General features: G+C 35.2%; 15 protein-coding genes and 1 non-coding gene across 20 annotated transcripts; 5 read left to right on the top strand and 11 right to left on the bottom strand.

The window, feature by feature from the left end:
* Positions 1-364: 364 nt before the first annotated feature.
* Positions 365-5,744, bottom strand: LOC132307728 (lysine-specific histone demethylase 1 homolog 2). 2 transcript variants are annotated; one of them, XR_009482300.1, is made up of 3 exons: positions 3,631-5,744; positions 2,065-3,426; positions 365-1,267 (listed from the first exon to the last, which is right to left on the bottom strand). XR_009482300.1 is itself a non-coding variant. In XM_059805567.1 (2 exons), the coding sequence occupies exons 1-2, from the start codon at positions 5,168-5,170 to the stop codon at positions 2,669-2,671; spliced, it is 2,298 nt and encodes a 765-aa protein (XP_059661550.1). In that variant the 5' UTR covers positions 5,171-5,744; the 3' UTR covers positions 1,951-2,668. The 2 variants fall into 2 exon arrangements, 1 of the variants encoding a protein (XP_059661550.1); XM_059805567.1 differs by lacking the exon at positions 365-1,267 and having other exon boundaries at positions 1,951-3,426.
* Positions 5,745-17,674: 11,930 nt separating this feature from the next.
* Positions 17,675-18,617, bottom strand: LOC132307727 (phytohormone-binding protein-like). Its single transcript, XM_059805566.1, has 2 exons — positions 18,366-18,617; positions 17,675-18,156 (listed from the first exon to the last, which is right to left on the bottom strand). Exons 1-2 carry the CDS (start codon positions 18,544-18,546, stop codon positions 17,870-17,872), a joined length of 468 nt encoding a protein of 155 aa, XP_059661549.1. The 5' UTR covers positions 18,547-18,617; the 3' UTR covers positions 17,675-17,869.
* Positions 18,618-24,662: 6,045 nt separating this feature from the next.
* LOC132310369 (phytohormone-binding protein-like) lies at positions 24,663-25,730 on the bottom strand. The gene is made up of 2 exons (XM_059808549.1): positions 25,287-25,730; positions 24,663-25,145 (listed from the first exon to the last, which is right to left on the bottom strand). Exons 1-2 carry the CDS (start codon positions 25,465-25,467, stop codon positions 24,859-24,861), a joined length of 468 nt encoding a protein of 155 aa, XP_059664532.1. The 5' UTR covers positions 25,468-25,730; the 3' UTR covers positions 24,663-24,858.
* A 453-nt stretch (positions 25,731-26,183) lies between these two features.
* Positions 26,184-27,531, top strand: LOC132310368 (uncharacterized). The gene is made up of 2 exons (XM_059808548.1): positions 26,184-26,540; positions 26,731-27,531. The coding sequence occupies exons 1-2, from the start codon at positions 26,315-26,317 to the stop codon at positions 27,522-27,524; spliced, it is 1,020 nt and encodes a 339-aa protein (XP_059664531.1). The 5' UTR covers positions 26,184-26,314; the 3' UTR covers positions 27,525-27,531.
* A 2,536-nt stretch (positions 27,532-30,067) lies between these two features.
* Positions 30,068-30,663, bottom strand: LOC132310367 (uncharacterized). The gene has a single exon (XM_059808547.1). It carries the CDS (start codon positions 30,518-30,520, stop codon positions 30,314-30,316), a length of 207 nt encoding a protein of 68 aa, XP_059664530.1. The 5' UTR covers positions 30,521-30,663; the 3' UTR covers positions 30,068-30,313.
* A 4,976-nt stretch (positions 30,664-35,639) lies between these two features.
* LOC132307725 (PAP-specific phosphatase HAL2-like) lies at positions 35,640-41,128 on the top strand. Its single transcript, XM_059805563.1, has 3 exons — positions 35,640-36,085; positions 38,999-39,686; positions 40,464-41,128. The coding sequence occupies exons 1-3, from the start codon at positions 35,905-35,907 to the stop codon at positions 40,765-40,767; spliced, it is 1,173 nt and encodes a 390-aa protein (XP_059661546.1). The 5' UTR covers positions 35,640-35,904; the 3' UTR covers positions 40,768-41,128.
* Positions 41,129-41,257: 129 nt separating this feature from the next.
* On the bottom strand, positions 41,258-43,316 carry LOC132307726 (uncharacterized). Its single transcript, XM_059805564.1, has 3 exons — positions 43,186-43,316; positions 41,892-42,047; positions 41,258-41,746 (listed from the first exon to the last, which is right to left on the bottom strand). The coding sequence occupies exons 1-3, from the start codon at positions 43,286-43,288 to the stop codon at positions 41,427-41,429; spliced, it is 579 nt and encodes a 192-aa protein (XP_059661547.1). The 5' UTR covers positions 43,289-43,316; the 3' UTR covers positions 41,258-41,426.
* A 230-nt stretch (positions 43,317-43,546) lies between these two features.
* On the top strand, positions 43,547-44,332 carry LOC132309749 (ethylene-responsive transcription factor ERF104-like). Its single transcript, XM_059808032.1, has 2 exons — positions 43,547-43,573; positions 43,676-44,332. The coding sequence occupies exons 1-2, from the start codon at positions 43,547-43,549 to the stop codon at positions 44,330-44,332; spliced, it is 684 nt and encodes a 227-aa protein (XP_059664015.1).
* Positions 44,333-49,805: 5,473 nt separating this feature from the next.
* On the bottom strand, positions 49,806-52,043 carry LOC132307724 (putative cyclin-D6-1). The gene is made up of 4 exons (XM_059805562.1): positions 50,812-52,043; positions 50,516-50,720; positions 50,312-50,430; positions 49,806-50,175 (listed from the first exon to the last, which is right to left on the bottom strand). The coding sequence occupies exons 1-4, from the start codon at positions 50,884-50,886 to the stop codon at positions 50,062-50,064; spliced, it is 513 nt and encodes a 170-aa protein (XP_059661545.1). The 5' UTR covers positions 50,887-52,043; the 3' UTR covers positions 49,806-50,061.
* A 155-nt stretch (positions 52,044-52,198) lies between these two features.
* On the bottom strand, positions 52,199-55,996 carry LOC132307723 (uncharacterized). Its single transcript, XM_059805561.1, has 2 exons — positions 55,833-55,996; positions 52,199-54,539 (listed from the first exon to the last, which is right to left on the bottom strand). Exon 2 carries the CDS (start codon positions 54,486-54,488, stop codon positions 52,374-52,376), a length of 2,115 nt encoding a protein of 704 aa, XP_059661544.1. The 5' UTR covers positions 54,489-54,539; positions 55,833-55,996; the 3' UTR covers positions 52,199-52,373.
* A 1,774-nt stretch (positions 55,997-57,770) lies between these two features.
* On the bottom strand, positions 57,771-61,565 carry LOC132307722 (disease resistance protein RFL1-like). Its single transcript, XM_059805560.1, has 2 exons — positions 61,484-61,565; positions 57,771-59,126 (listed from the first exon to the last, which is right to left on the bottom strand). The coding sequence occupies exons 1-2, from the start codon at positions 61,542-61,544 to the stop codon at positions 57,946-57,948; spliced, it is 1,242 nt and encodes a 413-aa protein (XP_059661543.1). The 5' UTR covers positions 61,545-61,565; the 3' UTR covers positions 57,771-57,945.
* A 4,573-nt stretch (positions 61,566-66,138) lies between these two features.
* Positions 66,139-68,444, top strand: LOC132307721 (uncharacterized). Of its 2 annotated transcripts, XM_059805558.1 has the most exons (3): positions 66,139-66,668; positions 66,919-67,025; positions 67,160-68,444. In XM_059805558.1, exon 3 carries the CDS (start codon positions 67,249-67,251, stop codon positions 68,134-68,136), a length of 888 nt encoding a protein of 295 aa, XP_059661541.1. In that variant the 5' UTR covers positions 66,139-66,668; positions 66,919-67,025; positions 67,160-67,248; the 3' UTR covers positions 68,137-68,444. The 2 variants fall into 2 exon arrangements, with proteins under 2 accessions (XP_059661541.1, XP_059661542.1); XM_059805559.1 differs by lacking the exon at positions 66,919-67,025.
* A 1,526-nt stretch (positions 68,445-69,970) lies between these two features.
* On the top strand, positions 69,971-70,042 carry TRNAQ-CUG (transfer RNA glutamine (anticodon CUG)). Its single transcript has one exon. It is a non-coding gene; the product is annotated as a tRNA-Gln (tRNA).
* A 721-nt stretch (positions 70,043-70,763) lies between these two features.
* On the bottom strand, positions 70,764-90,997 carry LOC132307720 (trafficking protein particle complex II-specific subunit 130 homolog). Of its 3 annotated transcripts, none has more exons than XM_059805554.1 (22): positions 90,868-90,996; positions 90,697-90,783; positions 89,098-89,327; positions 87,384-87,565; positions 86,462-86,645; positions 86,049-86,139; positions 84,162-84,322; positions 81,788-81,877; positions 81,510-81,671; positions 81,097-81,158; positions 80,768-80,858; positions 78,017-78,180; positions 77,465-77,678; positions 76,477-77,022; positions 76,159-76,371; positions 75,578-75,971; positions 75,377-75,473; positions 75,191-75,275; positions 74,477-74,666; positions 72,473-72,771; positions 71,526-71,616; positions 70,764-71,383 (listed from the first exon to the last, which is right to left on the bottom strand). In XM_059805554.1, the coding sequence occupies exons 2-22, from the start codon at positions 90,758-90,760 to the stop codon at positions 71,208-71,210; spliced, it is 3,786 nt and encodes a 1,261-aa protein (XP_059661537.1). In that variant the 5' UTR covers positions 90,761-90,783; positions 90,868-90,996; the 3' UTR covers positions 70,764-71,207. The 3 variants fall into 3 exon arrangements, with proteins under 3 accessions (XP_059661537.1, XP_059661538.1, XP_059661539.1); XM_059805555.1 differs by having other exon boundaries at positions 90,915-90,983; XM_059805556.1 differs by having other exon boundaries at positions 75,377-75,467; positions 90,697-90,997.
* A 3,838-nt stretch (positions 90,998-94,835) lies between these two features.
* LOC132310366 (uncharacterized) lies at positions 94,836-95,611 on the bottom strand. The gene has a single exon (XM_059808546.1). It carries the CDS (start codon positions 95,456-95,458, stop codon positions 95,030-95,032), a length of 429 nt encoding a protein of 142 aa, XP_059664529.1. The 5' UTR covers positions 95,459-95,611; the 3' UTR covers positions 94,836-95,029.
* A 6,318-nt stretch (positions 95,612-101,929) lies between these two features.
* LOC132307718 (NAC transcription factor 56-like) lies at positions 101,930-103,855 on the bottom strand. The gene is made up of 3 exons (XM_059805553.1): positions 103,474-103,855; positions 103,042-103,349; positions 101,930-102,848 (listed from the first exon to the last, which is right to left on the bottom strand). The coding sequence occupies exons 1-3, from the start codon at positions 103,652-103,654 to the stop codon at positions 102,288-102,290; spliced, it is 1,050 nt and encodes a 349-aa protein (XP_059661536.1). The 5' UTR covers positions 103,655-103,855; the 3' UTR covers positions 101,930-102,287.
* Positions 103,856-116,650: the final 12,795 nt, after the last annotated feature.

The following is a 116,650-nucleotide window of genomic DNA, read 5'->3' as shown; positions in this document are numbered from 1 at the left end:
TCTATGATATTTGCGCTTCTAAGATCCAATTTCATAACAATAAAACTCATTGTTAGCTTTACCACACCTTTCTGCTTGTACTTAAGAACAGTGGATTTGATTAAAAGTTGGCTATTGTACTTCATCGCTCTATGATATTTTAACTCTCTCTAAATCAGTGTATTTGGGCTTATAAGAAATGATACATAGACATATACTGTTTGCATTTGGGGCTAATTAGGATGTCCAAATGATTTTAATTATAATGAACCCATTTCATATTTTGAAGTTGTATATTAAAAAAATCCAGCTCTTGCTCTTGAGGACTTCTTATCATTCTGTCTACCCAATATGAAAGATTTGCTCTTCATCATAGATTTACAGAGAGCAGTAATTAGAGGTGAGTGTACTACCATATTTACTAATGTAAAGTTAAAGAACAACCCTGTATTAAGAAACAATTAAAGAATTAAGCCAAAACATTCTCCTTGGTAGGTACTGCTTTTCCGACCTTATGAGCCTAAGATCTTTCCCATTCGGAGCCAATGTATGACAACTGACAAGACCCTCCTCTAACACATTGCCTGTAAAAAAAATATGATTGACAACAAAAATTAATCCAAAACTTTCCCCTCTTAGTGTTGCCAATTATGAGAGTTTTCTTCAAGGCCATACAAAACAAAGAATGAAATTTTAGAACACAGAACCTGGATAACCAAATACTTTCCAAGGAAAAGAAGCATCACTCCTCCACATAAAATACTTATAGCAAGTACTAACCAATAAATATCTTTTTTTCCTAGTTGGTATTCACACACACTTGTCTCTTTTGGACTTGAACCCTGATCTCCCTTTGGAAAGTAAGAGACTGATACCGCTGGGCCACTAGCCCGTTGGTAACCAATAGATATCAGTTTTGCAGCTTACCACCACCACAATTCTCCCCAACTTGCAGAGGAACCACATTCATGTCAAAGAAACCATCAGCAGACTCACTCCTGCTCCATCCACTGCTCTGACAAATCAACGATCCCACACACTGTTTATTTGATCCGAACATATAATTTGGCACAAAAACATATTTACCCATCATGCTACTAGCAAGACCAGGAACTATTTTTTGTAGGAGTATTAATGCAACAAATATTATGCCAGAAACAAACCATCTGCACATTGCCTCGCCACAAAAACCAAAGAGAAGCACCGTCCTGCATCTTCCTCGTTCTTGGCCATGAACAACCACCTCTCCAACACCACTCTATATATCCTTCACGGATACAGGCATGACCTACACAATCCCAGACAATGAGAAAAGAAGACTCCACAGGTCTAACTCCACTAAACTGAAAAAGAGTTTAGACAAGTAATCCCAGACATTACGTTTACATTTCCATGGCTTTGATTTGAACAAATAATAGAGGGAACTCTCATAGGGTGGTAAGTTGGAAGACACTTGTAGCTCCTTTAAAGTCGGGAGTCTGGATGTGGAGACCAAATTTTCAATAAAATATTACTAGTAAGATTTTCTATTGAAATATTTACTGAAAAAAGAGATTTTCTATTGAAAGAGTTGTTTGTGGAGGCAAACTATTGTGGGGAAGAATGGTGGGCTCTAGTCTTTAGGGGTAATTGGTTCTCTAAGGAGAGGCTTCAGTGGCATAAACTTTAACCTATTGCGTTTAAGCTGCTACTTGCAAGTTTTAGTACATTTTGTTCTGTCCTGAAATGAAACTAGAACAAACAATACTCCAGACAATTTCATTTTTTTACCAGAATCACAACCAATATTGGCACAGCCTTTTCATTCTAGATCCAATTGTGAAATGTGCCTTTTCACCTCTATTTGAACAAGCAGCACGAGAAATAATATGCTTCCACCATTCTAACAGGTACCAAGGGATAAGTTCATATATTATTTGAGATGTAAAGAAAACGTTCATTTCTTTGGAAAAAATACACGCGCCACAGAAAGAAGAAAATTTTGTCACGTTCACATACAAAGTTGCATTTGCAGGAAAAAAATGGCTCAAAAATACAATAACAATTCTACAATGATAACCATAAGCACAAGGCGGGAATACTGACATTGCCAAGACCATGCAGAACAAACTCCACGGATTCTTCTTGAGGCTTCCTCCCGCTTCAGCAGATATAATATTTGACCCACTCAACATCTATTGCTATATAATCAACTAACAGTGTTCTGGTTCCAGAGTTAAACAGCTTATTGTCACTGCAAATTCAACAAAAGCTCCACAGTAGACAAAACAAATGAGCTATCCATGTAAATCTCGAAAGGAACCAATTTCTGTGTGTGGGTAAAATCACTAAATGAAATTACCAAGAATCCATGCAGAGCTACTTGCATTCTTCTCAAAATGCTTCATCCCAACTAATAAAAGCTACTTCTGGGGATATAGGCTTCTACCACCCCAACCCTTTTTGGCTATATTGGTCACTGCCAGAATCAACAAAAATTTCATAGTAGACAAAACAATGGCCTACCGAAGTCACCTCCAAGTAATCTATTTCTTGCCGAGTCACCGTATAAGCACCTAGGTTAGATTCACACAAAAAGAGTGCACCTAAGAAGCAATGGAAAGCCAACCTTTCAGTATCCTTCCATGAAAGTGTGTGCTTGCTTCAGAATTATCCATGCTAATGAAGCAAGTGCCTGAAAGCCAATCCATTAAGAATTGTAGCTTGTCAAGAAAGTATTTTGTTGTCCAACAGACACGCGATTCCTGCCCCTGCCTCTTCGTGCACTGGCAATGTTAGCGGTCAAGGAGTTACCCAAGAGTCCTAAAGCATTAGCTCCCATTAGCTTCAAGCCAAGATTTTCTAATAAAAATGATAATCTACTCTTATCCCCTCCAGTCACCAATTGTAACTGATATGCCTGTTCACGAGATAATACCGTATAAAGCTGCAGTGGTTGGCTTAAAGAATGTTGACAGCTGTTCTCTGTCTCCCTTTTGTTACAATCCTCGCTGCTAAATTCACTACTGGACTTTCCAAAGGTAACCCTCACAAGCCCCATTGATTTCGGGTCCTCTGTCGAAGGATAAAATATAAACGAGAACTTTCCAAATGCTAGATCAGGCTTCCTGAACAGTTTTACTAGAATATCAGTATTTGGACCAACACTCTTTTGTATGGACTTCCTAGGATCACTTGGCCGAGTCCTCATGGCTCGGAAAATGCATGAAGCTTCTCTTAAACCACTCAAGAAGGCACCATGCATGCTGGCTGGGTGTTGCCGATTCGTAGCTTCACCAGCAAAGAACAGCCGGCTCCCCACGCTTTCTGCAAGTACATCATAATCACTGCCAGATGATTGTACTCTGACATGAGAGTACGAACCATGCGAAAGCGGATCACTGCCCCATCTTGTACATATAGTTTGTACAGGATTAGGTACATCAATGCCCTTTGGACTGTATATACCTGTGAAAATAGCCATATGGATCATAGAAGTACACCCAATGGAAGATTTCTTAAGGGAGAGGAGAGAAAATAAATAAATAATAAATAAAAACTAAAAAAAGGGACACAAAACACACATACAAACACTTCAAAGAGGACAGACAGACAACACAACTATGGAACATATTAATATTCTGCCACCTGCTGTTTAAAGATGTGTAGTACCTCTGAGGATGCTTAAAACATGATGAAGCAAACTGGATGGATCCATGTATTCAAAAGATTGTGCAGCTTCCCCGGCTACCAGTGCAATAAGTACTGGACCTCCAGAAACAGTGTGGTAACTGTAAAACAAAAAAAATTCTCCCCTTTTATGGCTATACTCATTAAGACAGCCAAATGTGTCCAGGTCTTCCCCCCAAAAAACATAAGGGAACACCATTGCAACCTTATTCAACAACCCAAAACCCAATCTTTCAATAGCTGCAAGCTTTCTTGCAGGTAACTCTGGTTCGAATCTGATAGTCTTTTTCTTCAGAACCCCAAGAGGCACAGTGCAGAGCACCATATCTGCTTGAAACATTTGGTCCCCAGCAAGGACCTCAACAACTTCATTTCCATATCTAATAGTATGAACAGTCTTTCCATAAAAAATGGGGACTCCCTCGCACAATGCTTTAATTAGTCTCCAATTTCCACCAGCAAGAAAGCAATGATCACCTCCCATCTCATAAGGATCATCCTGATCCCAATAGGCAGCAGATAGATTCAACAAGCATCCGGCATTGGCATATTCCAAGTTGGCAAAATGCCATTCAAGAAGTTGTCTTTCTTCAGTATTTCTAGCCACCGCATACAATTGTCTAAGTGTCTCCAAAACTGTACCCAAAGAGATATCATTTGCAAATCCACCCATTATTTGTCTCAATTCGGTGACTTTGTCAAGTAGCTTATTAAAGATGAGCTCAACATTGGAATCAATTTTGTGATCAACAAGTGTACCGTCAGGCTTGTACAGTGGGCATTTATCTCTAACCTTATGAAGAGGAATGGAGAGTTGTCTAGCCAAAACTCCCAGAGGATTGGCATGAATACCTGTTATAACACTGCCACCAAGATCTACGGCAGCATAGTTACCTTTACGTCCCATCTTCTGAGTATAAACTCTTCCCCCAGGTCGATTCCTACCTTCAAGTACAACGACCTTGAAACCATACAACAAGAGTTGCCTTGCTGCCGCTAATCCAGCAAGGCCAGCACCAACAATTATTACAGACCCTTCAGTAGCATCCTCTGGAATTTGGGACGTGAACGCCGGCGAAACCCCAAAATTTATATAACCGTTGTGTAAAAGAAAGTCATAAGCTGAATATATCAAATGTTCATACTCACTACTCACTGTTTCCTTTATCTGTCCTTTTGAGAGCCACATCCGTACATTATCCCTCCACTTTGCAAGAATATGGTTCCTCACAACAATATAATCATTTTGCTCTTTCCCACCCAATTCCTCCACAACCCCGGCTTGAATTTCCTCTTCCAGCAATGCATCAATCGGAAAGCCCAGAGAAAGAGCAATCATTGCCTCAGTTTCAGTTTCTTTCTCCAAATCTTCCTTAGTTCTGTTCCTTTTCCTCAGAGAAGCACCCAAATGCTTATCTATGAGGTCATCCATCAAATTCTCATCATAATTCCGCGAAACCGCTCTCTTTCTCAATGGTCGCTTTGCAACCGAACCACCACCCATAGCAGTGGTCTCTATCATCGTGTATCAAGAACTCCCCCCGAGTCTTTCAACTCAAATTCAAATAAATTGACCTTGCAAGCCCATTAACAACCCAACTAGCCATTTCACTTCAGCACCACTGTGCATATCTAACTATAAACAACTGGGCGTTTTCTCCATCATTTTCTTGGAACCCATTAACAGAAACCACTATTCTTCTTCTGTTAACCATCTTTTATCAGAATGACTCCAATTACAAAGAAACACAAGTATGGAAAATTCATGGTAATTCACGTTCTCAAACGCAAATTGGTGTATCACACAAGAAAACCCTAGATTTCATCAAACTTACTGAGTGAGACTTGACTGTAACAACACAAAGACACCATAATATGATATGAACAAATGAATTTATGTCCTTATTTTCGATTTGCTTGCAACAACAATACAGTGAAAGATCTCTAAAAGAAAAACTAGTTTGTTCATAGGAGAGGAATCGCAAGAGGTAGGGAACGTACCGTTGGGATCCGAAGTTGAATCGCTGGGTTGAATTTTTTAGAAGCGGTTGATTTTTTGAGTTAGAGTGGAGTTAGGGTTTTTTTCTGGTGCGGTCCTGAATAGCGTGTTGGCGAGTTAACTCAGTGAATTAGAAATTGTTGGAGGGAACTGTTCGATATTGGTGGACTGGACCGGCTAGTGGCTGGGTAGTAGGCCCATTATTATGGGCCCGGAAGTGGATTCAGAGAGAGGGAGGTTTGGCAAAAGAACATATTATTGAGGCCCAATTAGAAAATTGAAAAAAGTTACTGTGACTTCTAGGCCTGAAGGGTTTTTTTTATATCGCTTCGAAAATGAGACATTTATTCTAATGCCAAGAAATAAGGGGTAGCTACTATGGAGTATACCACCTTAGTCGCATAGAGCGGGAGCAAATGAAAGAGCAAAATTATAAAAGCGGCAAAATCTAAAATTTAGTTAGTGCAGGAGTGTCTTGAGAGCTCTAATACACTGGTATAACAGTGAGAGTGAGTATAAGAGTGGGATAGCGAAAGCTGTCTCAAGAGCGCTAATACACTTCTATATTATTGTACGTGTAATCTTTTTCTAATATTTGTATATATCCTAAATGCAATTATATACTTTGTGAAACAATAAAAATGTAATTTCATAAGCACTATAAAATGTGTTTGAACTTTAAGAAATCTTATTTCTTTTATGGAGAAACATAATAATAGTAATAATTAAAATAAAAAATTATAGTATTTTTTTTTATTATTAAAATGCGACCTTAGAAATCTATATATTTATTTTAAATTCTTAAAGAGATCATTTTTAATTTTTTGTACACGAAATAATTACTTTGAACAATTATAAAGTAATAAACTTTCTAAACAAAGTAAAACTAAAACTAAAAATATCTATATGAATGGTGCTTCTTTTTTTTTTTTTTTTTTTTTTTTTTTTTTTGGTGTCTATATATTGCATACACACACGTTAAATATATTTAGACTTAAATAATGAAACAAAATTGATCAGTATGAAACGCACATCAATATGATAAGAATTTGTTAGTCGTCTTTAATATTTTAGGTATTTTCTTAGTTCTCACATTTTAAACCCATTTTATACAATACTAGATATATTTTGAAAATTGTCATCCATAATAAATGTCAAATGTTGTTCATAATTCAATGAATGAGAAACTGTTGTGAATTCGAAAATTCTCAAATTGAATGCGAGAATTGAAAATATTGAATTCACGAATTGTGCAAGAATTTGTTCTTAAAAGAGTTAATTCGCGACTAATAAATCAATGGTCTAACAATACCAAGTCTCTATTTTTAAAAAAAAAATTAAGAGTTCGATCCTCAATGAAAATATATATATTAGAGTACCAATTATGAAAAAAAAAGAATTAATTCGCACGCAAAGTAAGAAGAAAGCGACACCCATAATTGTGACTTACTAATATACTTATGTTTCATTTAATGCATTATTCATCGATACTCCCGAAAACCCAATACCTATGTTTCATCTAAAATTAGAGCAACTAATATGACTGCACACCTCTGTGAAAGAGTATGTTGTCAATATAGGTTGTTTGTTAGTTCGTATAGTAATTTTTTATCCCCTTAGTTTGTCTATATATATATATATATATATTTGGTTTTATTCTTGCAAACAAAGAGGAGCGGGAATTTGAATGCGGCCATAATTCGCGGAAATGAACATTCTGCCAACTAAGTTATAGGAAACTAGATTTAATAGAAATATGTGATTGCCAAGACTTGTCTGAACTTTCAACCTAATATTACAGTCCAAGTGAGTTTAGAACATGGAATACCTCAATGCTTCGCATTGTTTTTGACCGTTAATGTTTTGAAATTATCATAAGAGCAACTCCATTACTCTCTCATTTGGGCCTCTCAAACTCAAAATATAAGAGTTGGATAAAAAAAGGCCTCTTCAATAGGCTCTTATTTGAGCTCTCAAAATTTGAAATTCTCAAATTTCTTCTCGTATATGGCAGCTGCCAAATTTTTTTGGCAAGTCTTTCATTTTTCAAAACGGCGCCGTTTCTCACCAGTTATCACCCACTCGCATATCTATATGTATATGTATATATATATATATATAATATATATATAAATTTTTGAAAAAAAAATTATATAAAAAAATTAATTCACAAATAGTGGTAAAAAAATAATAAAATTTTTGTTTTTTTTATCCTTTTTTGACCAGATATTTTAGATTTGCACTTCTTTTTAATCAGGTAATTTTAGTTTCCTTCTAATGTCTACAACTTGACTTGGAATGTGCCTGATATTAATATTACTGATGCAAATATGAATAGTGAGAATGGGAGTTGAAAAAGAACAGTGGCTGTGTTAAAGAATAGTATTTTGCATGAAATGTACCATTGGAGCAGAATTGCTAAAATGTAGCATTTTAGCACCGTAACACTTGTCAAAATATAGATTAGGCATGCGAAAATAGGTTTTAGCATTGGAGATGCTCTAATACCCTTTTACTTTAATTTTCTTATATTGATTTCTAGTATGTCTTTTTCCTTATTTAATAAAAGGAATAATATCACTTACCTCCCCCAATGTTAGACCTAATTACACATAATACTCTTAATGTTTCAAAAATTACAGTGACCTCCTTCAAGGTTAGCTCAACGCCAGTCAATAACCTTTTTTTCTACTGATGTCAGAACTTTTTAAGTATGAAATACCATCATGTATAGCCTTTAAAAAATTGTAAATACATTTACACCCTAATTTTTAAATTGAAAATTACTACTGGAAAAGAAATTACACTCTAAAACCTCATGGTTTTGTTGTGAACATGGTTAACTCTTCTCTCTGTTTATACTTAATATACCAGTCACTCTATATGAAAAGAAATTACACTCTAAAACCTCATGGTTTGTTGTGAACATGGTTAACTCTTCTCTCTGTGTATACATAATATACTACCCACTATATATATATATATATATATATATATATATATATATATATATATATATACTGGTCACACTACCTATCCCTCTCTCTCTTGATCTATACATGTGTATATATAACAAAGGTCCAAAAAAAAAAAAAAAAAAAAAGAAGAAGAAGAAGAAGGAGGAAGATTACACACAACAAGAAGGGGGGGAAATTGGGGAAAATCAAACTGAAGATGAGGTCATTCAATATACATAGATTCAATTGAATGACAATAGGTAAATCACCAACGAAATTGGAATTAAATTCTCTGTTTTAAACATAAGCGCAGGATTTTCAACGAGGTTTCTGATCACAGAGTTGTCTTTGTTGACTTTTGCTTTCAAATACCACTTTCTAGTTTTGCTTTGATACCACGTTGTTGGAAATAGTGGTCTAGATACACACAACACTCAATAATATTTTGGAAGAGAATGACATGGAGGAATACTTAGAAATTTTTTTTATTCCACTAATTCAAATTATTTTTCTACTCATTCAACTTTTCTCCCTACATAAAATAGGTATAGTACATGAGTTTATATAGGCTTTAAGACATATGTAACCAATTACATTTCAATGCCCAATTACTCCCACTAATCCCACTAACATGGTATTTAGTAGACTTAACTCTCATGTCTTCCACTAACACAAATACAAACTCCCACTAACATAGTATTTAAGAAACTTAATTCCCATACATCTTAGTCTTACATAACCTTCTTCATCAAGATCATTTACTACCCCACTAACATGAAATGTATGCATGCATCATGTATACCAAATACTTGAAAATATAAATTACAACTAAAATTCTAAAATCAAGTTTATTTTCAACACCCCCCTTTAAACTTGATTTTGTGACTTGAAAAAACTTCTTATTGATCTTGGGGCTTGATCAAAAGTTTGTTGGTTGGTCTTGAGTTCCACCTCCTTCAATTGCTACAATTTTCTTAGCCATTTCTATTGATGTGTAGGGCTTGTGAAACTTCTTCAAATGCTTGAATAATGCCTTCTCATAATTAACTTTTATCTTCTTCACATGGGCGCACAATCTGTTTTCTCTCTTCTTGAATTCTTGAAATTTCTTGAACTTCTTATGTGCTTCTTCTTTGGAATCAAAAACTAACTCCATATTTACTCAACCTGTGTCAATTACAAAATTCTCCAAACCATTTTTCAAAAAACAATTTGAGAATTTCTTATCATCTTGAGCTTCAATCTCGTACTTCTTTGGAACAACTTTTTTTAAAAGAAGTTCGTCATTCTCCACAATATGAACATAATTTTCATAATATTTGATTTCTTTTTCCAATTGAGATGAATATGAATAAATCATAATTTTATCAAATAATTCAAATACAACTTCTTTCAAGGTGGAATTTGTAACCATAACTGAAGATGTTAATGCACCAAATTCATCAACTTGTGCATCTTCTTTAACACTTTCTTCTCCTTTGTCTTCTCTTTTAACTTCATTCTCCTCCACTTTTTTAATCCATTCTTCAACACATTTCTTTACCTCTTCCTCATTCACCATTTCAAGTTGTTCTTCAACTTGATTTGTGTTGTACGCCTCTTCATTCTCCATACCTTTGTCCTCAAGACTTTCATAATCAGCCTTCGTAAACTCATCATCCTCAAAGCATTGTGCCCAATACTCCATGGGTAGTGATTCACCTCTATGATTGGAAACGATGGTCTCGAGTATCTTCCAAACACAACTTGGAGTTTTGGACTCTCCAAAATACTCCCAAATTTCTTGATGTATTGCCTTTTGAAACACTACCAATGCCTTTTCTTCTTTCTTTTCACGAAGCTTGTTGGACGTGTCATTCTTTGGCTCTAATCCAACAACATCCCACAAATCACATGTGTAATACCCCGTATTTTATTAAAGAGTTTAGTTTATTTAAATTCATTTATGTGAGGATTTCTTTACTTATTATTGTGCATGCTACATTATTATATTAAGTTCATTTAATGGTGCATGTAAAGTAATTGTGTATGTTAAAATAGTAAATTTATTCATTTAATTGTGCATGTATTATTATTAATAATTTTATTTGTTGGTTATGTTTATATTAATCATTATTAGTTAATTAAAGTATTATATTTGTGTTATAAAGTATTATGATGATATAATGTATTCTTATGTAATAATAATAATTATTATTATAATAGTTTAATAATAATAATAATATAATTATTATTATAATAGTTTAATAATAATAATAATATAATTATTATTATTATTATAAAAGTTTATTAATAATAATATTAATAATAATAATAATAATAGTTATAATAATAATAATAGTATTAAATCACAATGTCATGATGAAATTAGAGATTAGGATAGGATTTCATTAATGTTTATGGGTAGACTTGAAGCCATATGGTTGGGAAGGTGGTTAGTAAATGTAAAAATTAGATATTTGTAATATTTATATTATATAAATTGTATATAAATTAGTTAGCCTACCTTAGAAGGAATGGAAGGGAGTTAGAAAAAAATTATAGCTTTTAGTGAGCCATTGTAAAAGTGTGGAAAGGTGAGAGAGAAAGAAAGGAGCTTGGACCGGGTAGGAGAAATTTACCCCACTACGCGCAACCGGCGGATTTATTTTAAATCCAAAAAGGCAAGTTATTATCTACTTTTCCCCTTTGAATTAATAAATTAATTGTTTAGTTTATTTTCATGCATAGAGACCAGGTTATGAAGTTAATAAATTATTAATTTTAGTTTATTAAACTAATGAAATTTTAATTATATAGGATGGTACATATTTATTTAATATCCTATGAAATTAATAATGGCTGAAAATAATTAAAGAAGGCTTTAGGGATTTTTTTAGAATTTTCTAGATTTTTCCGGGGCTTTTCTGTAATTTTCGGCGACCTTCCAGCGAGTTTTCCGGTCGCCGGCAATGGGGGAGATGACCGGAGTGATCCGGTGTGATGCAGCGCACCATAGGAGGGTATGCGCGTGCATCTGGGCCATTAACAGGAGCGATTGATCCGGTGCACCGCGGTCCATGTTACCGCGGTACACCCGGATCTATGAGCGTTGGATTGAGTGAAGATAGGGTGAGATGTTTCAGTGTAGCGCGCCCATAGCAGGATGATGCAGCCAGCGAACCAGGAAGAGCCACGTCATCAGGGGGGCTTAGTGCGCGCGTGGGAGCGCGTGCGCGCGCGTGGAGTATGTCACACGCGCGTAGCGGCGCGTATGAGCGCGTGCACGCGTGGGAAAGCTTGGCGGCGCGTGTGGGGAGCTCTGGGAGGCGCGTGGGGGCGCGTGAAGGGCCTCTGCAGCTGCTGGAAAAGTCCAGAATACCCCTAGGGACTGTTTTGTCATTACCAGGACCTTCACTATACATTTTGGGGCCTCGGGTTGGCATTTTTGGAATTAACGGGACATTATATTATTATTTTATTTCTCGTTAACTATTATAATTGTCCGATTAATATTTCTAAATATTAATTGTATCAGTTAAAGTGCGAATCACTAGTAAACATATGTAATTAATTTAACGACTATTAATGGTATTATTATTTTATTAAACTGTAATAACCATTAATGTTAAATTAATTAGTGCTTTGTTTTATTCATATACATAATCCAATATATATTATGGAATATTTATACTGTTAAATGATATATAAACCATAATTATTATGCTGTGTGCATTTCAGGAAATAAATGGACTGTTTAATTATGTCACATTTATATTATATGGATGTGTTGCCATATAGAACCATGTGAGCTGGCTAATAAGTTTAGACTCATTTATACCTTATGCATTCGTTGCTACAGATGTGTGGCTGTCGGGGTATGTGGTTTAATATTATTGGCATGTGTTGCCTAATTGACATGCTCAGTATGTTTAGTAATATTATTGGCATGTGTTGCCTAATTTATATGCTCAGTATATTCATCAGTACTTTGAGAGGTGTTATCATTGTGTAGTTCGTTATAGTCGGTGTTGTCAGTACCGTGCACCATGTATAATAGCTGATTTCCCGGGTAGGGAAAGGCGACACTTAACCACCTAGTGTGAGTCTAAGTGATCACCGTCTATTCTGGTTGAGGTCATGTTATACATTGGATAGTTCCCTTAAGATGTATACAGATATAGTACTCATCCGATTCATAATGATTAATTTATTTGATTCTCTGATTTGGGTCATAGTAGAGAGGACTTGCTCGTGGGGTTGACCAACCATTATTGTTATTTCAGGATACGGTCAGTACCCGTTCCAAGGTTGAGGTTAGCAGTGTGGGACCACCATCCGAACTCATCTACTCTTACGATCCAGTTCAGGGTAGAAGTTTTATGTATTACTTCAGTTTCAGTTTTTATTTACTTTTGACGTTGAACTCTCAGGGTTATATTTAGGGATCCTTGACATAGGATTTCCAAGTTGTAATGGAGTACTGTATTAAATAAAGGATGGATGGATGTTGTATTATTTAGTGTTCCTTTCCTGTCTAAATTCTTTTATTATCATCATTTCGTATTACATGCTTGTATATTGCCAATTGTTTTTGATATCCCTCGTTTTTCGTGTATAAGCCTGATCAAGTTATGCGTGGAAAATGTGGGGGTGTTACAACATGCTTTGAGGTATGAAGTCATGATGATTCTCATTCTCTTGTAATTAGAGAACATCATCTTCTCACTGAGAAAATACATTTTCCCCTCTTCATCATCATCAAGGAGAAACATGTTTTCCTTAAAATGTTGAACCTTCTAGGATCAACTTCGTCAGGCCTTCAGGATCGTCTAAGCTCTGAACATGAAACCTGACTCTGATAATGACCTGGCTCTGATACCACTTTGTTGGCTTTTGCTCTCAAATACCATTTTCTAGTTTTGCTTTGATACCACTTTGTTGGAAATAGTGGTATAGAGACACACAACACTCAATAATATTTTGGAAGAGAATGACATGGAGGAATACTTAGAAAATTATTTTATTCCACTAATTCATCTTATTTTTCTACTCATTCAACTTTTCTCCCTACATAAAATAGGTATAGTACATGAGTTTATATAGGCTCTAAGACATATGTAACCAATTACATTTCAATGCCCAATTACTCCCACTAATCCCACTAACATAGTATTTAGTAGGCTTAACTCTCATGTCTTCCACTAACACAAATACAAACTCCCACTAACATAGTATTTAAGAGACTTAATTCCCATACATCTTAGTCTTAACCTTCTTCATCAAGACCATTTACTACCCCCACTAACATGAAATGCACACATGCATCATGTATACCAAATACTTGAAAATATAAATTACAACTAAAATTCTAAAATCAAGTTTATTTCAACAGTCTCTGAATAACACGGCTCTATCGAACCTCGCTAGACTCCAGATTCGGGCAGTGGTGAACTTGGGGTAGAGAAGGGGTGTATAATCAGCATCTGTATTACGGCGGTGGTGAAGATGGTGGCAGGCGGTGATGGTAGTTATGGCCGTCGTGGTGGTGGCGAAAAGGCTGTGGTTGTGGCTATGACTGCCGCGGTAGCCGGTGGTGAAGATGGTGGTTTTGTTGTGGCCGTGGTGGTGGCTATGGCCTTTATGGTAGCGGTGAAGATAGTGGCTCTACTCTTACCTTTATCGTCTGCAAATTTAGGGCTAAAACCTGTTCTACCAAGTGCCTCCAATGTCTACCTCCACATAGTCACCGCCGGCGACAGCTCTTATGCACGCACAGATCGTATGAAAGCTCTTCACTTCACTGTTATAGACTACTGATCACCAGCCCCACTCCATCTTCTTTATGCCCGATTTAGAGACTTGATTTTGGTAAAAGTATAGCAATTTTCAAAAAAAAAAAAAAAGAAAAGGAAAAAACACTTTTATGTTATATTTATAAAATATTATAAGGTATTGTAGTAATTTAACAGGGAAAATTACCGCAATAAAATGTCAGTCAGTTTGGAGGGATGTTAGTGTAATTTTTAAAATATCAGGGGTACTATGTGTAATTAAGTCTAACCTAAAGGAAGTTAAGGGATATTATCCCTTTAATAAACTACTGAAGATGATATATTTTAAAAGATAAATTGAGTGAAGCAGGGCGTGGACAGGATGGACTAGTTTTAAAAGAGACGGGAATAGGGTCCCACTTGACGAAATTGGGAATTTATTTAACAGGTACATTAAATATTAAGGTTCCGTTTGTATGGATGTAAAATTTTTTTTTTAGAAAATATTTATTTTTATTTTTTTTTTGTGTTTAGTTGTCATAAAATATTTACAAAAAAAATATATATTAAAATTTAACAAAAATAATTTACTTATCAAATTTTAAGAAATTATTTTACACACGTCACTCGATGTACTCGACCTCAACTTTAATTCTTTGTTAAAACGTCTAAAAATAAAAAATAAAAAATTATTTTACTTAAAAAATATATTTTTTAAAAAAATATTTTACGTTCAAACAAAGACTAAAAAAAAAAAATCGATCCAAGTTTCCCATCAAATTCAAATATTTTTGTCAGAGGATATGATTTATGTTACTTTGCCATTTCGATTTTCATTTGAGTTATTAACGATGTTTTCTACCCCCTACTCGTTTGTCCTTCTCATTTGGACTTTTCTTCTCTTTCAATTCTCGGGATAGAAAGAATTATACTACGTATTAACCGTGTTAAGATTTCGACTATTTTTAATTTGAGTAAGTATTGGATATCTGAGAGTACCCGAAAAAATAATACCCCAACCAATCACACAATGTTTATCAAAGCGTATTAAAGTTTTTTCCTTTTTATTGAATGGTCATCAGACGTGAATATTCAATCAACAATTGAAATGTAAAAGTACAGGGACAAATTGACAAAAAAGTACAACAGTCCAACATTACAATAGTTAGATGTTTTCATTATTGAAAAACATGTTTGTGTTTGATTGCATGCAGGCCAAGCAATGAACTCAAAAAGAAAAGAAAATAAGAAGAGAAACTAATTGGGGCCTATATCATTGGTTAATTTTTTAAAAGCAGTTTTCAAAAATATAAAATATTTTCTAAAATTTTTAAATAATAATTTTCTAAAAATAAATATTTCTTTTAACTCATTTTTCAAAAAATGTAACCAATTAATATAAGTTTCTCAAAAATGTCAATGAAACATACCCTTCATCTCTTATATTCTTTACACTTTTAACATTACAAAAAAACAAATTTAATAAAGTTCCAGAGGATCAGACAAATTGGAGGTCTATGATGGGAGATGAAACAAGAACATGGAAGGCGTTAAATCAGGGCCGACCCTAAGTTTTTGGGGCCGGGCCTACTTAACATAGTCTCATTCTCACGTAAAAATATAAAAATAAAAATAATTGTAATTAAATTAATGTCTTAAAATAAGTTTTATAACCAAAATTTAATCAGGAGCTTACACAATTCATTAGCCACTTGAACCACCATAATGAAAAAGTATTAAAAAATCATTCTCATCTAAATGTGTTGTCTTTTCTATTTTTTATTTGAAGAGTTGAAACTATTACAAGACTTTTTACCAAAAGAAAAAAAGATAATGCAGTATTAAACTCTGAAAATTTCTCTTCTTGTATTCTTAGATGCAAAATCTTCAATTAAACTTTTCTAGAAGTTTATTTTCAATTAAAATCAAAGTAGTAGTCTGTTTAATCTTTCTTGTGACATGATTGATCGCAAATAAGATTTTAATAACTTCAATTTTGAAAAACGTCTTTCTACATAAGCAACAGTAACATAAATAGTCAATAATATTCTATACGCAATGCATGCATTTGGAAAACAATTCATTCTTTTCAAAAAAATTAATATTGCACTTGCAGTCATTTTTTTTTTTTTTTGGGTAAAATGTTGTGTAAGAGTTTCAATTATGCAAATAAATCATTCCCATCAACATTAAAAAAAAAAAAAAATTGCCATTTTTCAGATTGCTTTCAATAACAAGTCTTCGAATCATCATCATTCCAATGAGTTTAACCTATCTGAAGTAGACAAAAAACCAAAGATATTCTCATATTGTTGATATTGATCAAACCTTCTCTTCAATGACCTAATAGTTTGATCTATTATATGTAAGAAATAGTGAATTCTAAAATAATATTTGTAAATGTAAATCAACGTGTGCTAAGTTTAATGTTTAACCCCTCTTTCTCCTTTAGGTTCTCTCCGTTTTTTTAAATTAAAGTAATATATCATATTCTCCTTCACTCAGGTTGGGCATAAGTTTATAAAAAAAAATAAAAAATAAGTTACGAGTGGGATAACTCGATTGAGCTATATGGACTGCATTAAAAAGAAGTCAGATTAAATTGTATTATTCTCTACTCAAATTGAGCTTAAGTTTTTTTAAAAAATAATAATAATAATAAAATAAAATAAATATTAAATTACAAGTGTACTGTATTTAAAACGAAACTGTATTTACATTGCCCTTCACCAACTTTTATTTATAGGCTCACAAAAAAGTTTGAGGGCCCTCCAAAATTGGGGCCCTCTGCGGTGGCACTACCTAAGGCCGGCCCCGGCGTTAATTACCAAATAAGAAGACAAATATTACATCAAGACAAGAAGCAAAAAAAAATTGAAGTCCCCCAAATTTGGTGTCATGTGCGGTGGGACCCAAGGGCCGGCTTTGGCGTTAATTACCAAATAACATGACAACTAACAAACAAAATTTGAAGTACAGAAATGGTGTAATCAAGATTCAAATTGCATTACTTTTCAAAAAAAAAAAAAAAAAGATTCAAATTGCATGTTAGTTGTTGCAACCAAAAAAAAAAAAAAAAAATTTGAAGCATAAAATTACGATTTTGGACGGAGATGGAAAAATACAATTGGACATAACGTGGTTCTGTCACACCCGCTAAACGATTTTGGACAGAGATGGAAAATGTCGTGTCTGTCCCCTGGAGCCTAACGTGGCTCCATCACAGGCGCTAAACGATGTTGGACAAAGATGAGACATACCAGAGCTGGGATGTTCCATGAACAGGAAATAGTTTCTATTTTGCAAGAAATGAGCAGTAAAAATAGGCGGTTGGTGAAATGATATATTGCAAGGAACTTGTGTGATGATATATCGTTAAGTAGATGTTGTTGCAGCTATATCACTCATACCAACTTATTGATACAGAAAACAGAAAATATGATGACAAAGCTCATTACACAACATTTTGAGCTCACATAATTAAGAAAAAGTAATTAAGTAAAAACCAAAATCTAGGAACCTTGGTTTAGCAGATAGTCTTCGAGGCATTTGATGAAAGTGAGAGTTGACTTGGTAGTCTGCAGTGGCATAGGATCAGTTTCTTCAGCTTCTGTCTCGTACACCATCTTGGCATCAACTATAGTCTCCGACTCTCCGCCCGCCGTCAGCTGGAAAATGGTTTTGTAGGAAGAAAATCCAAGATTCAGGTAACCTCCTTCTATTACTTCCAGTCCTATTTGATGCAGGGACTCGTCAAAGTCCACAATCTTTTCCTTCTGGTAACTCATGTGTGTTATACCTAAAATTTAATATTTCGAGTACATGAATCACATTAATATTGAAATAAAATTGAAACAGTGTCGAGGCATGACGGTCGGTTAGCTGAATTCACACATCATTGCGAGATTTAAAGAGGGTCAAATGTACACAGTCTTATTTTTTCGACGGCTTGTTTTCGATAGGATTATGAATGAAGTAAAATAATGAAAATTGGAAAGCGTGACTTACCGGAGCCAAAATTAAAGATAAAAACAGTACCAGGGCCACCATCTCCTTCGATCACTTCTATATCTGTCACGAAATTTGGAATAGCTTTTGGAACAACAGAAATTAAATCCTTGGACAAAGCATTCCAAAAAGCTTCAATCCCAACTCCAACCTTTGCTTGGATTGTTGCTTCCTTTCTCATGTCTCTCTCTCTAATGCAAATCCTTTCAAAAGATGAGTGATGTTTTTGGGGTTTCAGGGAAGGAAATTATGAGGGAATTTATAGGAAAAAGTGAAGGGACAACAGTACTTGATGATCAAAAGCATCTTTTTATTGAATGAGACAAAAAGGCTGGACAGACGTCCTTCTTCTTCTTCTTCTTCTTCTTCTTTTTTTTTTTTTTTTAAATGGTGAAAAAATGAAAAAATGAAAAAATACTGTTTATTGTGATGTCACTTTTAAACATATAGGTACCACTTTTTGTGTATACAGGCATCACTTTTTATCATTAGGTATCTTTTTTTTTTGTACCTGATACACAAAAAGTAGTACATATGTGAATAAAAGTGGTACATCTATTCCCAAAACAAAAGTGGTACCTCCATGCAGTGATACCTATGTGCGTATCTCAATAAGGATAAGGATAAATAGTGTTTTTTTAAGTTCACGTCAACATTTTGGTCAACTTCATTTTTTTCGAAATGATGAGACTTTGATTCCATTAAATATTAGTTATTAGGCTATTGGCACCATTTATTTGTAATAATCCCTTTTTCTTTTTTTTTTCATAGCTATTTTTCAAAGAAACAAGGAGAAATTTTCACTAGCTTGAATAAAATATTTTCTTGGCTTTGTATATTAGATACTAAGCTACTTTTAGTTGTAAATGATTGATAAAAGCTTTTCTTAGCAGTTTATATTTTCAAAGATGCATTTTGTTATATATATACGCGCGCGTGTGTGTGTGAAACAAGGAGATTTTCACTAGCTTGAATAAAATATTTTCTTGGCTTTGTATATTAGATACTAAGCTACTTTTAGTTGTAAATGATTGATAAAAGCTTTTCTTAGCAGTTTATAGTTTCAAAGATGCATTTTGTTATATATATATGTGTGTGTGTTGCTATTTGGTAAAAAATAATGGGCTTAAATCATAAAATCTTAAATACTATCATTTTTTATATCATAAAATCTCAAGTTGTTTGTAAAAAACCCTAACAGTATTGTTATCACTTTGTCACTATTCTGTTAATTTGGAATGTTTTCACATGCATTGGTAATAAGATTTTAATGACAAAACTACCCTTGTAAGAACACATGTCAACCATGTGCTATTAATTTTTAGGGTTAAAATCATAAAACCCCACTATTATAAAAATTTGATCATAAAACTCAGCTTGTTTCTGAAAAATCACACACTTTTAAAAAGTGATTACATTACCCTAATATCCGTATCTGTGATACCCCTCAATTCTAGAGCCACGGGTGATCAAGTCCGAGTACAGATCCGAGGGATACCAAACAATTAATATGTAAACAAGCAAGAATAAAACTGAATTAAGAATAAATTAATAATACGCTGAAAGAAAACTAAAATAAGAATCCTCAAACTTGAAATAATAAATTAATATAATTTAAAACCGTACAACTCGGGAATCCACCTAGTGGACCCCTAATCCCAAATCCTTGAATAAATTTACAGTATTAAAATCCAAAACCAAAATAGAAAGGAAATCCTATATAACCGGAAGAGTGAGTGTCTGTATCTGCATCAACACAATCAATCTCTAAGCCTGGTACTGGCGAATACCTGAAAAATAAGAATGGGTTAGGCCCACATGCAAGTTCCAATCTACTATAATCCGTACATAAACCCGATACGCAGATACATCCTAGATAGCTAGGCAATATCTACAATAGTCCATATATATATATACACACACACTATAGGATGCTCACTAGCCTATAACATAGTTCAACCTAGGTAGAAGGTGACATATAAAACACGTTTTTCAGTGGCCAAGTACCTAGACCTACCAGGGAACATTAGCTATATCCAGCTACTCAATCTTTGCAATATACGCACTCTAACCATGATCAGGAGACTCAAGCTCATACCACGGTACCATAAATATATATATAAATTCCTTCCTAATACTGAAAAGTAAAGCAACCATCCGTTATGTCGTTTAACTGGTTTAGTTGACAGGACATACATCCATTTAGGATTTAACTGTTTTAGTTAATCCATTCCTTATGTATGAATGGGTATGGATTAGTACTGTGACCTAATCCGTCCCTCCATATGCCACCGTCCCATACCGGTGCATATATGCAAATGATCCATAAATGATGCAACATTTTATCAGCACATCAAATAAATCCACATAATCCAAGTAGTTGATAACACAAAATTTAAACAGTTCATCAACTAATAATCCAGAATCCATCCATGTAATTAACAAGACAAAGTTTAATAGTTCATCAAGTTAAAATCCAGAATCCATTTATGTCATTGACAATTTAATTCATTTAACTGAAATTTCAACTAACCCATAGTACAGTCCAGCAGTTGACAACATTAACAATAGTAAAGTGTCAATTATAAATCAGAGAATGACAAACTATAACTCAGAAAATCCACAGTTCTAACCAATATTTGCTGGAATATGTAGAACAGTTCAATAATTAAAATAACAACCTCCATTTAATTAATGAAATCTAATTTATCAGTTCCTTAATTAAAATCCAACCTATGCACAGATAAGGTCTAATAGACACATGACCCTATTCTATACCCAACATAGTTTTCAAAACCATCCTCCAATCATCTAAGTTGCTAAATTAAATTTACGCAACTAGATACTTTATAATCACCAACAATGTGCGTCATTACTTAAAACTCCCACACTGTGAAAACCTTTTGCATATTAGAATAAATTATGCATTTTGAGTCCTAATATAGCATAATATCATGTTTAGACATCATGCAACAGTCTGTTAAAATTTTAAAACAAGACTTAGCGAATTAGTCCTTCCTATCCGTTAGCAGCGTACAAAGTCGCATATTTTTACCCTGTACCGTTGTATACTTCCCTGCAATTAATTCCATGAGTACTAAGATATTAATTTATTAGAAGTGGCTCTAATATAGCATGGTGTAATGTTTGGAACCCATGTTCCAACTCTTTTAATTGCTAGACACAGTTTGAGCAATTAAACCTTTACCGTCCGTTATGTCCGTAAACAGTCTGCGACTTGTCTTAGATTTTCCCACCGTTTAATACCTTAGCATATAAATAAATTAATGCATCCTAGGGCTCTAATATTTCATGAATTAATATATAACTTCATCTGCCTAGCCCAAACACAGCTCAGAAAAATCACTAACGAGCCAAACAACACACAAACCATTCCATTAAGTACATAGAATCACAAAGCCTGCTCTTAGAAACATAGAGCAGGCTCTAACCTGCATAGAGCCGACTCCCATAACCCTTGGAGCCGGCTCTAATAGAGGGGGAGCCGGCTCTTTGCTTCCTAGAGCCGGCTGTCTCTCTTTGAGAGCCTCCTCTGCTTCAACTGCTTCGTTCTGCTTCGTCCGATTGTCGTCTGTGATTCCGACAAAGTCCAGTGTCCTATTCCAGACCTCTTTAAGATTATTAGGGTTCCATTAAAGCTCTTAAACCCCTAGAGACTCCTCCTATTCCAGTGTGAACTAATTGACAAAAAACTTAAACTACACACAACAGCTTATGCAAGAATAAGTTTAAACTTTAAAAAAACACAGAACAGATTACCGAAATCGTCTAGCATGCATAAAGTTCATTTTTAAACGTTTAATTAAGTTCCTGGAGTCTATATAAGATGCACAGAACACAAGTTTACAAGAGAGGAATAAACTGAAACTTGCCTTTAGGTTTCGGTTTGAAACCTTTCAACACCGTTGCTAAATTCTCCAATGAACTGTAGACTACCTGCAACTCTCCTACGGTTCCAGTTCTATCTCACCCTCAACCTCTTCCTTCCTCTGGGGTACACCCTCAGTCCATAGTTGAAAGCTTAATTGATTCGCCTAGTTTTCCCTCTGTGTTTTCCATTCCAACCCTCTCTGTTTTTCCTCTTAATACACTTTTACGTGAAAAAGGATTTGTCCCAACCCTAGCAGACTTATAAGAACAAATATATATAGCCGCCCCAGGTTTAATTAAAACCTAACCTAAGTTGGCATCCAAACCATATAAAAATAAAACCTTAATCCTATATCCAATACAAGACCAAATAAAATAATTAATGTAGACAACTAACCAAATAAGTCATACAATGCACGTCATTTATCATCAGATAATTAAATTAAAACAAATAATCAATTAATTTAAAATACCAATTAATCATCCAATTAAATTAAAACAAAAAAATAATTAATTTAACACAAAAACAATGCTAATTAAACATATAGCCAAATACTCACACAAAACACAAAATCCAAATAATTAAATAAAAATGAAAATTAAATTCAAAGAAAATTTAATTTAAATTCCAACTATATCTTTTTAAATATTAGGGGTATTACAGTATCCGACCCCTTAACCAGGTTATGAGATAAGAAATTTAATCTTACTATTTCATGTTATATTAAAAACTAAAAATTATTTTTTAAAATCACAAAAATACCCTTCAAAATTTAAAAAATTATATGTGTGAGAGAGAGTGGTGAGAATTTTAGAGAGAGAAAGGGTTGAAAAGAAGATTAAAGGGTATTTTTGTAATTTTAAAAAATAATTTTTTATTTTTAATTTAACATTAAATAGTAAGGTTAAATTTGTCATTTCATAGCTCTGTTAATGGGTCAGACATGAATATTAGGGCAATATGATCACTTTTTAAAAGTGTAGGGGTTTTTAGAAACAAATTGAGATTTATGATCAAAATTTAAGAATAGTGAGGGTTTTATGATTTTAACCCTAATTTTTATTTTTATTTGTTTTATGCAAGATGATAATGTTGTAATTTGTAAAATATGAAATTTTGTTTTTTAAAATAAAGTGGTATATTATAAGGGTAATTTAGTCATTTAACAAGTTCTTAATGATTCATTGACAAAATTAGGGTAAAGTGATAACTTTGTAATACTGTTAGAGTTTTTACAAAGATGTAGTAATTTTATGATCTAAAATGATAATATTAGAAGTTTTATGATTTAAGTCCAAAAATAAATAACATATTACAATATTGCATAAAATTCCAGTTATTGGGATGACACTTTCCTGGTTACAAAATTGCAATTTGTTATTCTTCTTGTAGTGACGAAAACAGTGAAGATTGGACTTTTTTTTTTTGTTTTTTTTTTTCTTTTCAAAAAGGTGTAATAGATATGCATGTGCAACACATTTTTTTACTGTAGCATCCAACCTCATCCTTACTTTTTTTGAGGAGGACCAGTATGGTGGTAGTGGAAGATTCTACATTATCAGAACTGCTTTATTAAAGCAAAGGTACCAAATTGAAAGAAATGGACAGGGAGATTCCACATCATCAAGATGATGATGGTAGGAATCAAGGGCATGAATAGTGGTCCTTTTGGAACAGAAATATATCTGCAAAATTGAGATTACATGATCTCTTATCAAGAGATGAGATTGAATGTTGAATCCGGTTACAAATAATATTGTATGCGTGCATGTGTTTGAACTGTCCGGAATTTTTATTTTTTTTCATATTTCTATCATATCAATATAATGTGATATGAGAATGAGAGGAGGGGTGGGCACAACTGGATAAGTCCAAATTCTGTATGGTGCACTGGTACTCCACAGTGCACTAAGGACGGCTGAGCTGAGTCGGCTGACTTTAACCCAGCAGTAGTGGTGCAAGTAGGTCACTAGTGATGATTTTTTCTGGGTGATTAATGTATCCGTGTTCATGCTACTTAGTCATGGTTTTGTCTATATCGATTAATGTAAGATGTTTCGTATTTGCTGGTTCTTAATTTTTTTTTTAAAGAATTCAATATTGTTACACACATTTATAAATCCGATTTACACTAATATTCGTCCAAATTCATTACACGCGACTAATTTCGCAACTGCGAACCATATATTTAGTCAAAATCCTTATTTCTATTTTCTCTTATTGAGCAATTATATGTAGCAGTTGCCACATATAATTAATAAAATAGTGAAAATGATTTATCCAGGCCTCCGTTCGTAATCATATAATCAATTCAATTTAATTAACCATGAATTTGGTGTTCGGACTTCTGTTGTTGTGCTCTGTGTCTGATCTGTTGAGCTCTCTATATATGTAGATATTTCATTTCATGCAAGCTATGTACAGTGGAATTAAGGAGGATTGTAGGTGTAAATATATTATGTGATTATAGAGTATTGTTACCTATATGTATTAATTCATACCAACTGTATTAATATATATATATATATATAATCCCAGGCTTAATATATAACATTTTGAGCTCAACCAAGTATGAGAAAGAAATTAATTAAAAACCAAATTCTAGGAAGGTTGGTTTAACAGATAATTTTCAAGGCATTTGATGAAAGTAAGAGTTGACTTTGTAGTCTGCAGTGGCATATGAGTTTCTTCTTCGGCTTCTGTCTCGTACACCACCATGAAATCAACTGTAGTCTCTGACTCTCCGCTCGCCGTTAGCTGGAAGATTGTTTTGTATGAAGTAAATCCGAAATTCAGATGACCTCCTTCTATTACTTGCTGTGCTATTATATGCAGGGACTCGTCAAACTCGACAATCTTTTCCTTCTGGTACATCATATTTGGTACATCTAAATTTTATTACAAGTACATGAATTAATCTCATTAGCAACTCATAATATTAAACTATATAATTATATGTTATATATGAAAAATAAGTTTAGAAAGACAGTGATCAAGTAAATAAATGGAAAATGGAAAATGAGACTCACCAGAGCCAAAATTGAAGAGCATTACAGTACCAAGACCACCAATTCCTTCTATCACTTGTACATCCTTCACTAAATTTGGAATAGCTTTTGGAAGTACAAAAGTTAAATCCTTAGACAAAGCGCTCCAGAAAGCTTCAACCCCAACTCCGACCTTTGCTTGGGTTTTTACTTCCTTCCTCATGTCTCACTGATTCAATTCCTTCAAAAGATGAGTGGAATTTTTGGGGATTCAGAATGGAAAATTGTGAAGGAATTTATTCGAAAACCCGAAAAGGACAGTTCTCAAGATTAAAGCATCTTTTCTTGAATGAAATAACCATGGCTTGATAGATGCTGTTTGTTTTTTCCATAGTTGGAAACAGTCTAAAGGAAAAATCCTTTTTTTTTTTTTTTGGCTTAATAAAATACGCATGCACATTATGAGGCAGCAACGAGAGATTATACCAGCTGGGCTAGTGACCCTACGATACCAATGAAGAAGGAGTCTTCACTGGCGTGCAAGCAATGAACTGTTTGGGCATGTATTTTCTACATAATGTAGCTTACATTTGTCTAAAATAAGCCAAAACTTTATAGAATCTGCAAGAATAATTAAAGCCAGCAATTATAAAACTAAACATTTACTACGGATGGTATGAATAATAAAGCACTGCACTTAGGCTCTATTCGTTTTTGGGATTCATGGTTGACAAATGATTTTAATTAATTTACAGGCTTTTGACTCCTTATCACCGTTCAAATATCATGTTTTATCATCTTTCACGGCTGAAAATATGGGACAGTGTACTTTCATTTTTAAAACAAGGTTACAAGCTCCAAAGCATTGACCAAATACTAAAAACCCCCGCCAAGAAGTCAAGAAACCCAACTAGGCCATGTTCTTAGTTCACAGTTTAAGTTAAAAATCACAGAACAGAAGATAAAAAAATAAAAATAAAATAAAAAATCCACTTGGCAACAAGTCTATAAAACCAATAGAAGAGTGTTACACCATCTTCAAAATTGATCAAGAATTGAAGAGAAAAGTCATGAAGATATTTGGCAGAGAGTGGTTATTAATCGCTCTGCTTTTCTTTGTTTCTGGTGTTGTACAGATCAATGGAGAAACCAGGGCCTGCACCAGCCCCAACAGCCCATGCCGTCGTAAGGCGATAACGTGCCCAAGCGAATGCCCAGAATCAAAACCAAGTGACCCAAAAGCTAAAGCTTGCTATGTCAACTGCAATTCACCCATATGCAAGGCTGAGTGCAGAAGTAAGTTCTTTTTTCTGTAATCATATATAGTACTGATCGTATTACACGTATTATAAGTGTCTTCGGTTTTCAATGTGGAGGTAAGGCTGAGTACATGAAACCTTACGAGACATTGGGTGTCTCGTGCACTATGGTAGCATTTTTTAGTTATGATTTGAAAAACTATAACATGTTTTTTTGATGATTATAGACCGCATACCAATGTGCGATGGCCTTGGAGCAGCATGCTATGATCCCCGGTTCATCGGTGGTGATGGCATTGTCTTCTACTTTCACGGCAAAAGCAATGAGCATTTCAGCTTGGTTTCCGATCTCAATCTCCAAATCAATGCCCGTTTCATTGGCCTAAGGCCAGCAGGCCGAAGCAGGGACTACACATGGATTCAAGCACTAGGAATCCTTCATGGCACCCACGCTCTCTCTCTTGAGGCCACCAAGTCCGCGACATGGGATGAAGAAATTGATCATCTAAAATTCTCATACAATGGGAAGGAACTAGTCATACCAGAAGGGTATCCATTCGAATGGATATCCCCGGAAAATGACCTCAAAGTAGAGAGAACATCGAGCAAGAACAGCGTGCTAGTCACTCTCACAGAAATCGCGGAAGTTTCAGTCAATGTGGTGCCAGTGAGCGAGGAAGATGATAAAATTCACAACTACCAGATACCCTCTGATGACTGCTTTGCTCACTTAGAGGTGCAGTTCAGATTCTATGGTCTCTCCTCTAAGGTTGAAGGCGTGCTTGGCCGGACTTACCAGCCGGATTTCAAGAACCCTGCGAAGCCAGGCGTGGCAATGCCTGTAGTAGGTGGTGAAGACAAGTACAGAACCACTTCTCTTCTATCTGCAGATTGTGGTTCTTGTCTGTTCTCTGGAACTGGAGCTTTGAAACGGGAGGATTCGATTGTGATGGACGTCTATGGCGCCATGGACTGCAGTGGTGGAGCCAACAGTGGGAATGGTATTGTTTGCAGGAAATGATCTCAACTAATTTGATACTCTCTCAAAGAACAATAATTGAAAGCTTTACTTGTGATAAATAACTGAAATTTTAATACTACTATCTCTTATTGTTTTACTCCTAGCTAATGCATTTTCAATCATAATGTACTTGATGAAAGCAAATTTAATGATGTAGAAATTTGTTTTTCACTATAGTTACATTCTAATTTGTACTTCAAACTTGAATTACATGCATAGTAAATCAGAAGAAAAACAGAGGATTACTATAGGGTTTGTAAGATATCGACAAGGGCACTTAAAACCAGTGTCAACTCAATTCCAAATAAATAATGCAATATTTTAGTAATTTATGCACAACATTTGATGATTTCATTAGTCCCTTAGTTATCAAATATACTCCACATCAAATCATGTCATCCCAAAAAATAAATGAGGTAAAAAAACCAAAGTAAACATTTTCAAGCCAATTAACAATGTTATATTGGCACTAATAGAGAGTGCGGCAAAGGCAAAGTTGTTTTATTGTTGATTTGGAGGTACAGTTTTGAAATAAGAAAAGTCTCTTTCTATAAGTGAGTAAAAGTAGTGCACATTTGACTTTTATTTTTATTTTTTGGCACAGATTGCTGAGACATTGGCTGATTAGACGTTGTGAGAAATAATTAATTAAGTTTATATGATATAAACTATTGATTAAGGGTTTGTTTGTCAACCACAGTTGTTTTATATTTTTGTTTTGACTCGAAACAAAATAATATTTTTGTTTTAGAGTGTATTCACACTATTTAGAAGTTTGTTTTGTATTGTAAATTTGTTACAAGATTTTTAGATGCAGAAATATGAAAAATATTCGGTAAGAAGTGGTGCAAGTTTGAAAATTTAAATAATTAGTTAAAAATGTTATTTTACAAGGATTTTTTTTTTTTTTTTTTTTAAACAATGCTTTGTTACAGTGCAGAAGCAAACAAAAGTATCATTTTGATGCTTCTGATTTTGGCTTCAATTTTAAAAACACATTAGTACTATTTAAATCACAACGGATATTATTAAACATACTTCGTGCTTTTATTTTAATATAATATATTAATAAAAATAAAAATAAAAAAATAAAAAAAAGAAAAAAAAACACTAGTCAAACAAACCCAAAATTGTGAGTCAATGGCATGCAGAGCTGATGCATCCCAATCAAGTTCCAACTTCCAAGTTAAAAAGGTGACGTACTGCATTTATTATTTAAACACCAGTGTGGAAGCATACCGCGTAGACTAGGATTGTTACCTGCCCCACACTCCTAGCTACACCGTCCGTTGCTGTGCACATTATGGGGAAGGGAATGAAAGTCATACGAATTTAATGGTCCCACACTCCTCATCTCCTCATATTTCCTTAGATGCTATCAAAGTTCAAAACAGACAAAAAGTTGGGTTGCACACCTCCCCTTTTTTATGTAGAGAATATATATATATATATATATATATATATATATATTATATTGACTTATTTGAATGATTCTTATTAAATGCTTTAATTCATAAGACTTTTAAACGATTCAAATATTCATGATATACAAAATGATGATTCTATTTTTATTTTAATTTATTTTTTAAAATTTTAGAAGATTAGATGATGTTAAACTATTTGATATTTGATGGACTAATTCAATAATTTTTTTTAATATATTAAATTATTAATACACTCTTTATATGACTATTTTTCTAATTTAAAAATCTGGATTCAACTGCTACATCAAGTGTCAATAAATAATTTAAGACCAGCTAATAATTTTTTTAAAGATAAAATTTTAATTATACACATCCAAAAAAAAAAAAAATACTTATTCAATTCTATACATAAATGTGTACGAGAATTGTATAAGCTTTATTGATGTCACGTGCTGAAACGGCATCTGAGTGCTGCACATGCCATTTGTAAGGCTATACGTACGTATATCCCAAGTACCAATGTACCAAAACCATAACTACAGATGGGACATGGGATTAAACTGGTCTCAGCTAATTATATGGCAGAGCAACTAAACAAAAGATAAACAAAAATGGTACATAGTCTATGGGTTGATAAATATTCATAAGGCAATCGGTGTTAGTGTTTTAAAATAAGAGTTAAATAAATACAATTTTTAAATTGATTTATGCGCAAGTATAAAAAATTTCTTATATTATTATGTAATTCTTGAATGATTTATTAAAATATGAGAGGAACCTTCAAAAGAAGCAGCATGGTATTTCTAACAATTGAATCTTTTGTCGAATAAGGGAATTGAACCATAATAGAAATTAATTTCATAAAATTATATTAACTAATGCAGAACGAAAACCAATTAATCCAATAAATCTTTTTACTATTGGTGGTTTGATAATATTTAGTACAATTAATAAACTAAGTGTGTGACCTATTAGACTTTCAAGTCTTAATATATAGTCTACTTTCTTGAGAAAGAAAAAAAAAAAAAAAAAAAAAAGATAGATAGATAAAATCTGAAGCTATATGTTAAGCAAAATGGACAAGAAGGCACGAAGATGAACCAATCTGGAAAGAAGAAATTGAAGAAAAAAAAGAGCTATCTTTGACAAGAAAACCTCAATAATTCAACTTCAAAGATTACATGATCTGAGTCTCATATGAAACCCCAAGTTTTGGGAAGCTTTGCACGATGTCTCGATAATTTTGTCCGAATATTCTAGTTATCCGTAAAAAAAAAAAAAATTAATAATAATAATAATACTGCTACAAGTTTCAATATTAAAACATAAATATAAGACTATTGTGTCTCAGCCAATACTTAATATTCATGTGTAAGATTTAAGAATAGCTCCACAGAAAGTACACACAATAGCCTTCCAATATTTCCAGTAAAATGGAATATAACAGATTCTGGTGGCGGTTTTCATATCGGCGACGCTTGCGCTGCAGCCGCACCGCGAGCACATCCCGGCCACCGGCTTGGTCCTCCTCATCTTCCTCTTCTGATCCACCAAGAAGCAGAAACATACCATTGCTAGCTAGCTCTTAACGTTGTTCCAAAACAAAAGGCAATTAAAAGTCCATTGGAAACTTTTGGTATTGTTAGGGGTTTGGGAAGGTCTTAGTTTGGTTTGTTGTGTGGTATGGGGTATCATTGGTATGAGTTAACTATGGAAGTATGACTTTTATACATTGGATAACGTTAATGGTCGAGCTGTTTTCTGGTTTGCCGTTGAATCCCATTGTTACATCTCAAGCCGGTTGATGATTGACACGTGTTGGATCTTCACAATTAGAAGCAGTGAGATCAATTTGATCACGTATTTGTAGGGGGACACCTACCAACTCGGGGCTTTCATGAAAATCGTGTGGATGGTTGCCACGTGTCAGTTACAGTTGGGTGATTTAATTACTGTGCGTTAAATAAACTGAGCTGTGTGTCACTCTCAAAACGTACATGTACCCTCTGTTTTTTTTTTTTTTTTTTTTTTTTTTTTTAAATGTAAAATTGGCAAAAACAATTAACCCTTTCGTGAATGCTCACCAGTTTTTTTTTACCTGTCCATTATCAGGTTGTACAATTATACATATATACGGACGGAATCATAACAATTTTTTTTTTTCTTTGAGATATTTTGCTCTACAGTTATTGAATTTACTTTGGTATTTTCGGTACAGTTCTCCACTGTGTTTTGCACATTTACAATTATACCCTATACTTGTAGGGTTTGACTCTAACCGTCTTATATGAACTTTGGAGAAATAAAACAAGAAATTGAAGTTTTTTTAAAAAAAATAAATTAAAAATTACAGTAAAAACACACCCATTATCCATATGGGATTGAGACTAAAATCTTTAACCTACCTGTTTAGAGAAGATAATTATATTATTTTCCTTTTCATAAAAGATAAAAAGTTGAAAGAGAGAAATTTTAGTAGGTGTGACTTTATGATGAAATTATTATAGATGTAGGAATTATTAGTAGGTGTGACTTTGAATCTCATCGTCTGCATGGACTTTGGAGAAATAAAATAAGAAATTGAAGATTTTTTAAAAAAAAATAAATTAAAAATTAAAGTAAATACACACCCATTATCTATATAGGATTGAGACTAAAATCTTCAACCTATGTTCTTTGATAATAGACTTTACACGCTATTATTTTTTGAATATCCATTATATTAAGGAGGTTTTCTTACGGAAAAAAAAAAAAAAAAAAAAAAACCGTGAAATAAGTTGTTTATTCTTATTCAATTCTTTATTGCCTTTTCACAAAGATTAAAAAGGTAATGAGAGAAATTTTGGTCGGTCTACCCGGCCAAGGCGTACACTTTTTATGACCAGAGAAACGGAATAAAAAGGACTAGGTATGTGACGGGCCGACTAGTGATTCACCTACATCATAGACCAGATGTTTTTAACGACTTTAGTAGTATTTAATTTCATCAATTTCAATTTATAAAATTGAAGAAATTTTGTAAAAAAAATTTAAGCTGAGTTTTAAAATGTACTTATAATATTGAGAAGAATTAAAGATTTGAATTAATAGGAGTACGAGACTTTGTAGTTGCAGCATTTGTCGAAGATTAAAAATAATTTATGTTAAGAAATTATAAACCGACGTAATTTTAAATGTGCCACGATTTTAATTCATGTAAATGTGACCCTCGTCGGTAGATGCCACCTCATGAACGATGACAATTGACAAGAGAAGGGCAATAAATGTGGAAGGGACCAATTTGAATAAGTTGTAATTGAATTCTGTTCCTAGTATAGAAAATGAATTTATGATTCCATGGACATGTAACTGAAACTTATTAAAACATTTGGAGTTTTTCGTTGAATCTGAAGCCAAAAAATCTTTAGCGCACTTCAAGTGAAGATCATCGAGTAGGACGTATTTGGTTGAGTAATCTTCTCCATCTTAGGTTTAGTGATATTGTTCGATGGTAAATAATCAGGTCTCTAGTACTCTCATCTTAATAATCATAGATTTGATTTTCTCTCTCCATCACATTGTAATTAGGGGTGGCAAATTATGACACGACACGACAATTCGACATGAACTCGACACGAGTTAAAAGGATTTGGGTTTAGTATAAATAGGTTTGAGTCATAAAAAGGTCGATACGATTAACCTGTTTACTTAATCGTATCGGGTTACGGTTGAGGGATTCAACCCGTGTAACCCGTTTATGACTTATTTAACTCAATATATTATAATTGTGAATATAACCTATGTAATATGTTTTCTATTTAAACCGAATTACTATTGATAGTTAAGTCATTTTAACATAAACCTTATCTATGTCTTATGATTTTTCTTTTTATTTTGAATATTTGAGTTAATTATGACAATTTTTTTTTATTATTTAGTATTTGATTAAATATTAAATGTCTCATTTTAATAAACAAGTCATTAAACGGGTTAACACGATTACCTGTTTAATAAGCGGGTTGGATTAATATTGAGATTCTTGACTCGATTATTAAATAGGTTGGGTTTAGATTTACCTATTAGTATAATACCCTTACATCGACACGACACGACACGAACATTACCCACGAACACGAATTGTCACCACTAATTGTAGTACACATGATTTTTTTTTTTTAATTATTAAAATGTAACTATTTATTTTATTATTATTAAAAAAAAGTACAGTAAGATATAAAATATATGTATGACACATGTCATAATCATTGAAATGCAAGTATTTGATATATATATATATATTAAAAAGAAGTAAGATATAAAATGTATATCACATTTGACATTTTGAACATGCATTTCACATTTGACATCTTGTACTTAATACTCCATGATATGTATGACAAGTCATTATCATTAAAATGCAAGTATTTGATTTGTTTTTTTAATAAAAAGAAAAAAAGAAGTACAATATAAAATGTATGTGTCCAAGTTCTAACTAACAGCGAACTATAAAATATTATTATAGGGACGAGGTATTTTATAGTACTCCGTATTAATTTATAATATACACATATAATTATATAAACAATACGGGCCGGGTCTTTTATAGTAAACATTTTGTAGTTTACTATTAACATATACATTATATAGTGAGAGATAATTTTTTTTTTTTTTGGTCACATACTCGCTTTGTCCCCTTTAAAAATTTGAAACGTTATTATTCATTTTAAAAAGTAAAAGGAATACCATTAAGTCACATGACCATTATGAAGCATGGATACGGGTACGATACGACACTGATATGACGACATGACAAATTTTAAAAAAAATAAGACACCGACATTATACGTCTATGAAATAATATATATTCAAAATCCACAATACCATAAATCTAACCTCCCAAAAAAATATTGTAAGAAAAGAAATACTTCAATTCATCATTTAAGCAATTAAAAACCAAGCAAAGTTATCAACAAGATTAAACAAATAAGATCAAGTACAATTCCAATGAGTTTAACATTCTTCATTCATCAATTCATTGTTTATGTAGTTGTTTTTTAAACTTTTCAAAATTTTATTTTTAAACATTTAAAATTACATTAGGTATCCCTTTTTTTCTTAAAAAAAAAAATACAAAATATATCCCGCCGTGTCTAATACGTGTCCCATCCATGCCCAATAAAAAAATAATTTCTGTACACTTCACAGAAGTGTCGGACACATGTGTCTGTGTCGGACACATGTCTGACATAGGTACGAGACCCCCGAGAGGGGTGTCTGTGCGTCATAGGGAGTGAGCAAAAGATCATCTTTAAAGTTTGTCAATATAATATAGTACAAAAATATAATGGGTAAATTTTATTTACATTTTTTAACACTTCTTGCAGATGTCTTGATAGCCCAATGTGTTAGTGCCTTCGACTAATATAACTTTTAAAACTTCTTGCCTTGTAAAATTTTTTTTTTTATATCTTTTGAAGTTTATCAATATCCTACATAGGCCCCTATTGGTTTCATAATTCCACTTTCTTCCCATAAGGTTGTTGTTTAATTATAGATTTTCCCTTTGTTAAGCAGGGGTGCCAATTCGTGTTAGCGGGTCATAATCGTGTCGTGTCAACTTAAGGGTATTATATTAAACAATTCAACTCGAACACTACCCGTTTAATAAACGTGTTAAGAATTCTCAACACAAATCCGACTTGTTTATTAAATGGGTTACACGTGTAACCGTTTAATGACTTGTTTACAAAAAAAAAAATGTATATATATTATTTAAATTATTAATAATACTCAATAAAATAATAAATACTAAAAAAAAAAATATAAGTTTTAATTAACCAAATTACTAAATAGTTTATAGTTTACAAAAGATTAAATTATAAGACACAAGTTTATATAGTAATTTTAAAACTTAAATAGAAATTTATTTACGATATATATAGTTAAACGTGTATAAACAAGTTATACGGATTGAATTCCTCAATTCAAACACGACACGATTAACTAAACAGGTTAATCGTGTCGACCTGTTTATGATCCGTTTAAAACCAACCCAAATCCGTTTAACTAGTGTCGTGCTGGCAGGTCGTGTCAACTTTTGCCACCCCTATCGTTAAGGCACTGAAGATAAACATAAAAAAGAATAGAAGGTTAAGTATTGCTCTTTTAATGCCTAAAATGACAATAAACATTTGCTGGGCAAAATGATAAAATGATAATTACTTAAGATGAACAGTGATACTAATAGAGGAGATGAGTGAGGTTATGAAATTAAGAGCTGTCTAAGTGAAAAATTGACAGGCCTCTAGAAAGGTAAACATAATAATAATAATAATAAAAACTCTCAATATTTTTATATGATTTTTAATATTATAAGTTAAAAATATAAGAATTTGAGAAAATTCTTTAAATTACTTATAAATTTCATAGGTTATGTGGAATTTACCTATATAATTTATTACCGTTTGAAAACTAATAGACATCACAAAACATCTCCATAGAATGATGTCGTTCGTTTCTTTATTAAAAAATTCACTAAAAAAATGAACATAACAATATCAAGATTTTAAATAGACACCTTATCAATTTTCTATTGCGATTATAATTGACCGATTGCGAATGAACAATCAAAACATGAGTTATTTTACTGGTTGGACCTTAAATTGGACTCCGTACTAGGCCTCGTGGTCAGGCGACCCCAACCTAAGCAATCAAAGGACCCAAACAGTCTTCACCACCAAGAAAGGAAGTGGAATAGTCCCAAAACCAAATGACACAGAAAAGTGGCATCAACCGTATCTCACTTTCCATTCTCTATGCGTTTCTTTTCTTTTCCCAACCGAACACTCACACATGACTGATCACCCCACCACCCCACCTCAGCCCCGCCGCAATCCTCCCTCTCAACCATCAAGTTGCTCCGATCCAGAGATGGGTGGTTCACCTAACGTTGATTTCCCATCTGGGTCTCACTGATTATGGGTTGTTTTGATTTCAGATCGATAATGGAGGACGAAAGGTACTCTCAAGAATTCGATGTGGCCATTAGAGTGGTACACTTGGCCTGTTCTCTGTGTAGGAGAGTGCAAGAAGGTTTGGTTTCTTCGAGCAGTGATCAGGTTAAGTCCAAGGACGACGACTCACTTGTTACTGTTGCAGGTATTTGTTTCACTATTTTTTAGTTTTTTCGAATTGGGTTCTTGTATTTTTTTTCCCTTTTCGTGGGTATGCTTTTGATGGAATGTTGTATGCTGGGTTTTAGGTTTTTGATGATCTTGTTTTGGTTCAATGGTGTTAGATTTTTTCCAATAATTTTACATTTACATTGTTTAAGAAATTGGGATGAAAGTATTTGACGGTAAACTATAGGCATTTATCAAGAGAATGCAATTTTAATGGTTTGAAATGTGGGAATTTTAAAATGGAATTAGCTTGTATTGAATTTAAATCACATTTTGATATCGCTTCTAAAATGCTCGGATTATAGCAGAATTAGAATTGAATTTACCAGGGTAAGTTTGGTTGGAGAAAAATGGGACGAGAAGAAAAGAAAGAAAATGGAACGAATGAAAGCTTATATTGTGTTTGGTATAAAACAAAATGTAGAAGGAAATGGCAAGATTTAGAGGGAGAGAGAGGCTCACTACTGGATGGAAACAGAAGGAAAGGATAACTGAGTTAGTAATTACATCTTTCGGATTATTTTATTCTATTTATATACACACATATTAATACCAAGTGAGTTACAGTTTTATCTTTATCACTCACGAAATAAAACAATCTTCTATTTTTTTTTCTCCACTATCTGTCCGGCATATGATTTAAGGTTTGTACTATATTTTCCTTTCCCTTTCATCATTAATCACCTAAACACGATAAGAGGTTGACATTATCCTCTCCTTTCTTTTACTATCATTTTGTCCCTACTTATTACAACAACTTATATTGTATTAAAACTCTATTCAATTTATATCGTATTCATACATGAAGAGTTTGATGTCAAATCCTTTAATTCCGTTCACTCTGTTTAAAATTCCTCTTCTTTGGTTCCAATTTCCAAACACAACATTTATACTCTGTTTGATTGCTGAGAAAATGTAAGAATTAGAAGTGATGTTTAGAACATCCTTCCAGTTAGAGCATCATTCAACTATTTGTTTTTATTGAGGTTACGATTTTTTGTTCTTTGGTCACTAAGCTAAGCAACATAAAAGATGAGATGTAAGATGTCACTTCCATTTCTTTTCTTCACTTTTATTTGCAGCCCAACATAGGGTAGATATTAAAGGTATGTATGCACATATTGTTTTAAAATGTTGAATACTAATTTTATTTGACACTTTTGGGATGTTGGAAAGTTTGTTGAGTTGCTTTCTCTTTGGGTTAGATACTGTGCGAAGTTATTTGTCATCGTACTTGGGGAAGATACTAGCCTTAAAATGTGCCCATTTTCTCTTCTTCATTTTGTGTAGAATTCCTCAAGTATTGTTACTTATTCAGATGCATATAGCTGTTGGTGGTATAAGGATCACAGAACTGATTATAAACTACCAACCCAATTGAATTATATGAAGGATTTGTTTCAGCAATTCCTCTTTAGGTGCATCATAGTTTTTCTTTAAAGCAACTATTAAGTTTTGGTTCGTATCTGTGCTTTGTTCTTCTTTTGTGTGCATATGTATGTGGGATGGGCGGTATGATGTAGGACAGACCTTAAGCAAGGTAAGTCTGCCCTATGCATTTCTAGTTGAATTATGGTAAATTAGGGATTTGGCTTCAAGGCATTATTGTGAAGATGGTGTTAGAGTTTTAAGTATGGAATAAGGTTTTAAGTTTTGGTTTCTAAGGATAATTTGTCTAGATTCAAAAGTGAAAGTTTGCTTGAATTTTTGTACGGCAAGGAAAATTTTAAGTTCAAGGTCTATGGGAGTGGGGTAATTTAGGGTTAGGGTTTAAAGATTAAAGATTTAGGGTTGTAGGGGTAAAGGTAGGCTGCTTATGGCTTGTAATTGTGCAGAGCATGTCGGGACTAAAAAGTATTCATGAAAAAGGAGAAGAAAATATCTAGAAAAAGAAAAGAGAAACCTTAGTCTCTAAAAGACCTAGGAGATTCATCAAGAAAAAATCAATCGAGTCTCATTTTTAACCAATTTTTTTATTAATTAGACTTAGATTGCTCAATAGGATGGTGATAACGAACCTAACTCGAGTTTAAACTTAATGAAATCAATGCTTATGTTTATTTCTCCATCTTGTTTCTCTATTTTTTTCTTTCCTATAAATCTAATCCATTTTGATGCTTATATTTGAGGCAATATGTTACAGAAAGATAGAATGTTTCACCTCTGCCAATCACATTTTTAAACCACGGCTGCTTCATTGCCGATTTGCAAATTTCACCTCCTTGTAAAATTTTCAGTTTAATGCTAACCTGATTTTCTTTCTCCTCTTGATTTGTTCTGTCTCTATGCAGTATGAGGCTGAACTTTTTTTGGCCGGAAATATTCGTCATCTGCATCGTAGTACCTACCATTGAAACCATCTTTAATTTTAAAATTAAGTTTTTATTTTTTTAAGTAGATACCTAAGGATAAAAAGGAATTGTATTCTTACTTATCAAAAAAAAATAAAATAAGGAATTGTATTCTTGCATACAACACCTCAGAAGACTTCTTTTTGGGTGATATTGCCTGTTTCATTTAAGGTCTGATATTGGGGATTTTTGGGGCTGCTAAACTAGATTTCCTTTTAAAAAATATTGCCTTGGAGGATATCTATATATATATTTTGGTCATTTAACTGGTCGTGTAACCATGGAAACTAGTTACTGTTAGCTGAAAATTTGTTAGAACAGGTAATAATACACATTGAGACAATATGAACTGTTTGTACTTGTAATGTAACCTAGAACTTTTAATGTTTAAGTATCTCTAGATGAAAAATTATGTTACGTGCTCTGAGCTGAGGTTACTCATGAGCTGAGGTAACTCATCTTAATTCTTATGTTGTGTACATGTGTATTGAACTGCATGCTCTTTTGGCTAATTCTCTTAATGTTTCTCTGCACGACAGATTTGAGCGTACAAGCAACAGTTAGCTGGACACTGTCAGAATTCTTTGGTGGCCAGAATGTTTCCATTGTTGCTGAAGAAGATGTCAGAACTCTGTCCAAGGCTGATTCAGCAGATCTATTGGAAGCGGTGGTATGCACTGTGAACCAATGCTTGGCTGAAGCACCCAAGTTTGGCCTTAAAAGTCCAGACAAAGCCCTAGGGCCTCCTCAAGTTCTTGCGGCCATCAGCCGATGCAGCTCAACTGGGGGCCCTAAAGGAAGGCATTGGGTCCTTGACCCTGTTGATGGAACATTAGGATTTGTGCGTGGAGATCAATATGCTGTGGCTTTAGCCTTGATTGAGGATGGGCAAGTTGCTATTGGAGTTCTTGGGTGCCCTAATTACCCAATGAAGAAGGAATGGCTAAATTACCATCACCAACACTATCAAACTATGTCAAAAATGTCATCATCAACTCTTGATTCTCGGGAAGAAGGATGCGTGATTTACTCAAGGAGAGGTAGTGGAGAAACATGGATGCAACCTTTAATCTATGGTGATAAGAAGCTTGAGTGGCCAAACTTTGCAAGAGCTATTCGCGTTTCTTCCATTAATGATCCAGCACTGGCAACTTTTTGTGAACCGATGGAGAAATCAAATTCAAACCACTCCTTCACTTCTGGACTTGCTGAAAGCATTGGGCTTAGGTATGTTCGCATTTGGTCTCTCTTATTACAAATTTAAAGTCTAAGGCTTCTACTCGGACTGTTAAAGGTGGTTGGTTGAATTTAATTTTGTTAAAAAGTGGAACCAAGATTGTCATAGGTTGCTGTTAAAGGTATTCAGTTTTATTTTATTTATCCAGAGGAAAGCAATCTAATAAACTACAGAATCAAGGAAGTGAAAAATTCTCTTCTACCCTCAGTTCCTTGTAAAATTCAAGAGACTATATTTTAGTATGAAAGCAAGAATATTCTCCACACTGTCGCTCTCCACAAACACTTACATATATGTATATAACAAAAAAATGTGAAACTAATAGAGTGACTAGAAGTTTCACCACAGAGATTTATCAGGAAAAGGAGTACGGCTGAGAAGTTTTGGTCTTAGATTCATGTTCTAGAAAGTGAATTAAGAGGATAAAAGTAGTTTACAGCAGAATAGTATCTGTTCTCGGCCTTAATTTGTAATCATACACTCGGTCCTAGCTTTTCTTTGCAACATTTACTTGCTGAGGATCCTTTTTGGATACAATATAACTGATATATTACCTAAGTAAAATGTAAAGCTTTAGATAACTGGAAACTGGAAATAGCTGGTTTTCTTTCTGTAGTCATAATAAATTTTTTTAATCTAATAGTTTCTTTCTTTTAGTCAGTCGGTAAGATTTGAATTCAAACTCATTTCTCTCAATGCCTTCACCTCCATGCTGAGACAGCCTTAACCACTATACATTTTTTTTATTTTTTATGCTCTCATGGCAGAAAGAAACCACTTCGTGTTTATAGCATGGTGAAATATGCAGCCATAGCTCGGGGAGATGCTGAGATCTTTATGAAGTTTGCAAGAGCTGGGTACAAGGAGAAAATATGGGATCATGCTGCTGGTGTTCTTATCGTGCAAGAGGCTGGCGGTGTGGTAACTGATGCAGGAGGGCACCCTCTGGATTTTTCAAAAGGATTGTTTCTAGAAGGTCTTGATCGGGGCATTGTTGCTTGCTCTGGGGCTGCACTGCATGAGAAAATTATTGGGGCTGTTTATGCTAGCTGGGACTCTTCTAACCTGTGATGCTTACTTTAGTGTTTCTACGGGGCCCAATACACTGATGCGGAATTATTTTGGTACCTTTGGCAGGTTAAGAAAATTGCAGTAACGAGTGTTTCACACAGTTGCGGGACTTTTAATTTTGGTTTCTTCATTGCATCAAGCATTGTGATAGGCCTACTAAGTCAATTTTTTGTGTGACTTGGCTGGTTTTGCGAAATGGATTGATGTTGTGGAGCTTTCCTTGAGCATATATGTAGTCGGAAATTTCTGTCAACTATAATTTGTACAGGAATACCAAGTTTTTTGTGTTTTATTTCTTATTGATCCCTAAAATGGCGAGGACAATGGCCTGTCAATATATTGCTTACTTGGTTTAGAAGTTTCATCTATGAGTAGACATTAACATTTTAGATTTGTTGGACGGACCAACTTGATTTGAAAATGTGATAATTTCAATAAATGCATTGGTAAAAAAATCTTGATGTAAAATGTTGGAATTGGAGGATATTCATGCCAAAGTTCAAAATGTTTTAGTATATTTGGGGAAAAAGTACAATTTAGAGTAAATAAAAAGGGGAACCTGTAGCTAATGAAGTTCACTTTCATACAATGTCATCTGTTGAATAGAGTGTTAATCAAGTAGTGTTACATAAACTAGGTTGAAGAAACAAGGTTTTGTTTCAGTATTTTGATTCTTCCCGTCCTTGATGATAATTCGCGTTTATTCCCTTAATGAATGTCCATGTTTTCTTGAGAAACTCAAAACTTGTGGATAGTGTCTCCATGAACTCTAATATCACCCGAACAAAACCAATTGCCAAAAAGAACACTTTCACGCACTTCCATACCCAAAAAGAAAACGGTCCGATGCACTTTGCATTGAATGTCCATATAGTCTTTAGAAGTTCAATTAATATGTTGTATAGTGTCTCCGCTAATTGTGTTTTCAGAGCAACCATAACTAATGCCAAAAACAACACTCCTTTCCGCATTGCAGTACCTAATACAAACAACAACAACAAATTTATTTTCGATGTTAAAATTCAGTATAACATAAATGACAACGTGAAAACTTTATATATAGTGTGTTTTCAGAGCAACCATAACTAATGCCCAAAACAACACTTCCTTCCGCATTGCATTACCTAATACAAACAACATCAATTTTTCGATGTTAACTTTCAGTATAACATAAATGGCAACAGAGAACGTGAAAACTGTATATAGTGTCTCCACTAGGTGTGTTATCAGAGCAACCATAACTAATGCCAAAAACACCACTCCCTTCCGCATTGCATTACCTAATACAAACAACATCAAATTTTTCATGTTAAATTTCATTATAACATAAATAACAACAGGGAACGTGAAAACTTTATAGCTAATTAACTAATTAAGTTTTCACAGTAACACGAGAGAGATTTTAAAACGAATGATTGAAGAAGTGAGAAAAATGTAAGCGCTATTGTTTTCTTTCTCTCTGTCTGTATCAGTATATCATATAAATGGAGAGAAGAGGCAAGACACTCGAAAAGAAAAATCCACAAACACATAACACACGTACAAACACATAACACACACACAAACACATAAGGACTTTGGCCTTCATTGTGATTCACACTCACCTTTATTCATAATATCGTGACTCATCTAATAATGTGCCTTAATTTAGCAATTTTATTGATTGATATAATAGGACTTGTCTCCAATAAATGTGGAACAAGCAAAAAAAGTTTCAGAACAAAATAACATGTCAAGCAATAACGGAGAGAAAGGAATGTTGAGCATATTTTCAAATATTCATCACCACTCCAAAGGAAGAGAAGAGAAAAAAAAAAAATTAATAATTTGAACAAAAACAAACAAGTGATGGAATACTGGTGAGGAATGACTTAACTTGTTCAATGTGTTTAGTTAACGGATTATCGGATTCGGATTGCTAACAAATTATTAGATTGAATGTTCTAATTCATATTCTAATTATGAATTTGGAACGAATTCGGATCAAAATCTGATCTCATTCGTTGACAAGTCTACCCACATCCTAAAAGTAATGACGATTATATAAATTATTCTAAAGAGTTGAGCCTTTTTACTTCTATACAAGGAGTTTATACCCAATTTTTATTTTTAGTTTTTAATTCCTAAGTTCTAAATCAAAACTGACGATATAAAAAGAAAGCTTCGTCGGTCATAGGAACAGAAATATTAATTAACAGAAATCACCAAACAATTCTAATAATTAAAGCAATACTGATCCATAATGTTGCTTACCCAAAAAAAAAAAAAAAAAAAAAATACTGATACATAATATGTAAAAAAAAAAAAAAAAAAAAAGGGACCTAATTTTCAGACACAGGACTAAGGTGGCAAAGGCATGAGAGAAAATTAATAAAGTTGAATTTAAAAAAATTAAGTAGGAGGACAAAGATTGTGTACCTGGCATGGTCGGATTTTGTATATGAAATGAAAAAATGGGAAGCAATATCTCTTCTCTTCTGAGGTTTGTGTAAGTAGACAAAAATAAGCTCAAAAATAGCATAGTCGTTGTTATTTTATGAAGCCATCGGCGAAGGTTGACTGGGTTGACGTCGTCTAAAGCCAGGCGAACTGCAAATGACTCCCTCTGACTTTCACCTCTTAGCAAATAACCCCTCTATGAAATGTTTTAGCAAATAACCCCCTCGGATATTCTAACTGACTTTCGTTCAAGTGATTTTCTAACCAAATTTTGGGACGAAATTACCCCCTCAACATCTTCGACATCCGTGGCGACTGTAAGAGAAGAGATCGCCCGAAAATGGGTGGAGCTTCCGCTATTTCTACAGTGATGCCAACGGGCGGCCACCAAAACCCAAACCCAAAATCTCAACTCAAAACCCAAAATTAATCAACAGAGGTCGGCATCCTGCAATGATCAAAGTAACAGAGGTCGTCACAACCAAATTTGGACTGTCAATCGAATTCTGAGCAAAGCTTCAATGACCGCAGGCCTTCGTTGAAGATCGATGTGGCTCAGCAGAGGTCGTCATACCAAATTTTGGACTTAGCCAAGTCAACTCATCCATCGACGCTACCTTTGGATACAGAGGAGGAGAGAGTACACTACAGAGGAGTCCGGCGAAGGCCGTGGGGCAAGTACGCGGCCGAGATCCGAGATTCGAACGGCGCGGGTCTAGAAAGCCCAATATTGTATGGTGACAAGCTCTCCAAGGGCGAGAGTGTAGTCGTCATCGAGTCCGACAACGCCGACATGGACGTCGAGACCTTCTATGACGGTTACTTGGCCGCCATCATGGTCGACGAAGGTGGTGTCGCCGCCGTCGGATCCGCCATCGCCCTTCTCGCTGAGAACGAGGAAGAAATAGACGAAGCTAGATCGAAGGCTAGTAATTCGTCTACTTCGTCTTCTCCATCTTCTTCGGCTGAAATTTCAGATTCGCCTCCTCCTCCGCCTCTGTTGTGGAATGACATGAATGTTAAAGTGACTGCAACCTGTATACGAGTTCCAGTTATGCGTGCTCTCGCTGAGAGCGTCAACCTTCAATTTTTTTTTTGTTTTTTGGGAAGCCTATTGATGAGGTAATGTTATGATATTCTCTACTACTGTATTGCCTTTTAACTAGAAGTTTTAACTGAGTGTGGTTGCTGACAATTTTTGTCGCAAAAACTATTTTCAAAGTAGATATATATATATATATATCTATATATATTTTACTTTGACCAGTTTGTTCTTCCAAATGTTTGAAATTTGAGTAGTAGGATGCTACCTGTGACAATATTGTTGAAAATATATTTTTCCTTGTGGATTCGTGGCTGGTTTACCATTTGTCTTGTATATTACTTTTGTGCTTACACATGTAACATTTTTTTGTGCTTACACATGTAACATTTTTGTGATTTTTTTTCAAATTTTCCACCTATGCTTCTGAATTATCCATAATCATGATGGATGATTACACTATAAGGACATGTACGATGGATGTGTGTGCATAATTAGAATGACTGTGGAAAGTTGACTTTGCATAGGGTAATTTAGTTTAAAAAATTATCTTAAAAAATAATCAAACGGAGATCGGCTAGAATACACCTCTTATGATAGTTGAGGGAGTATTTTTTTGCTAAAATGTTTTATAAGTATAGTTATTTGTTAAGAGGTGAAAGTCAAAGGGGGATATTTGCAGTTCACCCTCTACAGTCCTTCATCACTCCTTTCTGGATGATTGATACTAGTATGGAAAGTGGTTTGCAGACCATGCTCTTTAGACGCTAATACTCCACACATTGTCTTATCTTTTATCTACGTTGAAGGTTTGATAAGATCAATATTTTAAAGAGTATTATTGGGTTCGAGAAAGAACTATAAAATAGATTGGATTGGGAAAAGTATGTGATCTACTGAATATATATGATGATTATATAATCAAATTTCATATATATATTGATTATAATCATCAGGAGTATTATTTTTACTAGGGTAGGATTGCAATTCAGGTAGGGTAGAGGCACAGTTCGATTTCAACCCAAAATAGAACAGTTCAATCTTAATACAAGCCGAACAACATGTTCAACCGAGTTCAACCCATGTTTACATTTTTCAACTCGGATTTATAATTTGGATTAAAATTAGATTGAGCAAGGAAATGATAAGGTGCATTGAGGGACATGAATATATATATATATATATGTATCTATGTTATGTATGATCGGGTTTGCAAATTGAGTTGCTCAAGTTAGCTAACTGAGGATGAGTTCGGATTGGGTTTTGGGTTGGCAAAGCAATGAACCCAAGCCTAGACCAAATTTCAAATACCCAAAATTTTTTGGATTGGGCTTGGGTTAGGCAGTCCGAGTTGCTGTGTTTTTATAGGATTAGATCCTCTAAGAAGTTGTACATGAGTTTGAAGAAAAAAAAAAAAAAAACAGAAAATTCATAAATGCTCTGCTTCGGATAGTGGGTTAGCAAGAACCTATGCATCTAATTGATGGAATTAATGTCTATGACTTCTTTTTTTTAATGATTTTTATTAATTCAGGAACTCTCATGCACGAATTCATGCTAAATTGCTTGTATTAATTCTATGATTTCTTCATAGACTCCAACTGTAACAATATATAATATATCAAAAAATAATGTGTCTCGCAACATGACATGTGTAACCAATTAATTTTAACATGTTGAACTTTAAAACCTTTCAAAAATCTCAAAACAAGGTTGGAAAATTTCCAATGAATTAGATTCTGCATGACAGAGTCTAGAGAGTTCTTGAACCAGTTGGAGAACTTCCAACTTGATCTCTTGACCACAAATCACAAAACAAATGAAGGCAATGTATGCTATAACTTGAAGGCCTTAATTTCACTCTATTTGACTTGATTTTGAAAGAGATACAAGCCTCTATTTATAGGCTACACTTTTAGTACGAATTTACTAACATTCATCTCCCTTTTCATGATTCATTTCTCTTTCTCGATTCATCAGAGAAGAGAAGTAAAATACAGTGATTAGACTCACCCTTAAAACTTAGCAGGAATCACCAGTTCTGATTTCCTTAGAAAAATGCTTTAAAAAGGTACCTCACCACTTCACTTCCTGTGTAATGCCTGATTACTAAACATCTAAAGACATTTTTTACTTTCCCATTTTTTCAAAATCAACCAGCAATAGAAACATACTAAAACTCCACTCCTGAATTATCTACCAGCAACAGTTATGTACAATAATACATTGATCAATGCTAGAAGTTCCATTTTTTTTTTTTTCAAAAGTTTTCAACAAAATCACAGTTGCTAAAAATGCTAGTGTCAACTAGTCCTATCTTTCCATTCTATTATTGCATGCAAAGTCTTCCTCCACAAATTCTTTGACAAACTGCTTTGCAACACTTGCTAATTCCGGGGCAAGTCGTCTGTTCATCTCAAGTTCTTCCATCAACAACGTCTCTGCTTCTTCACTCCTCAAGCTTAAGCTTCCCCAACCTTAATCATTCATCAAGCTTGCACAAGCATGTCCCAATATTGTCATCAACAATTTCCCCCACGACAAAATTTTCCGAGGCGCTTCGAGAAGAACACCGTCATAAAATCTTCTCTAGGAAAAAATTTCCTCTCTGACATTCCTGAACTATGTTTTCCACTTCATTTTTTTTTTTTTTAAGTTGTACATTACTCAACCTATCCGTAACTTCTTTCTTTCTTTTGATTTCCTGTCTGGAGCTCTGCAGTTTCCAGTTATGTCTTAACATCCTTCTCTCGACAGCGCATAGCCGCCATCTTTACTTCAAGAACTTGCAGCTTTTCAGCTGTAGAGTGATATAGCCACTCATAAATGGATGTCCATATATATTCTCGAGAAGTTCAGCTATAGCACTCATTAATGAATGTCCATATATTATTGAGAAGTTCAATTTTGTTCAACAGTGTCTCCATGAACGGTATTTTAATCACAACACCACCTAATGGCAAAAACAACAGTTCCATCCACTTTGCATTGAATGTCCATATATTCTTGAGTTGTTCAATTTTGTTGAACAGTGTCTCCACGAACTCTATTTTCAGTGCAACAATACCTAATACCAAGAACAACAATACCCTCCACATTGCACTACCAAACACAAAGAACATCAAATTTTCGATATTAGGAACCTCACAATCTCATGTATACAGGAAGGAAAACAAATATGTAAACAACCAATATCCTACCACAAGGAGAGAAAATTAAAGAAATATATTAATAAATCATCCCTGAAGTAACATGCATGATCAATATAAAACTAATGAAAGAGCTTCCGATGAATTGCATTCAAGTAGATGCATTGATGATGATACAAGATTACGTTGCTAAGAATATATAAAAATTTTAATACATGAAGGAATAAAATGATTTTGTTACCATATCGAAATTTAATTTAGAGAAAGGGAGAGAAAATACCAGATCATGAATTTTTAAAGTATGGGGGTCTGTTTTGAATGCACTAGGGTCTTCTTTCTTCTTTCCAAAGAGATATATATGAGAAGGGATGAAGAAGCTTCCTGTCTGTATCAGTGTCATATAAACGGAAAGAAGAGGCAAGACAATAGAAAAGAACACAGGCAAAACACAAGGACTTTCACCTTCATTCGTGTATAGCATCCTATCTAACTCATTAATCTAAATAACATGCCTAGACTTTATTGATATAATAGGACTTGTAAGTTGTTTCCAATCAATGTGGAACTAGTACCAAAAGTTAGCAGAATAATATGATATGCCAAGCAACAACAGAGAGAAAAATGTAAGGTCTACTGTTATCTTTCTGTCTGTATCAGTAACGAAAATTTCGCAAAACACACAAGGACTTCGACCTTCATTGTGATTACTATTACCACCTAGTTAACCTGATCTGAGCTATTAATTTGGGCTCACCTTCATTCATAAAATAACATGTGGAGCAATAATGGAGAGAAAGGAATGCTAAGGATATTTTTCAAATATTCAAACACCACTCGAAAGGAAGGATAGAAATTAAACAGACAAGTACTGGAATAGTAATGAGGAAGAGCTTAACTTGTTCAAAAATAAAGGGCGTCTCTAAAAATCAAGATGATAGATTTCAATTTATTCTATTACCCCATCATGCAACTTCATGGATTAAAAAAAAAAAAAAAAAAAAAAAACACCAAAACTGACATTCTTAATTTGTTGTTAATTTTAATTCTAGGCCCAAGCAACCATAATGATGAATAGCAATTCCAACTGAACTGATAAACTAGATTAGGCTAAGTAGATCAAAATTCCTTAGTTGTTAAGTAAATGGGGTTGTTTTTTAGATCCAAATCTTCTGATTATCCATATCAAGTAAGCCAAGGTTTTTCCAATCTCTTTAAATTTGTTTAATTAACGGAAATCACCAAACAATTCCAACAATCAATTAAAGCAGTACTGATACACAATAATGTTAAGAGAAAACAAGACCCATTTTTCAGAGAAAATTAATAAAGTTCAATTTTTTAAAATTCAGGAGGACGGAGATGGTGTACCTGAGATGAGCGGATTTTGTATATCAAATCAAAGATGCCAAGCAATATCTCTCCTCTCCTCTTTTGATTTCTGTGTAAGTAGACAACTGGAGCTCAAAAATACTATTTCTCAACGCTCTTATGTCGGTCTATTTTATGAAGCATCTACGAATGTCCTTCACTCCTTCCTGGATGGTGAATGGAAAATTCCCTCCGGTGTGCAAATAAGACTTGCAATAGAATTTTTATTTTTTATTTTTTTATTTTTATGAATGGAGATTAGTAAAAAAAATGTTAAAAGAAAATGTAAAAGTTTGATGGGTGTGATTTATTATAAGATTTTTTTAAAAAAGAAAATGAATTCGAGTTCCTCTTTTTTAGTCTAAGCCCGTACCAAATTTCAACAAACACTGCCAAAATTCCTTGGATAAGTCTACTCGAGTTGTAACCCTATCATAAGGTTAGGTCCTCTCATAATTTGTACATAAGAGAAAAATAGTTGACCCATAAATGTCACAATGAAATCTCATGTCATCCGTATTCTTTGTCATACAAATTGTTTTGAGGTTATGCTGCATGAATCTTATGTTTTCATTTGGCTCTAAAGCCAAGGAATGAATAGAAGTTGAAAAAGTAATGAACTGATTTTTACCATCGAAGTGCCTACAATTAGTTGAAAAAGTACATCTACATGGTACCATATATATTTGTGACTCATATCCAAGGTCGAACAATTTTTATTTATATATATATATATATATATTTAAACACACTCTTTTTGTTTTTACGTGGACTTCAACCAACATGTATCACAAAAACTTTATTAGATGCGAAACAATGTGTTAAAACCTTAATTACAAAAAATGCACCTTGATTCGCATTTGAATCATTGATTAGGATGAAGCAAAGCGATGTTGATGTTCAATGTGTAAGTGTTGCATAAACAATCCTATCTGAGTAGTACAAAAAAATATACATGGTGATCTGTAACTTTGTAGAGGAGTTGTACACACTAACAAAATGAACGTTCTTCTATATATAGAAATGATCATTGTCTTTGACAATTGTAAAACTACTTTCTTATACTACATTGGTGCAGATAATCACCAAACCAAAATGAACAAAATCATCTGACATGACATGTATGATCTTTGAACTTGATAACTCTGTTTTGACTATGTTATAGTACTACATTAACTCGGCTTTTTCTCAATTTGTTCAGTGAACCAGTCAACCTTTACTTACTAATTTCATCTTCTCCTCCTCCGAGCTTCTTCATCATCATTTATAGGATAGGAAGAAGGAGGGTCTACTGCATCATTCTTCATCCGATGGTATGGATTCAGGAGTGCCATGAGTCTCTCGGATTGAAACCACGACGCCCAGTATGATCTTTCTTGCTAATTCGTCAGCGCATCTGTTCAACTCATCCTGATGCATGCCACAACATCAAAAATTATACTACAGTGAAAGACAAGGCAAATCTCGGTCAAAAAAAATGCATGCAAGTTATAAACTAAGCTAAATAATATTGAATTAAACTGAACTTTTGTTTTTCATTAATTACCATGTTGACATATGGAGCAAAAGCCTGTCTGAGGTCAATGCGTGGTCCAGATGATGTGGATTCAGCTATAAGAGCCGAAGCTGCCATTATGGATGGCCTGAATTTCGTAAATTCGATATCTGTGATTAAAGCAAAGATTTTGTTAATAATCAATTGATACAACACCAACTAAGTACCCAAAAAAAAAAAGAAAAATCTGGTTACCAGTGTGCATTTTCTTCAGAACGTTATTTATAACCCTTCTTTTGAGATCTTGTTCAGAGTCATTGTCAATGTTTAACGAAGAAACGAAGAAATCAACGAAGCAAAAGGCCGTGGTAGAACGCATTCGCCAGTCCAGTGTGGAGAAAATCCGAAGCTCCGTCTTCTTTACTTCCACCACCGGAAGATTGCGGAAATTGAGGCTATCCTGCACATGCATGAACACATTGAAAATGTTGAAATTTACACATGAAGAAGGAAAGAATACAAGAATGAATCTAAGAGTGCAAATTTTATACCAGCAATTCACGCAAGTTGAATCTAACTGTCCTCATTTTCCAAGCGAGTGAAAGACAGCTGAATGCAATTAACATTGTTACCCGCAATGATATGTCCTGCAATTCACAAAATGATCAAGATTGTGTAAGAAATTTTCAATACCACAAGATTGAAACTAATAAACGCACGAGATGGTTCTTGTTTAACCTCCATTAGTAGCCTTGAGAAGAAGCGATCGAAGTAAGTCAGAGCGAGAAGTGGGATGAAGGGATCATCGGGATTAAATGGGTTTTCTCTATACTGCAACAATTAACACAGACCATGCTCAAATTTTAGAGAACAAGAAACAATCACCATTATAATAAAGTCAAAGAATCAGGAGTTTCTGGCTCAAGAATGTGTTTTTCTCACTAGCTTGAGTATGAAGTCCAACGCTTGCTTTCTTCGACTGACCGCAGTGGGGTTCTGGTGGTAGTTCTCAGAGGCCATGAAGTCTGCTTCAGCTGCCAAGAGACTCTGAATGGCCTTGAGCTCGGATTCGTCATCGTCATCCATTTCACTTCTTGTTCGTTTTCAGTCTGTAATTATGATTTCTGAGAGAATGGATAGTGATTGTTTAGAGAGAGAGAGAGAGCCCGCGTTTGGCACGCTTAAGAGGAAGGTGGTTTTAGTTGAGAGTCTCTCTGAGGCGGTTATTTTGATAGTTGTTACTGTTACAAGCATCAGAGAGGGAAAGTCCTTTGTACTGGATGGGACCAATAGTTGTTACCGTTAGAAGCTCTACCCTTGTTTTTGTTATTGAGTTTCTTTTGGTCTTTTATATGATGGTGGAGGTGGGGTTTTCAATGTTTATCCTGGGTACAATCCTCGTGAGGGCAACTGTAAAGTTGTTCTATTGTAATTTAGAGGTCACGAGTTTAAAATAAAAAATAGTCACTCTATTTGAAGGTAAGATTGAATCCCGCAATGAAAGGTAGCCTTGTGCACCGGGCTTACTTATATATACATACACACACACACACAAATTTACCTTACTTAGGCGGAAAAAAAAAATCGCATTTGGAAGATATTGGTAATTGTCATAGCATAGAGAGTGAAGAATCTAAGCACAAATCAAAAATGATTTCAGCTCTTTCTTGAATCAGTTTCACCACCCTGTCAAGACTTATTCCATTCTCAACTCTCAAGCCAAAGTTTTCTCAAACAAAGTCCTAATTAAATTCAGTATATCAATATCCCATAGAACATTTGAATAGAAACTAAGAATCTGCATAAATGGCTAAAGCTCATGTCCCTAAGTTATCTATATTTGTGTTTGCGCTGTTTGCATTTATGCTCACACCAGTAGTTTTTTTTTTCCCAGAATAATATCATATTATCAATATGTGAAACTTCACTCCACAATCATTACAACATAAAAATTCGACACGAAAACCAAAACAAACTTCAACATACAGAGGAAATAAATTCTTTCCACGCTAAAACACAGCTTTCCAACTCAAAACACCTGCAAAGATTAGAGAAAACTACATCCATTACATAGTCAACGGAAATAGGCATCGTTAACTGCTTTTTATACCTTCTACTTGCCCACAATTAGTTTGGCTCGTGCATGTCCAGCTTCTATCCTGAACTGTTCTCCCAAGCCAAAATGGGCCATCAGCAACCAAACGAAAGTAATAAGCTCCCCACCTTTGCTGAGCTGCTGAGCATGGGTGTTTGCTCTGCAATGACTTGCAGCATAGGACAACAATTCCACCCACACTTTGCTCATTATCATCCACCTCTTCGTCGGAAGAATTTTGTTCAGATCTTTCGCGAGCATACATGCGTCAAACAACAGTGATTTGCTTCTATCCCCCTTCACTTCAACTGGTTTGACAACTGTATTTACAGAAAGTAGATTCACACGGGGTGCTTTTCGTTCTTCATTTGAGTCCGACTGTTTTCTTTTAAAACAATTCAACAATTTCTGCCATGATGATTTTGATTGCCCCCTGTGAAAAAACTTCCTGGCTTCCTCACAGGTGTCCTGGAACCTGATTTGCCCAATACCTGCCACCGCTGACATCATTGTAGGCCGCATGACTAGAAGATACAACATATATTCTGACAAGCGCATACAATATTCACGATTTGGATCGTCATTGGATTGATTATTGTCATTGAAATAGCACAGGTCAGTAGCAATATGCCACAACAAAAGGCTTTCATCATATTCAACCTCCTCCTCGCTCACGCTTGATACAACTGAGGCGTGGTAGCAACTGTTTTGCGAGAGAACCCAATCACCTCTCGCTGAAAATATATCCTTTGCAGTTTTTGAATCCTTTGCTCTCAGAGCCTTTGCCCTCAACTCAGAGAAAATAAATTCCTTTAGATTCTCCTCAACAGGTTTGGTTTCCTTGTATTGCATTTCATCAAAAAATTCCTTGAGCCCGAAAAAATCAGTTACTTTGTCCAGCCACTTGAACCGTTCCTTCAGACAGTATCTTATCAAGCTGTGCTGTGATACAGATTTAGACCACCGCCATCTATTGTCAAATGAAACTCTATCACGGATGGAAGAAACAGTAGATTTGGCCTTGGAATTGTTGAGTTTCACTATAGTCCAGTCAGAGAAAATGAGCTTGAAGAGAGCCATTAAGTCCAAGCCAATAGCACCGATTAGCAAAGTGTAGGTAACAGCAACATCAATTCTATGGATTTGGTGGTCTTTATGAATGGATGCAAATTGTATGAAGGATGCCGCTATCAGAGTAGAACATATGAGGCGGAAAAAGTATCCGATCTTATGATGCACCACTGCCATCTTGGTGTAGAGCACATCATACATCAAATTGAGCTCAACTTCCATCACTTTAAAAGCATCTTTATAATGCCTTTGAAAGAAGAATTTTCGACTGTCATTGCGCTCCTGGAAGCTAAACATGAGGTCAACAATAAGTCCCTTAAAAATTTTAAAGAAGTCGTGCCCACGATTCACTACCTGAATATCTTCGAGTTTTGGTTCTGGATCTGCAGTTATTCCTTCCTCTTCCTGTGTAGCAGTTCTGAAACCTTTTTCAGGTTCCTTTACTATTTCAATTTCAACAGGAACTTGGGCAGCTTCCTTTGATGAGTATTCCTCCATGAGCTGAGCATAGTTTGGTCCAGCATCTGGTTTTGGAAGCATGTTGTCCTTGAAATTACCCAAGCATGCTAGATATAGAGCACGGGTCCGCTCAGCATACTTAATAGTTCCAGCAATCATCAGGAGGACTGTTGGAATCCAGAATTGGTTAGAGAGAGATTGTGAGAAGACATAAAGAACTGCAACAAACTGGATGACAAGCCCAAGCAAATGTCGAATCCACAGTTCATTATCTTCAAGAGAGAAAGCAGTGATGGTATCAGGGCCACCAAGGTGTAGCAAAAGGAATGGAGCCCAAAAAGCTGCAACGTCATCATTTACCCTAACCTTGTCACAGTCATCCCCTTGCCCATTGGAGATGAGTCCAACAGCAAAGGCCGCAACCCAATCGGCAAGCAAATAAGCCGACCAGATCATCATGGTTACAATTCTGTGTCCAGTTCGTTTCCGTAATGTTGCAGAGAAAATTAACACTACCTGGAAGAAGAGACTGACAAGAACAGCACCACGGAGATTCCATTTATCCCATACACTCTTGACCCCGTGTGGAATGGTAAATTTCATTTTACTACTGATTTTTCGATATCTTTTTTAATTTGCTCCGTGCAGCTGCTCCTGATTAGTTGGAGAGAGACAAATTGCAACAAAGTATCAACAGTCTAAATGAAGGACCCAATATCTAAAATAAGTATAACTAAAAGGCAAATCTTGATTGGATAAAAAAATAGGAGTAAAATGATGCAGTTTAGATTAGAGCAACAAAATTCATTGTCAATTATGTAGTGCAAATTGCAAATGTCTTGTTCAATCCAAAGAACAGTACAAATAAATGAAAGGAATTAACTAATTATCATTGTCATCCTTGCCTTAATCTCATATGAAGGAGTCGGCCTATGAAAGGAACTAACGAAAATCAAAATGACAATCTATTTTTACTTGAATTACTCCAACCCGGACAATGAAATTGCACCTCCAAATATTATCTAAGAATCTCAATGGGGCAATTCAATAACCCCATAAACCCCAAATGAACTTCAAAATCACCCTAAACGAAACTGGGAATTTTTTTCTTTCTTTCTTTCTTTCGTTCTTTCTTTTAATTGAAAATGCTGTTGTTTCTCCATGGGACCAAAACCAATTTGCAACATATCAGTAAATTAGTAACAAAATAAGGTAGGTTAAGAAACAAGATAGTGCTTTGTGGATGTCCTGCATTCACTTTGCAAATAAAGTGCTGTTTGCTTTGCAAAAAAATCGAAGTAATATTTTGATCTCAGAAGCAAATCAGTAGCAGTGCAATTTTTCAGTAGTTGCATCACTGCTTGATCATGAGATAATCAGTGTCACGGTTCCCCTCAGGCACTTGAATAGTATTAAGTTTCTATATTATCATTTTAATCCCTTTAGACAGCATAGTAATTTAAGTAACACAAGATTATAATAAGGAAAAACAAAAACAAAAAAAAAAAAAAAACTAAAATTCAGGAAAAATCACAGATAAATCCAAGTTTGTTGGAAGAACTTGTTTATGTTATGTTACTAAAAATAAATAAATAAATTGTTAAAGTTTATCAACGGGCCATTAGCCCAAAGGGTTAACCTCTCCTCCCTCAAAGAGGTGGTGAGGGGTTTGAGGCCAGTAGGTCAATTTGTGAAGTGTGCGTACCCTATGAAAAATAAAAATAAAAATAAAATAAAAACAAAAACTTCAAGATTTCCTAGTTAAAGGGTGAGCCAGATTACCCAGAATTGATACACCCACGATCAATGGCCAACACAATGACAGATCAGAGTAACTAAATTAAGATGAAATAAAGCTAGTTTTCAAGCATTTCTTTGAAATGTACTGACAAAACAAGAATGCATACCCAATTATAGCATACAAATATTCACAAGGCGAAGATATACCTGTGTTTTTTCTTCCTCCTGCTTCTTCTTGCTCTCCTCCTTTTACTTCTTGATGTAAGTTAGTGTGTATATAGATATTCCTTTATATAATGAGGTTTTAGATGAACAAAAAAGAAGGGGCTCAGAAAGTTACTGAAACCTTCCTTCACATTGCTCAAAGTATTCGTCAAGTCAATATATATATATTCTTTTATGTGAAGGTCGTCGCGTCAAGTCGTTAAGCAATTTGGATTTATTTTATTATTATCATCTTGTGTATTTCCTTTTATCTTTCACGCGATTTAAGAGAGACGAAACACCACGCGTGTGGTACGAGCAGGGTGTCAAAATGGGTCCTGACCTACCCCTGTCTGTATTCGTTTGTTTAAAAATAGGGAAAATTACATATAAATGGAGTCAAAGTTCTATATTTACTTAGAGAATGAGTCAAAATTCCATATTTCTCTAAAATGGATTGCTGAGGTGGCACATGATTTTCTACTGTTTAAAAAATTGTGGTGCCTAAAATGCCCTTCCCTAACAAAAAAGTAGTACCTTCAGTTCAAAAAAGTAGTACCTTCGGAGAAAAAGTAGTACCTTCGCGGGTGTTTAAAAAACATGGTACCTGGACGCCAAAAAGTAGTACCTTCAGTTCAAAAAAGTAGTACCTTCGAAGAAAAAGTAGTACCTTCGCGGAAGGGTATTTTAGGCACCACAATTTCTAAACAGTAAAAAACCATGTGCCACCTCAGCAATCCATTTTAGAGAAATATGGAACTTTGACTCAGCCTCTAAGTAAATATGGAACTTTGACTCCATTTATATGTAATTTTCCCTTAAAAATAGATATGAATAAACCATTTTAAAATATAGGTTAAAGAGTGATTTAAAAATAGATATGAATAAATTATTTTAAAATATAGGTTAAAATGAGTGATTTATGTTCAATTTATTTTTATAGAGGGTTGAATATGGGTCACCCATTTTAACTCATATTTCATCCATTATAAGAGATAATTTTTTATCATCTATTTGACTTAAATTCACCTCTTCTTCTTCTCTAAAATTCTCTCACACAATCCCAAATTTTCTCTCTCATCACCCTCTTTCTAAAATTCTCTTTAACATTCTCTCTCATCACCCTCTTTCTCTCTCTAAAATTCTTTGTAGTATTATAAGATTGCTCTGCTACATCCACAACATATGTACAACATATTTATGTGTATTATATATACATGAATACCAGATTTATTTATTTAATTATTTATTCTATAAAAAGCTTAATAAATGATTTCACCAACCCATTTTCAGAAAGAGAAATGTTATTATTTTGAATAATATCATTATTATAGTTTTTTTTAGATGGATAAAAATTTAATTTATTTTGAAAATTCTTTAAATTTATATTATTTTATTTTACGACTAAAAAAAATTATAATAATGATATTATCCAAAATAATAACTATTTTTCTTTCTGAAAATAGGTTGGTGGGTCATGATGAGTTGACCTGATCAATTTTGACCCAACACATATTTAACTCATTACAAATGAGTAATGAGTTGAATATGGATTACAACCAAACTAATTTTGACACGTCCAAACCTGACCCAAACCGCAGGCCACCCCTACATACGATATAGAATTATCAATCTCTTTTTTAGGACTGCCTTGTATTCAGACATTGATAATTTCAATACATTAGTTTAATGTGTGTGCATTTGTACATATATAATGCCCTGATTTGACTAATTCGGCCATTTTTCTTTAATTTTTTTTTTTTTTTTTTTTTTAAGAATCCTCAACCATAGAGGAGTCAGAGAAACGGAGTAGAATACAGTGACGAGTCTAACCCTCAAAATTGAGTAGGAATCACCAATTCTGAGAAGTTTTTGTACTGATTTTATTGGGAACTTGCTCTAAAAAAGGTGCATTTCACTTCCTGTGTAAGTAATTTCAGATTACCAAACATCTGAACACATTTTTTCCAATCAACCAGCAATAGAAGACGGTAAAACTCCACTCCTGAATGATCTAGCCAGCAAGAATGATATACAACAACAATATAGTGATCAATGCTACAAGTTCCATTTTCCAAAAGTTTACAACAAAATCACAGTTGCTAAATAGCAAGTGTCAATTCTTTAAATTTTGAATTTCATTTAAAGCGTTCCTCCACTCGTTAATGTCATAGATTCCCATCAATTTCTCAGCCTCAGTGATAATAGTACCTGGCAAACCACCACATTCTTTGACAATCATCTTTGCAATGCTCAATAATTCCGGGGCAAGTGGGCTGTTGGGCTGAAGTTTTTCCATGAACAACATCTCTGCTTCTTCATCTTGTAGAGGCTCCATTGTGATGGTATTAGTATCCCGGCCGCCCATCCTTCGACACACCTCTGATGAACGAGTAGTTACAATCAGTTTGCATACATCCCTTTCAGTCGGGATTCCTACCTCAATTAGGGAAACTTGTTTCCGAACATCGTCTAATATGAGCACGCTTTTCTTTCTATCTTTAAGCGCTCTGTGTAACCTGGCTGCCCTTTTCATTTTATCCCTCTCGTTCGAAACATCAATTCCTACTTCTTTTGCAATGTCATTCTGCAATTCATGAATGTCACACTCTCGTGATACAGTCACCCAATAAACATATTTAAAAGTACTGTTATCTTCCAATAGTCGATTCTGTACATGTGACATGATGAATGTTTTTCCAACTCCTGCTACTCCAACAACAACAATCCTTAATACCTGCTCATCCATCAAGCTTTCCCAAACATTTTCCAGATGTCTTTTTGGTGTAACATCACCCACCAATGGTGTTGTCAACAATTCCACCCGCCTGCTCTGAGGTGCTTCAATTAGAAGACCCTCGGGAAATCTTCCTTGCTTGGAAAGCCCTTCTACCTCTCGTATATGCTTTTCCACACGACCTCCGAACCATATGTAGGAGAAAAAATTACCTCTTTGAAATTCCCCAGAAATGTTTTCCACTTCTGCTTTTTCAGCTTGTACATTCCCCAACCAATTCCTAACTTCTTCCTTTCCTTGATATCCTGTTTGGGGCACTGTATTTTCCACTTCTGTTCTAACATCATACTCCCGACAGCCCAAGGCCACCATCTTTGCTTCAAGAGCTTGCACCTTTTCAGTAAGGTGATTGTGATAATATAGCCACTCAGGACACTCATTAACGAATGTCCATACATTCTTGAGAAGTTCGATTTTGTTCCATAGTGACGCCGCGAACTCTACTTTCAGAATAACAGTACCTATTGCCAAAGTCAACAGTTCCATCCACATTGCATTACCTAATACAAAAAATAACAAATTTTCGATATCAGCAATCTGACCACCTCATCCTCGTGTATATAGGAAGAAAAATAAATTTATAAACAACCCATATTCTACCACAAGAAGAGGAAATTAAAGCAAGTATATAAAATAAATTATCCATGAAGTAACATGAATAACAATGAAAGAGCTTCCAATGGACTGCATTCAAATAGATGCATCGATGATAGAAGATTATGCTGCTAGGAAAATATATATCAATATTCATATATACATGAAAAAGAATAAGCAAAGATGTGATTTAAAGCACAAAGCATATCCTTGCAGTTAATAGTTTTATAGTTCAATTTGGTCTAAAATTGACATTGCACTTTATTTTTAGAGCAAGTGAAAATTTTAGTACAGGGAAAATAAGAGATATACAATAAAAATCAAAATACGCTCTCGGTTGAAGAAGATTCACATTGCACCTCTTTAGTAACACTTTTGAAGAAAAATGGGCATATTCATTGTTTAGAAATAAATAGCAGAATTATCAAAATACCTGGCTTTTCCAATCAACTCCAAAAGCATTAAATGGAGGTTATCTATTTGAACTTGTTCGGGATTACAAACTTTAGATCTAGTTCAAAGATTCCTATGTCTTTCATGTGTTTTTACAACAAAAATCCTAGAAATATGCATATAACCCACATGAAGCAAATGAAATTAGAACACTTGATAATCATTCTAAACAAAAAGAAAAACAAGAGAACGAAAAAAAAAAAAAAGGAAAGAAAAAGAATTAAAACCAAATATTCTTAAAAATTCATAAGATAAAATATGGGACCTTATATCCAATATAAATGTTTGTTTTTAACATGTGATGACCTCCTCCCACCATATCTACAACAAGCTTTCAATGAAACACTAACTTATTATCAGGGATGGACCCAAAGTATGTGAGAGGGGCGGGTTTTAACAAAAAATGTTGTGGGGGCAATAGTGAATTTTTTTTTATAATTTCAGCGGGGGAATTGGCCCCCACAGACCTAATGGGTGCTTATTAATTTATTATCCATCTTATTTTCATCACTTTTATTTTGTAATGAGCTAGAGTTGACTAGATATGATAAAAACTACAAGAGTGAATTAAATGGACAGAAGAAAATCTAAAAGAATTTAGGGTTGTGTCATGTATCACGTTGTGTGCCCAATGGAGACAATTCCTTGACAGATCACTGAATTAGCAGCATAAATTCCAGAATAACATAATTGACAACAAATAACATGAAAACTTTATAGCTAATTAGCTTATTATCCAAGTTTTCACAGTAGAACTAGAGAGATCTAAGAAAGGACAAAGAAGAGAGAAAAATCTAAGGGCTAGTGTCTGTATCAGTATCATATAAACGGAGAGAAGAGGCAACACAATCGAAAAGAAAACCAGCAAACACTCATGCACATACACACAAGCACATAAGGACTTTCACTTTCATTTGTGCATAATATCCTAACTCATTAACCTAATAACTCATTAAAGACTGATATAGAAGGCCTTGTCTCCGATCAATGTGGAATAAGTACAAAAATGTATGAGACTAATTACTACTATAATATAACATGTCAAGCAATAACAGCGAGAAAGGAATGCTGTTGATATTTTCAAATATTTAATACCAAAAGAAAAATAATAATAATAATTAACAAAACCAAGCAAGTAATGGAGTAATGATGAGGAAGAGCTTAACATGTTCAATTGATAGGTTTCAATTTATTCTATTACATCAAAACTGACATTCTTCATTTCATTCCATAATGATTTAATAGCAATTCCAACTTAACAGACAAACTAAATTAGGCAAGTAGATCAAAATTCTTTAGTTGTTTTTAAGATCCAATTCTTCTGATTACCCATATATCAAGTAAGCCAAGGTTTTTTCCCATTCTCTTTAAATTTGTAAGCCCTAATTAAAAATAGTTTAAAATCATAATTTTAGCTAATATTATCAACATCCTCAAAGAAATGACCTTTTTTCTTATATCAATACAAGAAATTTATACCCACAATTTTTATTTTGCAAGTTCTCAATTCAAAACTGACAAAAGTATTGATTCAAAAATTGAATTCTCACTTTCTTTCACAAGAAGGTTCAAACTAAAAACTGTCCAACGGTCAACTAATCGATCTCTTATAAATTTCTCCTACAGAAACAGAAATATTAAACAGAAGAAGCAAGCAACTCAAATAATTAATGTAGTACTGATATATACATAAATGTGACGAGAAAACAAAACAGAATTTTCAGACACAAGACTAAAAACACTAAAGCAATCAGAGAAAATTAATAAAGTTCAATGTCCAAAATTTCGGGAGGACAAAGATAGTGTGTACCTGAGAAAAGCGGATTTGGTATATCGAATGAAAAAATGGAGCGACTAAGCTCAAAAAACATACCATACTGTATTTAAACAAAAAAGAAAAGAAAAAAGAAGACCAGATTGGGTTGACTTCTAAAGTCTTTCTTGGATGGTGCATGGAAAATGACTTATAAGTCCTTCTAAATTTCGGGTCTCGTTTCCTCTGATTTCCATTAAGTGTGCAAATATGACTTGCACCATTGGGTAATAGGCTTGAGAAAGGACTGTAGTGGATTTTTTTTTTTTTTTTTTAAATGCATTATGAATGGAGATTGATATATAATATATATATATATATATAAATTAGTTGGTAGGCTGATTTTTCAAGTGGGTTCAACTAATATAATGAATGCAAAAAAAAAATTATATATATATATATATATATTGATATTTGAGGTGTAAGTTGAAGGCTTTTTTTACCATTAGATATATTACAAGTAGGATGTTCAGAAAATTGGCTTAATAAGTCGGCACGCATAGCATTTAGCCATTTAAGATAAATAGTAAATAAAGTGCTAGAAAGTTAATTATTTGTACAAAAAAATAATTATTGTAAAGAAAATGAATATGCATGATTATTTTCTTGAAGAAATGGACTGGAGATGCACAAGGATTGGTGCAATACTGCAATGTGTTTTTTTCTTATGATTTGCATGGTGAAAGGAAAGAGTGAAGCTCTCTCCCTCCATGCCAATGCCATATATTCCCTCACTTTTAACTTATTTTCTTATATATATATATATATATATATATATATATCTTTTAAACAAAATTTTCCTTTTTATTATTTAGCTTATGATGTTGAAATGTTTCATAGCTTGAGCTTATCCAATTTGAGAGAGGTTAATTCAAATCTAAAATTGTAAAATCGAAAGAATTATCATTTCACATCACTATCGTTCGATTAAGTTGCGACTAATACTGGGAAGGAAAAAAAAAGAAAAAAAAGGTATTGGACTAATACAGGCCTATCTTGAATTTTCAGGTTATGGGCTTGACTTAAATTTAGATGGCTTAGACGTTTGGATTTTGTCAACCATTCCTCTGGGCTGCTGTCCAATAGTCCATAGCCGACTCCAGTCCATTGCACTTGACATGGCTTTTCAGGAAAAATCCTGCGAACCAGTCCCTTGAAGACTTTTCCCTCGACATAAAAGTGAGTAAAAAGACAATTTGGCGTGTTAATATATCCGTGTAGTGTGATATTCTTATCTCATATTCGTGTTCATAGTAGTGTTAAAGAAAGGAATGAAATGACTAATCTATCTTTATAGAAGGGAACGAGGAAAGAAGTGTTAAATTAAATTAGAGGGGAGGAGGAGAGCAATTGGGGCATGATAAATTATTTTTTTAATGATGCAACAAAAAAACATTTCTGACCATTTTGACCCTTACACGAAGGGAGAGAAGATGTGTGGCAAAAAAAGCAGAAAGACTGACTGAAGATATACAAATTCGAGAAAATCTAATTTGATTCAAACAAACTTGGCAGAGATTAAATAAATTTTACCCTATAAAATTTGACTATATAATCATCATATTATTATCATTTAAATGGTAACGTGGCTCTCAAAATTTGTACATAAAATAAAAAGGAAGAGACCATGAGTGTTACAATGAGGTGCACCTCGTTATAACTTTTCTCAAACATTGTTTTTGTCGTACAAGATGCCGGAGGCCACAAATCAATCTATCTGTTAACGACTGGCTTGCATAGTTGCATTCAGACATTGATGATTTCAATACATTAATTTAATACATATATTTATATATAGACTGTCCCTAATTTGACCCTATTATATTTACTAACTCATACAAATTCAGAAGAGATTAGTTAATGCAAGTCAACGAAATGGTCCATCTTAGGATATCAACCGTTTAGGTAGTCTTTTAGTACCCAGCACATGCTATTCTGATTTCTTCATATTTGCTCATTCAATTGTCGGTTACGTATACACATGAACTCAATCCTAACGACTCAAAATCAAATAAAACCAATATACAAACCCTTTGGTTGGTGTTGTGGCAAAACATATACTTATATAACATGTCTAATTACATGTCTTTCAAGGTTCAAATACCCTGAAAATGGAAAGTTTCAATAAATTCGATTAATTTTATATGAGTATGGTTGATGTTATTTTGACGTTTTGAATATTAATAACTTTATGATGTTGTCAACTATCATTCTGATAAATCAGTTGAAATTATTCGACTTTCGAACTCTAATGGCACATTTGGGATATTGTTTTAATCCGAAACAAAATAAATATTTTGAATAATAATCAAGAACATGTTTAGAAACATCCATAATATGAAAACACATCCTGTTTAAAAAAGTATTACAAATTTAAAAAATATAATGACTAGTTTAAAAATATCATTTAAGAATTTTTTTTTAAAAAAAAAGGTATACCATTCATCATTTAAAATATCAAACCTTACCGTGCAGAAACATATAAAAACACCAAATTGGTGTTCTGATTTTTTATCAAACATTTTGGCAAACAGTAGTTACTAAATGCATATTTTTAACTGTTCATTACTACTATACCCGATAAAAACAAATCGTGTAATACACCGACCCTAAATAACTATCTTTCAAATAGATGCTTACAAGGACACTTGTGATGTTAAGTGTTAAGATGGAACTAGTTAGCCAACTAAGCGGACAAAAATGGCAAATGTGATTGGATGGTGAGAAAGATTGATGTCAAGTTGGAAACAAGTACAGAATCAAAACATTTTGAAGCAATTCTATGTCATTAGAAGTAAAAGTCCACAAACCCCATTAATTTTCTTTAAATTAGATTAGACCTAGTCGTCTTCAATTTGATGCTACCTATGCGATTTGTGCGCACCGTCAAAGCGGCCAAAGTCGTGCCTGCATCACCCGGCGGACCCATTCATCCTTTACCGCGTCTTCCTCCTCTGGCAGGCACCAACTTACTTTCATTTGAAAATCAAGCATATTCTTTCATTAGTTTCTAACTAACAATTCCATTAGCACCATTTCACAAAAGTGCCCTTTGCTTATATGACCAAAACACCCTTCTAATAGGAAGCCCCAATTCAAAAGAGGAGGGGGTAGATTCGTCATTAGAACACAAGCGTGTTGACAAAAGTGACCGTCTGTGAAGATTATTAATGCTTTAATTTAATCAAAGTCAAGGCTAGTTATGTAACTGGACGGAGGAGAGGAGGTCCATCCATGCAGTGGAAAATTTCAAAAGTGATTTAAATGATGAAAACGACCAATTCAGTGCAGTGTTAAGAAAAGAAAAAATATATATATATATATAAGAAAAAAGAAAAGAAAAGAGAGATGGTTTGTTCAAACACCGGTCGGGTTTAATATATATTACAATTAATAGACAATCCCTTGATTTGCGGAGATTGTCCATCACACTTTGGTAACTTTCAAAATCAAAGGACCATCTTTCTTGGTTTCAAAAAAGTTTTTATGTTTTTATTATTGTGTTTGGTTTTTGAATAATATTTTGAAAGTGAAATGTCATGTGAGCCCATTAAGGACTTGTCACAATTTCACAAATGCTTAGAATTGCAAACTCCAACCATGTTCTTGGAAAAATTGATTTTTCATTTATCCCAACAAAAATAATGAAATGGTGTTCTTTTAATGGTTGGACATGCGCCTCATAGATACTTGGAGAGAAAATTACACACACTATCTGTTATTGTGATATTAAAAGCCTAAAAGCCTATTTGTTGCTATTTAGGAATGGGGGAGGGGGTAGATCCATCCGTGACTATATGTGTTTGTCGAATATAAATTGTGACAAACAAAAATATACTAGAAAGTACACATTTTTTTAGGTTTGCGTTGTTCGAAAAATTATTAGATAGTTTTAGTCTATTTGATACTTAGTAGACTAATCCACTGTACACTCTTGTGGAGTTATTTTTTCAATCAAAAAATTTGGATTTAAGTGATGTACCAAGAGACACATTTGACAACAGTTAAGAATATATTGGAATTTGAAAATTTTTCCTTAATTAGTCTCATTAGACATGGCTTGGACATGAACAGACATGTTTAAGATACTTTTAGAACATAACAATATAGGATTTATAGGTATAAATGAAAGATTTAGTAGTATTAAAATGAAAAAAAATAAAATAAAATTTAAATTTAAAAGTAGGACTTCTTTAGTTTTAAAGAAAAAATTTAGAATTAATTTGTCTTTCAATGTAAAAAGTAGGAATTGGAAGTAAATTTTATTTTTAATAATTATTATAATAATAATAAGGGTTGAAATTGCAAGTAATTGTTGTATTTTCAGAATGGTTTTAAGGAACTTTAGTGAAAAATTCTGTATCTCCACCAGACAGATCTAACCATTGGTTTTCTAATGTCATCACTCATCAATAACCCACAAGGAATAAATGGAAACTTCAAAGCTCAAAGCCCACTTATTCGCCAAGCCATTGGTTTTTTTGATACTTTTTTATTTAGGTAGTTTAAATTCCACTTAAGACCCAATTTAATCTAATTAAAGAAAGCTTACCAAATTCACCGAACTTTAGATTTTTTCTTCTACCATATACTCCGTATACCATAGCAGAACTGCCAAACACACTCTCTCTCTCTCCACATTCTCTTACATTCTCTCTCTCTACATATATATATATATACATCTTTCAATAATTCTCTCACACTCGGCCACTCTCCACCGGTGGATAGAGAAAACTCCGAAAAAGTATTGTTTTGCTGGGAATCCAGTTTGGAGCTTTTCTCGCCGGAGATTCTACACATAATATGGAGAACTTTAATGCGCTTTATCTACCATAAAACACCACACCACCACTTGGTTTTCTCTCTCCAAGAATCATATCAAAACCGCGTGAACGTACCAAATAATGAATGAGATCATCATCGTCGTCGTCTCTCTCTCTCTCTCTTTCCGTTACTTCTTCTGAACAACTGTTGATTTTCGAGAAAACTGGCATGTTATGAGCCATATGGTCTTCCGTTCTCACCACGGCGGTGTTCTTATTGTAGCGTGATTTGGATGCTACTTTTTTCTATCAATCTGCTCCACTTTCCATCATCTTGTCTCTCTATGATTCCGATGTATTCTCTGCATTCACGGATCTGATGTATCGTAACTCATAGCACTCCACACTCGTCGTCACTGGTATGTTTATGTTTTCTATTTTATCAGTATTCTTTTGTACTTCCACTTACTGGCAAATTTCAAAATCAAAATTTTCTTTTTTCCCAACTTTCCAATTAGATCTCATACCGTGCTCTATTTGGTTGCTGAGAAACTGAAACCAAAATTAGTACTGTTTTTTCTTCAGTATATTCAGGGGAAAGTTAGTACTTGGCTCTGTTTCTGCGCAGAGAGAACTGTTTACTGACGGCTAAGTTTTTTGAAATTGCAGATTTTTGTTTCATCAAAAAGCGGATCATTCTTCAAAATCTTCAAGTATTCAGTAACTCAAAGATTGTGTGAAGATTTTTTTTTGCTACGTGAACGTTTTAAGTGCAAGTGTGTTACAATCTCTCTCTCTCAAATCTTCGATTTGTTACTTAAATTTCTCAATATCAACTTCAATTTCTTCTAAATTTGAACTTGTACTAGATCTTAGTGTGTTCTTATTGGTTTATGTATTTTGAATGCAGGATTTGGAGTCGATCAGAAGCAAAAGTCGAACTCCGGCACTTCCGAGCTTGAACTCTGTTCTCAGATCAGATATTTTCAGTCGAAAAAAATGGGGAAAACAGGGAGAGATTGGACACAGATCTACGCAATCTACGGAATGGATGATTGGCACACTCCAATCTTCCTCCTAATGTACGCGATCACCTTCTCCTCTCTCTCCGTACTCTTCCTCCTGTACTTCGGCCCAATCTGCGCCTTCGTCGAGTCTTTCTTCCCCTCCCTCCCCGGCGGAGCCTCCCGCTTCGCCGCCGGATTCACCGGCTCCGTCACCGCGCTCTCCGCCGTCTGCCTCTTCTTCGCAGCCGGCAACATCTTCTACTCCTCCGTCTCCCTCCAGTGGGAAATGGCGCAGCGCATGGTCGGCGTGGTCAACGACTGGTCCACGGTCAAGCACGCCCTGGACGTGGGCTGCGGCCGCGGCATCCTCCTCAATGCGGTGGCGATGCAGCTGAAGAAGGAAGGCAGTTCGGGTCGGGTCGTCGGGCTCGACCGCAGGAAAACCACGGTCTCAACACTGCGGACGGCCGGGATTGAAGGAGTACAGGAGTACGTCACGTGCCGGGAGGGTGACGCGCGTAGGCTCCCGTTCTCGGACAACTACTTCGACGTGGTGGTGTCGTCGATGTTCCTCCACACGGTGGGGAAGGAGTTCGGTCATCGGACGGTGGAGGCGGCGGCGGAGAGGATGAGGGTGTTGGGTGAGATGGCGAGGGTGTTGAAGCCCGGCGGGGTCGGGGTGGTGTGGGACCTAGTGCACGTGCCGGAATACGTGAAGAGGTTGCAAGAATTGAGGATGGAGGATGTGAGAGTGTCGGAGCGTGTAACGGCGTTCATGGTGAGCAGTCACATAGTATCATTCCGGAAGCCCAGTCAGCACATGGTGGGCCCATGGGAAGTCAGATTGGACTGGAGATGCCACAACATCTGTGGAGAGTGAAAAAGACTCATATTTAACTCAATATGGGGATAATATAGTGATTATACTAATTTTTTTTTTTTTTTTTTAAATCTGAAATGTTGAAATCTGGGGAGACGAAGCCGAACCAGATGCTTTGTTTGATAGATTAAGATCACAATATATATTATATATTAATATATATATATATACTGATGGTGTTAATAAAAAGCTTTGAAGTAGCAGTAATGGATTAATAATAATATGATGTTATGAAAATTGTATTTATTAGGAGAAACAGTGATTATTATTATTATTATTTAGGATGTATGAAATTATGGAATTAACAAGTGAGGGGTTTAAATCATGGACCTCAAAGGTACAGTTTGGTTGTTGAGAAGTCGCAATCCTAATACATCTTTGATGGAAGCAACCACAGTGAAGTGGGGAAAATGTTAGCTTTGGGAATTAAATTCTGAGCCAGAGATTTATTTATGTTTTTTTTAAAATTTTTTTTTTTTTTTTTCCAACAAAGATTTATTAGATCATCTCTTTGTTATGTGGCTTTTCAAATTGTAGAATATAGGATTGGATTTTAATTGACATCACCCACCATCTTCAAGAGGAAGCAAAAAGAAGCCCAAACAATTGCAAAAAGAAGCCCAAACAATGGAAGAAGCAATGAGAGAGAAATCGTACTTTATATTTATATATATAGTAATGCAACAAATCACATTTTTTTTTTTTTTGGTGCGAACAAAAATGGATCAGATTTTTATTATTTTGCATTTAGAATATATATATGAAAAACGTTACAAGTGGATCCTTGTGATGAACACTCTTGAGTGATTCTTTGTAACATTAATCCTTTTGAAATCCATTCAAAGTGTGTAAAATGTCCCGGAATTGGCTGAATGAGCTCTTGATAAAAAAATAAAAATAAAAATAAAAATAAAAACCTACATGAGGGATTTGATTGGTAAAACAGTACTACTAATTCTGTTAGTAAGCTTAAATAACCAACACTATAGTATCCACATTGAATAATTATTTTCTATTATTAAACAAAATATGACATGTTTTTTAGCTAGTGTTTACTATATAATTTGGTACCATGCGTTACACAAAAATTTCTCCCATTTTAATTAGGAGTTGACAATGATTTGAATTGTGACCATGGAGGAAAATTAGGTTTTATGAGTATCAATCAGTTGAATAAATTATAGGGTTTGGTTGTTGAGGGGTTGGCATCCCACAAATCTTGAAAGAGACACGGTTGGGAGAATGAATGAGCATGTTGGGGAATAAGTCACCATGCATTTACAATATATATATATGCAGGACAGTATTTAGATCCTCCTGACACGCTATTAGGCTAAGTAATGGTCTTACTGGTTTATTATCGAAAGTGAAAACATGAATTTCAAGAAATTACTAGTCATTTAAGGGTGGATTTAGTTTCTAACTTATTTATATCTTGGCATTTCATCCGGTGTGTGAATGAGAATTAGTGCTACCTTCAAAGAGATGGTGAAGACACCATCACTTTCGAGTGTGTGTAATTTTGGGTGGGTGGGTATTTGGTTTATTGACTGGATGAACTCGAAATATAGTGAGTCTGCAAAGTGGTTTGTAAGCAAATGGTCTTGGACTAAGAAATCTGAAAAAACTAGTGCAACTTGAGCGGATTGGACTTGTAAATATGCAATTAAAAACCTTCACATTGTGAGAATTGTCAACTTTTAGTAACTATGAGCGCTGAAGATTTGGCAAAGGTGTACTTTAAAATCCATATTGACGGCGAGTCTCCAAACAGTGTCTTTATCACTATAAAATGTTTGATTATATACCAAAAATTTCGCATTTGTTACATCAAGGTCCCATGGTCTAGTGGTTAGGACATTGGACTCTGAATCCAGTAACCCGAGTTCAAATCTCGGTGGGACCTTTTTTTATGTTTATTTCCACTGTTGACTTCTGTCGGACATGGCTCCCTTTTTCTCTATTGACGTCAAAGTCAACAAATCACAATTCTAATCATTCAAACCAAACTTCACTCAAATACCTCATATGTCAACAAGAGACTACGGAAGGAAACTTCTTCGACATTATATGTTTATCTTGAGGGCATATGTATTATGTACGGAAGATGAGCACTAAGATTTTCAACTCTCGCGGCCACGGCCAACCTAACCACTCTCGGATTGTTGGTACACCTACAAATTATATATTTATATATATTACATAGAAGAAAAAATATCGAAAAAATTATTACATGATTCAAGACTATTTAGTACTAGTCAATCACAACTCGATGTGTAAGCAAAAAATAAAATAAAGGTAACACATTTGCTTGAATCTCCAGATTGACTAGGATTATGTAAAAATTTCTTATGCGTGAGCTCAAATTGGCTTGCCTTTCTCGTTTCCCAATCTGAAAAACTGGTCGAGCCCCAGCCAGAACATCAGGCAGTTTATGAAATATATTCTGCTCGGTAAGCGAGAGCAACCCAAGAAAGGAAAATAATAATATTGTTATTATTATAATAATAAGAGTCGATCAAAATTCCAAGAGCTATAGAAAGAATCACCAACTCAATTTAACTTTCAAAAAAAAAACTCTAGGGGCAATGTAATTGTAAGCATAATGTGTTAATACAAGTAAAACAAAACGAAGAAAACATAGAAATCATTGAATAAAGGAGAATTCAAGCCACAAAATTTACAAGCACAAGGATGCCTTTGTCTAACATCACAATATTACAAGGAACAACAACGTAGCACTTCAGCAGCATTTACAAATAAATTTTTTTGAAAGAAAATTGTTAGTATTTTTTCAGTCTACACAATTGTACTAGTCCAGAAGTCCATTCTGCAAGAGCCAAGAGATTACACAACAGCCGCATAGTTTAGCACTCTAAGAACCACCAACCCGAATTAAATTCAAAACCCAGTTTCTTAATTTTCAATTATGGAAAAAGTACAGATTTACAAATTTCTTAGATGATCAAAATTGGCTACCTGAAATATACCTCTATACCTATAACTTCTTATGGAATGGGAAACCAAGTCCACCTGTAAAGTGTGTTAAATCAAAGATGGCCTCAAGTATATCACGCTGGTATGCAGAAAGAGGAGCTGAGAGCTGGAGGCATGACACAGACCAAATGAGGTCCGGGAGGGTTGCAACTTATATTTGCATCATCCACATTGGCCAGGCCCAGTTGAGGAGGACGAACATATCCCGCCACCAGCGGCACACATAATATTGAAATGACTATCCTTGAACCTGTCATATTATGAGAGATTTTCAGGATGATGTAGAAGAAAATATATCATACTATGGTTGGTTCGAAAAAAGATGTCAACTTAATTTCTTGAACAAAGACCCAAAAATAGATAAATTAAATTTTTTTAAAAAATTGAGATACCTTGCTTTGTGGAAATTGAAGCATGACCTCTTTTCCTTCCAGCAATCATCCAATTCTCAGAGTTTGCATTGACTTCATATAACACCTCATCCTGTTGCACGAGGAATAGAAAACAATACGCAGGATTGAAAAGATGTACACAGGAATTCCTTGAAGCTGCAATTTGCCTTAAAGAGGCACCACAAAGCTTACTTTACACAAGAAGTAGGATCTCAGACATTTCTTAAGATTTATACCTGATAAAACTTTGCATATTCTCGACAGAGGTTCAATTTGTTATTTTTTTCTCCCAGCATCTAGAGACTATGCCAAATAAATATAATTATTTTGATTGGCATTACGTAGTGTGGTTCCCAATAATTGAAGAAGGTGGAAGAGGCAGACTGGCTAAAAAGCCTAACTTTTAGCCTTATTTGAACAAAAGGTCTATTGCTCGATACAATGGTAAAAGATCAGTTGCCAAGCATGAGAATAAAAGTACTTTATTGCAAAGAGATGACATCAACTTAAGAATACTTCAGTCATTTCCCCGGGAAAAGGTTAAGTGTATATTATTTCATCAACCGTGTATTTTCATTTAGACGACTAAGGTGTTGTTTTGATAACTTAATTTACCATATTTAAGTGCTTATTCGACTTGATACCTTTGATAATGTGATCTAGATACCACTTATAATAATAGGTTAAGAGGCACTTAAAATGTAAGCCCTTAAAATTTAGCTCTTAAAATTTTCAATTTCATCAAACATCATCTAGGGAAACTTCCTTTCCATAATACGACACCAACTTGGATTGGGGTGAATGGACTCTTTCATGGTAAATATACAGTCTCAATTTGACAGGATAATACTCTTGTTAATCAAGATTGAAAAAAGAATTCCACAATCCAAAGTCTGACATTTTAGTTGGAGCATTTAAAAAGAAGGTAAAAGGTTATCATCACTTACATTGTTTTCAGGAACTTCATTTTCCTGAAAATCCTTTAACCTTTCAACTCTCCACTTCATGGTAACAAGCTGGCCAACTCTGAGACCACTTGAGGGAAGAGGAAGAAAACCAACCGCCATGCAAGGGTCCAGCACAGGCCGCTGCAAAACAAGAGCACTCCTAAAGATCAAAGAATTTGTAACATCCTCGGGTCTGATGGGATCCACAGCAACCGGGGTATGGGCTCCTAGGTTTCTATCACCAGCAATTCCATATCTGATGTTTAATATACTATCTGGATGCAACTCCTTTGCTTCATCTGTAAAACCAAGTGCAGTATTTTGCTTGCTTAAAATGTAACAGAGCATTTAAGACTTGTTGCAACAAGACAATTGATGAAGTAATTTAGTAATGGCCTTCGAGCAGAATGACAGATTAGGATTCATGTAGCTGACCCAAATAATTGGCAAAAAGTTTTGTTGAGTTGAGTTAGTTATTGTGATTAATGCATAACATTATCAGATTTTTTTTTTTCCCCAACTATTTCTACTCATTCCAAGCAACGAGATCAGGCTCTTCTTCAAGTATTGGTAGAAGATATATTAACACAAACTTTAAAATCCATGTCTCGACCTTCTACATTTCAATTTTTTAGTTACGATAAGTCCAATTTTTCTGCTGTGAATATCCATTATTTTTTCTTTTTAATTTTCCTTTTTTTGCGTTTTCATTCTCTTCAATTTACAGCTATCAATTCTGCTAAGTTTTACTTCCCTGAACCCCAAAATTATACAACTGACAACTAGAAACCAGATTAGACAAAAGAAGGGTGCTATTTCTAGGATTCAAATGATTGCAGTTGTCCCAACTTAGAGGGTTTTTAGTTACTCAAATGATTGCAGTTGGCCTTAAATCAAATGTCCAACAACTGTTTAACATGCAATATATATATATATTTTTTATAACTAACTTAACATACAATAGTATTGCCAAGAAGTTATGCATACATCTGTCTTACCCACCAAAAAGAAAGTACATCAAACTTTGACATATCAAGTATGAACATAAAAAAGAAGTTTGACCTGGAGGGAAGGAACTTAATGTCCATACTACTGTTGATGTTGCTGCTATTGTTGCGAAGTAAAGTTCTCAATGATTTTCTATAGTCTTTACTACCTATTACGTTATACTCGTATTCAGTTTATGCAGGTGTAAATTGCATCAAAGTTTCAAACTTCATGTAATGGAACTTTTGGGGGTTATAGATTATTTTTATTATTATATTTGCCATCACACTTTAAAATGTTTCTATAATGAACCAATTGTGTTCATTTTAGCTGCATCCGCTGTTGTTAAAACTGGGCTTTGACTTATATCAAAATTTTCTATGAATAAATCATAGAACAATTGACGGGCATTTTGTTCTAGTATAGTTTCTCATAAGTTCCATTCTCCTTGTCAATTATTTATAAATAAGTTATTTCATTTCTAATCAATTCTGAAATCAATTGACAGCAAATCTATTAATTGGATTAGATAGAAACAAAAATGCCATTCTAGTGACACAAAAAAATGGATTCATCAAATTCTTTGCATCAAGCCATCCAAATGCTGTGTTTCTGATACACCTCAAAATACTATTATTAAGTTAATTGTTCAACTCTTAAAGGATTTCTTAATACCTATGGTACAAAGGGCACTTCTTCTTAATCATAGTTAACATGTTTTTCAATAATTAAGCCCAGATTGGACACCTAAAATTGCATCCACCTTTATATATTTAGTATAAGGTGCAGAGAATTGTATGTGTTATGCAATCCTTTGCAAGACGTTTATTAAAATTGATGCTTTCTCCAGTAATTAAGGTTATACACACATGCACACATATAGAGGTTTGTGTCCACATCTCGAAGTTAGGAAAATTTTGACCAAAGCTGCACGTCCATATAAAATTAGAACACTTTCCATGTACTTATATAACTACGTGATAATCACTGTAAAACAACAAAACCAATTAGATATACCTTCAGCGATTGTAGTCCCCAAGCATAAACTGAACAGAATTCCAGTTTTCGATGTTGGGGAAACAAGAAGCGGAAAGTAGGCGGATGTTGGTCTCCCATCACCATGTTTAGTGTGAGAAAATCCATCTTGAAGATCCAGCCAAGTATCATATATGGTCAATGAAGCCTTCACTTGTGAGTGTAGTATCACCTGAAAGAGGCATGGACCAATCCAAGACTTCGGATGTAAGATGACCCAAATCATGAGGCACAAAAAAACAAAAAAAAAAATTGTGGATGCAAAGCTCTGAACTGTTAAACTCCACAGGACCATAAATTGCCACAGTAAATTAGGGCTTCCTCTTCTAACAATGTGTCTCAAAGGAAAAAATTATAAAATTAGATTCAAAATTTTGGCAATTTAACCTCAAACTATGCATGGCTCAAGAGGTAAGCGTCAGCTAAACCTAGATAGCTAGTTCATAAGTGACCCAGTTCATATTACATAGTGTAGCCTAAGAGATTTATGCTCAACACAATAGTTCATAGTGTAGCCTAAGAGATTTATGCTCAACACAATAGTTCACAAAGACCGATTAAAGTTACCTAGACATCATTGGGCTAGCCTGTGCCAAAGTAATATAATAAGCTGGCTCCAACAGTACACGATTGCACGATGCAGTCGAGATTATATTAGCGTGCAGATGAAATGCAAAACACTACTGAAAAGAATACCTGCAAAAGCAAAGTACCATCATTGCATTTGTCTGCAACACGTGTGCTCACATGGAAAGGATCAGTGAAATGCACAGCTATGGTCCTGTAAATCAATATCAAATGTGTCACATAAGTTTGGACAAAAATAAAATTAATCAAGCTGCATTGGAATCTAAAAGAAAAAATGAAAGAAAAAAATCCTGCCTTTCAAATGTCTGGTTGTGTGATACTCCAAATTCAAGTTTCAGAGCTATTGTTCTCAATCCATCTACAACACTCTGTCTTTGGGGAAACACTGCTCCTAAAACATAGTCACATACAATTAAGCAGTTGAACGCAACAAAAAATTTACACATCACATGCATGTATACATAGAAACCACCAAAAATTTATATCATTATTAACCTGTGGATGTTCCTCTAGCTAACTTGTCACTAATAGCACGCACTGGAATCCACAAAACAGAAGTTATATTGCTAGCCCAGTATGGCAATTCTATTCTACCATCCTGAAGAGTTAGCTGCTGTAATTCTTCAGTAACAGTAGAAGAGCCATCATTTTTAGCATCATCTGAGTAACCCAAGTCACCTGAAATATGTGATTCCTTGGCATACCTCTCCATTTCAATGATATATGACTCCTCGATCCTCAAACCTGGACCAGTGTCAATATGCAAGACAGCATCCCTAAGGGAGTAGTTAATTGGCTTTATAATTATTCCAACCCACTGAGGTTCATTCATTAGTAAAGCAGATGAAACAGCTGCAGCAAGATCAACCAGTGACCTTGGTTTGAACACCTGAATATGGAAATACCTTATTAGATGGTACAATGAATATGTAACTTGGTTCCTCAGAAAAAAAACTACTTCATAAGTCAAAATGCAGGCTGCAAGAAAAAATAGCAATCTGAAAGTATGCTAAGGATGCCAACTGTTGTTATTGTCTTAACATTCCATTTCATCTATTAAACAAAAGAAACAATACCTTTAAGATGGGTCTAGTTGGCTTCTCATAACTCATAAAATCATCACTATCTGCAGGTCCCCCTTTGGAAAAACTATGAGACCTAAATCTCAAGTGACCAATCTGCCCAGTAAGAACCCCCAAGACATAGGAACCCGGTTTCTGTGGGGGTAGGGAAAGGGTGATTGTGTTCCTGCCAGGCTTTAGTATAGTAGCTTCAGAGCTCCTTATTGTCTGAAAATAAGATATAATATCAAGCCATTAGGAATGCTAAAGACACATCACATAAATTGCTGAGTGCTAAATATATCGGTAACAACTTGTAACTAAGAAGAATACCTTAACACCTTCATCGGCATTATAAGTAGCATTCAGAGTGAGACTAAGCGATTCAAGAGTTATATCATCAGGAAAGCCACTCCACACAGTTACAGATAGGGTACCAGGATCCCCATCACATAGCTCCAAAGGTGGCCCAGGATTGCCAGAAAATGTGATCAATGAGGACACATCTAGGGGCACAGGGTGTTTCATTTCACTATGTGCAAGTTGAACAACTTCTGACTGAAAAGCTTGCCGTTCCTTGGTCAAGAACAAGCCTTTATCTAGGGAGAGCAACCTCACACAAGATGACAGGTAGCCAGCTTGATCATTAAGCATCTTCTGACACTCTGCTAAATTGGGAAGAACTTCTGCCAACAAATCCTGCCATCCTTCACCAGCATAAAGAGCGCATACCTTCTCATAGGATTTTGCAGCAAGATCATAATTCCCATGCTTATAGCAGACAGCTGCAATTTCACCATCAAGGACAACACCATGTCTTTTCCACCATGAACGATAAAAATTGTCAGCAGCGCCCTTTGATAGATCCAAATATTTTTCCTGACAAGAAAAAATCCAGGATTGCATAAAAATGAGAAAAAGAGAGAAACATTCAACAATCAATGTATTTAAAATTAACACAATACCCAAAAACCCAAGAGGATTCGAACCTTAGACCTGATGCTTCCTGAGGAACCAGGGCCAAGTTCTTACCCTTGGGGTTAACAATGAATTTTAGTTGTAACCCTCAGTTAAAGAGTACGTAAAGAACGGAAACTCCCAAATTTTTTGGGAAAATAAAATGATGCAGGATCTTCAATAAGAGGTAGTGATAGAAATTAATCCAGCACTTTTGAAACAATTTCACTTCCAAGAGAAACTAAATCTAATCTTAAACAACTGAGATTGGAATACAGAAGTATGTGTCAAATGTTAATAGTATTGTATCTTAAGCATTTTCTAAGAAGAAACTTAATATATTAGAGTCCGCTATTTTAAATACCTCAAACTCCTTTACAGAAGACAATGATTTCCATAGATCAGGATTAGAAATTGTGTTCCGCAGAGCATGTTCAGCAGCAACGTAGATCTCTGAAAGTCTCATTGGTCGATCTATTGAGCTCTCAAAGTTTCCTGGTGAAGAATTAGTCCTTGACATGGAAATCGTATTTATTTTAGGTGATGGGGACATCTTTAAGGATCCATCTGGACCTGAGCTGTCAGTATGTAACAACTGTATAAGAGCTCAAAAGAATTCACAGAATCCAACAACAAAAGAAGACAATTATAATTGGAAAACACAAAAAGGAAAGAAAAGTAGAAACCACGTTTTTCAAAAATACTTTCATAGAACACTTGTTGAGCAATTAAAAGAGAGAAATAGCTATAAGCCAGCTGTTTTGGTTGCTCCCATGGCAATTGGAAACAGCTCATTGGATATTCAAAGTTAAATCACTGGAAGCAACCAACTAGCTTGGGCAATAGCACTCTCCCTGTGAATTTATTCGAAGAACATATAGCGCTACATTTAATTTAATTCTTAAATTAACATTACCCATCAATAACAACTGAGCGACCATCAAACATTTCAAACAAATTCCCAGCAGAGAGAGAAGCCCTTCGGCGGTTAGCCTCACGCAAAAGTACAGATGGTTCTAGAGGTAATGGTTTCCTCTGAATACCAAAATGCTTGACCCTCGGATTTTCTTGAAGAATCAACTACACAATATCACAAACAATGAATACACGAAAAGTAGCCTTTTTAGTCAAAAATGAAACTTGAATTAGCATTGACTAAATAATTATTATAATGGTTATTGGAGCAGGGATTGCTGCTGAGAATGCCTCAACATTTTTTAAAACCACTTTGACATGTCAACTTAGATGTGAATATGTCAATTTTCTTGCAAAAAGTTAAAAAAACTACCGTGAAATACTTCACCTTTACAAGCTTACCTATAGACAAGAAAAAGAAAAAAGGAATGAAAAAAGAAAGACAAGAAAGAGAGAAAAATATATATATATATATATATATATATATCACACTTGATTTGACTTTCCTCAAACAAGCAATGCTCAGATAAGTAGTTTCAATTTTCAAAAGAAGAAGATGTTTAGAACATGGTACTCAGATAATTCCAATTTCCAGCATGCGGAACAAAGAATATCATGTAAGATACATATTTGTGAGTAACGTGAGACATTGATATATTTTCATGGGAGCTTCAGTCTGGACCAAATCAATGGGCCATTTCGTTAGGCCACTAACAAGGGCCACCATGCAGATAAAGATAGATGTATTTGAGTTGTGTCAAATACATTTTGAAGGTAATATTTAAAATTTAAAAAAAAAAAAAAAAAAAAAAAAAAAAAGAAAAAAAAAAAAAGAAAAGAAAAGAAAAAGGAAACTGTACAATCTGGCCTACAAAAGGCAAAAACAAGCAGCTAGAGCTGCTGAAAACAAGAAAACAGATTGCAAACTAGGACTACCTATATAGCAACCAACATGAAATCATTTGATACAAAGCAGCAGATTCTGCAACAAAGAATGCAAGATTAGTCGGGAGGCTTCCTTGGAGGTCTGATAACTGAGCTAGGTAGGCACTAGGCTCCACCTAGCAGCTGTGGCTCAGACTATGTTACATGGACTTGGGTATGTACCCATGCATCGGACGTGTCAAATCTCTTAATGAAAAGACACATAGATAATGCTAAATATTTTTATTGTTTAATATTTTTATTTTATGTTTTAAAGTAAAATAATGTCTTTTATGTAATGCAATGTTCAATATAGGCAATTCACTCATTTTGAAAGCAATAAAATAATAATATTGAATTATTGGACATATTATTAGGTGCATGTCCAACCTAAAGTGTCACGCATATCCCATGCCCATGTCCGAGCAATGTGTGTTGGATATGGGTACTTTAATTACTTTTGAAGAGTCCATGTAACATAGGGCTCAGGAAGCTTTGCTTTCTCCTAGAGCAGAGGAGCTGAGTCTGAGCTAATGAAGTCAGTGATGGATTAAATCAAGGCTTGGGGGCATTTTGATGTATTCCTGAAGATTCTGCTGATTCTCTCACCCCAGATTGCATAAACTGAGGCAGCAAGAACTAGTTTCTGAGAGAGAAAGCTAGAAGAGTTGTGGCAATTGGAAGAGGTCCATTGAATGAGGGTCTTCTAGTTTGAGAAAGGGGTCTAGAAATCACAAAGGAGCTGAAAATGGTTCCAAATTGGGCTTCAAAATTAGCAAAGAAAGAAAAGATGAGAGTGACTTTCCAAGGCAGAGAGGCATAGGGGGCTAGCATTGGGGATGCTAAGTGAAGAGATGGAAGGGCTATCCAGAGTGGCTAGCTTTTCTTGAACTGCAATCCACAAAATAAAATTATGCTTAAGAATACGAGGATTAAACATTCTAGACAACACCAAGGATTGAACCACACTACATGGTGCTAGGATCACGTAGAACCCTCAAGCTCACAGTTTTCAATAGGCTCCAAGTTCAATAAAAGGCGCGCCTTGTATTTTTAATCATTTATTCAAATCATTTACTTCCTCTGTCCCAAAAAGAATGTCCGTTTTGGGGAGTAGAAATTTTTAAGGGGACATGTGGGCCATGTATTGTCTCCCTAGAAAGTTACTAACTTGCCCTTTAAGTTTTGAATATTCAAGTTTGAAATTTTAAACTCCAAGGACATATATGGAAAGATGTAAAATATATTGTTTGAAAAAGGAAAGTGAACATTTATTTTGGGACAGCCCAAAAAGGAAAGATTGACATTTTTTTTGGGACAGAGGGAGTACTTTTTTATTTAATGACCACTAAACTAAAATATTTTTATGATATATCATAAAGTTTTACCTTATGAAGTATTTGACAAATTTCATAAATTTATGGTTCATTACATACATTAATTGTCGTTAGTGCTTGATTTTGGATTTATATAACAACATATGTTTAAACATGCATTATTATTACACACGCGCCTTACTTCGATCAAGCTCGCACCCTATACTGCGCCTTGAGCCTTTAACAACTATGGTTGGTCGGGTAGACGTTCTGGTGTGGAGAGTACCTAGTTTGACCCAATTGTCAAACCAAACAAGAAGTTTTCTGGCCTATTTTGTCCCAAGATGTGATGAACTTATTTATCTTCTGTTATGATTCATTCTGCACAATTGGCAAATCAATTGAATCACTAGTTATGAAAGCTAACAAACTAACAGTTGATGTAACCTTAAAATATCCAATTCAAGGTTCATATTCTTAGTTTATTTGACAATATTGTGAAGAAAACTCACCTTCTCTTTCACAAGCACCTCAGACGAAGCATCAGGTGGAACTGATGGCCAAACTGCTGGTTTAGGCCACGGCAGCATGCTCAGTGAAGCACTGCTCAAAAGAAAGAGAAGACATTTAAAACCCAGATAGAAATATAACTGAAGTGCCAATATGAAAGGAAGTCTTTGGTAATTCCAATTTTCAGAAAAAATAATAATAATAAAATTCTTTAGCAATTCTGTCCCGATTTCTTTCAATAATGCAACTAAGCAATTTCTTTCAGAATACTATAACAAAACCCAAAATTCAAATAAGGACAGAATCTGAAAGCAAAAGGTTGAGTTTGTACCTATTAACAGGACTTCTTTCTATATCTGATCCATAACCAATTAAATATGCAAGCCTCATGAACTGCCCACATCCATTAATACATTTCAATAAACAATAGCTTAATTAGCAAACTTGTAAAAAAGAAAAGTAGAACTCAATGCATGCTAATTCTTCTTTTATAAGAACAGTGCATGGTAATTGTAGCAGTAGTTACTATGTAATGCTGCAGCAATGTAACTAGACTAATGTCCTCCAGTCAGAAAATCATCAATGGTAGAGCCATTATCTTCTTCAAATTCCACTGAGTCGAACCAACAGATTTTAATTACTTCTATTCGCCTAAGTTATATTATGCACCCTTGCCTATTAAGATATCAGAGAGGACCATATATGGAGTTTCCAGATGTATTTATGAAACACACAGAAGTTTACCTTAATCCGGCATAGTGAATAAAGATCCCCCTGAAGGCGGTAAAACTCTTTTTCTATATCAGGTGCCACTAATCCATCACTATAATGAGAAGCAGTTGCATCGATTAAAGACAAGCAGGCAGTTATTACCCAAACTTCACGCATACTGAAGGGTAATACATTCTGGAAAAAGTCCCAAGAAAGAATTAAAAGAACTGATAATAAATACTCTTTCAATGGAAGCTTTACACAAAATAGTAGTACTGGAGTAAGTGGATATTAAACAGAATATGGAATACCTCGTGAAGAGCCAATGACTTTGAAAAGCCAATTATAAACGCGTAACCCCTTGATGCAACCTCAAATGGACGATTCAGCTTGAACAAAAGCTGCAAAGTTAAGATACAGTACTGAGACAGAGTTCAAATACCGCAATATAAGAATCCCTATGACGTGTGGGAAATATACAAAATGTATCTAGTTTCATCGAATATAAGAAGCTAGTGTAAGAAACAAAACTTAGGGAAAATAAGGCGCCAATGAATATGAACATATCAATATTGCATCCATTGTACTAATTAAGAGAGAGGAATTCTTGAGGCCTTGCCAGTAAAATGTTTTTATTCAACAAAGCAATTTTTGACACACACAAGGGTTGTACTTCAAGAACTAAACAAATTTTATGATTAATGAGCCTCTCTCTCTCTCTCTCTTTCTCACACACACACACACACAGACATACATGTCCATGTGGCTTGTAAAATTTTAATATATAACATCATGGAAAGAGGAACAAAAGGATTTAATACCATCATCATTGCCTTTATCTCATATGAATGGGGTCAGCCACATGATTCTCTTTTTCCATTCTTTTCTGTTACAAGCCATTTCTCCTATTATATTCAATTTTTTTAAGATCATTTCTAATTACTTCATCCCACATGAGTTTCAGTTGGCCTCTTTGTCTCTTACCTTCTGTGCATATAAATTTACCCGTCTAGACGGTGCATCCATGGGTATCTATTGTCTTTGGACAAAAATATTGAAATATAAATCATTAAATAAATCTTAACAAATATATTTTCTAAGACAGTTATGACATGCTTTTTTTCCCAAGCTATTAAATATTTTCATAACCATCTTCATAGTTATTATTATCATCTTTATCCTTTAGCTAGTTAACTAAGTACCATTCAAGAAAATGTCATGATTGCCTCAAGAACCATGAATTAAATACTTAGTGCCTTGGGACTGCTGCTGCTGAAGCTTTTTTGGCTTGCTTCCAGAGCCATGTACGGCAAGTTCATTCAAATATTTACTTGAAACATCTAGAGAGTGGCCAAACACAGTTTCTCTTCTCCATCTTTGGTATTTAGAAAATTGGAAATATTATTTTTGCTTTTAAATCAGTTGGCAAAGACACCTTAAAGGATTATTTTTTAAATTTACTAATTGATAGAAAATATGTATCAATAATATGTAAACGCACCAGTGTTACAACTTAAAATGAATATGTTAAAATAGTAACCTTTATGCAACGGTGTCATCAGGCCTTAGAGCCAATATCATTACAGGCCAATGTATCAATCCCGTTGAATTTTATCAAACATCATCTTTTATTATCGCTGTTAAGTTCCTACATTTTTGCACTAGTTATGGATGAACTAATTAGACGTATTTAGGATGAGGGTCTAATGCATTTGTTATTTGATAAAATCAATCAAACTAAAGTTTTAAAATTGCTAAATTAGAGGCTTAGTGAGATAATCATTAGTGTTTAAGATAAGTGGGGATAAAATTGAATATATGAAAGGTAAATTTAACAAAACTCAGAAAACAAAAAAAGGTGTAGTGAAGATAGGAACTTTACAGATACCCAAGAATGAACATATTCAATTAATCCTAGTGATGAGAATTTGGAGATGATGTTACTGGTGCAACTAAAGCAAGCTAAGTTAAGTGTGATCACCATGTATGTTAAAAGTAGAAGGAAATTTTTATTAAACAGTCAATAGACTAATCATACTTAGGACAGAATGTTCGGCAATTAAGAAAAAACCAATTCATAACATGACCATGAACAAAATTTGAATATTGAGATAAAAGCGTGTAGGAAAAGTCCCACGTCATCAAAAAAAAAAAGCGTGCTAGGACAAGAAAGGATAACATTAGAATGCAATACATTTGTGAGATGATATAAGCAGCAACAATTAAACATGAGATAAGAGAAAGTTGACAAACATTGTTTAGCAATGTGTGATGAATACAGAGAACTACACAAATGAAAAAGTGTGATATGATCCACATTAAAGGTAATGCTACATAAGGGGAAGATTAAAATCAAGATGAGGTGAGATAGCAATGAAAGACATGATAGGCATTTCGGTTCAAGTATGGCTATGGTCCTAAATATAGAAATAATTTATCGTTTGCTATATGCTAAGTACATTCTCAATCGAGTTCAATCAATGCACCTTGACAGCCAAATAACTGACCAAACTAATACTTCACATCCGTGTAGAATGAAAAACTTATTATGAAAAAGACATTCACACAAAAAAGGAGCACACATGATTAAAGCAAAGGGATGTGTCAGTTTATGTGAAATAAGAAAGCTAATTGGCTTATCTACAACCAACCTAAGGTTAATCACTATTTCTCAGTCTTGCACACCTTTGCTTGACAGGCAAACAGATACTGTCTGAATTCAAATTCCCTAAATGAATCATCTTGAACAATCTGTGTTAATGGTTTGTTTCCAGAGACAAGTGCTGCCTGATCATCACCACGATCCATTCCTCCAAAGTCCCTCTGTTTCCCATTCATATTATTAACTGTATTACATGGGGGAGAAAGAAAAAACAAAACAAAACAAAACAAGAAAGAGAAAAGGTTAACAATTTACAAGTAGTATGATATTTAAGAAGCCTAGGTCCTGATATCATCAATGAAAACATAATAAAGCATTTAAATATATACCTAAAGATGACCACCACAACTGAGGAAACAAAATATAAATAACAATGGTACATTGAGTTGAAGCATGAAATAGCACGAGAACAAATGGAGTTAAACAAGAGAATTCACACTGCTTTGAAATTATTACAAGAGACAACATTGAGCTCCCATCTTCTTGAATAAATAAATGAGTAAATAACTAAATAATCAGGCATAACATGAAAGGTCCAATTATTTTGTTTGTCACTGACACAGAAAACATGGAATATAAATGTAGTGTCATCCTAGTAAAATTTAAAAAATAGAAATAAGGGAATTGCTAGGATTGTCGGTCGGGATAGTCCCAGAGAGTATTTGCATGATCTTGACTCACTCGTAAATGCGAGATTGAAGAGGAAATTGCCCAGATTAAACAAGTTCTATGAAGCATATGATGACCGGGTAGTTGTGTGGTCGACACATTCCAATTCAATTATAGGGGAAATGTAACAAGAAAAAAGTCCCAACAAAACTAAATCAGCCTTAATTTATGGAACTAAATGATGGGTATGTTGAACAAAACAGAAAAAATAATCTTTCATGAGTACTGCTTGACAGTAAAGAAGCAACAAGTTCATGAGCATGCAAGAGAAGAACAAGGCCGTGGTAATTGATTCCAGGATGAGAAAATTCACAGATGGTTTCATCATCTAATCAGGAACAATGACTACACCAGTAAAGAGCCATAAGGTTCTGATTAAAGGCAACATTAGTTAAAGGAGAAGTCAAACAGGGCATAGGTAATGGTGAAACATATAGAACACAAGTCGTTAGGAATTACGGCCCTTATAGCACAACAAAATAAGTAAATTCAAATACCGGAGCTAACATTGAGTTGTTAAAATGACATTTCATTTAAGATGATTGGTACGTAAATCTTCCAGATAGCATCTCACCACCCAATCATTAAGAGAAAATGACCTCCCAGTTGCTACAATTTTCCTACAATGCAACAATTTATCACGCTCAAGCCAAATGTTCTTGGAAAATTATTCATTCTCAAGGGAAAAAAATTTAGGACAAGAATCAATAAAATGGAACAAATTTATATTGTCAAATTCCCATGAAACATCAAGTAATAACAGCTGAAGAGTCAACCCTTTGATATGTTAACTGAAGGTAATTTTTAATGGTGGCTTATAAAAAATCAATTGAGCTAATAAAATTATATTAGTATATTAAAAACAAAAACTAGTAGCCTAATGATTACTTCAATAAATGATATATTGGATTATTCCTCCTGGGCCCCTTATTGATGAACCTTTTCCCACATAATTACTTTCCAAAGCTTATATCCGTCTTTTCAAATGACAGAGAAATGACCAACGTTGTTATCTTCATATTTAGTCATTAAGGATTTTCTTCCCCTTAAGAGAACTACCATTAGTCATATGCATAAAAGACATACAGGCTAAGACCAGTCAAATTTCTAGAGACACCATCAATAGTTGACAGGTAAATGATACCTATTACATTTCAGAAGCAACTGGAATTCGAAACATAATTAGAATAACCATAATATACATTGACGGCAGAAAGAGATGAAACATAAACATTAAGCACCTGTTTCCGAATAGCAGAGTTCCAATTCGTCATATTCACGTAATGAATCTTCATGAAGATGAGCCATCTCAAACATGAAAGCCAAGCTTTCCTATAAATAAAGAAAAAAGCACTAGATAACTCGGAATATTCTAGAAAGAAAATACTCTGAATAAGAATGTTATGTAATTATGAGCACATGGCCGAGAGGACACAAGTTAATGTTAGTTGGCCACCACCTATGTTCAATGGGAGGCATATTCTTTCTTTTCTGTAGAAAACTTCTACAGATGTGCTATATAATTCAACTAAGTTTTACATAAGTAGGGAGCATGAAAATAAAAAATACTCAAGTAAGATATCTCCTTACAGCCAAGCGGCCCGACATTACAATCTCTTAGTCACTATAAGGATAGTTTTACCCCTGCAACTACCTTTAAAATGAAAAAGTTGCAAAAGTTCCAAATGGGCATGAAGCGCTGTTCGCTGAGCTTGCGAATCTCATCCTCATAAAACTGAATACGCCTGTCAAGTGTGTTCCTGATGCATTCCACTATTTTGGATTCCAAGTCATCCCAGAAATTTGCTTCAAGTCCATGTATATCAAATTTGCAGCACCTGAGTGAAAAAAATAATAATAATAAATAAATAAATAAATAATATTTAGACCATCAGGGAGAACAAGAGGCTTTTGTAAGTACTCCTTGCATTTTACTACATTCGAAAATAAATATGCCTTCTGTTATTTTTATATTTCCCTTCAGTTTATCAAAATCTTTTAAAATCACCCTTGACCTTAACCTTATGAAATCGTGTTAGTCAAAATATGATGCTTTTTGTACCAATCGTGGGCCAAAATCTTTTAGATGACTCAAACACAACACTGTTGAGATTCAGATCCAGGCCAAAGAGCCATTTCAATTTGAAAGGAATCTAGGCAGAACGAGGATCTAGCAGAAATGCAATGAAATAGAAAGGGGTAATTACACCGGAAAGGAAAAGAAGAATAAGATAAAGATGATTATGATGATGATGATGATGATTGAAAGGACAATAACCATGAAGTGATGAAAATCAAGTTTTTGAAAATTGATTACCTTTTAAAATAATCCTCAACGTAACTTAGTGACACTTACAATTTCCTATTTTTCTCTTAAAAAATTTAAATGATGACACTCAGATCTTAATGAAGATAGCTATTCTGAATTTCACAGGGGAAAAAGAAAAAGATAATTGTTCTGAAAGGAAGAGTATCTAGTGGATATATGACACGTGAACTAGATTATTCAAAAATTAAACTCAATCTATAATTAAGAAAAACAAAAGAAGACATATAATTAGCAGCAGCAGGCTTACCTTTCCCTCTTCTTTGAACTAAAATCAACTTCAAGTTTTGCATATACTTTTTTGGCCAGCTTGGTGGCCTGATCATTGTGGGGTTGAGCTTTAGACACAAATACAATAAACCATTCCCGTTCATCATTTTGAACAATCAATTTCAGCCGTGGTTTAAGGATGGTCTTGAACTCATCAAGATCCTATGCAAGAGAGAGAGAAAATAATTATGGAGTCGAAAAATAAAAAAGACACAAAATAAAATGGAAAGGGAAAATAATTGCCACACATCTATCATTCAGTAGTAGATGGTATCGAACAAAATTGATTAGGTAATGTGTCCTAAAATATGGCCTTCGGTCAAAGAAGATTCAACCACAACAAATAATTTTTTGGAGGCATATTTGATTAATTTTTTAGCAGTTCAAGTCAAATTGGGGGTTTGTGATAATGGCACAGTTTTTGTATTTTTTCAAGTTTTATGTAGAGAATTTGAGTTATTTATGCATTATAATACGTAGGAAGACTTTTATGCAGTTCTATTACTTCTACTTGTTTTTAGTTTTTCTAGTTTTCTTTATCCTTTTATCGCAAGAATTCTGAAACCCATTAATAGGCTTCAGAAGTGTAAGATGGGATAGATTCCAAGCTAAGAAGCACAAACACTTCTGAAGATCAGCCACATCCATATTAGACACATGTTAGATACCAACTCCCTAAAGACACTCTTGGACGTGTATGATACATATTGGGCGTGCCCATAATTTAATAGAATTTTTAATTCTAGATGTCAATATGTGATTTTGGACCCTTGACGTCATATGTGACTTTCTTTAAGTATGAATTTTTTTTTTTCCTTAGTTGGAACTTACACACACGTGCCTCCACTGAGGCTCGAACCCTTGACCTCCCTTTGGGAAGTAGGGATTTGGTACCGCTAAACCACTGGTGTGCTGGAAGTATGAAAAAATATATATAATTGTAAGAAAATATTACATCTACAAAAATTTTGATAATTTTTTAAAAGACAATAGAATAAAGTTTCTTCATATTTAAAAAACAAAAGTAACATATAGAAACGTTCATTCGAAGGATGAGGTGTTTTTGGACCCTTTTTTTTAATGCATTTCCATACTCCAAAGTATCACCCATAGGATAAGTTCTCCAATGTTGTCCAATCCTTGATTAATTTCACCGCATTTCAAGGTCACCACTCATCTTCATGTCACGCTCAACTGCAAATCTCCACTTCTAAAATTCCCCTACTTTGTTAACAACCAAGTTGCCAAATTTGGGAGAAAACAATACGCAACTCAACAGTCTCAACCAGGTGGTGTTTGAACCCACCTACATGCCTTTCCCAAAAAAAAATAATAATAATAAAAAATCTATGGTTCAGCTAGATTTAAAAGGGTTTTAAGAAGAAGGCATTTTGTGATTTATGTTGTGCGGTTTTGGACCAATAGGGAACCATGCACGTCGAGTTCAGGTTAATTTTGTGACTGTAGGAATATCTGGACTAGCCATAATAATTATTTCAATAGAAAAGCAATGAAGTTTTTTATTGTAAAGAAGCTCTCAGAAATTCTTAAGATTCAAGCGGATTACACCGTTACAAGGTGTATAGAACAAAAATAAATTAAATGCTCCTTAATTAACACAACACTAGCACCTAAAAGCCACTGAGAATGTGATAATTAAGACAAACTGGTAAAGTAAAGAGATTGCCAGCTACCTCACAAGTAACAAGAACCACGGTTGCATATGGTTCTCGAAACCAAAATAATGATTGCTCCTGAGGAAACCGACTACGAAGTCTCGAATCTGTCGTTAATATGAACTCGGCAGTGAGTTTCTCCACAAACACGGGATTACGGGTCTTGTTATTCAAACAAGCGACTTTGAATGGCAACTGCTCTTCAAACCCCTTCTTGACAACAGGCCACAAATCACTCACATCTTCAACTGTAAAACAAATCATGCTGAAATTATGGAACAAAAAACAAGATCCATGATAGCATAAACAATGCTCGGGGAAAACAAAAGATAATTTTCTTTTGTGTGTGTGAGGAGCAAAAACTTCAAGTTACTCCCTACAGCTCCATTTAGTTTATGGACTTAGTAAAGGGAAGGGAAACTTTCCCTCATGCTTAAATAACTTTAAAAGGTAAAAATTCTAAAAATGGTTAGAATGAGAAAAGGAAAATGGCATGTAAAAATACTTCTTCATTTCCTTCCATCATATTTTCTTCTCTCCCTATGGTAATCAAACAAGGAAAATGATTTCTTATACATTGTGCTGTTCATTTCCCTCAATGAAACATGAGCCAAACGAGCTTAAACTAACCATACTTATCAGAATACTAATAGTAGGAAATAAGAGTTTCCTCCCAAATATATATACATATACATATATATATATATATATATAAAGGAAAGATAAAAAAAAAAAAAAAAAAGAGATCATACATGTGATGTGAGCACAAGTTGGAAACTATTAGAAATCATAACAACAGTTTGATTCATCGCTCCTTGAAAAGTGGAGAAACGACAGAAAGAGGCACAATATGAGCCATCTTTCAAAGCATAAAACAATTCTACCACTAAGAATTACATTTGACTGCATCAAGAATTGTCTGCCATGACCAAAAAGATGCATTCATCCAAATGTTAACTGTAAGTCAGTAAAGACCAGTCCCAAACAACATGACCACGGACATGGGAACTGGTTCAATCACAAATACAAGGCATTCAACAAGGTGAATTAAACACAACTCAAAGCTCACTTGTGATTGTCATTAGTTGGAAACAACATTGTACGAAAGGTTTCCATTCAAATAGGACCAAATCAAGGAAGATGATGATGATCATAATGATGTTGGAAACAACAAAACATACTACATTTCCGAGTTTGTGTGTATAACAAAGTTCATACCACCAGACACTAGAGTAAGAAACAATGATGATCTATACATTTTTACTAAAATCAACTTCATATACTGATATGAATCTATTCTTAATTGAAAGCTATTTAAGGACTCTCTTACTATTTGTATGAACGATACTGCACTAAGAAGATAATTCTTTATAGGCACTCTTAAAGTGAATAGATAGAGCATTTGATTTGATTTGAATTTTGAGTCCAAATCTGACAGTAAACGTCATAAATCAACATATAATTTCACGATCACACACATGATCCAAAAACAAAGAGAAAGACCGTTTCAATGGAAATCTCAAAAAATAAGATCTGTTGGATACAATTGAAAATCGAAATTCAAATGCGAAATCAAAAATTGAAATGGAAATTAGGGTAAATGAGATGAGAATTTACCTGCTATAACGAGATGATCACATGAGTTCTTTATAGACTGAAACTGCGCTAAGAAATTCGCCATCACCGATCAAGCGAAACCATATGCTGATTTGCGAAGTGCGGATCGATTAGTACAGACCCAAACAACAAAACAAAGCAAGTAGTTATTAGAACAGTTGAAGTGTAAACCTAGAGAGAGAGGAAGACGGGGAAGAGAGAGGGAGTGAGTTTTTAACTGTGCTGGTTCATTTACAGCACGGCATCATCGACATGGCAGATTGCTTCCGCCGATGTTAGGAATTGAGATTTACGTTTCGATGATTTGGTACAGCGTGTTCCATCTCGATAAGTGGGGTATCTCATCAGAGCCGTTCGATCACTCAATCAAACTAAAAGGAAGTGTTTGTCTGCGAGGTTGTGCTATCCACACCACGGACAGAGTGTGTGTTTTCATCATATTCTTACTTCAATTTTTTTTTTTTTTTTTTTTAATTATTTTTTTTTTCAATCTCCCAATTCTTTTAATCTTTTAGTATACCCTATTAAATTAATTGTTATGACCATATAATCGAATGATTCAAGTAATATTTTAAATAACTTGGCAATACATTTAGGTTTGGAAAAATGCCACAATTAGGTCACATTCTTTTTAAGAGACATGAATTCTTGTATTACCTTAAGATTGAGATAAGATGCCTTCTATTTTTGTCTTTATTTACACAAATTATGATATTCATCTTTATTCAAATTAATTAATAAGGAGAGAGTTTATAAATGTTGTCAATAAAGCAGCCTCTTAATTATAAAATATTTGTATTTTGTGAATCAATTACATGGTTATATTTTTCATTGGGCATTGACTTGATGTTATTGTATGTTGATATTTGTTTGTTTGGTTGTAAAAAATACAAATTATTAAAATATAATTATATTTTTTGGTGTTTGTTGTCTTAAAATATTAAAGAAGAAATAAATATTAAAATTTAATAAAAATAAATTTTAATATACTTCACCCGATAAACTCTACCTATACCTTTACCAAAATAAATTAATTAATTAATTAATTAAATATATTTTATTTGAAAAAATAAAATATTTTTTCGAGAAAGATATTTTTACATTAAGGCTCCATTTGTTTTAACGTAAAATATTCATTTTGGAAAAAAAAATTTCAAGTAAAATATTATTTTATTTTTACTTTGTCGGTGTTTGGCAAAGGTTTGCGTCGAGGTTGAGGTCGAGTCCATCGGACAGGGCATGTAAAATAACTTGCCGAAATTTGATAGATAAATTATTTTGTTAAATTTTATTTATTTTTTTCTTCGTAAATATTTTATGACAACTAAACACTAAACAATAAAAAAAATATTTTACGTCCAAACAAACGGAACCTTGATTATAATTTATTTTACCAATATGTTAGACATATTGAATCATTTAGAACCTGTAGGCCAATTTTTGCGTTTCTGATTTTGTTTTCAAAAACAAAAACTATTGCGTAGTGTATTTAATAGTGATTGAAAACATATTTGGTAACGTAAAATGTTGTTGCAAGAATTTTGAAAGCAAAACATATGAAAACTGTTAGGAATATTAACTCCCACCAATCCACTCAATGAAAGCATAAGGTGGCATTCTGCAGGACCCCAATTTAAAAGGGTCGATTGTTGTTGAGAGTTAACTCACTCATGCACACAGAAGTATCATCATCACACTAACCAACAAGAATATATGAAAATAACAATCAAATACATCCGCCCATAACACAATATTTTACATGATTTACCCAAACTCTAGTGCTACGTCCATATTTTATTATTATAAATTAAGGAAGAGAATATACAACCAGATATTAAAGTCTCACTCATTCACTCATTATTTCTTTTGAGGCTACATCTTTACACTAGAATTACATATACCCTCTCATTTCCTCACAACACTCTCCTTTAAACCCTTTACATATTTATTCTCTTTTATCTTCCCTCACACCAATCTCTATTTACAAATCATTTAAATATAATTATTTATTAGACAATAATTACATAACTTTCTTACAAAGAGTTACCATTTCAATTATTATTTGAAGCTAACTACTAAAGATGAACAATTCCAAAAGGAGATGAACAGGTCTATTGGGTCACTCATCTTCGCAACACACCCTAAGTGAACAGATCCATAATAATTTGAACATGTCCATCTTATGCACATTAATTCAAGCTGCAAGTCCAACAACAAAAACATGTTTGGTAAAAAAAAAAAAATTGCAACTTGCAAGTTTAAAAAATAAAATAACTAGATAAAGACGTCACTTAGAGTATTTATTTATCGGACATTGGGCATAGCTATAGTGCAAAAACATTAAAAAAAAACACCAATTTAGAGTTTTTAATTTTAGACTTTTTTTCGAAAATAAATAAAACACTATTCAAATTGAAACATAAGTTATCAAATACGAATCGGTATTTTGTTATTACAATACATCGGTAGCAAAGAAAAAAAGAAAGGAAAATAAAAAGAGAGAGATATAAAAGCAGTTGCCAAACCCTTAGGTAGATGTTTTTCAAGTGGGATTTAAGGATATGCAGTGATTTGATGTTTTGATGTCTCGTGGTACTTGTTTTGTTTGATGCAGCATTGACTCCAGGGGACAAACCCACGGGATTATATTTATTGCAAAGGTGTCTCGTGCACCAAGAGAGAAAAATAAAAAATCAAATAAGATTTGTTTTAGTTATAGCCCCTCTATTCAGACCCAATAATTCACTTTCAAGTTGGAATCATTTCATAATGTTGTTACACGTTTTCTTTTTCCACATTGGTAATACTTGTTGGCCTCCATTCACAATGTTCTTAAACGCGTTTCAATTCTTTCAACGGTATTGTGTCGGTATTGAATATGGGATGCTAACAGATTTGAAATATAATTACAAGTATCTTAAAATTTAAATTTCTATTTTTTAGTTGGAGTCAATTGAGGTAAATATAAGTTTGAAATACTTCCAAAACGTGGCGAGCTAATTTTGTATTTAATTTTTTTAAAATAATGTAATTCCAATGTATTTTTCAATTATCTTATGAATTAATTAAACAATATTATAAAATTAAAAAAACAAAACAAAACAAAAGCAACAAACATCAAATTCTAATGTTCAAATTAGTGATTCATTCAAGATAGTTTGAATAAAATGAGCAAAATGTGTTTTGTATATATAATAATATATATTATATTACAATTTTGTAAAACATCAATACTGACGTTTATGTGTCCTTAAATTTATTATATAATCATGTTCATATTGTGTTAGATCTGTGTCATGTGTTTGCTTCCATGCTTCCTGAGGCATGGCTCACCAATGACCTCAATTTCCATGTGACAAGAATGTAGTTTCATTTTCTCCTTCTTTCCTGTTATTACAAAGGGAGACTTGTCTCACATTGAATCCGAATATGAAGTGACATGAGTATAAATGGATGAGTATACAGCATTATTCAACAGTTTGAACTTTTGAATAAATGACCACCTAACCGTTACATCTGTCATTCACATCACATTCTTATGAAAAGACCAAAGGAGCAACCTGTTGAAATGAAAACTAAAGCACAAAAATTAAACCTTATAAGACTATAAAGGTAATATGGATTATTAATACCATTTATATATAATAATTCCAAGATAATAACTAATACGTTTATGGATCATCAACACCATTTTTTTTTTAACACCCTTTTACAACATTGCAAATGAATATAGACTGTTTTCGAATAGCTCAGCCCAACCCATTAATTTTACGAATATTTATGTTAAAAGAAGGTTGATTAGAAATTCTTTACCCAAGGAAGGAGAATAATTTATTAGAAATTCAATGTTAAGATCATTAAAACTAAAAATTCTTCAAAACACATATGTGCAGTGAAATTCTCAAGGAATGGGTTTTAGTAAAAAGTCACTTATACTGGTACCTCATAAAATATTAAGACTAAGATTTAATTTTTTTTTAGTACAAACAATTTCTTAAGGTCACACACGAGTGAAAGAACGAATTTTTTATAATCCATATGGAAGGAGCGCTTTACACGGTGCTGGGGATTTAGTGGGAGCAAATCTCAAGATAATCAGTTATCTTTAAAAAAAAATAAATAAAATTGGGCAGTCAAGAAATCCAGAATAGTAGCAATGAAGTGGCTTATGATTTCATCTAATTATTGACTTGCAATGTATGATGAACAAAACACAAACTTAAAAAATAACCAATTTCATTTATAAATGATGTACAAACAAATTTGGAACCACTGCTTAATTTACAAAATCTCTCTTTGCAATTGTAGAATATTGGTAAATCGACTAAAATACTTAAGCCGTGGACATGGTCGAGAGGCGGCTAGGCGTTGGCCGGAAGTCCCACCACCGCCGGGTCGGCTGACGGATTGGTGGTGTCAAAGCCCTCTTCACAACCTCTTTGCCGGCGTAACGCCTTCTCAACCTACCGGTAGGCGGCACCACGTGACGGATACTCTGAACCACCCTTGAATTATGGGACGATGAGCGTCTGTACATGTTAAGAGGCCTAGGAGACGCCACACTACCGTTCTGGCAACCCCGACTCGTGCCGGTCCTGTCTCCGGCCATCGATGACGCCCTTGTCAGAAGCTGGAGCTTCTCATAGGCTTGTTTATTAGGGATTCTTTGCATTGTTAGCTGAAGAAGGTACGAGTTTGTAAAGCTTCGTGAGCTAGAGATGAAATGGTCAATGGTGATGGGGTTATTGAGACTAGTTAGCATATGTGTTGCTTTATATATATAGATATATATGTGTATATATATGTATACACTGACACATGCATAGTTTGACTTTGTCTTTCTGGAAAGACTACATTACAAATTCAGAAAGGTTGGGCTCATACGTATTTGACTAATATACACGGACTAGGAAGAGGTATGTTCGAGACTCGTCGAATGTTAGGTGATAAGCCGCTAACTATGACTCGGACATATGTGGTACTAATCCATCTTCATTTTGGGGGCGTTCAAAGCCATTTTTTCTTCCACGGACAATTTCTAATATGTTATCTTGTTATTTACCTAAAAAATTAAATTGAAGTGAAAGTATAAGTAATTTTTAATTAATATATCAATTAAGGTTAAGGGACGTAATTAATTTGATTTATTTTTTTATTTTTATTTTTTATTTTATCATATTGTGTTCAGGTCCGTCCCTCTCAAAAAATATTCTTTGATTCGCAGCAGATAAAAATGCCAAAATAGATGACATGGTAATATATATCCTACTAATAAAGTAATAAATAAACATTGAAAAAAAAAAAAAAAACAATTAAAGTATCCAACATATAGAGTTTTTTTGAAACTTTGGAAGACTAAAACTTGTGGGACTTAATAAAATTCTTCTTAGTGTAATTTAAAATAATTCAAAATCTTATATTCTTAATTATTTTGTCTCCGGAATTTAAATTTAATTACTATAAATTTTTCTTTCAAATTTGAAAGCAATTGCATCAAAGTTAGGTGAATACTATAAATAATTAAATATTAAATCATCTAATTTTAAATATAGGAATAATTCCATAAAAATGAAAATTTGAAGATAAAAGGCTAAAAAGATTGAGCCAAACTTTTGAGGACATAGAAATTTATTGTGAAATGACCCAACTACCCATTCAATTAATGTACCCTCTCTCTCTCTCTCCCCCTTTCTCTCTCTGAGTGTCTTCATATCTCTTTATCAGAGCCCAAGAGATATTTGTCTATCACTTTAGGTGCACACCGGGCATTGCTGCTATTTCATGAATCTTGGTACCGCGGCCAGAAGTTGAAGCTGTAGAAGTTGGTTCATGCGATTGACATGAGAAGACCGCATAGAAGTTCCATCCATTACTACACTACCTATGTAAAGAAATACAGAAATAAACTGTCTTGCAATTCTTTCCACTCTTTCAAAATATCAGATCAAATGTAAAAGTAAATTGCATCTTTGATTGATTCAATTTCAGATGAAATTGATTTACCTTTATAGGTAAATTACATCATTCTGTATTTGTTTGAAAGAATAACATAAAGGTAAATTCCATCATTGTTTGCTTCAATTTCAGATCAAATGGATTCTCATCACAGTGGCACTGACCATCACAAAAATCATGCTATTGGCTGTCATTCTTTGAAAGAGTGGAAAAAATCCATTTGATCTGAAATTGAATCAAACAATGATCTGAAAGAATAAATTGTTTTGCCTCACTGGATTTTGTGTGTCGGAGCCTGAACTCACCTTGGCATTGTGACTTCTCCGCCGATTTTTCTCTTCTTCGGCTATGTCAATGGGAGGCAAGAGCCGTCAATCCCTAAAGTGATAAAGAGAGATGAAGAGGGAGAGAGTGCAGATCAATTGAATGGGTAATTAGGTTATTTCGTAACAAATTTCCATGTCCAAGTTTGCTCATAAAATTTTATTTATTTGAAAAACTGAAGTTTGACTCCATTTTTTGACCTTTTACCTACAAAACTCTATTTTTTTAGAATTATCCCTCAAATATATTGTACATAAACAACGCATAACTTAAAAATTATAAAAAAATATCTACTTTTTTTTATATTTCGGAATCTTAAATTGCTCGGATTAGTAAAACATTTACCCAAATCCCGTCCCAAATAAGTTTGGGTTCTAAATTTTAAACTCAGTCTTAATCTCATAGTCCAAAGCACCTTGCTCAAGGCCGTAAAACTTTTGGGCCTAACCATAGCGGTGGTAAGTGTGCGGATTGAATTGGGTTTGAATCGGGTTAAATATAAGTTATGATTCATATCCAATCCATTTATAATGGATCAAATACCGGTTCAGTCAAAATGGATTGGGTCATGTTTTTTTGCCGGCCCAATCTAACCATGAAAGGGTAGTAGAAGTGAAGAAGCAGCTTGTTCAAATTCAGTATGGGCAATACTTCTTCCTCTAACAATTAATCAAAACATACTTTGGTGCACTCAACTTAGTTTAAAATTACGTTATAAATCTTATTTTTGTTATTAAGAGTTTATGACATGTCACGATTTTTTCACATGTAACACTAAATTGTAAGATAAATTTAATGATTTATTACTATTTAAAAAAAATTAAAAAAACTATTTCAACTTAATTCAGTGGTTGAATAAAAAAAATTCAGGGGTCTTGTCATTACTCATTTTCAGTTAAATTGTTTAGCATGTCTTGTGGCTTTTGGTGGGTGTCAATAATATAGTTGCATTAATCAAGTAGAGTCCCATACTTTCAAAGTGACATATCTCTCATAATTAATTATTCAACTTCTTAATTGTTTCTCACTGTTTTCTAAAAGGAGTATTGAAAGCGAGGCGGGTTGATTGGTTTTAATGAGAAGCATCTCATATAGAGAAGATATCCAATGTCTTCAGTGCATTGTATATTACATATATTATACGTAGGGATAGTTATACGTAGGGATAGTTATAGATCGGATTGGATTAGGCATTATTCGATTTAGGCCATTACCGATCTGTTAATTCACGGATCAGATCGGGTTAAGTTCGTGTAATAACGGATCGAATCGAATTAAATTCACGGATTTGATTTTATCTAAATTATCCATTATTATTATTATTATTATTTTTATAATTAATATTATTTATTATTCATTTATCTTTAAACACTAACCAGATAAAATTTTAATTTATTAATATTAATTCATATATTTAAATAATTATTGACTAATACATTCTTAGAGTATATTAAATTATTAGTAACTAATTAAATTAACGAATATATTCTTTGAAAAAATATATATAAATTTTACGAATCGGATCAGATTTTTAATAACCCAATCAGTGAGTTACAAATTAATTTTTTCGGAACCTACCACCGATTTGTAAGTATAGCAATCAGATCCAATCTGCACGAATCGGATTCGCAGATTCACGAATTATTTACCCACCCCTATTCTTTCGTGTTATACATGACCGAACAAATGTACAACATGCACCTGCACATATAATGACAATGTACCAAACACATCCTATTTATTGTCCTTCATATGACACTCTCTCAATCGCGCGTGTAAATTGAGAGGCTTAAGGGAGAATCAAACATCATACATATGACCTTTTTTATATCTAAAATAAATAGCATGTGATTGCAGTCCACTTAATTTTTAATTAATTAAATGACATAATTTACTTCTTATAAATGTATGTTTTGTTTTCCTATCCCAGTGGCTACATTTTACTACTCAGGGATATCTATTCCAGAAGTTGCTAAGGCTCTGTTGCTCAAAGAAGCTCTTATCCTCTTGTCAAGATGGGAATATCGTCCTTTTGTGGTTGAGGGAGATTGTTCCAATGTAATCACTCTTTTGTCTTCTTGACTTCTATCCGTCTTGGTTTTGGAAGAGATCAAACTCCTTAGATCTTCCATTCCAAATGCTTTTTTTTGTCTGGACTTCTCGCTCATGCAATGTTGTTGCTCACCAACTGAGCGAATGGATCTTGTCCCATAAATGTTTTGATCTCCACTGATTTGTTTGGCCTCCTTGACTTCGTGAAGCCATCGAGACGGTTCAACAAAAAAAAAACATTATGAAGTGTGAGACCCTGAGTGTGCTTTTAAAGGGTGATTGTGCCATTTCTTGATTATTATATACTTTTTTAAAGAAACATATTGGCAGCAAAAATGCATGTGGAGTGAGAATATCATTTATATTTTTAGTATATTGACAAATTAATTAAAATCTCAGAAAAATTAATAGAATAACAGTCTCATATGTATAGACTGTACACTGTACAGTGAAAGATTACACATAATAAGAAAATGACGATACTTCCCTTCACACCAAACTCATTTTATGGGCTTGGAAAGAGTGTATTATAAAGAATAAAACAATCGGCCCATATTATATAATAGAAATAGATGCACAAAACAATTTTTTTTTTTTGTTTTTCCCTCACGAAACAATTTCAAATGGGCATTTTTTATTTACTTAGAAAAATAATGTATCTTAAATTAGAAAATTTAATCTTATAATGAAAGACTCACATTTATTATAAGACATCTTTGTACACGAGACCTAAGCATACACATATATAGCCAGCCCTCACAGGGTGGGAGTCAGAGCATGAGCCGGGCCAAAAAGTTGCAAAATTTAAAATTTAATTATGGTACTATGTGTGTGTGTGTGTGTGTGTGTGTGTATTATGTGCATGAATATAATACTTCCAATATTTGTACACATGATAAATGTCATTACTTTGTGCAATAATAAAATTTAAACCCCATAATTAAACATGAGAAAATATGTTTGAGACATGAGTAGTGCGTTATTTTTCTATGTTATATAGGAGGTACATAATGTTTACATATACATTATTCATGTATTCATGAAGACTTTTATAGTATATATATATATATATATATATATATATATGCATAAAATTGATGGAGAAGGTTCTAGCTTCCACCACAAGGAAACAGGTGATGGTGCAATATTTCATCGTTTTGATATGTATCTATACCTAAAATTAATCAATAATGATGCTAATATAATAAAGTTATTTTGTACACTTTCCCGGGAAAGGAATGCAATTAGGCATCTTAATTTTGTGTGGCTTGGAGATAATGATTCCATTTGATGACAGAGGCCGGGATGGTCCAAAACCTAAAGTGAGAGGTAGCCTCTTGTTGTCAACATGCGTGACTTCTGGGGTCATGGAATATACTTAGCCATGTCTTATCACGCCATCAAAGAAAATGACATCCACAACAATATATCAAAATATCAGAACAAAATTTGGAGTTGAAAACAAGAAAAATCATAGATAATTAAAGTCAAGGTAATGGTTGGATGAGAAATGAAAAGGAATAAATTAAATAAATAATATTATTTATGAAGGCATGTGGTTTATGAATGTAAAAAACGTAATAAACTAAATAAAATAAAAGGTGCATAAAGGACTGTTTGGTCTCCTTCAAGAGAGATGTAAAAAAGCTTGAATTGATTGCATATGACTATATATGTGCGCGCGCGCGCATGAAAAAAGAATAAGAAAATCTTGAGGCTCCTTTCAACCCTAAGCCCATTAGCGAGAGAGTGTGTGGTTGTAGCTAGTTTATTAATTAGTACTCAATTCATGTCAAGCTCAAACCAGTTTCTATTCAATTGTCAATTAAGTGCCGAACAATTTTCTAGCTTATACACTTAATTCAAATATTCCATTCCGATCATTATCTACTTTCTAGTTTTATGGATGGCTATAAATTTAGTTGTCTACCAATATATATATGTATACTAATTGAAGGAAAGAAAATTGGTTTTGTGTTTCTTTTTTTGGTTTCAGGAAAGAGATATAGTGATATATTCAATTATCTCACAACATGATAACAAAAGAGTACTGCGTATTTAATTGGAGCCAGAGATAGATAACCAAAAGTGAACAACGTACTAAATACTCTCTAAACACAATTATATTGCATTATATGTTGTAATTAACCTGTAGAATACATTCATATATTCATTAGAAATGAAGTTGAACATATGCTTACATTTGCAAATTTAACCCATCATAGGAGTGCCAGTAATTAATTGGTTAATTACAACAATCCTAATGATTCTTGTCTTTTATCATATTATTTTATTTGAAAATCGAAATGTTTAGCCGATGTAAAAAACTAATTTAATTAACTACCACAGATATATATCTGATTTTGTCATATTACTTTAACCAACAATATCTCAAATTGACTGAGAAATTTTTTACAACAATCTTCAAGATTATGTTTTGCAAATTATGGAAGCTTTGGTTTGGCTGTGATTAAACTTTGTTGAAATATTGACTATAATAATTTAAGAAATAACTATTCAAATTGCAGGTTACAGACTAGGCAGGATAGAAAGATGAAAAATTATATATATATATATATATATTATATATAATTCAAAGATGTAAAACCATTCTTACCATCTAGGGTTTTTACAGCGACAACGAAAAGCTGCTCATAAATTTATTAAAGAAAGCAAAACCAGGACCAGCTTTGTTGTCTTCAAGTTACAAGTATGATCAAATAACAAAGATTGAAGTTATTGGCAATTTGGCATGAAGTCTAATGATAAAAAATTATTGAACAAATTTCGAAAAAATAAATAAAAATTATTGAACAAAGTAAACCAACCATTACCCATAGACAGTGTTCTGAGAATTTTTGAGCAGTAAATCAATAAATACAATCTCCGCAAGGTTTAAGTGTTGCATTCCATAACAAAATATTATATTCATCATCTTATTTTTGTACATATATCAAGAGAGGCAAATCATGCCACTCACAAATTAGTCACCGATGTGAGATCCTGTAGTTTTGTTTTCTTAAAAATTGTGGATCTTCCACTCTATCCATATATATATATATATATATAATAAAAAAAAACAACCAAAAATATATTTTAAAATTTACTAAACAAAGTCTTAATACCCAATTCAACAATCTAACAACTAATGAATTGTGTATTGAAGAGTATATATATATATATATATATATATATATGTTATTTATATATATATATAAATAACATTTGCTACCTAATGACACCCACCTCTAGAACTTAATTCAAGTGTACCAATTAAGGCCAGGAATTTGGAATGACAGAGAGCTTTGTTGATATGTTTGTGGGTGAAACAAAGGGATGTTTGGAAACTGGCTTAGCAGAGTGGCAAAAGAATTGCTGTCATCGGTCCTCGCCGCGATGCTGCTTCCATCACTACTATCTTCATGGAATCTCTTTGTCAATGAAGAACCAACCATACCTTCCTCACTCCAGTACTGAGAGGGAACCGCCCTCTTAAGGGATTGAGCGTTCAAAGTCGCGATAACCGGAGGTAGTTCCGGCTTTGAATTTGGCAGCAACAATTGAGATTCAGACCTCAAATCATGATCTTGATCTCTTATCATCCCTTCAAAAAAGTTGTGTCCATTTTGGAGCAGTGCACTATAATTTGAGCCCTTCAGTACATCAACTTTAGGAGTAGTCTGTACTTGGCCAGCTGATACTGAAGATGGTATTGTCATTGATCCAAGCATGGTACTCACTGAGTAGTCATCCATGTCATGATCTATAGGTCTTTGGGTATTGTTCTTTTTGTAGATTCGGCACAACACCCAATCATCAAGCTACATAAATACAAAACGTACAATCAAATTATTTATATACGAATACTGCTACTCTAGCCGATAATTCAGAACTAAAACACTAACAGAATTAAGGACTCCCTAAATTTGAAAGGTCTGAATAATCGGCTCAAATATCATTTTTCATTTTAATATAATAGAGATTAAATTAGAACAAGAACAATTAATTAGTTACCCTTAAGGAACCTTTCTTGTTGCCAAAGTCGCAGCCCGGAGGTTTTGAGTTGCCTTTGTTATCGGTGAGCCGATACTCGTGCATGATCCAACTGGTTTTGATTCCTTTAGGAGGCTTGCCTCCATAGAAAACAAGGGCCTTCTTGACACCCACCTTCTGAGTCCCGCCGGAGCTCAGTACAGGCTTGTCTGTTCCGGTAGCCTTCCAATACCCTGAGGTCGCGGCCCGGTTAGGCCTTGCCCCGTTCGGATACTTCCGGTCCCTCGGGCTGAAAAAGTACCATTCTTGTTCCCCAAAAGTAGCTTTTGCTGAAAATTAAAAAGACAAAACTATTTGACAGAGTCTATGACTTTAAATAGAGCGAAATGAAAATATAAGATTTATGTAGCCGATGATTCCAACTGTTGTTGTGTTGTATGATTGTATTGCTACCTGGGAGTTCCCATGGATCGAACTTGTAGAGATCGACTTCGGCAATTATGGGGACAGGGAGAGGATTGGAGGCAGCCTTTTTCTTGAGGTAGTGAACCACCAGTTCTTCATCGGTAGGGTGGAACCGGAATCCCGGCGGAAGTTGCGGCTGCGAGGTTGTCGATGAGTCGGTGCTCTCCATGAACCCTCACACACACCTGGTGGTGGTGATCAGCGTAAACACCGGTCGTCTGGATTGAATATGTGAAGCAGGTCGGAGAAGAGAAAGAAATAACATAGAGAGTGTTTAAATAATGTTGGCGAGAGGTGGTAAGCACATCTTTTATAGGGTGGAGCGAAATGTGGACTGTTGAAACTCATGGTGGACTCACAGAATTCAGAGTAGAAAAACATGACACACATATGGTGTCCGTTTGTGCCGTTTATTTCCACATAAAATGAAATATATTGCATTTATTAAAAATTATCATATATATATATATATATATATATATATAAATTTCGTTCATGTGTAGAGTTATTATTAACTTGGCCTTAGCTTTGACACATTTTTTGCAATGCGTTTTTATACACAGGATGATTTTTTTTTTTTTTTTTTTTTTATAATTGTTTCTCACATGGTATGTCACAATATGGTATCAAATTCAATCTTCAATTTGGGATTAAGTATGTGTATAAGTCCGATCAGATTAATGAGGATGTTGAATTTTAAGATCGATGATTTATGATTGCGACATCTTATGTCACCTTCGTAAACACGTAAACGATCGTGACAGGAACCATAAACCCTAAATAATAAGTAATTGTAAAGAATTTAATTAATCACTAAACAGTTATTTTTAATAAGTCCAGTGGAACCCACCGCAATGCATTGCACGGGTGCATTTACATCTACCACCAAGTCCATTTTATAATAGTAAAGTTGCTTTCTATAGGATTCGAAAATCTTTTATTCTGAGTAAATAAATTGCAAATAAAATTTTATATAGATGGGTTAATAAATAAATATGTTATGTAAAGATAAATAAAAAAAATATTAACAAGATAAGAAACACGTGCTGTAAAAAATGGGTAATGTAAATTTTTTAATATATATTAAAATTGTCCACGTGTTACTAGTCGTGGTTGGTAGACCTATCAATTTCGTCTATTTCATCCATCTAGAAGTTGAAAAGGGCTTTTGAATGGTGAAGCATTAGTATATAAGACTTATTACACTGTTATTAACCCTACGGTTTATTGCAAAATCTGTAAAAACTGTCCACGTGAGCATCGTGAGATGTTATAATTAGTGGAGGTGATTGGCAGCTGCTGATGACGTATTAAGCCGTTAATGGTTCGAAACGTGTTGTTCCTAATTGTGGGTTTGGTCGACACGTGGTGGAGAAGCTGGTGGGGACCACCATCGCACACAAAAAGCAACAAAAAAAAGGATTCAGCCAATTGTATTCATCGTGGGATATCATTGATAAATAGGAATTCATGTTATCAAAGGATTTCCTGCAATTATTTCTAGTATGGAATGAGTTAATCATCCACTTTGGTATCTTATTGAACAAAAATGGTGATATTCTTCCTCCATTGATCAAGAATTTCGATAAGATATATATTTGGATATTTCTCTTCAACTCCGCAATATTGTATTAGTTATCTGACATGAATAGTTGAAGGGAATTCCCTGACGAGAAAATGGATTATGGGAGTGTGTGACTTGAACTATTGATTTCGTCTGTACAGATATATGCCTTTATCTATTTGCCACATTGGAATTCATAACCAAATGTGTCTTTGTTCCAACAGCCGTGTAAGCCCCGTATAGAGGATAGGCTGGTTCTCTTGAAGAGAATCTTTTTCTATGATCAGGTCCAACTCATGTCGTATATGAGTAGAAAAAAGAACTAAGGGGCGAATTCTTTTATTGAATCCGTCGGGACTGACGGGGCTCGAACCCGCAGCTTCTGCCTTGACAGGGCGGTGCTCAAACCAATTGAACTACAATCCCAGGAAAATAGGGGATATAGCAGAAAATGCGATTTTTTTTTTATTCTTCCGTATCAAATATTTCTGAGGAGGGGGAATTGATGGACGACGGATAAGTGTGGGGTGGGGGAACTCATGGCTTTTGTTGCGCAAACAAATACTACCACAAATTAATGTACTCTTTAACACCATGTTTGGAAGAAAAAGAATATGAAAATAAAGGATAAAGCGAATAGAGAGTTTATAATTGTTTATTTTCAAGTTCTTTTATATGGGGAGAATGGAAAATGGGTGGAAAAGCAGTCCCTTTAGCTTTATTACTTTTTCCCCAAAAATAAAAAGAAAATGAGGGAAAAGAAAATGTAAAGAAAGAAGAAATTGGGCCGGAGGAAAAAAAACAAAAGTACTATATATCGATGATGATTTTGACGACAACTATGATTCTTTCTTTGTATCACACATTAATTAAATAACAACATGGTACTAAACTTTAAAAAATTATTAAATAGTATTGGACCATTTGACATATTTGATGGACTAATCTAATAGAAATTGAAATTGAATTAATACACTCTCTTGTGAGAATATTTTTTTAATCTTAGATTGAATTAGTTCACCAAATGTCAATAGTTCAGGACCATCTAATTAATTCTCATAAACTAGATGCATTCTTAATTATGTATTAGTATGTAATTAGTGCATAATACTATGTCATCTAGAACATTTCAGTTTTTCTCTTCAAATTGATTCATTATTTTTTCATTCATGTTAATGGATGAATAATTTGTTTGCTTTTATTTTTCTATTTTTCTTCTCCTTTTTAACTTTCAAGAAGAGAAACTACTCAATAATTATAATGCCTAGTTGGTTCAATTTTTTAAAAACAATTTTGGAGAACTCGTAAAATATAAAATTATTATCATAAAAATTATAAAAGACAATTCTTTGAAAATCCAAAGGGCAATCTTTGACCACATCTCCCACCTACTTGGTACAAATAATGGTAGGTTTGGGATACATGTGCATGATAGATAAAGGGGGCATGTGTAAAAAACACCCCTTTATTTTCCAAAAGTTACAAATAACACCCTTATTGTTCAAAATTGACCCCTCTAATTTCAAAATGTTGCAAATAAGGGCTTCTAACCAACAAATTTGCCACGTGCGGTCCATGTGAGCAAAAGTTGGGCTTTAATACCAAAAATACCCTTTTGCACTACCCAAAATGCCCAAAGGGGATATTTGCACACTTTTGAAAGTACAGTGGGGGTTTTTGTAAATAATTAACAAAATTTTGAAATTTTTGTTATTCTCTCCTCTCTAACGGCTCTTTCTCTCTAAATAATTAATTTTGTTATTTTGTTATTTGTATTAATTAATTTTCTTTCTATAAATAATCTATATATAATACTGAGGAGGCCCCGGACGACATGGGCCGGATCCGACTTGTAAGCACTACATTCGGTCCGTACAGCTGGGTCGGCCCATATAAAGACACTGCCATATGGGCCGAACGCGAGTAAGCCCATCAAAGGTGACCAGGACTTATGGAGGAATAGGCCCAGATCCAGCAATCAGTCAATATCTTGTAAATATCTTGTAAATATCTATAAATAGGATAAGGAATGGAAAGGAGAGAGGATCTTTTTGGGTTGAAGTGTAAGAATTCTAGAGAGAGAAAGGGGGAACGAATTTCTTGCATCTTCAATTGGCGCCGTCTGTGGGAATCGAATGGAAGTTTGGTTGATCAATGAGGAATATCGAGTGGATTCAAACCAATTCGGTTGATCGAGACTCGATCTTTGGGATTTGGATCCAGATCTGAGCGATTGTGACCTACTCTGGAGGAATTACAATTCTTGAAGCTTTGGCAGGAGAGGCTTCAGATCTACGCAACAACGAGTTGTTCGATTGTGGCAGGATCTGACGGACTTAGAGTTCAGACAATTCAGATCTCGTAAACAGTGAGCATAATTCGGAGAATTAGAAGCCAGATCTAAAAATTCCTACTCACGAAGCTCGGATCTACTCGCGAACTTGAGATTAATGCCTTTACTCCGTTCAGGAATAATGATAGGTGAAAGCTCCAATCCGATGGAGGCTGTCCAGCAAACAAAGCTTGAGGAGTTGATGAACTTGATTGAAGCTCTCAAAAAAGAGAATGTAGAATTGAAAGCTGGAATGCAACATCGGCAAATACCTGCGGTTTCGCATCCACTTCCGGTCGGAGAAGGAGGTGTTCAATCTAATATCGCGCGTCAAGGCGAACAGGACGAGAACAATCAGTCAGCTCACCACCGTGATGAAAGGATGATGGACAATTTGCCGCCAAATGTTCGTCGAGTTGAAGATCACGAAGGATCGACTCACGTTGATCCGCATCGGGAAAGGTTCGACCGAGAGGAAGTGATAGAGGTTGATCGCCATCGAGTAGCGTCGCCTTGGCAAAGAGAGTTCATAGAGGAACGGTCGTTCGATCCGTCTTACCGGCCCTCCATGGTTACTATCACTCATCGCGGTTCGGAGGGCAGAACCGTAACTCACAGAGCTACCGCTGGACTCCAGAGAGAGAATGAAGCTCTCCGATCCGCAGCTCGGACGGTGGATTCACCATTCACCGACGAGATCTTGAATGCCCCGCATCCAAGGAAGTTTGCTATGCCAGTCTTTATTCTGTTCGACGGAACGACCGATCCGATCGATCATGTGTATCATATCCAGTTGAAAATGGCCCTGAATACGGAAAACGACTCTTTAATGTGCAAATGTTTCCCTACAAGCCTAGCCGGACCGGCGCTCAGCTGGTTCAAAAATTTGCCTAGGAGCTCCATTGGTAGCTTCAGAAACCTGTGCGATCGGTTCATAAGCCAGTACTATGGGAACAAGCGCCCGCCGAAAGACATCTCGAGCCTATTCACGATGAGGCAGCACAAGGATGAACGTCTCCAGGCTTTTCTTACCAGGTTTAATCTCACTAAGAGTATGGTGATCGAATGCCACCCTTCTACAGCAGTTCAAGCCTTCAAGTTAGCCATGACACGTGGAACTCCGTTTCACACCAGTCTGGTAGTGAACACGCCAACTACTATGGATGAACTCAATGAAAGAGCCGATGGCTTTGTGCGCCTAGAAGAAGAGGAGGTAGCTAATGCTCGGACAGCGTCGCTCGTGTCGACCGAGGAAAAGTCCAAGGCAAAGATTAGGCAGAAGCAGGCTCAGCCGCAACGTCAGACCTCTTGGAAGGCAGAAAAAAGGTCCAGGGAGGAAGAGCTGATTACTCCGTTGAAGGTCACTCTGGCGAGGTTGTATCAGGAGAACAAAGATAAGTTTCATCCACCACTGCCAATTAGGCAACCCCTCGAACAGAGGGATCAAACTAAACATTGTGCTTTCCATTCTGACTTCGGTCATCAGACTAACGAATGCAGGAAAGCAGGCTCAGCCGCAACGTCAGACCTCTTGGAAGGCAGAAAAAAGGTCCAGGGAGGAAGAGCTGATTACTCCGCTGAAGGTCACTCTGGCGAGGTTGTATCAGGAGAACAAAGATAAGTTTCATCCACCACTGCCAATTAGGCAACCCCTCGAACAGAGGGATCAAACTAAACATTGTGCTTTCCATTCTGACTTCGGTCATTAGACTAACGAATGCAGGAACCTGAGGAGGCAAGTGGAGATGTTGATAGCTAGAGGGGAGTTCGCGAGTTATGTTCAAGGTTCGGCGATAGAGCAGAATCGACCGGTGGAACAAATAAAAAGGAGTCATAAACAAAGCTCCCACAATTCACAACCAGTTCGTATAATCAATGCTATCCATGGTCGACCCGAGCCTAGTGAAGAGTCGGATGAGCTACTCCGGGCGCGCCTGCGGCAAGCGCAGATGAAGAAAAGGGTCAGCAGTGTGAATACTTTACACCAGCAGAGCCCGTCGATGCAGATAAAATTCGACTGGACAGACCTGCAGCGTGTTCAACTGCCGCATGAAGACCCGTTGGTAGTCAGTTTGACAGTGGCAGACTGCTTGGTGCGCAGAGTTCTGATCGATCCTGGGAGCAGTGCGAATGTCATGCCGAGGGACACATTTGATAGGCTCGAGATTCAACCAGAGAGGCTCAAGCCCACCGGAAATCCCTTGTTAGGGTTCGATGGGAAGAGGGTGGAGCCCGTCGGGATGGTGGAAGTGGAAGTTCAAGCTGCAGAACGAGCTCTTATGGAAACTTTTGTGGTTGTAGAAATTCACCCCTCGTATAATCTCCTGATGGGAAGAGGATGGATTCACAGAGTCCAAGGTGTACCCTCAACTCTGCATCAGGTCATGAGGTGCCTCGGACCCGAGGGAGATAAAGTGATAGACATTCGGGGGGATCAGGTTGCAGCCAAAGAGTGTTATTCCGTCACACTAAAGCATGCTGGGAAAAGGAAGGCGCCCGTCCGTTCGGCAAGCCCCAGATAGCAATTACAGGAACCTCCGCCCGAGCAGAACAGGGTGGAGGAGTCAGTCGACTTGACCGAGGAGCCCCTTCTAGATGTGCAGATCGATCAGTCCAGGCCAGAACGAACTACCAGAGTAGGTATAAGACTGACCAGAGAAGAGCAGCAAGAGCTAGTGGATTTCTTGTCCCACAATGTCGACGTATTTGCATGGAGTCACCTAAACATGCCTGGAATTAGTCCTTCCGTATCCTGTCATTCCCTGAATGTCAATCCCAATTTCAAACCGGTGAAACCGAAGCAGCGAAGATTTGCTCCAGAACGTAATCAAATCATAGCGGAAGAGGTCGATAGGCTGCTTGATGCGGGATTTATCAGAGAAGTGCACTACCCTGATTGGTTGTCCAACGTCGTTGTCGTGCAGAAGAAGAATGGGAAATGGCGAGTATGCATTGATTTCACCAATTTGAACAAAGCCTGTCCGAAGGACAGCTTCCCGCTGCCTAAGATTGATCAAATGGTGGATGCCACCACCGGGTATGAGCGTTTAACCTTTCTGGACGCTTATTCAGGTTATAATCAGATCCCTATGGACCCCGCAGATGAAGAAAAAACTTCTTTTGTTACCGAGCGAGGAACATACTGCTACAAAGTTATGCCTTTCGGACTAAAGAATGCGGGAGCAACTTATCAAAGACTTGTTAGCAAAATTTTTAAGAATCAAATGGGTAAGATTGTGGAAGCCTATATTGATGATATGGTGGTAAAGAGTAGGAAGAAGGATGATCATCTGAAGCATCTGCAAGACGTATTTGATGTACTGAAGCGATATGGGATGAGGCTCAATCCAACCAAGTGCTCGTTCGGTGTGAGTTCCGGACAGTTTCTGGGGCACGTGGTCAACCGCAGAGGCATCGAAGTTAGCCCCGCTCAAGCAGAGGCTTTGATTAAGAATGCCGAGCCAAAGACGATCAAAGAGGTGCAAGCCCTCACAGGACGAATAGCTGCATTAAGTCGATTTATTTCAAAATTGTCAGATCACTGCAAACCGTTCTTTGACACGATTCGGAGCCATGAAAGGCAGGTCTGGGGGGATGAGCAACGACAAGCATTGACTCATTTGAAGGAATATATGCAGAATCCACCAGTCCTGTCAGCCCAGATCCAGAAGAAAAGTTATTTCTATATCTTGGAGTATCTGGTGTCGCGACGAGTGCCGTTCTGATTCGTTGCAAGGAAGGGGTGCAATACCCGGTATTTTATGTAAGCAAAACACTGACAGAGGCAGAAAAAAGATACTCAAAGGCCGAACGGGTGGTACTTGCACTTGTAAATGCAAAAAGAAAGTTGAGGCATTATTTCGAATCCCACCCCATAGCTGTTCTAACAACTTTCCTAATCAGAACGCTTATGCACAAGCCAGAGCTTTCGGGCAGAATGACAAAGTGGGCCATAGAGTTGAGTTCATTTGACATAACGTATGAGCCGCGAACAGCTGTTAAAGGGCAAGCGGTGGCCGATTTCCTGCTAGAATGTGATGCCGAAGATACGGAAGAGGACCTTAGATCCGGCTCTTGGAAACTTTTTGTGGATGGCTCCTCTAACCAGACGGGGGCTGGAATTGGGATCAGACTGCAAACCCCAGAGGGTACTTCCTTGAGCCAAGCACTCAGACTTGAGTTCCGAGCCACCAATAATGAAGCGGAATACGAGGCGTTGCTAAATGGATTAAAGTTGGCCAGAGAGCTACAGATCAAAAGTTTGACTGTGTATAGTGACTCGCAGCTGATTGTTCGGCAGGTAAATGGTGAGTACGCGACCAAGGATGACACGATGGGGGCATATCGTTCTGCCGTTCTGCATAAAGCCAAGGACTTTGCAAAGATTGAATTCATACAGCTGCCGAGGGAACAGAATGCAGACGCGGACCGGTTAGCATGTAGTGCTTCGAGTTGCGGTGAAACATTGGCGAGGGTGATTCCAGTAGGAATACTGACCCAGCCATCTATTCTCGAAGGACCCTTGGACTCTGACCCTTGGCAAGTCAACGTCATACCGTATGAACCGAGTTGGATTGACCCCATCATCACCTATATTCGAGATGGCGTTTTGCCTATGCATAAGGATGAAGCTAGGAGACTCAAAAAGAATGCTGCAAAGTACGCCATCGTGCGTAGCCAGCTATACAGAAGGTCCTACTCTGGCCCATACTTGAAGTGTGTCACCCCCGCGGAGGCGCAGCAGGTATTGCGAGCTATTCATGAGGGTGTGTGTGGCAATCATTCTGGGGGGCGATCGTTAGCGCATAAAGCAATGACACAAGGGTATTTCTGGCCAAACATGTCAAGAGATGCGGAGGAGTTCTCTCGAAGGTGCGATAAATGCCAACGATATGGGCCATTGATCCACCAACCACCTGAGGAATTGCACGTAATGGCCTCGCCATGGCCTTTCGTGCAATGGGGGATGGATGTGGTCGGTCCTCTGCCAACTGCGAGAGCTCAGAACAAGTATGTGTTACTGGCCACGGATTACTTCACTAAATGGGTGGAAGCAGAACCATATCCTAGCGTGACTCAGACTCATGTGAGACGATTTATTTGGAACAATATTATCTGCCGTTTCGGTGTTCCCAGATCAATAGTCATGGACAATGGCACAAACCTCGACAGCAGGCAAGTAAGAAAGCTGCTGGAGGAGTATGGAATCAACCAGAAGTTGGCTGCAGTAAGTCATCCTCAGGCCAACGGACAAGCAGAAATCACAAACAGAACCATTTTCGCCTGCATCAAGAAGAAGCTGGAAGATCATAAAGGGAAGTGGTTGGATGAACTCCCGAACGTTCTATGGGCTTACAGATCCACCCCAAGGCGGCCGACTGGGGAGAGCCCGTTTGCAATGGCGTATGGTACCGAGGCAGTTATACCGGTTGAGCATTTGGTCCCCACTATCAGAAGCTTAGCATGGAGTCGAGATCAGAACGACAAGATGTTAAGATTGAACCTCGATATGATAGACGAAAGGAGGGACACAGCGGCTATAAGGTTAGCTTCGTATCAGCAAGTATTGGCGAATAGTCACAACAAAAGAGTAAAACACAGGGATTTTGCCCCTGGCGATCTGGTTCTGAAAAGAAAGGTGGGGATGGTCAAAAAAATGATGCCACCCTGGGAAGGCCCATACAGAATTGCAGAAGTCATAGGCAAGGGGGCATATACGTTGGAAACCATGGCGGGAAGGTTGGTCAGCAAGCCCTGGAACGCCACGTCTCTGAAGAGGTACTACCAATAAAAGCTAAGTTTCGGCTTTAATTAGATGTTGTTTGTTGTCAATCAAATACGTATGAATGAGCAAGTTACTGAAATTTATAAAAAAAAAAATAATAAATAATAACCTTTTTTTCCAACGGCCTGCTAAAAATTTAAAGCCAAGTGGCAAGTGGCATTCTAGCCGAGCGCCAGGCACTTAAGCAAGTTAAGTGGCAGCTGGCACTATAAGCCGAACGCCAGACACTTGCTAAAAATTTAAAGCCAAGTGGCAAGTGGCATTCTAGCCGAGCGCCAGGCACTTAAGCAAGATAAGTGGCAGCTGGCACTATAAGCCGAACGCCAGACACTTGCTAAAAATTTAAAGCCAAGTGGCAAGTGGCATTCTAGCCGAGCGCCAGGCACTTAAGCAAGATAAGTGGCAGCTGGCACTATAAGCCGAACGCCAGACACTTGCTAAAAATTTAAAGCCAAGTGGCATTCTAGCCGAGCGCCAGGCACTTAAGCAAGATAAGTGGCAGCTGGCACTATAAGCCGAACGCCAGACACTTGCTAAAAATTTAAAGCCAAGTGGCATTCTAGCCGAGCGCCAGGCACTTGCCATAAACAAACACACGGCAAAGCTAATATAAAAGAAAAGAGAGAAAAGATATGTATGTATTGAAAATAAGTTGAATAGAGCACAACACATAAGGAAAAAGAGTTCTGTCATTTCATTGATATTGAGCATTGAGTTTACAAAAGTGAGATGTCCATCGTTACAAAAAGATATGGAATGGAAGAGTCCAAAGGAGCCCTAGCTAGACGCCTCAGTACCAACAGCATCCTGGTCGTGCCGACCCGCCTCCTCGGCCCCATCAGTCGTCTCACCTTCACGAGGTGGGGAATCAAGATGAATGACTGAATCGTTCGGCTGGGGTTCAGCGTCAGCAGTGGCTGTGGAAGGTACCACGGTTGACGATTGAGGAGCGATCAGAGGCAGAGCGGTAGGAGGAGCTGTGATGATCCTGGAGGAAGCAATGTCCTGGCACTCGTCGAATATGCGCTCCGCTTCGGTGGGCTCTGGGTCGACATAGACCCCCAGAGGTTCGATCCCTAGATCTTTGTCGACCTCATCTGGAGTGGAACTGGTTTGTCCTTCATCCGGAACTCGGTCGGCGAAACCTTCCCGGAATCCTTGAGCATACCTAAGAGCACCGACCCTTGAGAACCGAGCGTGAAGAGCCAGCATCCCACCGCTCACTCTGCTGATCGCATCGATCAGAGCGGTACGCTCGTCCAGAGCTCTTTTCTCGAAAGCCATCCGAGCAGACTGTTCGTCAGCCAGAAGGCGCTGGAGTTCTGCCTTTTCTTCTCTAATTGATTCACGCTCAGTCTGCCAGACGCTCTTTTCAAGCTGGAGGGCGTCCTTCTCATCCTGAAGGGAGTCATTCTCCTTCTTCAGGACATCTCTCTCTTGTTCGATTTTGTCAAGCCGAGCCAGTACCTCGGTATTCTTCATGGCGAGGAGGTCGTTTTCTTTATTAGCCACCTCCAGGCTGTCAGAAAACTTACAGGCCCTGGCGTTCCCCATCTCCACCTGCTTCTGCATGGCCATCATTCCGAACAATGTCTGCATAGGTGCACATTAAAAACGGTTAAGCCAATAGTCAGGTCGGGCGAAGGCAAGACCAAATAATATGAGAGAATTCATGAGTTGGAAAATAAAAGTCACCTCCATAGCAGATTGGGGAAATCGGCTGAACACATCCTTCTGGGATAGGCCCTTTGCCGCCTCAAGGTCCTTCGGAGTCCACATGCTCCTGTAGTAGGCCATGGCGGTCTGGCCATCCTTCAGCATGGTCTCGTTCGGTTTCACGAACGTCCCATCCGTTCGGGTGTACCGAGGGGCCCATGATGGTAAGGTGGGGATAGAAGGGGGGCCTGAAGCAGAAGCGGAGCCACCAGCTGCAGTAGGCCCAGAGGGAGCAGGAGCTCTGATCGCACGGTGCAAGAGAGCACCCGGCCCGGAGACCCGGGTCCTTCTAATGAGAGGCTCCTCCTCAAGATCGACTTCACTGTCAGGATGAGGCCTTTTGCCTCGTTTTTTGTCCCGAACGCCCCCCGCAGCAGCAGGAGCTATGGTAGCTTGGGGAGACGCGCTCTGGTTGGCAGCAGGGGCGCTGGCAACAGAGTTAATAGCCACTGTGCTCGGGACAGTGTCAGAGATGGTGGCTGAGGAAGAAGCTGACGCTGGAGAGGAGGCCTCCCCAGCAGCAGGAGTGGCTGGGGGAGTATTTTTCTTCCTGCCAAAAGAAGGAATCTGAAGTCTGCTCATGTTATAGCCGAGTGATGAGAGCGCTAAGAGGTTGTCTGAAGTGAGGAGATCTGAGCAGGAAGGAATATCGTTCAGAACGTATTTCTTCAAGTAGTTACTCCTATCCCTGCAAACACTATAGCTCAAGTCATCACAAGGTATTCCTAAGGAACGGCATAAGAAAGTGCAAAAACGAGGAACGCATGTTTCGCAGGGGCAATCATGTTTATGAGATTTGAATTTCTTATAGGAGGAGACAGAACAGACACCAAAGGCGCTCGGGATTGGGTAACCCTCTGCAGCCGGCGAAGACCAAGCCCCACTAATGCCCACGATGCTATCCCTCCAACCCTTCTCAGATCTTATTGTGTCCGTACATATGGACATCTTCTCGAACGGGTAGAGGTGGTAGAAGGGTTCGTTAGTACGGATCTTACTGACCTTATAGCACAGAAGAAGGTCTATGAGGTCAAGGTCCAGATTTCTGTCACGCATCAACAAGAGCACAACAGATATGATTCTAAAGAAGTTGGGGTTGACCTGCAGGGGGGATATCCCCAATCTATTGAAGACATAACTAAAGAAAGGGTGCAGAGGGAACCTAACAACATTCAATTGAAGGTTTGTGAATAAGACTTCGCCGAGCAGGAGGCCGGCGCCGGTCATAATGTTAACGTCCTGAGGGCAAACCCTAACTTCGATGTTGTCAGGAAGTCTAAGTCTCATACGAAGAACATCCAGATCTACAACCATGGTGGAAGTGCTTGAAGAATCTAAAAGGGGGTAAATGGAAGCCTGTCGAAAGTAAAAAAGAACGAAACTAACCTCGGAGGATCTTTTTGGGTTGAAGCTGCCACTTATCTTGCTTAAGTGCCTGGCGCTCGGCTAGAATGCCACTTGCCACTTGGCTTTAAATTTTTAGCAAGTGTCTGGCGTTCGGCTTATAGTGCCAGCTGCCACTTATCTTGCCTAAGTGCCTGGCGCTCGGCTAGAACGCCACTTGCCACTTGGCTTTAAATTTTTAGCAAGTGTCTGGCGTTCGGCTTATAGTGCCAGCTGCCACTTAACTTGCTTAAGTGCCTGGCGCTCGGCTAGAATGCCACTTGCCACTTGGCTTTAATTTTTTAGCAGGCCGTTGGAAAAAAAGGTTATTATTTATTATTATTTTTTTTTATAAATTTCAGTAACTTGCTCATTCATACGTATT

The sequence above is a fragment of the Cornus florida genome, unplaced genomic scaffold (genome assembly GCF_030987335.1).
Source record: "Cornus florida cultivar Cherokee Brave unplaced genomic scaffold, ASM3098733v1 CherokeeBrave_3.0.0_Hap2_Chr05, whole genome shotgun sequence".
NCBI lineage: Eukaryota > Viridiplantae > Streptophyta > Magnoliopsida > Cornales > Cornaceae > Cornus > Cornus florida.
This window is presented reverse-complemented; position numbering and strand designations above follow the sequence as displayed.

Coding starts and splice junctions, on each gene's coding strand:
- LOC132309749 (XM_059808032.1), top strand. CDS start 43,547: ATGGGTGGAGCTTCCGCTATTTCTACA. Junction 43,574..43,675: donor GAGCTTCCGCTATTTCTACA/GTGATGCCAACG, acceptor TCAAAGTAACAG/AGGTCGTCACAACCAAATTT.
- LOC132310366 (XM_059808546.1), bottom strand. CDS start 95,458: ATGCTAACTAGTCTCAATAACCCCATCACCATTGACCATTTCATCTCT.
- LOC132310368 (XM_059808548.1), top strand. CDS start 26,315: ATGAAGATATTTGGCAGAGAGTGGTTATTAATCGCTCTGCTTTTCTTT. Junction 26,541..26,730: donor ATGCAAGGCTGAGTGCAGAA/GTAAGTTCTTTT, acceptor TGATGATTATAG/ACCGCATACCAATGTGCGAT.
- LOC132310367 (XM_059808547.1), bottom strand. CDS start 30,520: ATGGTATGTTTCTGCTTCTTGGTGGATCAGAAGAGGAAGATGAGGAGG.
- LOC132307725 (XM_059805563.1), top strand. CDS start 35,905: ATGGGTTGTTTTGATTTCAGATCGATAATGGAGGACGAAAGGTACTCT. Junction 36,086..38,998: donor CTCACTTGTTACTGTTGCAG/GTATTTGTTTCA, acceptor TCTGCACGACAG/ATTTGAGCGTACAAGCAACA. Junction 39,687..40,463: donor GCTGAAAGCATTGGGCTTAG/GTATGTTCGCAT, acceptor CTCTCATGGCAG/AAAGAAACCACTTCGTGTTT.
- LOC132307721 (XM_059805559.1), top strand. CDS start 67,249: ATGGGGAAAACAGGGAGAGATTGGACACAGATCTACGCAATCTACGGA.
- LOC132307724 (XM_059805562.1), bottom strand. CDS start 50,886: ATGTTAATTGCATTCAGCTGTCTTTCACTCGCTTGGAAAATGAGGACA. Junction 50,431..50,515: donor TCTGAAGAAAATGCACACTG/GTAACCAGATTT, acceptor CTTTAATCACAG/ATATCGAATTTACGAAATTC. Junction 50,176..50,311: donor TTGCTCCATATGTCAACATG/GTAATTAATGAA, acceptor GGCATGCATCAG/GATGAGTTGAACAGATGCGC.
- LOC132307728 (XM_059805567.1), bottom strand. CDS start 5,170: ATGATAGAGACCACTGCTATGGGTGGTGGTTCGGTTGCAAAGCGACCA. Junction 3,427..3,630: donor TGTTTTAAGCATCCTCAGAG/GTACTACACATC, acceptor CTATTTTCACAG/GTATATACAGTCCAAAGGGC.
- LOC132307720 (XM_059805554.1), bottom strand. CDS start 90,760: ATGGCGAATTTCTTAGCGCAGTTTCAGTCTATAAAGAACTCATGTGAT. Junction 81,878..84,161: donor TGTTTGCCTGTCAAGCAAAG/GTGTGCAAGACT, acceptor TTAACTTTGCAG/CTTTTGTTCAAGCTGAATCG. Junction 77,023..77,464: donor CTTCTGTAAAGGAGTTTGAG/GTATTTAAAATA, acceptor TTTTCTTGTCAG/GAAAAATATTTGGATCTATC.
- LOC132307726 (XM_059805564.1), bottom strand. CDS start 43,288: ATGCTATTTTTGAGCTTATTTTTGTCTACTTACACAAACCTCAGAAGA. Junction 42,048..43,185: donor ACAAAATCCGACCATGCCAG/GTACACAATCTT, acceptor TGTTTGTATTAG/GTAATGCAATGCGGAAGGGA. Junction 41,747..41,891: donor ATTGATGTTGTTTGTATTAG/GTAATGCAATGC, acceptor TGTTTGTATTAG/GTACTGCAATGCGGAAAGGA.
- LOC132307723 (XM_059805561.1), bottom strand. CDS start 54,488: ATGAAATTTACCATTCCACACGGGGTCAAGAGTGTATGGGATAAATGG.
- LOC132307727 (XM_059805566.1), bottom strand. CDS start 18,546: ATGAGAAAGGAAGCAACAATCCAAGCAAAGGTTGGAGTTGGGATTGAA. Junction 18,157..18,365: donor TATCTTTAATTTTGGCTCCG/GTAAGTCACGCT, acceptor ATTAAATTTTAG/GTATAACACACATGAGTTAC.
- LOC132310369 (XM_059808549.1), bottom strand. CDS start 25,467: ATGAGGAAGGAAGTAAAAACCCAAGCAAAGGTCGGAGTTGGGGTTGAA. Junction 25,146..25,286: donor GCTCTTCAATTTTGGCTCTG/GTGAGTCTCATT, acceptor AATAAAATTTAG/ATGTACCAAATATGATGTAC.
- LOC132307722 (XM_059805560.1), bottom strand. CDS start 61,544: ATGTTTTTTGAGCTTAGTCGCTCCATTTTTTCATTCGATATACCAAAT. Junction 59,127..61,483: donor ACCAAATCCGCTTTTCTCAG/GTACACACTATC, acceptor TTTTTGTATTAG/GTAATGCAATGTGGATGGAA.
- LOC132307718 (XM_059805553.1), bottom strand. CDS start 103,654: ATGGAGAGCACCGACTCATCGACAACCTCGCAGCCGCAACTTCCGCCG. Junction 103,350..103,473: donor CGATCCATGGGAACTCCCAG/GTAGCAATACAA, acceptor TTTAATTTTCAG/CAAAAGCTACTTTTGGGGAA. Junction 102,849..103,041: donor ACAAGAAAGGTTCCTTAAGG/GTAACTAATTAA, acceptor GTATTTATGTAG/CTTGATGATTGGGTGTTGTG.